Consider the following 144,179-nt stretch of genomic DNA (forward strand, 5'->3'; position numbering starts at 1 on the left):
AATTGAACTTGCCTCCATCTGATTGTTTTGTGCTGAAAATTACCCATTGCTTTTAGGATCTTAAAATAGAGGTAATCACTGATCCAGGTTCAGGAGGAAGGGAGGTGCTAACAGCCCCTAATGGCGAAGGAAGTCATTCCTTTGTTTGGGGACAGAAGGCTGGAGACGAAGCCCCGCCTGCATTTCCTGATTTTTAGAACTCTAGAGCTTCAAATCGAATTTGGGAGCCTCTCTGAACTTGAGCATCTCTGGAACAATGATTAGTGTAAAAAAAAAAAAAAAAAGAAAAGAAAGAGAGAGAGAAATGGGAATATAGATTACTTTAAAATCTTCGATGCTGACCTTTCCAAATGAAAGTGCAGGGTGAGCAGGAGATGTGTCTCTACCCAGCCTCCTTGTTTCCATTCCTTCCGAGTCCCGCTCCCTCCCTCCTTGTTGTGGCTCACAGACCCAGGTTCTTTTTTGGTGCCTCCCCCATGGGCTCCTTCCCACACTTAGAAATAAGAATTGGCATCTTTGAGTTTGTGCTGTGTGTGGGGCATTGTGTACTCACTTTATAGAAGGCATCTAATTTAATTATCACAACAACCCTGGGGGGAGGGTATAATCGTTATTTCCCCACTTTTCAGATGAGGACAAACGAGGCCCAGAGAGGTTAGTGATGAACCATGGCAGCACTGGGTCTGAACCCTGTGTGTATGGATGCTCAGACCTCGTAGACGGTCACAGGGCAGCAGGTATGGAGGCTCAATGCTGTTAACGTGAGTTATGCACGAGTAAAGATTTGGTAAGTGACCGACAAGATGACACAGCCTTAGACAAAAGATGTAACAAGGCAGATGTCTGAATGGACCTTTGTGGCCTCAGCTGTGAAGATGTTTTCTTGCTCAGGAGGTAGCAAAGTAAGCCCATGGTGTCTACTGTGTTCCCTGGGGCTGGGCTCAAACAGAACCCCTGTCCCGGGACCAGTCTGAGGCCTGACCGTTCGGCTCACCCCTCTGTCTTGTTTCAGCTTCTGACCAGTTGGCACCCGGAGGGAGTCCAGTGGAGGGACAGGAATCCGTGGAGGCAGCTGACAGACAGTGGTCTTCAGCTCAAAGGCACATCGCTTTCCTAATGACACGCTGCCGTCTGGTTTCTGTGCTTTGTTGTGACAGGGAAACACGAACCCCTCGGGTTAATTTCTCCCCTGCTGAGTTTAATGGCGGCAAAGAAAAGTAACTTCATTTCTCAGCTCAAGACTTCTTAAGCTGCGTCTCTTCCTCATTGTCCCTTTGAGAATAAAGGTCTAGAAATGAAACACAATCCTGACAAGTTTGGAAAATGCGCTTTCACAGTCTCAGTTCAAAGCCAACCCCGATACTTGGAGACGTTGGGTCTTGTTTGTTCTCGTGGATGAGAAGTTGGGCTGTAGGACCTCTTTCTGTTTTCTTCTAACGGGAATGAACGGCTCTCCCGCTCTCCTCACTGTGGTTCCACTGAGTCTTTGCCTTGGAGCAGAAGCCCCAGTGGCTGACTTCAGAGGACACCGTGACCTCAGAGCTGGCCGTGGGCAATGTCTTACTCTAAATGATGATGGGAGGGAGGGAGGAGGAAAGAGCCCCAGACCCCGCAGTTTATAAATCACCCCAGAACACAGCCGGGATGTGAAAGGCACTCAGCCAGGGATTGTGAAAGGAAATCATTTTCATTCCCAGCCCTGGGAATTATGTGAAGCGATAGAACAAAAGCCGCATTCCCCAGAGATTTTCTGAAAGTAAAATGGAGGAGAAAATGTGAAAATCGCCGGAAGGGCAGAGTTAGGAAAGATTGGGAAATTAGGCAGAGTGCCGCCAGCCACCAGGTCCCTTGGCCGGCTGCCTTCAGACTCAGGAGGCCCCTCGACTGCTTCTCGCTGCGGCATGGGGACATCTGGGCAGTGGCGAGTGGCGAGTGCTGGAAATGCTCTCAGAGGCCTGGGGTCAGGGGCGAGGGGCGGCAGAGAAGTGGTCTGGTGGTCTAGCATCTGCACGTGGTGATGGTGAAAAAACAAGTATTTGTTTAACCTACCTAAGAAAGAAAATCTGAAGGGCACACGTAATTTTGTGATTCATTCTTGCTGGGACCTTACTTGTCCCAAGAGGCGTTAACTGTCTTCAGCAGTTCCCAGGAGGGCAGATTTGACTGTCGGCTGCCAATCTCAGGAGCAGGAAGGGAAGGGAAGGCGGAAAGAGCTGAATTTCTTGCTCTGCTGTCCTTCCAGACAACAGCTGTGTCTTGTGTCTAGAAATAGGTGGTGTGGCCCATAGTTCAGAAGGGCCAGAGCAAGCCAGGATTAGACTGAATGCAATCTCCAGAGATGTGGGTTCTTGGCCAGACTCTGCTGCTTGATGTCTTGGTGTCTCAATTTTACCACCTGTAAAATGGGGTTAGTGACAGCTGCCCCACCTACCTCACAGTGAAATACAAGAGCACAAAGATGCCCTTGATATTTACAACAATAGTAACTACTAACATTTATTGATAACCAAATTCTAGGCACTGGCCTTGCATGTATGTGACACGTTACCTCTGCTCTTGGCAACAACCCCATGATAAGACAATGTTTCCAGTCCCTGACAGGTGAGGAAACAAACTCAGGGAGATTTAGTAGCCCAAGCTCACACCACTGGCGCTGGCAAATAGCCTAAGCAGAAGACATGCTGTTCAACGTTACGACAACATCGAAAAAGGCAGGGTAGCCAGGTAGAGCCCGGTTTGAATCCTGGCTCTACCACTTGGCAGCTGTGCGTGTTGGGGAAAGTTGCTTATCATCTCTGTGTCTGAATGTTCCTTCTGTAAAATGGGGATAATCAGAGGACCTGCCTCGTAGGGGTGTCATGAGGATTACGTGACATATACGCAAAGCCCTTAGAAGAGTTACGGACACTTAGTAATCCCTCTGTGGATGTGATTTTTTCTTAAATGCTCCAGTTAAGTGGTCTTCCTGCTAAAGTGGGGCTAAGGAAAGATGATCCAGCTCGCGATTCCTGTTACTTTCCCTGTGTGCTTTCTTTTCAAAATCCTTTAGCTCAGCGGTGAGGGAGGAAAGCCAACCCAGACAGAACTAGGAACACTGTTAGGTGGTAGCACTGCCCGAGAGATGAAGAGCCAAACGGTTGCCTGGTGGAGTAGTGGCTTTTTGTTTTGTTTTTGGAAGGAGAAAAGCAGGAGCCTGTGGCCCCAGCTCCCAGCTGGCAGCTTCCTTGGCCCCCATAGAACATGCCAGTTGAATGCTCAGCTCTACCGAAGATGCCAGAAATGGCGAGGCAGGTGCCCCAGCCCTGGTTGAAAATGGAGAGGATTTTGTTCCATGTTTATTAGGATCAAAATAATCTTTTCCAGCTGTAATTGAATGACTACATCGTGCATTTGGCATCCCCCTGGAGCCTACTATTTATTCTTTGGAGTAAACACTGGTGGAGACAAACTTCAGGTGCCCAGGGAGACCTAGGCAGGCTGACAAGCTGGTCCGTGAGCCCCCGGCACTCCCGAGAGAGCATTCGTTCTGGGACGCACCTCTCTGGGTGGGAGCCCTCGGGAGCCTCAGTGCCAAGCTGGGGTGTGTACACACTCACTCAGAGGGCGGATTAGCTCATGGGACTCCTGCACACTGCCCGCCTCCACCAGTGCTGTGCGCTGACACCGACATCTGGTGGTCCGCCCCAGGTGCATCAGTCCAAGGTCTGGCTGTCACTCCAGATCACAGACTTTTGTTTATGAGCAGTGAATGCTCTGCTCAGCAGGGAAGGCGGAGTGACGCCGGAATGAGCCTCCTCTCAGCCTTAGGTCCTCGGAGGTCCCCTCCCACACCTACAACCTGTTAGGTTCGTTTTACCCAGGAACTCTGTCTGGCTCCAGTGCCTTCCCCAGGGCACAGGCCAGGGGCACAGCAGACTGGGATCCAAGCAGATGGTTGGTCCGGCTTCCGACCTGGTCCAGCAGGCCAAGGACTATTACAAACCCCCTGGCCTCTAGCCCACGGAGAGAGGCGGATATTTTCATTAGTAAGAATTTGAAAACACCATCCACCGTCCTTCCCCAAGGGGGCGCAGAGCTTAATCCCATGGCTTCTTAACCCATCTCCCAGCCTCTTATACACTAAGCCTCTGTGGACAAGTTGGTGGACATGGGCGGAGGGGCTAACAACGTGCCAGGGTCCCTCCCAGCTCCCGGTCCTCCCTCGGCATGGCTCTCCCCTTCGTGGGCATCTGAGCCTGGCTGTCCGATGCCTCGCCTGGCCAGGGGCTTGCGTCTCACCCTCCTTTGGGCTCTGACCAGCTTAATTCTTAATGACAACCTGACTTTCCCCGCCCTTTCTTTTTCACCCCTTTTTCTTTTCCAACTTTCCTTCAGCTCAAGTTGTGTGTGAGAGAAAGAAGGAGAATCATGTGCCTGGCTGAGGCATGAGATCATTTTTCTCCCCTCTTAGCATGCTCGCTGTCTGCTGGTCGGGGTTACTGGAAGAAAGCGGGAAAGCTCCGTTTCCACAGAGAGCCATCTGGCTCCACCAGACTCACGCTGATGCTAATCTGTTGGTTTCTTTTTCTTTAGTCTTTTCTTTTTCTTTCTTTCTTTCTTTCTTTTTTTTTTTTGTTCCCAAGGAACACTTCATCTGCAGCTGTAAACTCAGACCTGGTCCATCTGAAGGCAAGCATTCATCTGGTGCACATTTATTATGGCATCAGGCACCCCTCCCCCCCATCCCCTTGTAGGTGTCAGGACATCATTGTGATCATTGGTGGGTCTATGTAGTTGTAATGTCAGGGCTGTACTTTCAAATGGAAATCAGGCAATTATGTTCCACATGGAGAAATCTGACAGATGCAGAGGTTTTACACCACTGGCTGTGTCACGGGGACAAAGGCAGCCAGCGCTCCCAGGGGATGGTTAAATAAATAGAATCTGTTTCAAGAGCACAGAGAAATCCAGGAATAATTAACTGCGTGATGAGAGTTCATAGATCCTGTGGCTGTTTAACTTCAAAACGTGATAATGATATGTCAACGAACTGCTTCACTCATCCTTGTAAAGGTGGCATCAGAAAACCTGTCACAGTGTACAATTCAAACAGAGGTGGGCGCTGCTCTGCGCATCTGTTTTCTGGTTTCCAAATGCGAAGCCTCAGACTATTTTCTCTTGTTTCGCTTCTCCCGCGTGGAGGGCTCCAGTTTGCTTAAGGAGAAGAGGGGCTGGTCATAGCCTGGTGTCTACCTGATAGAGCAGTTTCCAGTCAACAGGCAGTGTTAGATACATAGGCGCTCACGTGGGAAACTATGGTGGTGATACTGTCGTGACTGCTATTGGTCCAGAACTTGTTATATGCCAGGCATCAGCCACGTGCTCTAGTCCTGCAAGTGTGAGGTAAGTGCCATGATTATCCACATTTTTTTTTAATTAATTAATTAAATTTTTTTTTTTTTTTTTTTGGTTGTGTTGGGTCTTCGTTTCTGTGCGAGGGCTTTCTCTAGTTGTGGCAAGCGGGGGCCACTCTTCATCGCGGTGCGCAGGCCTCTCACTATCGTGGCCTCTCTTGTTGCGGAGCACAGGCTCCAGATGCACAGGCTCAGTAGTTGTGGCTCACAGGCCTAGTTGCTCCGCGGCATGTGAGATCTTCCCAGACCAGGGCTCGAACCCGTGTCCCCTGCATTGGCAGGCAGATTCTCAACCACTGCGCCACCAGGGAAGCCCTCGATTATCCACATTTTACAGACGGGGAAACAGGTGCAGAGGTAAGAACTGGGCCCTGCCCAACTCTGGTCTAAGCTCTTGGCCACTGGGTTGCACCCTCCTAATGTTCAACTGACACATACTAGCTCATGCACCCTTATAAAGCACCTACATCAGATGCATATAGTTGGAGTGAACTAAACAGGAGAGATGTAAAAAAACGTTAAAACTGAATTTTTCACCTAAAATATCCAGCTGTTTAAACAAATGGTTAGTTTGGAGCCTGAAACATGCAGTAAGGTTCACTCAATGTGTCCTAAACTGGATTGGAATGAACCCATATTACCAAAAAGTAAAGCGCCCCCAAATGCTGGCCATTGCTCTTTTCTGTCCTGGAGGAGAAAACTCAGAGTAGGCTTTGGTCCGTGGCTATGGACTTCGCAGTCCCTGAATTTTCCTACGATGTCACGGCCTTGGATTAGGCTAGGCTGATGCCAATTGGAACTGAGAAAAAGGAAAGGCATCTTTTATATAAGACATTTTTTAAACTAAGCATATGATAAAATAAATAAAATAGATTTATGTAGGAATCTCTAATGCTTTCTCAGATCAACAAATGCCAGTGAGGCCCCACGGTAGAGAGAATACATTAATCAAACAAAGCAGGGGGTGTCAGGAACCGTCAACTAATTTGCCAGCGACTAATAAACACCAGTCTGAACATGACTTGTTTTATCTTATTCAAGGGCGGAAAAACTTTTAAGGAGATTCAAAATCATATAGAGCATCAGCTTTGTCTTATGTTAGGAAAAATTAAGTTTCTGCTTATGGAAAAATCAGTTTGAGTTTTTTCATCTCTATTGAACACATTTGTTTGGAAATACTGTTAAAAACTTGCATTGCAGGAATGAAAAACATCATTAAAGTATCTTCTTTCAATAAAGACCTGAATTAAAAAGGATTGAAAACACTAGTGACAAGCACAAAGGAGACCGAAGTCACAAATCGCTCAAGAATGGATCACTCAGGCACTCAACAAAGCAACAAGATCACCCCGTGGGCGGGACCAGCCACACTGAATCACACCCCATCACAGCAAGGCCTTGTTCCGTAGAGACCGAGCACTAACGAACCAAGAGGAAAAAATCAGAGTGAAGAAAATGGGAAAACCAACAATTAAAAATCAGGAATTTAAAAAACTTTAAATCAAGGAGAACTAAAATGGAGGTTAACAGCCTCAAAATATATGTCATAGCTGATGTCATTCAACTGGTTAATGCCCATGATCAGTTAAAGTTATTGGCATATAATATCTTTCCACAAAAATTTGTCTTCATTGTAAGTTCTTCACACATCAGAAAGTTTTTTTAAAATTAAGCCTTTGACCAAAAGAAAAATCAGTTTACAGAGAAGTCTCTCACACTTTTCCCAGATTCAACAAGTGCCATTGTGAACGTTCAAGATGCCCAAATTTGCAGGGATAATTTATTAATTGAACCTGAGCTTCTACTAATTTGCCTGTGATTAATGAGCATCAGAAATACACACTCACGCATATAATCATTAGTCATTTTAGCTTCCCAAATATTGAAATACATTTAGAAAACCATTCAAAAATCTTTGTGGCCATCAACTTATGATAGAAAAAAAATTAAACCCTCTGATTAAAAAGGAATTGGGGGGCTTCCCTGGTGGCACAGTGGTTGAGAGTCTGCCTGCCAATGCAGGGGACACGGGTTCGAGCCCTGGTCCCGGAGGATCCCACGTGCCGCGGAGCAACTGGGCCCGGGAGCCACAACTACTGAGCCTGCGCGTCTGGAGCCTGTGCTCCGCAACAAGAGAGGCCGCGATGGTGAGAGGCCCGCGCACCGCGATGAAGAGTGGTCCCCACTTGCCGCAACTAGAGAAAGCCCTTGCACAGAAACGAAGACCCAACACAGTCATAAATAATAAATAAATAAATAAATAAATAAATGAACGTGAATTTCTTTAAAAAAAAAAAAAAGGAATTGGTTTTGCCTTTCTCTTCTCTTTAACACATTTGAAAATATTATTATAATCTTGTGATTGTGACTCAAAGTGATTGTGATTGGCAAAATCAGAATTGATTTTGACCCAGCTCTTCCAAAAAATCATGTGTATGTGTGTTTGTGTGTGTGTATTTGAATATTAACCATGCTTTCAGGCAACATATGTATCATATCGTGACTCTGCCTGTATGTGTATAGCTCCATAATACCTTAGCATCTTCAGAGAAGTAAAGCAAGTTGCTGGCCAATGAGAGCACCGATAAATCAGTAGGGATGGAACAATGCAGGAAAGCTTTCCATTAGCCATTCCAATGAAAACATATCAAACTTCTTTACACTTGATCATGGGCAATGTGAACTTTGAAAAACCATGCCCTTTACTGAAAGAAATAAAATGAGACAGTGAGCAGACCATATGAAAACCACATGTGGGATTTTTCAGATTTCAATCTTCATACCCTTGACAATATCTGTTCAGACTGAGCCACAGTTACTCACAGAAGTGAGTCACAGAAGTGGATCGGGGTGGAGAAACAGTTGAAAGCCTCTGATCTAGATCAAAATGTTAATAGTGGTCATCTTCAGGAACTAGAATTATGGGTGACTTTATTTTTCTCCTTCATGTGTTTGAGTTTTTCAAATAATAATGTAATGGGCTTCCAGCAAGATGTTTAAATGAGTGGGCACTGGAGCCAAGCCACCAGATTTGGAGTCTGGCTCTGCTGCTTATTGGCTTGTGCAAATCATTTTCCACCTTTGGACTCTCAATTTTCTCTCTGTAGAATGGCAACCATCACCGTGCCTACCTCAAAAAGTTGTTATGATGATTAGCAAGATAATGCTTGCAAAGCACATAGTGCCTTGCACATGTACTGTGCAATAAATGTTAACTATTTAAAAAAAAATTCTTATACAACCCATGTCTGTATGGTTTCTTACAAAAATAGAAAAAGGGTGGAAATCCTGTCTCACTGATGACATCTATTATTATTTTCATGTGCCACATTGCTTGATGGCCTGGTATAAGTGAGTACTCTCTCCAGTTCCTTCTGTGCCGCACTTCCCTGTGTTTTTCATTGGTAACACTCATTGCAACCTGAAATTGATTTGTTTATATACTGGAATCAGCTGTCCTGTTGATTTTAAGCTACCAATAGTTTAACAAATGGCTTGCAAAACTCCTGAATATTTAACAATTGGCTTTCATGAACCAGCACACCCCTGGCTATCTTCGACTTGGACAATTTCAACATTTTAAATTGCATTTTAAATGGTAGCTTGGGTTTGACAATGAAGGACAATAAACCCCCTGTCCATACCCTCAGGCCAGCACAAATATGACAATTTGTAGGCAATATTACCAGCTGTAACTCACCATATAACTGATGGACCATTTTTCTGGGTTGATTTTAACTATTGTGGAGGTAAAACAGAAGATTCCTTGGAAGCCTATAGGATTGTAAAAATAGGACCCCTTATTCCTTCCCCAAGTAGCTCCAACGCTCTGAGGAAAGGAGCAAAGTTGAGCACCTTTGGATTTTTTTTGAAGATCCAAGTATTTTCTTTGTCAATTTACTTCAAAAGTCAAAATAATATAGAAAGGCATACGTTAAGATATCTTTCTCCTATCTCTACACCTGTGCACCCGTTGTTCTCATTGACAAAATCGTTTTTTGTTTTGTTTATATTTTCTTTATTAAAATAGAAGTAAACACACATGAGTGTTTGTATTCCCCACTCCTTCCTGTGTTACTCAAAAGAAACTTTTTACAGTGTTCTCCACCTAGCTTTTTTCACTCAACAAAACCGGGAGTTTTTCTGTGTCAGTGTAGAGACCATCCTCATTCTTTTTTTTTTTTTTTTAATTTATTTATTTATGGCTGTGTTGGGTCTTCGTTTCTGTGTGAGGGCTTTCTCTAGTTGCGGCAAGCGGGGGCCACTCTTCATCGCGGTGCGCGGGCCTCTCATTATCGCGGCCTCTCTTGTTGGGAGCACAGGCTCCAGACGCGCAGGCTCAGTAATTGTGGCTCACGGGCCCAGTTGCTCCGCGGCATGTGGGATCTTCCCAGACCAGGGCTCGAACCCGCATTGGCAGGCAGATTCTCAACCACTGCGCCACCAGGGAAGCCCCTCATTCTTTTTTATAACTGCATATGCTTTCATTATGTGGCAAGTCAAAGATGGCCCCAATTTCTTTGCTTCTCTTCTCATTGAGAGATGGATTCTTGAATATGTGGTGGCCTTAGTGATTTGTTTGGCCAACAGAATATAGTGCAAGTGAGGCTGTGTTTGTAGGTCAGGCATGAAGCTGTCTGTTCCCACCTCCTGCCACTGGGAACACTCCCCCTTGGGGGCCAGGTGCTTGGGGAGAAGTCTGATGCCCCTCAGACCTCCATGCTGTGAGGTAGCCCAAGCTAGCCACATGGAGGGACCTTGCATAGAGAGATGCTCGGCTGGTCCCTAGCTATTTCTGCCATGCTGGCCCACACCCCAGACAGGGCAAGGAAAACAGTGGAGACCTCAGGTGATTCCAGTCCAACTACCATCTGACTGCAACTCCACGAGAATTCCTAAGTGAGAAGCACCCAGCTGAGCCCCATCAACCCACGGAGCAGTGAGAGATAATAATACATTGTTGTTCTGACTTCTATTATTTTGAGGTCCTAAAGCAACTGATAACCTGAACACATTATGCAGGTACACATGATTTATTTAATTAGCCCCTCATAGATGAGCATTCAGGTTGTTACCAATCTTGTGTTATTTCAACCAAAGATGTAATGAATAATTTTGCCTGTATATCTTTTTTGTACTGTTTCAAGTTCCCGGAACTAAAATTAGTGAGTCAAAGGAAAAATGCATTTGCAATCTGGTTTATTTCCATTCATTTAAAGTGTCCATTTTCTCACCCATTTTTCTATTGGCTTGTCCTTTTACTTCTCAGTTTCTAGAAAATTAGTTCTTTGTGATGAGGTACAAATATTTTTTTCCCCACTTGTCTTTGAACTTTGCTTATGTTGATTTTTGCTATAAAGAATTTTAAGTCTCCCAAATTTCTTCTATTACTTTTAGCATTTAATTTTTGATCCACTTGGAATTTGTTCTGATGCATACATATAGTTACTAGTTACAAAATTATCTTGGTGGTATTTAAACACTGGGATATTTAATTCGGGGAGATTTGACATCTTTTTAAAATTCACTCCTTTTATTCAAGAATACTTGCATTTGTTTAAGACTGCTCTTGTGTCTTTTAGGATCAATTTAAAGTTTTTTTTCATATAGATCTGGAACATTTCTTAGGTTTATTCTTGGTTACCTTGGCTTTTTTTTTGTTGTTACTGTTAAGTGTAAAAAGGTCTTTTTTTTGCATTGCATCTTCTAACAAGTTGTTTAAATGCATGAAAGCTTTTGAAAATGTTGATTTTATATTAAGCCACCTTACTGAAATCTTTTCATAATCTTCAGATGATCCTTTTGGGTTATCCAAGTATACAAATTATGATAACTTTACTCTTCAATTTTTGTATATCTAATTTCTCTTTTCTAACTGTTTATAACATTTAAATCTTATTCCTGCCTTTAATAGGAATGCTATTGGTATTTCTCCTTCAAACATAATGTTGACTTTCAGTTTGGTTTGTTAGGGAAGTACACATCTGTTCCTAATTCACTGAATTTCTTACATCAGTAATGGACATTGAATTTTACTTTTAAGCATCTAGAGAGATAAATACATATTTTTCTTTGATCATTAATGTGGTGAATTCACGTAACTAGACTTCCTAATATTGAACTGAAATGAAGCAGTACCCTATGGTCCTTCCCTATGTCCTCAGCCTGCCTTTTGTCTGTAGAAAAACTTTAGCCAAAGAATAAGTTTAATCAGAGAAGTGAGAAAATGCAGAAACAAAGAAAATCGGTCAAACAGGACAAAACAATAATAGTTCAGTCATGGAGCAAAGTCAAGGACCTTTAGTTCCTTCTCAAGGGCTATAGATAATATTCTGAGCCCTATCCTGTGAGCTGGCTTGTAGATACTGTAACCCCACCAGGTGGAAGAAGTTAACTACATGATGACCAGGCTGCAGCCATGACATAAGCTGCTGCGATTCCGAGAACTGGCCTCAAGGAAATGGGAACAAACTGACCCTGGAACTGAAGACTAACTCTACTTAAAGCAATCAAGATGCTGATCAGATCACTGCAGGACCAATTTCAAGATGATCGTCAGAGCTGACCGTGCTGTTTCTATCATCACTATAGGTAGCCCCCTCCCTCCGTTGCGTCTATAAAAGCTCTTGCCCACTGGTTGTCAGTGGAGGTGGGGGGAGTCGGCCTTTGGCCCGGCAGCCTCTGAAATAAAGCAAACTTTCCTTTCCACAAACCTTGCCTCTTTATTGGCTTCTGAGCAGCGAGCAGCCGGACGCCCACTTTCGGTAACAGAACCACTTTGCATTGAGTAAACCCCGCTTTGTCACATTGTATTATTCTTTTGAGTTCCTTGAGTCTATTTGGTAAGATTTTGTTTTCCATTTTTTGCATCCGTGAAGTTTTTTCAGTTGTACAATTATTACCAGGTTTTTGCATCAATATTATGCTCACTTTGTGTCCTGTTTAATCTTTTTTATACCCATATCCATTTAATTTTGCTTGGTTCTTCTCATTTTGATCCTCTAAGCTCCTTACTTAAGCTTTTATTGTTGTCTCTTTTTCCTTCCAATTCATCCCTGTTTCTTTGGTTTCTTTCTTTTCCTCCTATTTGTACCCTGGACCCTGTCAGCTCACATGTTGTCTCCTGTTGTCCTGATATCACTGCCAAATAGATTCCTGCGTCTCTGCTTTGTGCCCAGGCTTTGTAGAGGTAACTGCTTCATTAAATATTTTACATTGGTAGTAAAAATACTTTTTTTTTCTTACTGTTTTTGTCTGCTCTCTGGCAGCATTTTATCTGCCGTTTATTCTTCCTGATCTTTTTTGGTTTTGTATCTTTGAAATAACTTGGGTTTGTTCTTTTTGATGCCTCACCTTTGAGGCAGGTGAGTTTTTCTTGGACCAGATACTTGCAGGGCCACATCCCAGCCTAGCAGGAATTTTCATTATGAACCAGGGTCTTGTGCTGGTTATAGATATATTCCCCCCAACCAATGATGACAAGCAGCTGTGGGGTTTTTCAAAAAGCATCTCTTTTTCCCTGCTGCTTGTAGGTAGGGCGTTCCCTGCAAGTGTGCGATTTTTTAAAACCCCATCACCTCTACTTTCCACAACCAAACTGGGTCCAGGAGAGTTTTTGCTGCCCTGTTTGCACATCGACTCTCTGTTGTAAACATGAGGCTTAGATTCTGTTCCTCACCTAATCTCTTTTACAAATACATTTTGCTGACTCACCCTGATTTCTGCAGTCAAGTACTGGCCTCTCCTCTCCCTCCTATATGCTCCCCTGCTTTTTCCAGCCCATCCACCTGTTTTGTAATTTTCAGCTTTAACTCCCGCTTTTTGCTGAAAATGGAAATTAAGTCTTCATTTCTTATTTCCCTTTTGCTTTCTACAACTTCAAAGAAGACAGACCTCCCACCTTCACCTTAAACCAGAAAGCTACGCAGACGTTAGTATTTCAAATTTCGACATGAAAAGCCTAAATGATTGAAGCAGCTAATTTTGAAAATCCTTTAAAGAAAAATAATAGGATAGGGGATTTCACTTTCCAGAGCATATAGATATCTTGAACACTCAGGTAGATTTGTTGCCAAATCAGACTCATTTCCCATGCTCAGCAAGCCAAAATGCTGACACTGAGGCTTGCAGCAAAGAGATCTCAAATTCAGCTCCCCGAAGGCAAGGGGCGCAGGTATTTATAGGATAAAGCATAAAGCAGCAGGGCGGTCTGGGGCGTGGGGAGCTCACAGAAAGGTTACTGGGAAAAGGTGGGTAATTGTCATTCTGTGCAGGTGTAACTAAGCTACAGGTCTCTGCACGTTCAAAAACGGAGGCACCTGGCCTGATCTGAGGGTGGAGTTCTCGGCCCTCTGACATCAAAAGGTCACCTAGAGGACACTCACGCATGCCCAGTTGGAGGGTCAGTGGTCCTTTCCAGCCTTAAGTTGCTCAGCTCCAAATAGACACAGGTGATGCCAAGTTTCTGGAAAACACCTCGGGCAAACATCTTGTTTAGGCTCCCTGCTTCTTGGATGAGGTGCAGGTCTTTTGCAGCAACAATTAAAACAACCTTGATGGGTAAAGACAGGTTACAGGTGAAATGGATTTAACTGGCGATTACCCCCGGTTATAGATTTAAAGTATTCAGGGTATTTTCTTAGTTTATCATTTGGGCAAGACGTCTTATCTTTCTGGACCTCATTTCTCCAATGAGGGGAAAGGCTCTCTAAAGCCTTAAGACAGCGTGGACAACCCAAGGTTTAAGTCCAAGAAACGAATCACGGGTAGCGGAATCTAGGCTCAAGGCTGCTTGGATGGGGGAGCAGCGTGGGCCTCTGAAGTGTCTAGTGAAGAACTAACTTGTAGAGAAAAATTACTAGGGCCTGGCTCTGGGCTAGGAACTTTACATATGTTAATACTCCTGGGAGCACGTATTATTACCTGCTCCATTTTAGAGGCATGGTAATAGGGGGTTCAAGGGGTTAGATAACTTATTCAGGATGGCAGAGCCAGGACTGAAATCCTGGCCTTCCTGGTTTTGGGGCCAAATGTTCTTCCTGGAGCAACTCTCGCAGGTGTGAAGGCCTGTCCTGCCTGACATGCATGGGCTGCAGTAACATCTCCAGTCTCCAGGGCCCTTGCCTCCTGCCTTCCTTCCCATCTCCATGGCAATTTTTTAAAACCCAGGCCTTTTAATACTTTTAATATGTACTGATTTAGTCTCTAATCCTGAATGCAACTGAAATAACTGGATCCCCCTCTGCTCTCAGTTCCCTGATGACCGAATTCAGGCTGTTACGTGTTACGGTAACCACGTTCCGCCTGGCCAGGCCAGTGCTCCGGAAACTACACTGTAAACGACAGGATATTTACTAACTTTAACAAAATTATTTAGACAAATCATCCATTTAAAAAATAGACCAAATAAATATCTTTGAAGACCCAAGGAATCTTTTACCCAGATCGTTTCTTAAAAACAAGACAAACAAAAAGCCATTGGTGCTTTTGTTCACATTAAAAAAAATAAGATATACTGCATTTTGACCACTTTTCATTGTTCACTAATGAAATCAATGCAAATAACCTTGGTATATGTTTTTTTTTAAAAAAAGGTCAAAAATTCATTTGCTTGGAAATTCATTTTACCTCATGAACTTCCTTGGCCTTATAAACCTGTCAGCAGAGCAAACTGGGAGCCAGTTTCCTGCAGCCATAAATTCCACCAGCCTTTTTACAAGTCTTTATTCTTTGGAAATGTAAATGCTTGTGTTGAAAAGTATTCACTGGGAAGATAAACGAGCCACAAAATGATTAGTGCCCATTAACTGATTTGTCACCTCTGCCCGGCATAAAACCGACTTGAGGGCTTTGAAAGTTGACGCCATTCTTAGCACCTGAGTAAATGAGGTCTCCTGACTTCACTCCTGCCTGGGCCTGCCCAACCCCAGGGCCCCTGGACAGGCCACGTCCACCCAGGCCTGTTAGCCAGCCTTTGTGGACTCTCCCAGGGGCAGAGGTTCTAACCACAACCTGTCTTGGCATTTCCACTGCCACCTTTAGGCCACAGCACCAAGCAGAGGAAGAGTGTAATTATACCCTAAAGGGATTCTCCAGAGCTGAGACTGCCTCAGGAATTCTCCACTTTTCCTTCTGAGCAAAGGGCAGGTGGGCGCACAGTAGGTGCATGCGCTCCCAAAGGAGCTCTTTGCTCCTTTGGGCCTGGCTTCGGGCCACACCTGCCTAAATCCAATCATTCCAGCCCAGGCCCACCCTCTCCACAGAGCCCTCCCTCTTTTCACGGCTCCTCTCTTCTGTTTGAGAACCTACACTTCCATCCATTTCAAAGTCAAACTCCTCTGCTGACTTTCAAGACCTAGATAACCCTCCTCACCCAGTTTATCACCCACTGGATTCCCTGAGCAGCCCTGCTGGGTGCTACAAAGAAGAGAGAAATCACAGCTCTGCCAGTTAACGCTGATGCATCTCAGAGTCGGCTGTTTTCCCCAGAGAAGAGTGGAAAACTGGCAACGGATGAGTTTACGTTTCCTGGAGTAGAGTGCTTCCCAAAGGCAGTAAATGACATGCGCACCCTCATCAAGGATAATGAGCTCTTACCAAATATTCAAAATAAAATTAATTAACTTCATTTTATAGGTCAGTGAAGCATGCATGGGGGAGAGGGGGCAGCCGAGTGGTGGTGTAGATGGCTGATCATTGTTAAAAACAACTTTCTCAGGAATGACTTTGCACTGTCGGGATGTTCTTAGTCGTGACCCGCTCTGAAATGGCTCTGATTTTTACGGTTTTGAGTTCTGCCTGCTTGTCCTAGCGGCTCCCCTCCAGTACTGTTGAGATAAAAAGGTGTTATTTCTTCCTCTGATCAGTGTGCCTGCCTGTTGGCAGAAAACAGAAATTTTAAGAAGTCTTCCAAAAAATAAGAAGAGATTGGCCTTGAGTGGGAGCCTGGATCTTGGGAAATACAATTGTCAAGGTGGAGATGGGGCGAGGGAGGAAAAGAAGGGGAGTGAGGGTATCAGGAGGGGCGGCACATGGTCATAGTGCCCAGACCACACAGCACACCAATTATATCAGAATCTCTAGGGGTGGGGTCCCAGCATGTCTTTTTTAAGGCTTCCAGACGATTCCAAAGTTGCGCTGCTCCCAATACTGAGTGTCACTCTGCTTGATCCAATTGGCTGACAGTGTACAGACGTGGTGAAGGAGGGAGGGGACAGGAAAGCTGGAAACCGCATGGGGGGCCCGTGTGCAGGTCCTGGTCCGTGGCTCCCCAGCCGTGTCACAGATCCAGAACATTCGTCTTTGTGAGAAAGAAATTCTGACAGGCTCTGACATTGCTAACTTTCCTGAATCAATTTCATTCTGCCTTTTTTAGAAGTATGTACATTCTTCGGGTTATTAGAATGTAGTTGATAAGTTCTATTTCTTAGTTCTTTTGAGAATTTCCACAGGATAACCTTAGCCCTAGTCCTCTGAGGTCATTTTCATTTTCCTTTCAAAAAATAGGTAGTAAATCATTTACGAAATGTCAAATACTGTGCAGGGTTCTGGGGATACAATGGTGTGTCGACCATACCACTCTCCCATTCAAATGTTCGCTGTGAGGACTCACAGGAGTTGTATGCAGTTGTATTCACGGCCAAGATTTATTACAGCTGTGTGATAAGGACGCAGGCGAATCGCAAGGGAAGAGAAGCAGGCAGAGTGGGAGGAATCAGGTGCAGGCTTCCTCAGGCTTGTTCCCACCACCCCCGGCGAGAGGGGTCACACAGAGTGCACCCCCCAGCCAAGTGCGGCCACAGGCAGGCAGTGACTGCCTGGGAGACCACTGGAGACTTCGGCTTGAGGTCTTTATTGGGGGCTGGTCACGTGAGCACCCCCTGGCCAGCACGTTCCCAAATTCCAGAGCCCCAGTAGAAAAGCAGGTGTTCAGCATACACCACATTGTTTGTGCCATCTGGGGGCACAGTGGGCCGCTCGGAGGATCTCAGTGTGAGAAGCCAAGGTTCTAGACATCAACCAAGGGCCAACCTTGCAACCAGGCAAGGATGGTGGTCTCAGCCCTGCTATGTGAACTCTTTTCTGCAGAAATGCTAAGCTGAAATGGTCTCTGCCTTCCTGAAGTTCTGTGTAGTTGGAGAGAGAAACATTTGTCTAATCATTATGCGTACAAATATCACCACGTCTCTGTGAAAGTTGCAGGAAGGAGATGTACTGGCTGCCAGGAGAGCTGCTGCAGGGAGTCTGACCTGGCCTGGAAGGTCAGCCGAGCCTCCCTAAGGCTTCCCATGGCCAACTCAGGAAGATCAGAACTTAGTTAATTCGCAAGGGCTTGCAGAACCTTCTAGGTGAGAAACAGCCGGTCTAACAGCCGTGGAGCCAGAGTAAGCATCTAAAAAGTAGTGTGTCTGTAACCGAGATGGAAGGGTTGGAGCTCTGGCAGGCAAGGCCTTGCAGGTCACGGGGAGGATGGGGGGCTTCACCCTAAGAGCAGTGAGAAAGCACCGAGAAGTCAGAAGTGAAGCAGTGGGTATGTGTATGGGGTGGTGGGATAGGGACTTCAGTTCTTACTTCGAAGTTGAGTAATTTGGTTACTATGTGCTAGGGAAGAAAACCAGAAAAGGGCGAGTAGCAACAAATGTCAGGTTATTTTCTGTGTTTTCTTTAATCAGTCATGTTTTTTTGCTTCACCTCAGTTTTGTAGACAGATACAGTAATTCTCAGTCTGGTTGTGAAATACCCCAGTGTATCTGCAATGATTTCTGGGGCTCTTAGTAAATCTTCAAAGCAAAATTAATTAATTTCACCATCCGTGTACATGTCAAATGCATACAATTTAAAGCAAAACATAGTTTTGACTGGGTAAGTGAAGCCAAGGAAGCAATGGCAGGGATCTGAAACTGTCAAAGGTTTGAGGAAAGAAGAGCAATTATGTGATTACTTATAGATTCGCTAAGAATACACTTGAATACTAAACACACAATAGTGAAACCTCAATTCTTTCTGCAAGAAACTTAATTTTAAAAACTAAAAATAATAATCTTGAAAGAAAAACTTTAAGGAACTCATGGTATAAATAAACCAAGTATTTTTAAGGTTATTATTTTTGTATTAATGTAATAAAAATACGTTTGTCATAAAAATTTCTAACATAAGGAGACAAACAAGAAGAAAGAAAAAAAGACAAAAGAGAGAGAAATTACTTATACTTTGAACACCAATTTTAAAAGCTAATTTCCCTCAGCTCTCCAATTTAGCTTTTTTCCCAATTATTCACTATTTATACAGTCTCACAACGAATACTCTTATAGCTAATGCTTTGCACACATTCATGATTATTTCCTAAGCCTGTATTTCTAACAGTGGGTATTGCTGAAGCAAAGGCAGTGCAAACATTTAAAGCTTCTGACATTTGTTTCCAACCCGGCCTCCCCAGAAGTTGTACCTTTTTATATTCCCCTTAGCAGTGCCCGTTTCCCACAACTGCTCCAGCTCTGAGCACTCCTGACAATTTGACAGACAAGGAGCGTCTCGTTTTATTTGTGCATCCATGACTCACGTGCTTTCGTGGAACACACGAAACACACTCAGCTCTGCGAGGAGACCTGGGCCACGTGGTCTCTGCCCTCAAGACAGCTGACAATCAGGTGGGAAACCTGACGCTTGGTGGCAGCCGGCTGCAGGGGGGAGGGGGCTTATGTGAGAGAGTGCCGGGAAGCATTTCTGTCCTGGGGGTATTTCTGAAGGAGGAATCAATAGGATTTGATTCTTAGATAAAACAATGAAGTTGGTTGCATGAAAAGGGACTATAGGGCTGCCAGCTAGAAGAAGGATAGAGGAAACTGGATATTGGAAATCGGGTAACTAAAAGGACCTTATTCGGGGCCAAGGAGACAGTTCCTAGAGGAGCCTGGGTGGGGGTGAGGCTGGTAACAGCTCTTGCTTTCTCTTTTTAACTTTTGGAGGAAGCATCTTTACTTGTGTAAAGAAAAAACAATAATGAATTTTTGTAACGTTAGGTGTGCTGCATTTGAAATGTTAGTAGTTCTTCAAAGTTCAGAGGCCAGTGGAATATGAGGTTGGGGCACAGGTAAGAGAGTAGGGCTTCCAGTGACGACCTGGGTGTCCTCAGTATCCAGTGGCTTTGGCCACCAAGGGCTGGACGAAATCGGAGGCAGTGAGTACGCGTGTGCGTGTGAGCGCGTGTGTGCCGAGAGGGTGGCGGAGGGGAGGCAGAGGGCCGAGACACAGCCGAGAAGTGGAGCCAGGAGAAGACACAGAACGGTCCCACCAAGTCTTAAATCGGGGGAGCCTCACACAAGTGGGAGCACAGCGCCCACACAGGTTTCCCAGGGGTGAGTCTTCCAGGAGGAGGGGAGATAAGGGCCAGCATCAAGCCAGTTGTCTCTCCCACCCTGAGATGTGGTCCTGAAAGGAGAACCGATTTGCTCAAAGACACACAACACACCCTGAAGTTGCTCTGGACCAAAATATATGTCCACTGACCTCCAAGGACAGTATTTGGGATCGTGCAAGGAGAAGGCAGAAAAAGCCCGACTTTCACACCACGGTGTTATGCCCACCTATGTGTCAGGCTCTCGATTCCTAACCACATGGCCTGGCGATCAAACAGGTAATTTCTTTAGAGCGCTCGCTCTTGGAAGCCTGTGCTACATCCCGAATTCCACAACTGACTCCTAGAATTGAGTTTTTGGAGACGAGGATTCACTGCAACTACACCACACGATCAGCTACAGAAGCGCAGGAGTGTTAAAGGTCCTACAGATTAACGAAAATTTCCCTGTGTGAAAGGAGGTGTGTAAAAAATTACAAAGTACTTTCCAGAACCACTTACCTGATGGAGTTAGAGACTCAGAAACAAAATTATTTCCCAAAGAGAAGGTTTGGGGTCCTGTTGGAGGCACGAAGATCACCCGAGCGGCTTCCACCCGAATCCTCTTGCGGGTCAAGCTGGTGAGTCAGCACAAACTCCTGGCCATGTCTGCACAAAACCTCCCACCGCCCCCTACACATCTTCACTATGCATCAGAATTCCCCGCTAAATTACTTTTTGGCATCTACTTCTAACTTTCCCCCATATCTTATGCCCTCACTCTAAATAATTATAATAATGCACACATTGGACAAATCTTTTAAAAATGAAGCAATGTTTACAACTCCGGCAGACCATAAAATGCACATGTTCAGGTATTGTTATGAAGTAGAAGCTGCCAAAGTGATAAGGAGTAAAGAAAGGTCAGGCTTTCTTTTTTCTTTTTTTGGGGGGGTTGCAGCACGCAGCTTGCGGATCCTGTTTCCCTGACCAGGGATTGAACCCCTGCCATGGCAGTGAACGTGCTGAGTCCTCCCCCTGGACCTCCTGGGAATTCCCCGTTTTTCTTTTTTTTAATAAGGGTAGAAACTCGGTCTGTCAAAGCTTCTGGTGTGGAATCTAGTACTTATAGTCACCACGTGCAAACCTAGAAGTGCTGTCCTAACCCCAGGAAAACAGCAGGCCAACAGGGTCCAGCTTAAGAAATGAGCCGGTTTTCACAATGAGCCTTCTCCTCCCAGTGTTTTGAAATCCGAAGCACTAGACTGTTAAAAACCCATACCTTTATGGTGGGTAGGCTGGGGCAGAGGGGTGACATGGCTTGAATTCCTCAGGGCAGAATCACACTAGGGGTGCTTTCTAGTTCCGTGCCAGTTGCCTCCAGGGGGAGTTGCTGCTGCCTGAAGGGACTAGCGGTATTGATCACAGAAATAAAACATTCCTGGTTAGTCCTTTAAAATACATCTTTTAGCATTCGGTGATTTTCTAGGAAGTGCAGAAGAAAAAGTTATAGCCCTCTGGGAGTGTCTTAAATCGCATGAGAAGCAGCCAAGCCTTGCGTGGATCTGTTGTCACTTGTCCCTTTTCTGTCTTTGTGCTGCCACCTAGGGAGAGAAGGAGAACACATGTTGTATCCTGGTGAGGAGAAGCAGTCACCTGCAATCCCGAGGACCATCTGCACCTTCTAGAACAGAAAAGCAAGGCTGGTTGGGTTAGTCCTGAGATCAGCAGCTGTGCATTTGTGCTTCAGAGAGAAGCCTTTGGGACTTCCCCTGGTGGCACAGTGGTTAAGAATCCACCTGCCAATGCAGGGGACAAGGGTTCGAGCCCTGGTCCGGGAAGATCCCACATGCTGTTGAGCAACTAACACGCCACAACTACTGAGCCTGTGCTCTAGAGCCCGCAAGCCACAACTACTGAGCCCACATGCCACAACTACTGAAGCCTGTCCACAACAAGAGAAGCCACTGCAGTGAGAAGCCTGCACACCACATCGAAGAGTGGCCCCCGCTCGCTGCAACTACAGGAAGCCCGTGCGCAGCAACAAAGACCCAACGCAGCCAAAAATAAATAAATAAAATAAATTAAAAAAAAAGAGAAGCCCTCAGGCAAAGGAAGCCGTTTCCCTTGGGGTGACCTCATTCTAGGGCTAATGTTAGGCTCCTGGAGGTGGGTGAGATGCACATTTTCCTTCCAGTGTTCAAAGGGAGTGAAATGCAAAATAATGTTAAGGTTGCCCAAACTCAGGGAATAGATACCCTCATTTTAGAAAAAAAATGGTAATACAAGAAACAAATGAAAAAAAAGTTCTAAGGTGAATAATTCTTAAACCATGTTTTCCTCTCTTTTCCTATGCACATCCAATGTATAAAAAATAAATATAGACTTGCTGGTGGAAGTAGTAGTCCTTAATATCCTCCTGAAAAATGCCATGGAACAAGTGTAATTATTGAAAGCTGGTTTCTTACTGAGCACAAAGTCAAACAATTTACTCTGGAGCTATAAGTTATCAAAAAAAAAAAGTTGATGGAAATCAGATTTCTATGCCATAAGTGGATAAGATGTGACAGAGGTTAGACCTTCCCTGACCACCCGCCTCACCAGAACTCTGTCCACTTCCCTGCTCAGCTTCTTCCACAGCCCCCGGCAATATCTCACACCCCATCTAGCTGCCCCGCTAGAGCAGAAACTTCTCGAAGGCAGGTGTTTTTGTTTGCCATGTGGACAGCTGCATTCCTAGTGCCTAGAAAAACATTTGGCACAAAACGGGTGCTCAGTATCTGCTCGTAAAAGAATAAATGAATCTAAGCTTATTCCTTGGCTTCTTTTTTCTTTTGAAAGAACTTATAACTTGACTAACTTTAATTTTACACATTCTGATTAAAGCACATGTGTAAGGTAACAATTCTCTTAACATCCATGAAGAAGCTCTGATTCTTCTGTAAATCACATTCGGTGCTTCCCTCCGCCCCTCCCTGTCTCAAATAGGCTTGATTAGCGTGAGACCATCAAAATAACATTTATTAACAAAAGTACAGTAAACGCTAAAAAGCTGACAGCTGAATTAAAGACTTGGCATGCAAATGCAATAGCTAAGTAGAAGCTTTGCTTTAATTCTGGCTCAGCACTGCTGAGGATAAATTGACCTGCAGAATTCATTATGAATAGAGCAAGAAGATGAAACAGAATAAATCCGATTTTTCCTTTCTTAGGATAAAATTCACAATTAAAACAGACTACTGGAGGATAAATGTCCATAAAGCTACATACACAATGATAAGAACCTTGGGGAGGCAAAAAAGAGAGAGGGCTGGGCTTGAGGGTGGAAGGGCAGCCTCGGGCTTGGCCACTCACATTCTGGGTGACCTCACTTGGACCATCTATGAAACAGGGATACGCCCCCCTTCCACTCTACCTTAGAAGGTTGTTGTAAAGATTAATTTAACTACTGATACAGGATTGCTGTAAAAACTGTAAAGTACTATTAAACATAAGGTACTTTTCATCAGTCTAATGACCCTGAGGAGTATATAAACTGGAGGAGTGTATAAATCTGTGTATCAAAAGGTGTACGAATCTAATCATTTCTTCCTTATTCAGATGAGGTCAAAGCCTGTGGACATCTTCCAAGGACACTAACGAATAGCATTTCACTTGCCTTCCTAGACTCAGAGCTCCTCGCCTTCCACCAAGAGGTTCAACTGTATGATGCAGCGAACTCTGGAGATCTCCAAATTTTGGATTAGTCCTGGAGAAAGGGCTGTTTGGGGAAAAAATACGTGCTACAAGGCAGCTAGTTAAGTTAGATCAAATTGAAGAACAGAGAAAGTCAATCTTAACCTATGTGAAGAGGCTGTCTTTCAAATCTGGGGAAGGGGTGACTTCCCAGGATGCAACGCAAGTCGAAGTTAGGGCCTCTGGGGAAGGGAGTTAATTTGGTGCGGAGAACCTGGCAGTCGGAAGTCCTGAGTTTAGGTTCTGGCTCAGTTATTTACTAGCTGTGTGATGTTGGGCAAATGAAATGACCTTACCCTTCTCAACTGTAAAATGGAGGAAATAATACCAATTGTGCCACATGGTTTCTGGAAGGATTTTAAACACATAAATTCATGGGAAAAGTGCTTCAAACTTGCAAGGCACTTTGCCAGTCTTTGTTATTACTTTCTAAGAATTATGCTCTTTGCAGTTCTTTCCACTGCAAAGTAATGTAATCTATGGAAAATGAAGAAAAGAGGCAAATGTATAACATGAACACAACAGCCAGAGTGAACATGTTGGTGCATTTGCTCCCAGTGAAACAGATGAGATAATCCACCCAAGGAGCTCAGATGAGGGCCTGACGTGGGGTGAGCACAGGACAGATGCTAATCAAGGGCATAGCCTCACAGGGGTGGAGGAGACGAGGCTCCCCAAGCAGCAGTGACCGCAGGGCAGGACATCAAACAACCCAATGATCTAGTCTCATCTCATCACACGGAAGACACCACTGTGGGTCAGCCATGCTGGTGGTTTGTCCGTGGGTCAGAGTTCAGGCAGGATTAGGACTCCAACCAAGTATAAATCCAGCTCCTTTAAATCAATTGGCCTTTTTAGACCAATTATTTTACTTTTTAAGAGTAAACTGTTTAGTTTAGTTTGAAACATGGTTGGTCACTTTCACTTCATTTTCATCTGTTTACTGTTATTGTCATAAGTTTGCATGCAGTATAAACACTGTACATTCAGTAAATGTAAATGGGTGTACTTCAGCTTCTCACTTCCAAAGCCCCGAGTAAGAGAAATGGGAGCGTGGGAATGGACGGCGGCACACTAAAAATAGACCTGAGCGGATGAAACACAGTCCCACTTGACATCCACATTACACCTGACGGAGGGGAATCTCTTTGGGAGTCGGAACCCGAGAAGCAAAAACCTGGAAGATGAAAGAGCCTGAGAGCCAGAGTACAAGGAAAATTTAAATCGAAGATAAACCAGGCACAAAAAAGGAAAGAATGTTGGTAATCTGAGATCAGTGTCAGAAATACGAATGGTTTGATGAAAATGATGGAGGCTCTTGTATGTGTACACAAGTGGTTTTAGAGTTTGCAGAAATCTTTTGAAGCTTTCCCCAAACTCAGCACATTAATCAAAAAGATAAATGATGTAAGTAAGAGAAGCAAAGTGCCAAAGGATTTGAGTAAGGTACAGTACCCCAATGTTTGGTGTAATAAAGTCTAAAAAGTCTCTAGTTTGAAATTCTTTAAATTTGAAGGAAGGATAGGATATATACGTGTATGTGTGTATATACGTATATATGTTTGTGGGTGCGCATGTGTATATGTTCATCTATTTGTATATAAGTGTGTGTGTATATACATGTGTGTCTATTTGTGTATATTGTGCATGTATATATATAAAGCCCACATTGATTTGTTCCTAATATTATTCCCCAAAATAGCACTTGGCATGTGTAACACCTTTAGTTTTTCATTCTTCAATTACTATTCAACTCCTAGTTAACACTGCACATTGCAAGTAGGATTAGTATCTTCATCTTGACATCAAAGGTAAACTCAAATATGGGAGAAAACAAAATTGATGATTTCACAAATTCCCATTTAATCTATAGCTAAGTCATGATGTGAGCTCTATTTAAAGCTCCTGAAATCTAATGTACAGTATAGTGACTATAGTTAATAATACTATATTGTATACTTGAAATTTGCTGAGAGAGTAGATCTTCAGTGTTCTCATCACACATACACACACACACACACACACACACACATGGTAAACATGTGAGGTGACAAATATGTTAATGAGCTTGGTTATGGTAATCATTTCACAATCTTTGTGTATCAAAACACCACACTGTACACTTTAAATATATACAATTTAATTTGTCAATTATACCTCTATAAAGCTGGAAAAAAATAAAAGCTTCTGTGAAGACAAGGAGTATATAGACCACATATACTCTCAAACTTCAATAATTTAGGTTATGGGCTTTATATGAATAATCTTTAAATGCCATATAAAGGCAAATTTATTAACAGCACAGATGTAAACAATGTAGTCTAACTTGAGACGTTCTGACACAGATAAAATGACTACAGTAAGTGAAGTTTAATCAACTGATAGAAGAAAATTCACAGCCCTTTATCCAGAGATTAAAGATTATATCTATTTATTTCTATTAAGCCTATACAAGGAGTTTATGAGTGAGTTTATGAATATGTTCTTAAACTTCAAATTTAAGAGCACCACAGAAAACCACTCAGAATGAAACCTGAATTCCAAAGTTCAGCCATAAAATGTCAAGGAACCCCATTTTGTACTGCAGAACACTTTTCTGAGGTGTCCAGTACAGACTAACTGATTGATCGATTGATTACCTCATACCTTTATAGAAGGCCTACTCTGTGCTGCCCCATGTTAGGTGCTGTGGACATAACTGTGACCTAGTCAGGCAAGGTTCTGTGAAGAGGGTGAGGCAGGAAGATGGAGGAGGATTGGAGGCAAGTGAGGAATGAGGAATTGCATCTCTGAAAAAATGACGCTTGAGATGTTTGAAATGACATGATGGAACAAATCATGTGAAGATCCGGAGGAAGGATATAAAAGATAAACAAGTCACGCAAAGGCACTGATACGGGAACAGTGTGTTATATTCAAGGACCAACAAGAAGGTTATGTAATAGCTTAGACAATTTGAAAGACCAAGATAGATCAAGATCATGACTTTGACCCTTGGGAAAAAAAGTCAAGTCTCAATTAGTGAGGACACTGGTTAGAATACTCAACCTATCCAACATTTGTACCCAACCTATCCAGTGTGTACCAACATCTACCAACTGCACACTCTGTGCAAGACACAAAGGTGAATAGTACAGAGTTCCTGCTGTTAAGTAGCTTACCTTCAACAGGGGTGATAATTCAAGAGTTTAAGTAGCCTTTCTCTCATCCTTTTGCCCTTTGGGTTGGGTGTCACTCTCCTGGCTCCTATGGCACCCTGCCTTACAACTACAGCTGCTGTGGGGATTAAATGAATTATTATATGTAAAGTGCTCAGAACAGTGCCAAGCACATAAATGCTAGACAGTATTTGTTGTTATTAGTATCGTTAGTTATTAGTATTATGAAATGATCACATGAGAAACCGGATATTAGCACAATTTCAAGGTATCTCAAAAATGGAGGGGCATTTCCCAAAACAACTGACCAGTACTCTCAAAGTGTCAAGGTCACTGAAAGATAAAGAAAGACTGAGAGACACATTACAAAAAAGAGGAGATATGCTTAACTAAATGCAATGTGGAAGGATGGACTAGACCCTGGAATAGAAAAACAATATTAGTGTAAAAATAGGTGAAACTCAAACAAGGGGGTAGATTAGTTAATAGTATTGTGTTATTGTAAAGTCCCTGGCTTTGATAATTGTACTGGTTATATAAGGTGTTAAGGTTAGAGGAAGCTGAGTGAAGGGTATATGTATACTCTCTACTGTTTTTGCAACTTTTCTATAAGTCTAAAGTTATTCCAAAATAAAAAAGTAAAGACAAAAGAAAAGAAAGAAATTGGCACAGAAATGTCAGAGATGTTGGAACTAGCAGACAAGAACATTTAAGCAGCTGTTGTTAACTATAACGAACTATTTGAAGGAAAACACAATGAGGAGAGAAATGCAAAGATATAAAAAAGAGCCAAATGGAATATCTAGAGCTGAAAATTCCAATATATGAATAAAAATTCACTAACTGAGGTTATAGAAAAATGAAACACTACAAGACAAAGTAAAATTGAAAATAAAGAAGAAGAACAGAAATTAAAGGACCTGTGGGACATCAAGTAGTCTAGCATACATGTAACTGGAGTCCCAGAAGCCAAGAAGGTGAAGAGAAAAGGGGGTGGGTGGGTGAAGAACAGAAAATTTATAGAAATACTGGCCAGAAATTTTCCAACTTTGATGAAAATAATCAAGAAGACAAAGAGACACAAATAACCAAATCAGGTATGAAAGAAGGAATATCACTACAGATTCACAGACATAAAAAGGCTAATAAAAATATAAGAAACAGGGCTTCCCTGGTGGCGCAGTGGTTGAGAATCTGCCTGCCAATGCAGGGGACACAGGTTCGAGCCCTGGTCTGGGAAGATACCACATGCCGCGGAGCAAACTGGGCCCGTGAGCCACAACTACTGAGCCTGCGCATCTGGAGCTTGTGCCCCTCAACAAAAGAGGCTGCGACAGTGAGAGGCCCGCGCACCATGATGAAGAGTGGCCCCCACTCGCCGCAACTGGAGAAAGCCCTCGCACAGAAACGAAGACCCAACCCAGCCAAAAATAAATAAATAAATAAATAAATTAATTAATTAAAAATATATATATATAAGAAACAAGTTATACCAATAAATTTGACAACTAGATGAAATAGATACATTTCTTGAAAGACATAAATTACTAAAACTGGCACAAGAAAAAGAAGAAAATTAGAATAGCTCTACATCTATTATAGAAATTGAACTAGTAACTAAAAAATTTCCCAGAAAAAAAAAAATTCCAGGCCCAAATGGCTTCACCAGTGAATTCTGTCCAACATAAAAAGAAAAAACAATACTAATCTCACAAAAACGCTTTCAGAAAATGGGTGATGAGAGACTATTTCCCAACTCATTTAATAAAGCCAGCTTTACTCTGATACCAAAACTAGACAAAATCATTACAAATAAGGAAAACTACAGACCAATATCCTTCATGAACAGAGATTAAAAAAATCGTTAATAAAATATTAGGAAATAAAACACAATACTATATATGAAAAGACCAAGTGAGTTTATCCCAGGAATGTAAAGTTCAACATTCAAAAATCGATCATTATACTTCACATATTAAAATATATTCCTTTACTAAAGGAAAACTGCATGATCATCTCAATAGATGAAGAAAAATTATTTGACAAAATTCAATATCCATTCATGATTAAAACTCTCACTGAAGAGAAGAGAACTTCCTCAGTTCGATAAAGGAAATCTACAAAAACCACACACATAGATCGGTAGTAGCAGCAAGCACACCTCTTGCCTGGATCTTGGTTTCTAAATACCATTCTCCTCTAAAAGGAACCCTGGCTCCTTGGGAAAAAGGCTGATTCCAGGGCTTGGACAGGGAAAATACATGAAGAGCCTGGAATACCCTCTTGCAGAAGAAGTAATGAAGTATTTAAAAATGAATGAAACATAACAAAAGGATACAGTAGCCAGCTTGAAGGGACTCCTACTGGCCCTTCTGGGACAATATGAGGAACAGGATAACGTAATTTAACTCACTGGATAAAATAACCTTCAAGTGCATGATGATATAAGCTCATAAATGAATAAATAAGTAGAGAAGGGAAAGCCCTTCCTTCTAGAAAAATGCCAAAATAAATAAATGTAAATGTAAAATAAATAAATATAAAAGAAATGATGGAGTTGGAAAAAACATCAGTTTTATTTTAAAACTTGTGAGTGAATGTTGAATGAGGAATAGGATACTTAAAAGTGCCAGAGTATTTGCCCACAAATCACTTACTAATTACAAAGAGAAAAATAATAACTCTACAGTGGATAAACCTGGTGGACACCACCTTAATCAAGCAATCAAAGTTAACATCCCTAGTATTGGGTCATGTGACTCTTGACATGGTGCACTAAGAAAGACACAGCATTACTTCTGTGGGTGCCCAAAAGGTAAAACTTGGATCTAATCAAGAGGATACATTAGGCAAACTCACAGTGAGGAACATTTGACTAAACAACCAGCCTGTGCTCTTCAAAAATGTCAAGGTCAAGTAAGACAAGGAATAGGTGAGAAATGTTTCCAGATTAAAGAAGACAACAAAAGAAGGCTCAGTGCTAGACAGTTTTACCACGGACGTTCTTTAAAATTTTCCAGAAATAGAATGTTCTTATGCAAAATTATTCCTTCCAGAATATTGGGAAAGATTGAAAGCCAGCTGAATTCTAACACTAAGACCTAACAGCAATATTGCTTTCGAATATAGATGCAAACATTCTAAATAAAAGCCTAGAAAACCTAATTGAGAACTAGATTTGACAATGGTTAAACCAGATAGGGAGGATCCACGATGCTATCCTTTATCTACTGCCAGGTACAGTTTAGTGTAGGAACTCAAGCACAGTTTAATTGTGATAAAAACTCTACAACCAGCACAAGAGATGCCAAAAAGATATTTGATAACAACCAATACCAATTACTAATTAAAACTTTAAGGAAACTATGTATAAAAGGAAATACCAAAGATAGATATTCTTTATCACATTAACAATAGCTAGTGTCAGAACTGATGGTAATGCACATTAATAAAATCACAAATTAGGCAAAGATAACTACTATTACATATTATTCTTCAATACTGTTCTATCTTACCCATGTAATATGATATAAAAGAAATAAAAGAGCTATAACTATCAGAAAGAATTGCACACAAATTTTTCGAAGATTATGTACCTTATTATGCATTGAAAACCCAATATGAATAAAATAAAAAAATTTAGATTAATAGTTTAGTAAATTAGTTATTTAAAGGATAAATATATAAAAATGTAAAACTTTACCACAAAATAGCCAGTTAGGAGATATAACTGAAAAAAAAAGATTTCATTAATAGCAACAAGAATACCTAGAGATACTCCTAAAAAGAAGTATCTAGAACCTACATGAAGATGAAGAACCAAATGTTAGCAAAAAGTATGATTAGGATTTTAGTAAATATAGACAAATACCATATTCCTGAATAAGGACACTGACTTTTGTAAAGATGTGTTTTTCTCAAAATAATTTATGGGTCTAGCAAAATCTCAGTAAAACCCATTAGAATTTACTCTTAGAACCTGTAAAAATGATCCTACAAATCTAATGGAAAAAATAAATAGGTGAGAAAATAATTACAAACCAAGGGAAAAAAATTACAATGAACACAGTGGACAAAAATGAATGTCGTTAAGTTATAAAATACTTTTTAGAATCAATAAGAAAAATACTGATACTCCAATAATTTAACAAAGGGCATAAAAGATAATTCTCTGTAAGATGGCAAATGATAGGTAAATGTGAAAAAATGAACAATATTATTACTGTGGACAAAAAAACGTTGCCTGCCATTTCAGAAAACAACGAATGTTGCCCACCATCAAGCCATCAGCCTCTGCAGAGCTCCCCCTCACCTGCCCCCCACCTCGGTGCGCCCTGAGGGGAATTTAGGATGGAGAAAAACAGAATACTGGCCCTAGACAGTTCAGATGCATATCAAAGGAGTAATTTCAATGAGCCCAGACTCTTGCATCTTCCCATACCCAGAAAAGCACTAAACTCATTAACTTGAGATGTCTGGGGTTTTTTTTGTGTGTGTGTATGATTAGCAGTAATCTTTTGATGTTTGACTACATGTTTTTTTTTCAACAAAAATTCCTGCATATCCTGGCTTCTCTCTTACCTCTTTGGAACAGTTCCTCAGAGCTATCTGAGAGGCTGCCTCCCAGGCTATAGTCCTCTGTAAGCTCCCCGAATAAAACATAACTCTCAACTTTCAGGTTGTGTGGGGTTTTTTTTCAGTCGACATTGTTAATCAGGAAAATGTGAATTAAAACCACACTAACATGCCTTTTTTCCACTTATTTGCAAAGATACTATTCAAAGCTAATAAGATAAGGACTCATACCATCATTTGTTAGAGTGCAAGATACTATAACCTTTCTGTGAAATATATTCCCAAAAGTATATATTTGAAAAACTTAGTTATGAATCAGTAAGCCCACATCTAAAACTCCATTCTAAGAAAACAATAAAAGATATGGACAAATATTTACATAGAATCTGATTCTTCCAATAGCAAATGTTTAAAAATAATACAAATGTCCAAAATAGGGCTATGATCATTAAACAATCAAATACTCAAATAATTAAAAATTACTGTCATTAAAAAAGTGTATTTATGAAGAATAGGAGACCGGGAAAATGCTCACGAAATGATGTCAGGAAAAAAGGTTATAAAATTACTATTATAATTCCTTTAAAAATTATTATAGAAGAAAACACACCATATTATCTCCAGGTAATGAAACGTCGGGAGATTATAATTTTTGTTTTATACTTTTCTCTATTTTCTGCAAAGAACATGTATTCATAAAACAGAAAATACATTAAACAAAAGATTTACCAAAAACTAAAGGCTTTTAAAAAGTAGTAGTTTATCTGATAGCTGGTTATATTTCTCTCAGTATATTGAAAACCATATTGCTATAGCTACCATGTGCAAAGTTGCATAAAATAACAGGCATACACTCAAATATTGTCACATATCAGTTTATTGAGGAAACTGTGATGCTAGAGGTTAATTCTATTCACTTGATTACTTTTCATGATGTCAAACAAAACTCTAAAGGCCACAAGCCATGAAGTTACACGATTACTTTCCCATATTTTGTTCAGGAAACACAAAAATCAAACACAAAGAAATGTTCAAGTGAATCTGAAAATTGCCCCCTTTCTACTTTTTTTCAAAAGGTGGTAATTAAGGGTTAGGAAGTACAGCGGAATGGAGGAAGGATGAAAATGGGACATGTAGAAGGCAAATATTTTTGCTCGATTTAATTTTTAAAGTTTCAAATCTTTCCAATTTTTTTAACATGTTTTGCACCAAAAAAGGAATCAATACTTTTCATTCCACTCTTGTCAACTTTAGCCAAAGCCTTCTGAGCTGCAGTCATTTTGCTATTTTTCTGTTAATGAAAATAAGAGAGAAAAATTGTTACGAATGTAACATTTATAAATCATACATGCAAATCAAACAAGACCATGCATGTCTCAAGGTTCGTTAAGGGAGGTAAGCATTTGCTGCTGACATGCTTCATAAGGGAGTGATTCTTTTTAAAAGTTCTGATTTCTATTCAGAATTCAGATCTAAGAGACAAAATATGTTAAAAGAGGCAGGAGACAAAACTGCCGCCTTCTAAGGAGTGGAATGTTACAACCAACGGTTTACTTTAGGGGAAATAATTCTGGAGGGTGTATTAAGTGAAATAACACAAACAATGGAACTGACACAGGCAGCAATTGTCAGCGGGAGGAATTACAGCCTTGTATTACCAAATGATGAATAATTCACAACAATCTACCATCTGATTTTATTCATAGGCTCTATGGGAAACCAAGGACAAAGCTATTATATTCAAAAGATAACCTGTATCGCAAAGCATCCAGGACCAGCAGGATAGCTGTTCCATTTTTCCTCCAACAAAAAAATACTTTCTAAAAAGCTGACTCCAAATAACTCTGTCTTTTAAAATTCTATCTCTTCCTGGTCACTGTTTTTGTTTTGTTTTGTTTTGCCACGTCCTATAACAAGCACTGGCAGAAGGGAAATAGCAGCTGATTTTACTTCAGTGTTCAGCAAAAGCATACATGATGGGAATCAGCAAAGAAAAAATCATCTGTCTCCCTGGGAACTGTGAGACAGAGCCATTGCCAAGGTATCTTTTAAGGGCACAGTCGATATATGATCCCTAAAAACTTGCTTTTCACATTCTGTCACTTATAATTTAGTAGGCTTATATTTTGGCTGGATGGGGAAAAGTGACAGTCTCTGAGACGAGTGATCCTCCATCCCCTGCAATTAACTGACATCCTGGTCCAACCTCTTATCTCACTGGTGCGGTGCCCAAGTGGATACAATGGGAAGCAGCACTTAGAAGGGTGGGGCAGAAATACTCCTCACAGAGAAACTCAAAAATGTCCCTGCTTACAGAAAGCACTGAGATAACCAGCTATTTTAGCCAAATCTCAAGTTGGATTATCCCCTGATAGCCCATGCCCTGATAAATTACATGTAGATTAAAGAATACAATTTTTAGAAAACACTAAATCTAAGGAGAGTAAGTGTTCTTAAAATCTAGGTGGAAGTTAACCTATCTTGGGGCAGGCAAGGTCTTTCTAAGCATAAAAATAATGAGAAAATCATAAAAAACTTCCATATTTAATCCTCAGAAAAACTTAAAATAGTTCCATATTTAATCCTCAGAAAAACTTAAAATAGTTCAAAAGTCAAATGAAAAGCCTAAACAAATTGGAAAATTATCTGTACCCCATATGTCATGAAAAGTGTTAATAGCCTTAATTTATAATGAGCTCTTACAAATCAACAAGAAAAACATTACTATCCCAATATAAAAACAGGCAAGAAACATGAACTGACAATTTGCAAAAATGCAGATAGGCAATAAGCATTTGGAAAAACAACCTTTCTACCTAAAGTAGCCTACTTAGGCAAATTTTTCAAGAATAAAAATAATACTTGATATTGTCAAGAATGTGAGATGAACACTCATCAGCAATAACGGCTGGGAGTACAAATTTCTGCTACATTTTTGGAAAGCATTTTAGCTATATATATGTATATCAGTAATCATGGAAAGAGCTCATGTTTTCTAAGCCTTTACTCAGTTTTAAATTGTGTCTAATGAAACAGTCAGAGATGCAGGCTATAAATAAGAATGTTTATCACTTCATTAAAACAAAAACAAAAAAGCAGAAGTAACCTATGTGTCCAAAAATAGGAGAATGATTAAATAGACTATATTCCCTGTGGTGAAATAAAATAACACATGACTGAATATCACGAAACCATTAATAATTTTTCAAAGAAAGCTTAATGACATGAACATTTTCACAATATAGAGCTAAATGAAAAAGGCATAACCCCAAACCATATATATATATATATATATATATATATATGTGTCAAATTTAAAAGCTATGTATGTATAATATTTATGATGATGTATAGGATAAATCAGTAAGAAATGTTATGAAAATATTTGCTGGGGTGGTTGCTGAATTATGGAGTTGTTAATAATTGTTGTCATTATCATAATTTCTGGGAAGCTACTGGGCAGTAGCGTCGACAAAAGATTACCTTTGGAGCCCCTTCCTCTGCCCCATCCTATCACTCTGAATATATTGCAAAGTTTAGGCACACTCTTGCTAATAAGTATACTGCCTTTCTTTACCTGCAAAAAGTCTTCTTTGCTTGACGCTTTCATTATCATTCACAACTTTGAATTAATTCTTAAGTCACAGAAATGCAAGTTAATAATTCTTCATGGTTAAAATGATAAAATCACAATCAAGCATGCAATCCTTCCTCGAAGTCCCCATGCAGCATCAGCCACAGAATGCAAGAGTACGCTGCTGCACCCAGACACATACCTTTACAGTCTTCAAATCTTTAGTGTTAAACTTAGTGTAATCTTCTTTTGCTTCTACGGGCTCATCTGATAACTTTACTTTCTGCAATGTTAGAGCAGTGAAGTGTCAAACGTCACCTTGACACTTACATCAGTCCATTAAAAAAAAAACCCAACATGTGCAATTTGGACCAATAGCGAGGCCAAACGGAGCAGCAGACCCTGCAGAGGGCTTCCTTTTTACAAGTCGCTTCACTTTTCGCCAGTTATCTAGGAACTAAGCCAGACGTCCCTTCTGAGAAGCAGCCTTGGTGATGGGGAGATGTGAGCAGGCAAGCCTATGACCCAGCCTTTAGGCTGTCTAGCAATATGATCACATAATGTATGTACCAGGGACAGGGGGCATCGAGGTGACTGCTGACTTCCAGGACAGTCTAAGGCGGGGTGAATGCAGGCACAGAAGGCAAAGAAGAGAATTTCCTTTAAGAGGGCCAGGGGTCCAGCCAGAACCCTGACTTCATTCACCTGCAGGGCTGGTGTGATGTCCATTTAGGAATACAGGAACAGCATTCTGACTGTCACCATCTTTGTATAGCTTTATGTTCTTACCTCCTTTCAATTCAATTATCTCATTTTATCCACATAAGAACAGCCTTGCAAAGCAAGCAGCCAGCAGAAGGAAGCACAGAGGTTAAGTGAACAGCTTAAGGTCACCTCACAGAGGACTTGAGGTGAGATCTCAACTATGGTACAAGTGCTCTTTCCATTGGACCCAATGCAATTAAGTCAACCTTTACTTCATGATTTCACCTTTCACATGAGCATTTTGCACCAATCAATGAATATGAGAATCTTGTCAAGAGCTAGACTGTGGCCATATGTTCATATTACAGTAGGAATCATAACACATTTATTATGTAAAAGGCACATAGCAGGGCAGGTAAGTCTTGATGTTTAACATGGAGAACTGACTGCACAGGGGTCACAGCTTGGACTTTTACAGATTTTCAAGCTCTTTGTGGAGACGCTGGGTTGACAAGACCCAACATGGACCCACCCTAGGAAATGCAGATTTGTTCCCAGCTTCACTCTTCACACCCAGCTTTCACTACACAAAGAACTGTAGAGTCGGTACTAAAAGATGCCACAGCCCATGTACAATACAAATGGGTAAAATGACACGTCTTGAAATTCTTCACCAGCACACTGTTGAATACGTTGGGGAAAAAACATTAACTGTAACATCTACTTAAATTTCTGTTATTTAAAAGACTGAATCACTACAGATTTGGGGGAATGTTTCAGAAGAAATAGAAAAGTGGCTCAGAAAGACAGTAACAAAGGGTCTGACTAAATGGGTACAGTTCTGGAAAAAAAGGCAGACAGAAAAGTACAGAGGAATTAATGCTAAGATTGGTCTTATTCTTACAAATGATTTGCAAAGAAGGCACTTAGGAACATCTCCAAATCCACTGATTGCATTCAGCTCTGCTAGCTGACAGTGATAAATTCAAAAGATGGAAGGGGCTGAGACTTGGAAGCCGGGCCTCAACATAGTCAAACATAATAGTAATAAAATAATGCAAAACATATTAAGGATGAGAGGCTCCATGCTACGAATTACAACACAGATGCAAAGATACCTAACAGTCACTGGAACGTTATTTCCTGCAAACAATCAACTATATTTCTGTAAAAATCAATCAAGTCCTAGACACAGATGGGAAGCCTAGCAGCAGACATTATCCTACACTTGTTTAAACTATGGTACGTCATCCAGTGCAGTTTGCAATGTACACACTGGAGCCCCAGGAAGACACAATAGAGCAGGAAACCTCAGAAAGCAACTAAAATAATCTAGGAGGTGAAGTTGAGATGTAGGAGAAATGAGATGCCAAGATCTAAATCTGGGCTTAGCCAAGTACTGCTCAGGGGCCAAGTCCAGCTGGCTGTCTGTTTTTATAAATGAAGTTTTACTGGAATACAGCCGTACTGATTGGCTTATGAATTGTCTGTGGCCGTCTTCGTGCGGCCAGAGGGTAGGTTCTTGTTTTTTTGTAGAAAGAATTCAGAGCTGAGACTGCGAGGCCAAGTAAGCAAAGGATTTACTGAGTGACAGTACACTCTCAGGAGGGAGCGCAGGCAGGCTCAGGTGAGCAGCAGTGAGTCCTTTCGGCAAGCTGGTTATACGGGGTGTGAAAATGATTGGGTGCAATATACATCAAGGAGGGAGGGATTTGGGGGGTAATTTCCTGGTTTTCATCCCAGGTCCACCTTCCCGAGAGGAGGGGGAGTTTCTGTCCTTATTTGGTTTTGCTCGGATCTGTCATGGTGCCGGTGCATGATGGGTACTGCTCTGGTTGCAATGCTAATTCTACTGCAATGAGGGCATTACACTCCAACCAGGAGGTTCCTGCCTTTCTTAGTTTGCCTCTAGGACCCTTGTCTTCACAAGATATATGGTCTCCTGTCAGCCCGGAGGTTCCCGCTTTTCTGTGTTTGCCCCTAGAACCCCTGTCACTGCAAGATGTATTACGGTCTCCTGTCACATGATCTGTGCCTCCCTCCTCTGCTCATGTCTGGCTAACTGCCTGCTCTAACATTTCCCCCCTCGAGGAGCCTGGACCCTTAAAATCTTTTAAGGGTCAAAGGGTCGATGGTCCGTCTTCTGTGGCTGCTTCAAGCTGCGCAGGGCCATTGTCCCTACCAGTGGGGTCCAGATCACCTTGCTCTCTGTCAGAGACAGGAGGTCTCAGGGTCATCTACAGTGGCAGAGATAGAGAGTGGGGAGGAGAAGGAGGCTGCAGCCCTGTCCAGTGGATGTTGATGGTCCCCATCTTCATGCAGGATGGGCTGAAATCCCTGGCATACCATCATCTGTAGGTGACACTGTTGTAACCTGAAGAAACAGACTTAACAAACTGGAGATTAAAAAGGCAGGGGCCCCAAATCAGCAAAAATATGATTGCAATCAGAGGTCCAAGCAGGGGTAGGAACAAGGTCATGTTTGGTAATACCCCTCTGACTGCAGTCCATGCGGAGCTGGCACTGGGTTACCCTTTCCAAAAGCGTGTAGCCGTTGGGCCTGTTCATCTATCTTTTGGATATCTTCTTCCACCTGGCCAGTGGTGTTGATGTAGGTGCAGCACATTGTTTTGATTACTGCACATACCCCTCCCCGTTCAGCTAGCAGATAGTCCAGGGCCAGTCTATTATCCATCACTACACTTGCTAGGAAATAAAGGGGGGATCCCCCATGGTCCTGGCCAGAGGAGACAGAATATCTGGCAGGTTACAAAGCATTGCCTCAAGGTAGGCAAAGCCGCCCATGGGGCCACCAAACAACAGCTGCTCCAGTTCCTGCCAGGATGAGGCCCCTCAGCCTCTTATTTCAGGAGTGGTGGATATTATGGATGGTTACACCTAGGTTCATCTGATTACTTAGTTGGCCTAGCGTGCACTGTCCCACAAGCAGGGCATTGTCTATCCAAGGAAAGGCCACAGCCAGTCCTGGGGAGGGGAAGGAGAGCTGGGGTTGTTCTGAGAAGGCAGCTGGTTTATGTTCAGGCCGCAGAAAGACAGGCGTCTGGGGGAGTGCATGCCTGGCGCACTTCTGAGGAGCTGAGCCGTTCCTGTAAGTGGTTTGCCCAAGAGGGTGTACCACGCGGCTTGAGGAGAAAGGCCACCATTACAAGAGGGGTCGTGAGGTGTGGGGACTTTTCCGTAGGCCTTAGGAGGGCCATATTGTAAACGCCGGACAACTGGCGTTTTCCCTCCCTCTTCCACTGGTCACTAGGGGCAGGGGCAGCAAGACAGGCTAGTCTCATTGCACCTGAGAATGAGTACTTGATATTGGTTAGAAATATTAATGTGAGGGGTGAGATCCAAGCACGAAGCTGCGTTAGGGACGGGATATGAACTTCAAGAGAGATGGGATCAGTTTCTTGGCTAGGGCTGGCAAAACCTGATTTCCAGACTCTGAAATCACCTTTAAGACTTATCCTGATTAATTAGGTACTTAGTGAGCTCACCGGTTTTGGTGTCCACCAAAATATCAGAAGATAAAAAGGGCCTACCATTAGTCATTTCAAAGGGGCTGAGCCTTAGCTTGCCTGAGCCTGCCCGTGTTCCCTCCTGAGAGTTTACTCTCTCTCAATAAATCCTCGCTTTGCTTACTTGGCCTCTTGTGACTCGTCTCTGAATTCTTTCTGTGAGGAAACAAGAACCTACCCTCTGGCAACATCTGTGGTAAGCCAGCCAGGAGAATTATTTGGAGGTCAAATATCCCTCCTCCTTTCCCTGGCAAGTCTTAGCCTCTCATCTCACTTGTGGTTGAGAGCCACTGCCTGACTTCTTGTCATTACTCTCCCTTTTGCTCCCTTTGCCTGTCACCTTTCGGACCTGCTTGCTGCAACATACGTGGGCATGGGTCAAGCATATATAAGACACCAGGGTGCTTGCCACCACAAGACTCCCGCCGTGTAAGGATATGTGGGTCATGGAAGGGACTAGAGAGAAGATAGGTCTGTCCACCCACCTTAAAACAACTTCCATGCAACGTTTTTAGGCACACAAGCTTAAAACATAACACCCTCCCTTTCCTGTGGCTATCCCCACAGGATTATTTTAGGTCCACTTATGTCTGACTATCTTTGTCTCTGTGTCTCTATCTTGCTCTTATTTTTGTGTCTTACTTCCTTGGAAATGGGGGGAAGAAATTTGTCAGGCGTTTTCCAACCTAGCTGCTAGGTCCTGCACATTTCACTATTGCATATGCATAGGGCATGTCAAGAAAAGTTTCCAGCCATTTTCACAGGCAGCCAGGGACATGGACCATTTGATTAACTGTGATCAGGTTCAACTTTGTGTAAATATAAAATGCAGCCTTACTTGGACTGTAAATGAAAGGAAATTAAGACCTTCCTAGATAATAGAAAGGAGGCTTGTACACAGTCCTACATACCACTTCCCTTAGTGGCCAGTGCCTGTTTTCAGATCCTGACCACCCTTTTAGAGAAAGGGGACTGGGACCTAAATAGCTCCTGGAACTATGAAGACGTCTGTTCCAGGGGAATACACCCTGGAACACACGGATTACTCAATGGTCAGAGAATCTATAGAGGAACCTTCAGGAAGGTCGTTCATCCTGGGTACCAGAGATGTCAGGATAGGACACAGGCCCCAGGACTCTGGGGCTGGCAGAGTGGCCACGTGGCAGGGCCGCTACCCTGACATTGGCCAAAGTGGACAGGACGAGGTGAACAGGGATGCCTGTAGCCAGTCCTGACAGAGGGAACCCCTAAAGGGACATTCTAATTGTAGTGCTCCTCTCTTTTACAGGAGCCCTCTCTCCCTGAAGGATCGATGGGAAGCATCTCCTCCGTCCCCAAGGATTCACCCCTCGGGTGCATTCTAAGTCACTGGGACAAGTTTTCTCTAGATTTTTTTAAACAGGAAAAGCTCATCTTCTTTTGTAATACAGCCTGGCCCCAGTATAAACTTGAGGATGATGAGGTCTGGCCAGAAAATGGAAGCCTCAACTATAATACCATCCTACAGTTAGAAGTTTTTTGCGAAAGGCATGGAAAATGGACAGAGATTCCTTATGTTCAGGCTTTTATGGCCCTAAGAGAGAACCCGGAGCTATGCAAGTCCTGTGTTAGGGAACCTTGCCGGTTGGGACCTGTTCAGACTATTCAAAAACCCCCTCTGGTAGCATCTCTGCAGGAAAATAAGTCTCAGACAGAAGAACCAAGTCCTCTTTCGCCATCTTCAGCCCCTCCAGTGCCATATAAGCCTCTTTATCCTTCCATACCAGAAGTGCAGCCAGAGCTCCTTTGCCCCCGCTAAGAAGTAGTAGGCAGACCTCAGGGAATGACCAGAGTCTGCACCCCTTTTCTTTGTCTGACCTCAACCAGTGCTGCACTCACTTAGGCCGATTCTCAGAGGATCCTAGCCAGTTCACTGAAGAATTCCAGGGACTAACGCTTTCCTTCGACCTTACTTGGAAGAACCTGAATGTTGCCATTTCCCACTGCTGCACCCGTGAGGAAAAGACCCGTATTTGGGTGCATGCTCAAGCATATGCTGATGGATTATACATCGTCCGACCCAATTATTACCCTGTGGGCATGACAGCAGTGCCACTGATTGATCCCAATTGGGACTATGAACCAGGCCAACCTAGTATCCCTAGAAGAGACCACATGATCCTTTGCCTCACTGAAGGCATGAGACGGTGCATAATTAAACCTGTCAACTACGATGAGGTTAAAGAGATCGCCCAAGGTCAGGACAAAAATCCAGCCCTATTTCGGGCCTGGTTCGTAGATTCCCTCAGAAAGTATACAAATGTGGACCCAGATGCTTTCGAGGGATGCCATTGTGCTTGCAACTTACTTCGTTTACCATTCGGCCCCCGACGTCCGTAGAAAGCTGCAAAAGTTTGCCTTGGGTCTCCAAACCCCTCTCAACCTTCTTATGGATACAGCCTTCAGTGTCTTTAACAATACAGACCAGAGATAGCCTCATCCACCAGAGGGCAGACAGCAGAAGCAAGAAGAACTACAGTCCTGCAGCCTGGGGAATGAAAACCACATTCACAGAAAGACAGACAAGATGAAAAGGCAGAGGGCTATGTACCAGATGAAGGAACAAGATAAAACCCCAGAAAAACAACTAAATGAAGCGGAGATAGGCAACCTTCCAGAAAAAGAATTCAGAATAATGATAGTGAAGATGATCCAGGACCTCGGAAAAAGAATGGAGGCAAAGATTGAGAATATGTAAGAAATGTTTAACAAACACCTAGAAGAATTAAAGAACAAACAAACAGAGATGAACAATACAATAACTGAAATGAAAACTACACTAGAAGGAATCAATAGCAGAATAACTGAAGCAGAAGAACGGATAAGTGACCTGGAAGACAGAATGGTGGAATTCACTGCTGCGGAACAGAATAAAGAAAAAAGAATGAAAAGAAATGGAGACAGCCTAAGAGACCTCTGGGACAACATTCAATGCAACAACATTCGCATTATAGGGGTCCCAGAAGGAGAAGAGAGAGAGAAAGGACCAGAGAAAATATTTGAAGAGATTATAGTCGAAAACTTCCCTAACATGGGAAAGGAAATAGCTACCCAAGTCCAGGAAGCGCAGCAGGTCTCATACAGGATAAACCCAAGGAGAAACATGCCGAGACACATAGTAATCAAATTGGCAAAAATTAAAGACAAAGAAAATTTCTTGAAAGCAGCGAGGGAAAAAACGACAAATAACATACAAGGGAACTCCCATAAGGTCAACAGCTGATTTCTCAGCAGAAACTCTACAAGCCAGAAGGGAGTGGCATGATATACTTAAAGTGATGAAAGGGAAGAACCTACAACCAAGATTACTCTACCCAGCAAGGATCTCATTCAGATATGAAGGAGAAATCAAAAGCTTTACAGACAAGCAAAGGCTAAGAGAATTCAGCACCACCAAACCAGCTCTACAACAAATGCTAAAGGAACTTCTCTAAGTGGGAAACACAAGAGAAGAAAAGCACCTACAAAAACAAACCCAAAACAATTAAGAAAATGGTCATAGGAACATACATATCGATAATTACCTTGAACGTGAATGGATTAAATGCTCCAACCAAAAGACACAAGCTTGCTGAATGGATACAAAAACAAGACCTATATATATGCTGTCTACAAGAGACCCACTTCAGACCTAGGGACACATACAGACTGAAAGTGAGGGGATGGAAAAAGATATTCCATGCAAATGGAAATCAAAAGAAAGCTGGAGTAGCTATACTCATATCAGATAAAATAGACTTTAAAATAAAGAATGTTACAAGAGACAAGGAAGAACACTACATAATGATCAAGGGATCAATCCAAGAAGATATAACAATTATAAATATATATGCACCCAACATAGGAGCACCTCAATACATAAGGCAACTGCTAACAGCTATGAAAGAGGAAATCGACAGGAACACAATAATAGTGGGGGACTTTAACACCTTACTTACACCAATGGACAGATCATCCAAAATGAAAATAAATAAGGAAACAGAAGCTTTAAATGACACAATAGACCAGATAGATTTAATTGATGTTTATAGGACATTCCATCCAAAAACAGCAGAATACATTTTCTTCTCTAGTGTGCACGGAACATTCTCCAGGATAGATCACATCTTGGGTCACAAATCAAGCCTCAGTAAATTTAAGAAAATTGAAATCATATCAAGCATCTTTTCTGACCACAATGCTATGAGATTAGAAATGAATTACAGGGAAAAAAACGTAAAAAACACAAACACATGTAGGCTAAACAATACATTACTAAATAACCAAGAGATTACTGAAGAAATCAAAGAGGAGATCAAAAAATACCTAGAGACAAGTGACAATGAAAACACGATGATCCAAAACCTATGGGATGCAGCAAAAGCAGTTCTAAGAGGGAAGTTTATAGCTATACAAGCCTACCTCAAGAAACAAGAAAAATCTCAAGTAAACAATCTAACCTTACACCTAAAGGAACTAGAGAAAGAAGAAAAAACAAAACCCAAAGTTAGCAGAAGGAAAGAAATCATAAAGATCAGAGCAGAAATAAATGAAATAGAAACAAAGAAAATAGCAAAGATCAATAAAACTAAAAGCTGGTTCTTTGAGAAGATAAACAAAATTGATAAACCATTAGCCAGACTCATCAAGAAAAAGAGGGAGAGGACTCAAATCAATAAAATCAGAGATGAAAAAGAAGAAGTTACAACAGACACCGCAGAAATACAAAGCATCCTAAAAGACTACTACAAGCAACTCTATGCCAATAAAATGGACAACCTGGAAAAAATGGACAACCTGGAAGAAATGGACAAATTCTTAGAAAGGTATAACCTTCCAAGACTGAACCAGGAAAAAATAGAAAATATGAACAGACCAATCACAAGTAATGAAATTGAAACTGTGATTAAAAATCTTCCAACAAACAAAAGTCCAGGACCAGATGGCTTCACAGGTGAATTCTAACAAACATTTAGAGAAGAGCTAACACCCATCCTTCTCAAACTCTTCCAAAAAATTGCAGAGGAAGGAACACTCCCAAACTCATTCTATGAGGCCACCATCACCCTGATACCAAAACCAGACAAAGATACTACAAAAAAAGAAAATTACAGATCAATATCACTGATGAATATAGATGCAGAAATCCTCAACAAAATACTAGCAAACAGAATCCAACAACACATTAAAAGGATCATACACCATGATCAAGTGGGATTTATCCCACAGATGCAAGGATTCTTCAACATACTCAAATCAATCAATGTGATACACCAGATTAACAAACTGAAGAATAAAAACCATATGACCATCTCAAAAGATGCAGAAAAAGCTTTTGACAAAATTCAACACCCATTTATGATAAAAACTCTCCAGAAAGTGGGCATAGAGGGAACCTACCTCAACATAATAAAGGCCATATATGACAAACCCACAGCAAACATCATTCTCAATGGTGAAAAACTGAAAGCATTTCCTCTAAGATCAGGAACAAGACAAGGATGTCCACTCTCACCACTATTATTCAACAGAGTTTTGGAAGTCCTAGCCATGGCAATCAGAGAAGAAAAAGAAATAAAAGGAATACAGATTGGAAAAGAAGAAGTAAAACTGTTACTGTTTGCAGATGACATGATACTACACATAGAGAATCCTAAAAATGCCACCAGAAAACTACTAGAGCTAATCAATGAATTTGGTAAAGTTGCAGGATACAAAATTAATGCACAGAAATCTCTTGCATTCCTATACACCAATGATGAAAAATCTGAAAGAGAAATTAAGGAAACACTCCCATTTACCATTGCAACAGAAATAATAAAATACCTAGGAATAAACCTACCTAAGCAGACAAAAGACTTGTATGCAGAAAACTATAAGACACTGATGAAAGAAATTAAAGATGATACCAACAGATGGAGAGATATACCATGTTCTTGAATTGGAAGAATCAACATTGTGAAAATGACTCTACTACCCAAAGCAATCTACAGATTCAATGCAATCCCTATCAAATTACCAATGGCATTTTTTACGGAAGTAGAACAAAAAATCTTAAAATTTGTATGGAGACACAAAACACCCTGAATAGCCAAAGCAGTCTTGAGGGAAAAAAACGAAGCTGGAGGAATCAGACTCCCTGACTTCAGACTATACTACAAAGCTACAGTAATCAAGACAATATGGTACTGGCACAAAAACAGAAATATAGATCAATGGAACAAGATAGAAAGCCCAGAGAGAAACCCACGCACCTATGGTCAATTAATCTATGACAAAGGAGGCAAGGATATACAACGGAGAAAAGACAGTCTCTTCAATAAGTGGTGCTGGGAAAACTGGACAGCTACATGTAAAAGAATGAAATTAGAACACTCTCTAACACCATACATAAAAATAAACTCAACATGGATTCGAGACCTAAATGTAAGACCGGACACTATAAAACTCTTAGAGGAAAACATAGGAAGAACACTCTTTGACATAAATCACAGCAAGATCTTTTTTGACCCAACTCCTAATGGAAATAAAAACAAAAATAAACAAATGGGACCTAATGAAACTTCAAAGCTTTTGCACAGCAAAGGAAACCATAAACAAGACGAAAAGACAACCCTCAGAATAGGAGAAAATATTTGCAAACGAATCAACGGACAAAGGATTAGTCTCCAAAATATATAAACAGCTCATGCAGCCCAATATTAAAGAAACAAACAACCCAATCCAAAAATGGGCAAAAGACCTAAATAGACATTTCTCCAAAGAAGACATACAGATGGCCACGAAGCACATGAAAAGATGCTCAACATCACTAATTATTAGAGAAATGCAAATCAAGAGTACAATGAGGTATCACCTCACACCAGTTAGAGTGGGCATCATCAGAAAATCTACAAACAACAAAAGCTGGAGAGGGTGTGGAGAAAAGGGAACCCTCTTGCACTGTTGGTGGGAATGTAAATTGATACAGCCACTATGGAGAATAGTATGGAGGTTCCTTAAAAAACTAAAAATAGAATTACCATATGATCCAGCAATCCCACTATTGGGCATATACCCAGAGAAAACCATAATTCAAAAAGACACATACACCCCAATGTTCATTGCAGCATTATTTACAATAGCCAGGTCATGGAAGCAATCTAAATGCTCATCGACAGACGAATGGATAAAGAAGTTGTGGTACATATATTCAATGGAATATTATTCAGCCATAAAAAGGAACGAAATTGAGTCATTTGTTGAGACGTGGGTGGATCTAGAGACTGTCATACAGAGTGAAGTAAGTCAGAAAGAGAAAAACAAATATCGTATATTAACGCATGTATGTGGAACCTGGAAAAATGGTACAGATCAACCGGTTTGCAGGGCAGAAGTTGAGACACAGATGTAGAGAACAAACGTATGGACACCAAGGGGGGAAAACCATGGGGTGGGTGGGGATGGTGGTGTGCTGAATTGGGTGACTGGGATTGACATGTATACACTGATGTGTATAAAATTGATGACTAATAAGAACCTGCTGTATAAAAAAATAAATAAAATAAAATTCAAAAATTAAAAATAAATAAATAATAGAGACCAGGCTGAGGAAGAAAGGAAGAAACAGCGTGACTTGAGAAGGGTCCATCGGCAAGCCAAGATTCTGGCAGCCATTATGGCAGGACCTAACCCACCTCCTGGTCACCCCAAAGGTACTTCCAGAAGGCTCCACCAGGTAAAGGAGCCTGTTTTAGCTGTGAGAGCCCCAAAGACTGGAGCAAGGAATGCCCAGGAAATAGGCCCCAGCCTCTACCGAAGACGCCATGCCCACTCTGTAAGAAGATGGGTCACTGGAGCAGGGAAGGGCCCTCAGCTCCAAAGGGAGCAGGGAAATTCCCCCTTGCCAGTCATGTCAGTGGTTGATTGATGAGACCTGGGACCTCCCAAGGCTCCTGAGAAGACAGTCATCATCACAAGGGAGGAACCATGGGTGACCAGTGACGTGGCAGGTAAGCTTGCCCAGTTTCCAGTGGACAGAGAAGCCACTTACTCTGTCCTGACTTCTCACGCTGGGCCTCTTGCCCCTGGAACTTGCTGTATCATTGGGGTAGAAGGCAGGTCAAAGCTGAAACTTTTCACCACCCCTCGACTTTGCACCTGGGGAAAGACCCTTGTAACTTACAAGTTTCTTGTCATGCTTGAATGTCCTAGCCCATTATTGGGAAGAGACTTTCCTTCAGCCTTGGGGGCAACTTTTACTCTCCCTGAAAACCAAAACCAAGGCCTATTTTTGGCTGGACTATGCATTATACAAGACATGGACAGTCCGGCCCATAATATTTCCCCAGAAATTGAAAAACTTACAGATCCACAGGTCTGGGAATCAGGGAATCCCAGGACGGGCAAAATTTGCCACTCCTTAAAAATCACCTTTCAAAGGAGGCTAACATCCTCCCTTCCAGGTGTTGGTACCCCATAAAACCAGAGGCTCGACAAGGACTCAAACCCCAGATCTCAAAGGTCATCAAATGTGGGCCTTTGGTATCATGCCTGTCTCCTTGTAATGCTCCAATCCTACCTATCCTCAAACCAAATGAGGACTATAGCGTGGTCCAAGATCTTCAAATCATAAATGAAGCTATGATTCCTTTCCATCTGACTGTTCCCAATCCATACGTGATCCTTACTCAGACCCCAGAGGACACAGCATGGTTTATAGTCCTTGATCTTAAAGATGCCTTCTTCTGTATACCTGTTCACTCTGATCCCCAATACCTTTTTACCTTTGAATGGACTGATCCAGACACCAATATGACCCAACAATATACCTGGACTGTCCTTCCCGAGGGATTCTGGGACAGACCACACCTGTTTGGCAACGTCCTAGCAAAGGAACTTAAGGAACTTACATTAGAGATGGGGGCATTATTACACTATGTAGATGACCTTATTTTCAGCCCCTCGGAGGAAGCCTCAGACCAAAACACTGTACAGGTCCTCAGTTTCCTGGGCTCGGGGTAAAAGGTACCCCGAGCCCAAATCTCCTCCCACAGAGTCACCTACGCGGGACGTGTTGTGTTCTAAGCCCGGGAAAGCACCCCCTTACGACCCGGCGTGAGGAGGCAGTCCTCCACTGACAGCCCCCACACACAAAGAGACAGCTCAGAACCTTCTTAGGGATGGCTGGATTTTGAAGGATTTGGATCCCTGGGTTTGGTCTCATGGCAAAGTCATTATACGAGGCCTTGAAGGGACTAGACACAGAACCTGTAGATTGGATGGGCAATTTACAAAGAGCATTTGATCAGATGAAGACCGTCATGACTAGCGCCCCAGCCCTAGGGATCCCAGATCTAAACGAGCCCTTTACTCTGTTTACCTCAGAAAAACAGGGAATAACCCTGGGAATTCTCACCCAAAAGGTGGGACCAATCCCATGGTCGGTGGCATATCTCTCCAAGCAATTGGACCCAGTGGCCTCGGGATGTGTCTGAGAGCTGTAGTGGCCACAGCCCTGCTAACTGAAGAGGCCACAAAACTCACCATGGGTCAACCCCCTAGAGGTATTGACGCCACACTCGATACAGGGAATACCAGAAATTAAGGGACACCAATGGCTGACTGGAGGTCCTGTCACAAAATATGTCGCCCTCCTTCTTAACTCTCCTGAAGTGACCTTTAAGGTATGTCAGACCCTAAATCCAGCCACCCTTATACCAATAGAAAGCCCAGAGGAATTACCTCATTCTTGCACTGAGACCATTGAACAGGTGTACTCTAGTAGACCTGACCTTAGGGACCAGCCTCTTGATGACCCTGAAGCTGTCTGGTTTACTGATGGAAGTAGCTATATATAAAGACAGCATCCAGAAGGCAGAGTATGCCATAGTAGATCTACGTAAGATCATAGAAGCTGGTGTCCTGCCACCTCAAATCTCAGCACAAAAAGCCGAGCTTATAGTTCTAGTTCAAGCTCTCAGGCTAAGAAGAGACAAGAGGATCAATATCTATAGCGATTCTAAGTATGTATTTTTTGGTGTTACATGCATATGCTGCCATTTGGAAGCACAGAGGACCCCTAAGTGCATGGGATTCCCCAATCCAGCATTGCCAGGAGCTCTTAGAACTCCCGGAGGCAATACGAGACCCTAAGGAGGTGGCAGGTATTCACGGCAAGGGACCTCAGAAAGGAAACTCAGACATAATCAAAGGAAACAACCTGGCAAAGAGTATAGTTCTTGTAAAACCTCCTTTACTTGGGCTGCCTTGCTCCCCCAGGTACCAACCCGCAACCCGCTTTCGTCACCTCAGTACACAATCAAGGAAATACAGTGGGCTAGAACTAGGGGATATCAAAAAGGCCCTGATGGACGGTGGATTAAGGAAAAACAATACTACTGCCCAGAGCATTACAGTGGAAATTTTTTTAATCACTCCATGACTCCTCTCATTTGGGAAGGGATGCTTTGATGAACCTGGTAGAGAAAGTCTTCTCTGGAATGGGCCTTTCTAGACTATCCCAGAGGTCATAGGGCCTGTAATATATGACACCATAGTAAGCCGGGGGGAAACTAAGGCCTCCATTTCTCCAGCCCATCCAAAGAAGAGGAATCTATCCAGGTAGGACTGGCAAACAGTCTTTACCCAGATGCCATCCTCCCAGGGGTATAAAAACCTTCTGGTCTTTATTGACACTTATACTAGATAGGTGGAAGCCTTTCCAACAAGGAAGGACCAAGACAGCTCAGGAAGTACTAAAGGCACTATTAAAGGAAATAATTCCTTGGTTCAGACTTGCATGGTTTTTACAAAGTGATAACAGTCCCTCTTTTATGGCTAGGGTTACCCAACAAATCTCTAGTGCCCTAGGTGTCTGCTACCACCTCCATGCTGCCTGGAGGCCTCAGTCATCGGGGAAGGTGTAAAGGGCAAATCACACTTTGAAAAGAACCCTGGCTAAACTTTGTCAAGAGACATCGGAACCTTGGACAAAACTTTTACCCATAGCCCTCCTGAGAATCAGGGTGGCACCTAAGACGGGGCTCAGGCTCAGGCCCCTTTGAAATGACTGATGGAAGCCCTTTTTACCTTCAGATATTTTGGTGGGCACTGACATCAACGAGCTCACTGAGTAACTGATTAATCTGGGACAAGTCCAAAGGGCAATTTCAGAATCTGGAAATCAGACTTTACCAGCCCCAGCCAAGAACCTGACCCCATTCAGGTTCAGCCAGGAGATTCTGCCTCCTAAAAACATGGAGGGAAGAGTCCCCCTCTGAACAATTACTACCCAAGTGGAAGGGGCCTTACCAGGTCCTTCTCAGCACTCCTACTGCAGTGAAGGTATGGGGAATCACTAGTTGGGTGCACCTTTCTAGAATCACACCTCCCCCTCCCCCTGAGTCTTCAGAGGACACAGAGGATCTTGAACAGCCAGAAGAGTCCGATGGTTGAGCGAACCTCTTCAAGACCTGAAATTGTGATTTAAGAAGGACAAAGAAACTTCACAAATTCAAGGCTGAGAACCCACAGTCGCTGTTTCCCTTTTGCCTCCTGTTACCCTAGGCCACCCACAAATGAACTAACACGCTCTGGTGCATATGGACGCTTATTACCCTCCTCTCGTTCCTTCTCACTCTCATTAGCCTTTGTGAGTGCCGCCCTGCTTCAGCACCTACACCTGAGGGGGCTCTGTTCAGTCCATGCTGGGTTCAAAAAGGATTGTTCACTTTTAGCTCACCTCCACCATCATGAAGTCATTATTCACCCTAACCTTTCTCTCCCTCTTTTGGGTGTCCACCCTAGGGAAATGGGAATTTAATGCAATAGTAAATCTCTCAAGAATTGCAGCCCATGGAGAAAATCTATCCCGGTGCTGGATCTGTCATCCCCACCCTCAGAGTGACACGTACGGATTAAAGGTATGACATTTGATGCCTAAGAATGACACCCTCACTCTCACCCTGGTCAATGGTTCTGCTAAACCTATCCCTCTTGAAGTTCATATCCGGTCCCTAACGCAGCTTCCACGCTTGGATCTCACCCCTCACATTAGTATTTCTAACCAATACCAAGTACTCATTCTCAAGTGCAATGAGACTAGCCTGTCTTGCTGCCCCTGCCCCTAGTGACCAGTGGAAGAAGGAGGGAAAACGCCAGCTGTCCGGCGTTTACAATATGGCCCTCCTAAGGCCTACAGAAAAGTCCCCACACCTCACGACCCCTCTTGTAACGGTGGCCTCTCTCCTCAAGCCGCGTGAGTACACCCTCTTGGGCAAACCACTTACAGGAACGGCTCAGCTCCTCAGAAGTGCACCAGGCATGCACTCCCCCAGACGCCTGTCTTTCTGCGGCCTGAACATAAACCAGCTGCCTTCTCCGAACAGCCCCAGCTCTCCTTCCCCTCCCCAGGACTGGCTGTGGCCTTTCCTTGGATAGATAATGCCCTGCTTGCGGGACAGTGCACGCTAGGCCAACTAAGTAATCAGATGAACCTAGGTGTAACCATCCATAATATCCACCACTCCTGAAATAAGAGGCTGAGGGGCCTCATCCTGGCAGGAACTGGAGCAGCTGTTGTTTGGTGGCCCCATGGGCGGCTTTGCCTACCTTGAGGCAATGCTTTGTAACCTGCCAGATATTCTGTCTCCTCTGGCCAGGACCATGGGGGATCCCCCCTTTATTTCCTAGCAAGTGTAGTGATGGATAATAGACTGGCCCTGGACTATCTGCTAGCTGAACGGGGAGGGGTATGTGCAGTAATCAAAACAATGTGCTGCACCTACATCAACACCACTGGCCAGGTGGAAGAAGATATCCGAAAGATAGATGAACAGGCCCAACGGCTACACGCTTTTGGAAAGGGTAACCCAGTGCCAGCTCCGCATGGACTGCAGTCAGAGGGGTATTACCAAACATGACCTGGTTCCTACCCCTGCGTGGACCTCTGACTGCAATCATATTTTTGCTGATTTGGGGCCCCTGCCTTTTTAATCTCCAGTTTGTTAAGTCTGTTTCTTCAGGTTACAACAGTGTCACCTACAGATGATGGTATGCCAGGGATTTCAGCCCATCCTGCATGAAGATGGGGACCATCAACATCCACTGGACAGGGCTGCAGCCTCCTTCTCCTCCCCACTCTCTATCTCTGCCACTGTAGATGACCCTGAGACCTCCTGTCTCTGACAGAGAGCAAGGTGATCTGGACCCCACTGGTAGGGACAATGGCCCTGCGCAGCTTGAAGCAGCCACAGAAGACGGACCATCGACCCTTTGACCCTTAAAAGATTTTAAGGGTCCAGGCTCCTCGAGGGGGGAAACGTTAGAGCAGGCAGTTAGCCAGACGTGAGCAGAGGAGGGAGGCAAGGTCATGTGACAGGAGGCCATAATACATCTTGCAATGACAGGGGTTCTAGGGGCAAACACAGAAAAGCGGGAACCTCCGGGCTGACAGGAGACCATATATCTTGTGAAGACAAGGGTCCTAGAGGCAAACAAAGAAAGGCAGGAACCTCCTGGTCGGAGTGTAACCTTTTGCTCATTATGCCCTCATTACAGTAGAATTAGCATTGCAACCAGAGCAGTACCCATCATGCACCGGCACCATGACAGATCCGAGCAAAACCAAATAAGGACAGAAACTCCCCCTCCTCTCGGGAAGGTGGACCTGGGATGAAAACCAGGAAATTACCCCCCAAATCCCTCCCTCCTTGATGTATATTGCACCCAATCATTTTCACACCCCGTATAACCAGCTTGCCGAAAGGACTCACTGCTGCTCACCTGAGCCTGCCTGCGCTCCCTCCTGAGAGTGTACTGTCACTCAGTAAATCCTTTGCTTACTTGGCCTCTCAGTCTCAGCTCTGAATTCTTACTGTGACAAAACAAGAACCTACCCTCCAGCAACAGTATCAAAGGCGAAAACCTTCAGGTATAGGTTTCGATCCATTCATGAATGATCTCTATGTTACTAAGGAAGACAGATATTAGGGAGAAAGAAATATGCTTAGCTTGTGGAGGGAGAGAAATAAGAAAGAAACAAATACACCTGTCCTCTTAGTTAGAGCAAGACAACTATATCTATGTCCCCTGGTACTGTTGTCAGAGGTTCACTACTGGACTGGAAGAAATGTGGGTCTGACCTAGAATAACTTTACATCTTACACCAACTGACTTCCTCTAGTACTATTCTTCCAGAGAGGAAAAGATGAACCTCCTTGGGCAATTTGCTGAAAAAGGCCCACAACTAACACTGATGCACTTTAAATTTTATGTCCTTTTCTAAAAGTCAAAGTAATGAATGTTTTTAGAGCCATGACCACCTTCAAACAGGAATGATTAAAAAAAAAAATATCCTGAGCATGTTGGTCACCTCGAAGTCAGGGAAAAAGGAAAGTTGTTTAACACCCACTTTACAGTCATTTGCAAGGCACTCATTACTCTTCTGGCAGGAGAATGACCTCACTGACAAGCTGTTGCATGTGTATACTTCCCTGTGTCTGAGCAGCGCTCACTGGTCTGCGATCACGCCTGGACTTTGGGATGCTACTCTTTGCTCTCAGGTGTGGTTTATAGCTGGCTTCTCTACTCCCTGTATCTGGGAGACAAACCTAGGCCACAGTCCACAGTGCAGAGGAGCTGTGGGTGGCAGTTTGAGAACATCTGGAAGGGGAAAGGTTTTCCACTGATAGCTTCTGTGTTGCAAAAATCATGCTCTATGTGCCTTTGTGCCCATGACAATTACATTTGGCAAAATGAGTTTTAGTTATAGAGTATTCCTGGTGATTAATAACGTTAATTACAGGATCTAGCTCACTCAAGAAGACTTAATTTTAATTATACTTCTTTAATATTTTGACATAGGTATCCAGCTAAAATCGACTCTTTGATTTTCACAGCACTTTATTTATCATTCACGTAAAAGCCACAGAAATAAAAATACTGATGGAGAGCCCAGTATAATCTTTATTCCGCATAAGGTGAATGAAGTATGTTTTAAAATATACTAAACTAAATTTATGTGGCAAAAGTATAATATTTTTCTAAGCCCTCCAAAGATAGCTTAGTCACAGCTTCTTACCTTTGATGGAGGGTTTGGCACTGAAGCTGGAGGTTCTGGAAGCCTGAGGAGTAAAAAACAAAAATCATAGTCATGGTTTTTCATAGACAAGCAAACAGAAAAACTGGGCCAACTTCAGACTTAGTAAGTCCTACTTTCATCTAGTAGTTTCACCTCCATATATCTTAATGCAATCACCTCAGTGGAAAGAGTGAAATTTCTCTAAGTGAATAAATGTTCATTTGCCTCCTTAATTCTAAGTATTGGAATTGTCTGAGCTAAAAAACAAAATGAGAAGTCATTTGCTGAAATGGAATTGCTTTTCTTTAGCCTCTAAAAATTTGCATTTTGGTACTGTATTTTTTCATCATAAATGATGAATCTAGAATATATATAAAAGTGAAAATTCTTTTAACTGTTGACAAAAAGTCATACAAACTTTACTTTTCTTCTCTTAAAGTTTAATTGACACATCTTTCTCCTCAAGTCTTTAACCAAAACTTAAAAATTTCAGCAGTAAAGAATATAAAAAAATAATGGAATACAAAGACATAAGGTCTCTAACAAGATAAGCAGGTACAAAGAAATCCAGGAAAATATTAAACAGAAGGATATGTTTATCAATTCAAAGCAGGCTTTCAACATACTATATTACTATACTACAGAAACCAGTATCTACTAATTGTTTTTTTAAAGTAGGACCTAAAATGCAATTTGCTAAAAACAGCAACTGTATCTATTAAAAAGTCATCTTATATTCATGTATCAGAGGAAAAAATTATTATAAGAATCAGGAAAGGCTATTAAATCATCACACACATGAAATCTGAACAACAGTTGCTAAAATACAGAAAATAAACATTTTTTTCAGCCTAAGATAAAGTCTTTATATCTTATTAAAGATCATTATGAAGGAAGGAACACAAATCAAGTCATTCTCAAACGCTTCTTCCCCCTCAAAGACACAGATTGTGTTTCATTCTTCATTGAGTTCCAAGTGTTGGGCATAACAAAAATACTTAATGAACGCCTAATGATAATAAAAATGGTACAAAACCTTTAAATATAACTTTCAAAAATATTCTCTTCTGCCATCTACTCTTTCCTTCCCATGAACCAAATTAGTTAAGGCTGGCTGGGGATAAAATTTTAACACAGTTTACCCTCTAATATCAAAACAACCGATAACTCCAATCCTAACACTCAGGGGTTCCTACAACTAGTATCCATTAAATCAGTTTGTTCCAATCAAAAAACTATCCATTAAAAATCACCTCCAAATCATACAGTCTAGGACATAACTCAAGAATAATCTCTTATCAGAAAAAGTGATATAAGCCATAAAGAAACCCTATTTCTTGGAAACCAAGAAGCACAATTATGCTTAATTATGACTAAAGCTGAACCATACTTACTTTAAATATTTAGATAAGTCATCACTTAATTCTTTAGGGATGTAATCAGATATCAGACCATGGGCATAACGAATATAATCCTCTGAAAGAAACAGAATGGAGAATGAAAAAAAAAATAGTAATAATTATGGTAGTTTTACAGTCAAATTGACCAGAGTTCAAATTCTGGCACTGTCTGGGCTTAGAGAGTCACTTAAGCTTTTTTTGTGAAACGGGGATGCTCATATCTATCTGTCACAGTAGTGGGGTAATCTGATGGATGGATATGTAGGATGATATCAAAGATATGATGAGATAATCAAGCACAATACAGTAGATGCCCACGAAATAAGAGGTAAAAACTCGGTTCTTTTCTTAGCTGAGGCCCTTGAATACAAATAAAGTTCAAAAATCAGATGTAACAATATGAAATATTCATGTCTTTTTAAAAGACTAATCTTTTCTAGGTCTGTTTCAATACAAAATAAATCTAATTATTGAACAGTAAATGAGTATGCTCATTTAAGAGAAATAATACATATGTCTCTATTAAGTACTTGCTTTACAAGAGTCCTGAATGTTATATATACCCCCAAACTAATAAAATGCCTTAAAAAATAGAAAAAACAAAACTTAGCAGAAAGTATAATCATTACTTCTAAAGCATTTGGATTCCCAGTACTAAAATGAAACTCTGGTATCAATTAAATACAGAACATAAGAGAAAATCTGTTTTAAAGCTCTGTTCCTTAATTCAGTATTTTTTGTAGAATACTAGGGGATAATCAAACTTAATAGATGGGATAATCACAAGGGGATATAAACTACCAAAAGCAATATACCAGGTTTGTTGCTGGGATATTCATTTTCTTCTTTTTTTCCTTTCTCTTCTACCTTCAACGTTAGGATAACAATTTGCCTCAGTATTACTTAGAAAGTGCTGCCTGGTCCACCTGATCTCAAAAAGTCTTCAGTAAGAGATTTTCACTGCCAGCACAGAACTGAAAGTTATCACTGGACCCTTCTTAAAATATGCTCATGGTTCTGAGTTAGTAATTATCTAACGAGTCATGAATAGACAAAGAAAGTTATTTTAAGAAAGCCAATATACCATCTGTTTGCTTCTTCTGGTAGCATATCAAGCTAAAGATCTAAAAAAGGAAAGAATGTAAAGAGTATAAAGCTTACTTTATGGCTGGGAACCTAAATGGTCATATAGCCAAGCCCAGACTCATATTTAGAGATTGGTACAAACATTGGCCTCAGAGCAGAAGACCTGGCCTGCTAGCTAGGATGGGTGACCTTGAATAAGTCATCTACTTCTCTAAGACCACAGTTTTTCATTTCTAAAATGAGAAGATCTGTCTAAATAACCTTTAACACCCCTTCTCCTACTTTAACAAAAATCTATGGTTTTATCCATCCATCCATCCATCCATGCATCTGTCCATCTGTCCAGCCATTTGACTCAGTCCCTTCTCTTCTTTTGTTAAAGCCAATCAAAGACACTGATAGCTGGTAAACTGAGATGTTAAGGGCAAGTCTACCACTCCCAGAATGGCAGGAGCCAGCTATTATCCATATGTATAACGTACTGTAAGGTGGATTTCTGCAAATCAAAGATTGCCTGAATCACCAACAGGCCACCGTTCCTAGTTCTTCTTTTTTTTTTTTTAAATGATGAAACTCTGGTGTTTTGGAGTTGTATACTAGAACAGGGGAACACTGAATTGGAGCTTAAAGTCAGAATAATGTCTGTCCTACCATTTCAGAAAGTTAATTACATTAGATAGCTGTTTTTATTCAACTACACACATAACAATAAGAGGACACTACATTGTAAAAAAGCAAAAAATTTACCTTAATAACCTAAGAGAAAAAATTGCCAATTGAATAAAGTTTCATCTAAAAATCAAAATATTGAGACCTACAGTAGGACCTATGCTCCTTGAGAGTAAGATGCAGATACAGCTCACTGGAAATCCTTGTGCCGCACGAACGGTACAACAAAAAGGTTATGAGTGTGGGCTTAAGAGTCAGGCAAGCTCCATTAGTAGCTCAGCTCTACCGTTTACTAGCTGTGTGACTCTGGACACAGCCTCAGGACTCTCACTGTAAAATGAGACTTAGATGGAGGGTCAGATGGGCTAATGTGTGAACACTGGCAACTTAGTAAAAGGCTTGGCACACAACACAACCCTAAATGATAGCCAGGGTTGTTAGGGCTGTCATTACTGTTAGCGCAAAATATCTATTTCTTGAATGAATGATTTAAGTATCAATTAGTGAAAGAAGTGAACTATGGCAGAAATACTACTTGGTTCTGAAATAAAATGCACACCTGCCACAAGATCTATGAGAACACATCGGCAAGAATGTGAAGCTTCTGAGACATTAAGATTTTAAAATCATAAGACTGGCATTTACTCCGGTCAGCAGCTTACTCCAGACAAAAATAATTTCTGATGAAATGATTTACTTACCTTCCTTGTCACTGGAAACCGGGTCACCAGAGAAAAATGCAGTAGACTGTACCCGGGCACCGACATTTACATTATTGGTTTTTAATGCTGCCATAGTCTGATTAACCTATGAAATAACCAAAAGGGGACTATCAGGGTATTTTCAACTAACTTTAGAAACCCCATGACTTTCCAGACAGTCCTCAATCCAGTTAAGATCCAGGAAGACGTAGTTGAGGACCTAGAAATACCTTCACCAGATATCACAAGATGAGAGATAGCTGCACATTTGAAGAAAGGTGAAGGGTAGTGACAGCACTACGGGATGAGCTCAGGACATGGACTTCCTAAGGCCTACACAATATGAGAGCACTGACTCTGGAGGCAGGCTGCTTGGGTTTGCTCTGTGACCATGGGCTAGTTACTCAACCTCTCTGTGCCTCTATCTATGAGAGGGGGATAAAGATAGTACCTATCTCACAGTACTGTTGTGAGGATTAAACGAGTTAATGTATGTTAAGCTCTTAATACAGAACATGGCACAAAGCTTATATGTAATGATTTTCTAAATAGAATAAATAATATAAATTTCTCACTTCCTAGGAATTTAAGAAAGGAAACACAATCAATAAACATAAACCTCACTTTGCTATTTCATGTCATTATCATTTGCTAAGAGCAAAAACAAAATGCCAAGTTTCTGCTCAGCACTTCTCATTCTTCACCTACACAGAATTCTACTAATGCAAATACTACTTACCATTAAAGCAAATGAAAAGTGAAACATGGGTACTTTTCAAATCTTTTCACCACTTTGTACATAAGAACCTGATTAATTCTGCAAGGTTCATTTCCATGTTCCCAAGTTCCCAATGTGCTCAGTAACATGATATTACAAACATGTTTTTCACATACAAGATAGAAGAGAATCTTAGGAAGCAGTACTAGAACTGGTATCCACTGAACTTACAAAAACTTTGTCATCCATAGATCTGGTCTGGCGAGATTCTTTATCACGGTGAAAGTATGCAATATCCTTAGACCACGGTGAAAAGTATGCAATATCCTTAGACCAGTAGCTTTTTTGTTTTTTCCTTTACTATACCCATAATAAGAAATACACAGCAACCCAATACCCCAAACCATATATAAATATGTTTCATACAGTCATACTTAATACTTGCCCATACTCTGTGCTATCTTTTAATACAGCCTATCCTATTCTATTCCATTCCATTCCAAGAGAAATACTGATTGTGATCCACTAAATCGATTTGAAAAACACTGCCCAAGACCTTATATTAGGTCTAATTCTTAGGATCACTAAGATACAGGGTTTGCCTGGAAGATGGCCCCTCTTCAGCATCCAGACACTAAGCCTGAATCCCATCTGCCTGGTCCCCTGTGGGTCATGTGTGAGCAACGTCGACCTCTGAGACGCCTGTAGGACTGACAGCATCAAGTGCACGTAGCCCTGGTATTACCTGGCTTGAAAGACTCAAGTCTACACCAACAAATAGCAAGAACTTCTTCATTCACTGGTGAGGACCACAGGGAAACAGGGATGCAGGTCAAAGCAACACATCAAGCTAAGTCCAAAAATACATGAATTAGGGAGAATGAAAAGCCAAAGATTCTTCTCCCACTTGGAGGTCTTTGTACAGCCTCTCTCTTGTAGTTGGATGTTCAAGATGGTCTTTGGGGTCAGGCTTACGACCTTCTCTAAATATGTTTAAAAAGGAGCATTAAACCCTTTCTGCCACAAGGCATTGGAGAGGTACTGTACCTTTTTTTCCAGCCATTTTAATGTCTTCTCTTTGCTGTACTTGTAATATTTCTTCTTGTCTATTTCTGGATTAAATTAAAAGAAAAAAAAAAAGAGTGCAGTGGATTAAACAAAAAATAAACTTGTAAGTTTATATCGTATACAAGATAAGAGTTTTAAAATATTTCAGGGAATTCCCTGTCAGCCCAGTGGTTAGGACTCTGCTTTTACTGCGAGGGCCTGGGTTCAATCTCTAGTTGGTGAACTAAGGTCCCATAAGCCGTGAGGCGTGGTCAAAAAAAATAAAATAAAATATTTCCTAATATTTTACACTTTTGAGAAACTCAATTTATAACCCTGGGAGCATACGTGAGACTTTAAAAAAAATCCCTAAACAGAACTGGGGTACCTCAGATCTCAACCAACTATTAAATGAGTGGGAATTTAAGAAAATTATCAAATTATACAAACTGTTTTTATCACAAGGAGAAATTTTTTTTCTCTTCTTTTTATTGTATCTATACGAGATGGTGGATGTTAACTAAATCTACTGATAGCCATTTCAAAATATATGTAAATCAAACTATCATTTTGTACAACTTAAACCTACACAGTGATATATGTCAATTATTTCTCAATAAAACTGAAAACAATTCTACAAATAAACCTGGAGGAAAGGTAATTTTTTAATTGAAGTATAACTGACATACAATATCATATTAAGTTTCAGGTGTAGTGATTTGATATTTATACACATTCTGAAATGGTCACCACAATAAATCTAGTCATCGTCTCAAAAGGTAATTTTTAAAACTCAGCAAATTAACATACCGAGCAATCTTAATTTTTCTGAATAATTTTAAGCTCACCTCAATGTTTTCAATGAAAGACTCCTTTTCTAAAATAAAAATGGAAACCCCAAGAAAGAAAATTGGAGCTAAATGCAGGTGCCTACGAAGTTCATTGCATACATTCAGGAAAAGAATCTTGTTAATTATTTAGTGCTGTTCTGGTGGGATCAGTGGAGAAAGAAGAAAAGATATATCTATCTTTTAATGTATTACCAATATAACCATAGCTACTTCAAAGGAATTTAGATTTATGATAGGCTCAATCTGGCCCTTTATGGGGATAAAAGTTTCATCTCATATAAATTATACTTCCTCTCCTCACAATCCAGCTAGCTTTATGTAATCTGACGGCTTAATGTCATACATGGCATATGATATTAAGCCGTTATTTCCTTGGTAACACTTCATTCACAGGGTTTCTTGCTTTCTGTGCAGTCAGCAGACGCAGCTCTTCCACTCCGGCCTCCAGCCTCCGTGCAGGAGTTACCTTCGTGACCACTGGAATTCCCACGGCCAGATGCAAACTCGCCACATGTGACTCTGCTAGAATTACGTAGAATGACGCTTTCTCTTTCCTCATGATCATGGTGGGAAACGGAAACTGCTTGTTCAGGGGTGGTTTTCAGCAATCTGTTAAACTGCTTGAAGATTCACTAAACGGTTGGTATGGGGAGGGGCTGGCCTGAGCTCTTGCACATTTCCTCCCCATTTCAGCCTGTGGTCGTCAACACTGTGGGCAATAAGAGGTGGATGGAGTGGGTGCTGGACCTTTGCACCCATCTCCCTCAGGACGCGTCACTGGAATAATGAAAATGAGGGACCCTTGCAAACGGCATTGCCAGAAGTTTGAGAATTCCAAGGCGCAATGCCTGCTCTCCTGGAGCCAAGACTGCTTGGCAAACAGCGTGCTGTGGAACCAAGGCAGATGAGGCTAGACTCAGCCTCCCTGGAGGTGACATAATATTTCTTTGTACAAAAATAGGGGGAATTCTAAGAGCATACAGCAATCACTTAGTACATGTACGCTGCTGAATGAGTCTCAGACGTTCTGATCATTGCCTGAGACAATCTCCATAGAGGCTCAGTGGTCAGGTCTCTCCCAGAAATCCCACCTTGACTCTGCCACTCACTTGTCTCTTGCCTCTACCTCCAAATTTCCTGAAAGGACATTCTACAATCTGCCATAGCTTTCCTCCCTCTCGTTCACTCTCTGAGCCCCTTGCAGGCCCCTCCTTTCCCTCTGGAAATGCTGGTTCAGAAGAAGTGGAGACCAGGCTATGAGCCGTACTGCTGGGGCTCCTACACCCCCAGTGCACGATGTCACCTCGGGAAGTCACCTATTGAATGAGGTGATGGCACAACATCTGGCACACAGCAAATACTTAGTATTAGTTACGAAAAAATTAAATTGTAACTTGTTAATGATAATAACATCAGCATCTAATGTATAGTCAGGCCTGTGCTAAGTTCTTCATACACATTTTCTCATTGAATGCTCAGAATAAATCTCAGGTAAAAACTACTATTTGTCCCCATCTTAAAAAATTAGGTTTGAGTGAAGTTAAATAAATTGTCCAAAGTCACTGAGCTGGTAAACAGGAGCACTGGATTCCTTCCCAACCTGACTTCAAAGCCGTGCATCTGGTGTTCATTTTACTGAGATCAATTAGTCCTCACCCCGCTCAGTAGTTCCGACCCTATTCCTTATGGGAAAAGACTCTCCACCATGGTCCTATACAGCCTTTCTCTTGGTCTTTCTGCATCTCTAATGTCTCTTCCTCTGACTCTTTTCCGGCTCCACTGCCTCCTCCTTGGACGCCAACTTGCATCTCTCTCTGGGCGTGACTTCATCCTGTCTTAGCAAGACTAAACCCATCCAGGAAGCCCAGAGGCCCGAGCTGAGGCTCTGTGTGCCATCTTCCTCCCAAATCACCCTCCTGGTCGCCCAGGCTCGAGTCACTCCTGCCTTGCTTCCCACTGGATTCCGTGGGAGACAGGAACATTATCCTGTGGAGGACAACGAGGGAGGAAAAAGCCAAACAAACAAACAAACAAACCCCAAAACAAACTGTGTCTGAAATCAGGAGGCTTAGCTCCTTGTGCTGGATCAGTTCTACTTCATTTTTTTATAAAAACAACTGTATTTAGGAATAATGTTCGTATGATTAACACACCCATTTTCGGTGTACAATTTGAGGAGTATGGCCAAGTGTCTACATACAGTCATGTAACCACCAGCCCAAAACGTTCCCCGGAGCTTACAGTCAATTCTCCCATCCCTATCCAGACCTCAGGTAACCACTGATCTGCTATGATCACAGAATTGTTTTTGCTTTATTCTAGAACATCATAGGAATGGAATCATACAGTGAGTACCTTTTTGTGACCCTCTTCTTTTGCTCAGCATAATTTCTGTGAGATTCTTCCACTTTGCTGCAGCTAGCGATAGTATCCTGGGTATGGATATCCCATGTTCTGCACACCCACTCACCTACTGAAGGGCATTTAGGTTGTTTCCAGTTTGGGGCTATTTTGAAAACGTTGCTCCGAACATTCCTGCACAAATCTTTGTATGGACATACGTCTTCACAAGTCTTGGGCAAATACCTAGGAGTCGAGTTACTGAGTCACAAGAAATTGTCAAGTGGTTCGACCATTGTATGCTTCCACTAGCCAGGCAGGTGAGTTTCCGTTGTTCCATAACTTACTGGTAGTGTCTGTCTGTTTTATTTTAGCAACTCTGATGGAGATCAGTGATATTTCCCTGTGGTTTTAATTTACATTTTTCTGGTGACGAATGACATTGAACATCTATTCATGTGCCTTATTCGTAAATCTTCTTTTGTGAAGTCTGTTCAAACCTTTTGCTGATTTTTCTACAGGGCCGGATATCACCTTATTATTGTGTTAAAAGAGTTCTTTATACATTTGTATATATCTTTTATCAGATATATGTCATATAAATATTTTCTTCCAACTGTGGCTTGTCTTCTTTTTTTTTCTTAATGGTATCTTTCAAAGACCAGAAGATATTAATTTTAATGATATGTAATTTATAATTTTTTTGTATGGTTAGTAGTTTTTGTGTCCTATGAAATCTTTGCCAATCCTCAAGGTCACAAAGGTTTTCTTCTATGGCTTCTTCCAGAAATTCAATAGTTTTCATTTTTGCATTTAAATTATTGATCCACTTCAAGTTAATTTTTCTGTATGACTCTGAGGTGAGAGTTAATGTTAATTGTTTTTCATATGGATATCCAATTTTTCCAGGTTATTTGTTGAAAAGGTTATCCTTTCTCCCATTAAATTATCTTGACACCGTTGGAAAAAAAAAAAGATTGGCTACATAAGTGTGGGTCCACTTCTGTTCTATTTGGTTCCATTTATCTATCTATTTAACCTTAAACCAATGCCATAATTTCTTTATCATTGTAGCTTTACAGTAAGTCTTGAAATCAGGTTGTGTAAGTTCTCCAACTTTGTTCTTCTTTTTCAAAATTGTTTTGGCTACTGTAGATCCTTTGCACAGTCATATAAATTCTAGAATCAGCTTCTCAATTTCTACCAAAAAAAAAAAAAAACCCTGATAGTCATTCCATTAACTCTATAGATTACTTTGGAGAGAATGGACATCTTAACAATATTAAGTCTTCTAATTCATGAACATGGTATATCTCTCTACTTATTTAATTCTTTAATTTCTCTGCAATGTTTTGTAATGTTCAGTGTACTGGTCTTGCATATTTTACGTTTCATTTATCCTTAAAACTTCATGATTTTTTATATTATTAATGGTGTGCTTTTATTGCACTGTCCAATTGTTCACTGCTAATATACAGAAATAGAATTAATTTTTCTATATTGACCTTATATCCTGAGAACTTATTAGTTCTAGTGATTTTTTTTTTTTTTTTGGTAAATTCTTTTGAGCTTTTTACATACATGACCATACTGTTTATGAAAAAAAGATAGTTTCACTATTTACTTTCTAAGCTGCATAGCTTTTATTTATTTATTTATTGGCATGTGGGATCTTAGTTCCCTGACTAGGGATTGAACCCATGCCTCTGCAGTGGAAGCATGGAGTCTTAACCACTGGACTGCCAGGGAAGTCCCAATTTTTTTCTTATCTTATTGCAACTGCTAGGATTTCCACTAGCAGGATAAGGAGTTGACATCCTTATCTTGTACCAATCTTAGGGGAAAAGCGTGTTCAGTCTTTTACAATGAAGTATGATATTAGCTTAGGTTTGTCATGGATGTCTTTACCAGAAGGAGGAAGCGCCTTCCTATCTCTAATTTGCTGAGAATTTATATTATGACTGAATTTTGTCAAATGTTTTTTTCTGCATCTACTGAGATGATCATAGTTTTTCTTTTGTAATGTATAAATATGGTGAATCATACTGATTGATTTTCTAATGTTCAACCAACTCTGCATTCTTATGATAAACCTCACTTGGTTATAATGTACCATCCTTTTTACATAGTTAATTTGCAAATATTTTTAAAGGATTTTTCCATCTAAGATCATAAGGGATACTAGATTAGTTTTCTTTTTGTAATAACTTTGATTCTGGTACTGGGGCCATTCCAGTCTCAAAATTAGTTGGGAAATATGTCTTCTTCATTTAATTTCTAAAAGAATTTGACTAAGTATCATTATTTCTTTGAGTATTATTTTTTTCTTAAAGTATGGTAGAATTCACCAGTGAAGCCAGTTGGGCCTGGAGTTTTTTTCCTAGGAAGTTTTTAAATTACAAATTTATTTCTAACTAAACATTCCCCTGGACAAGGTGATCACTAAGAAGTATCAAGCTTGAATATCCCAAAATACTATACAAGGACGAAGTGCATAAACTACTGTTTAATTTTAAAATTTACACATTTTGATAAGCAAGGTGGTTTAAAATATTCACGAAGGCCACAGATTACCCACAATTATGAAAAATACCATAACGTGTTCTATTGTGTCCTAAATTTAATATTTGCGAGGTTGTGAGTTAGATGACATGTGCACATGCTGGAAAGGTTTCTTTCCCTAATGTGTCTGGTGCCTATAAAACTGGTCTCAAACATCTGGAAAGATTGGGTTTACAAAATAAAGATGGAATAAAAAGGAGTCCACAATTAAATAACATGTTCAGCAATTGGGTAATCAGTTCACAAACTTGAATTTCCCTGATGTATTGTTGAACAAACTGCCTGGAGCAGATTTTCACATCTACTTTCTGAATGTTTTCCATCACTGAGAAACTCATATGGTCTCTTTTTTTTTTTTCCTGCCTCCTGGGGATAGAAACTTGGCAACTGTGCTTGGGGTATTTTAATCAGGTAAGTTTTCCTGGCTCTTCCTGTTAATCACAATGGACAGCGCAGCACAGCTTTTGCTTGCAATATGAAACAGAGTGTTATACTCAAGATGAAGTTCATAACCCTTTATTAGTCCTTTCCCCTGTCATCTCTCCACTGAATGGGAGCTTTTTTGGCAAGAAGCATGCTGAGCCCCAGAGCTAGCAAACTGAGACACATCGTTTCCCTCACTAATAAAGCAGGCAGTGCTAACTAACTAAGGTCACCGCCATCATCATTCAGGATGTAGACAACTGTGGCTGGTTTATCCGGCAGGGAGAAGGAAAGGTTCTCATAAACCTAGCAGGCTTAACGAGATCTTCAATGCCACAGACTTTTGAGACAGCATCTGGAGTCCAATATCAAAATAGCTGGCTGGGGAATTTGAGCATTTCAGGTTTTTACTCTCTCTGCACAGTGCCTGTGGGGAGGATGGAATTGAAAAAACATCAACTTTCCTCTTTATCTCTGCTCCCTGTCACGGGTAGTACCTGACCACTCTTTAGCAGTCTTCTTTGTTTCTTATTTAAAAACCCTAGCAATAAAATACAGAGAATGGAACCAAATACTAACTTAAAAATATCTAAATTCAAACAAGCAGCCAGGACCCAAGGCAATCGCTAAAAGAGGTTGCCTGCAAAACAGAACGCTCACTGCCAGGATGAGAACTGTCTTTTCCTTAAGCTGTAGAAGTTCCCGCTGTCTCCTTTCCTGTCTCTCTCTTTGTCTCACGAAGAGAAATTGTTAATGGGATATACAAGACTAACAAAAAATTAAGTTTCTATTTTTACATGAGACAACACCTAAAAACTCTAACAGAGTCTCCTGGAAGTGTTACACAGTTGTAAGAAGGAAGAGAAAGAGTTGCCGTCAGACAGACATGGGTTCAAATCTTGATTTTACCACTTCAAGTTCTATGATGTTAGTCAATGTGCTTAAACTCTTTGAGCTTCAATTTCCTCATTTGTAAAAATTCAGGTTCTACTAACAATGAAAGGGAATTACTGCAAGAATTCAATAATATACGTAAAACAACAAGCATAGAGATGATATATAATAATTTGTTAATATATGGTAGACATTTTTATTATTATCTGATTATCCCCATTCTCCCACTTAAACCACCTGACTCTGCATTAATCAATGGACCATCAAACAAATGTGCATTGGTCACTTACTGTATACCTAGTACTTAAACATCAGCAAAGAATTTAAAATTTCTAGTTCACAAGCCTTAATGGTACAAACATTTATTGAGCACTTACTCTACACCCAGCACTCTCTGGGCACTGATTTACTTGTATTATTTCATTTAATTCCTGAAGCAACTCTTTGTGGTGGATAGTAGATACTATTAACTGCAATTCTTAAACAATGTTCATATGCTGGTAATTTAGAGATCTCAACACTCTAAAGGTAAGAGAAGGAAAGCTTTATTTTATGATTTAGAACAACTTTGCAGAGGACTAATTATAACATATGGCAGAATATGAGGGATACTCTTAACCCTTCAAACTCTTCATCTTACAGATCAAGGATGCTGAAAAGTTTGAATGATTTGCTCAAAACTATGTAGCAAATACATTCTTAATTTTTCTTGTAGGCTATCAAATCCTGTGATCAGATTACCAGATTGTTCCTAAAGAAATTCTTTTCCTGAAAGAGATATGAAGCAAAAATAACAAAACATTAACACTGGTTGATTATTGCAGTTGGAGACAAATGTTTGTAGTTTTTTTCCTCTGAGTTTTTCTGTACCTTTAAATTTTTTGATTAAAAAAACTGCCTCCCCTGCCCATGTACTTTCATTTTCAAAGCAGTTATATCATCAACCTTTATACATGCCAGGTTTCTAAAAACCCTAGGCCTCAAATTTTTCTTTCTTTCCTTTTTAATGACAGTAAGGCAAAACAAAGTAATTTAGGTTAAATTTCACAGGGTAAAAGATGTATGCAATTCTCTAGAAGTCTTGGCAGTTCCTTCATAATTTAATTCTTCCCCTAATGAACTACATTCTGTAAATCTTAAAATAATGGAAGGTTCAAAAACAAAACAAAACAAAAAAAATTTTTTTCTGGCCGTGCTGCGCAGCTTCCGGGATCTTAGTTCCCCGACCAGGGATTGAACCTGCACCCTCGGCAGTGAAAGTACGGAATCCTAACCACTGGACCGGCAGGGAATTCCCCCAAATTTTTTAAAAACAAGAAATAATAAGATCTCTAATGCCTCAACCTTCAAAAAGGCCTCTTCATCAAAACAGAAGCAATTCCACATCGCTTGCTTCACCCCTTGACGCAGAACACAAATATGTGAAATATTTTTCCTCATGTCATTTCTGTATACAAGGACAGCATACTAAGACAGACATCATTTTCCACAAAGATCCAAAGAGAAACACACAGTAGCTTGAAGTTTACAATTGGTTACTTAGAGCTGGTCAAACAAGACAAGTATAAGGCATTCACTTTCTATTACAGCAGAACTTCCAAAAGTTAGGCGATGTTGAGAAGTGAAAGAGATTAGGACAGGAGTTCAGATAATGATTCAACAGACGGTCAGGGGGTCAGTGAGCAAGGAGGAAGGAATGGAAGTGAGGGAAGCTCCTGCTTTGGAACACAGGCTGTACACTAACAAATGACAATGCTTTAATACTATTTCTGAATTTGGGCTGCTGGGTTTTGGTTTCAGGTAACTGTTCTTATACAGCTATTGGAAGATTTTTGGATAATGAGTTAATCGTGTTGTCAGCTTCCATTAACTTGGCAAAATGAAAATGACTTGTAATTATTGCTCACTGCTTTAGCTTTCAGAAATGGCTATGAGCTACTTCATTTGTCACCCACAAAAAGATTACTGTCTCCTGCCAAGGTCAGCACCAGGGAGTGTCATTAATCGGGCTGCTTTGATGAAAACCTGGGCACCACATACCCCTCAGGCTCAAAACAGAGCTCTGTGTCTGGCCAAGTGTGAATTTAGTAGACCCTTCGAATGTGAAATGCAACGAATGAGGGTTTCCCTTTTTCCACCGTAAGCTTACACTTCTTGGAGTCACCACTTTCTTGGTCCTAGAAGAACTACCATAGTTGGCCAAACCATCTAGAACCCCAAATAACCATAACTTATCAGCCCGCTGTTTCGGTTCTCACACTGTGTTTCCGTATTAACTCTAAAACTACTTGGATGATTTTTGGAGACACTGATTCTAAGTCTGAATGCTATTACAAACCTGTCAAAACACATTCACACACTGCCTCACTTCCTCCTCTCAAAATTCAGATGAATGCCTACAACTCATCTCTCTGTCACCCCTAGCCTGCTCCTCCCACCCATGTCCCCTGTCTCCAGGGGGCCACCTCTACCCATCCTGTGGGTCAAGGCACAAGCCCAGAAGCCATCCTTGACTCCTCCTTCTCTTGACCATCATCCAGTCAACACACGAGGTTGCTACTTCCTTCTGGTTCCACCTCCTAAGCTCAGGCGACCATCACCTCCCACCTGGACCACAGCAGCAGCCTCTGGGGACTGGACCTTAGCTTCTCCACACAATAGCACTGCCCTACTTAAAACTTTGCTGACACTCCACTACCATTAGGTCAAGTCCAGACACATATAAGGCCCTTCACCACCTGAACCCTTGCCCAGCAGTCTCCCCTGTTCTCTCCTTACTAACCTAAACGCATCACTGAACTTCTTGGATCTTGCTAAGCATGACAAACTTTTCCATACATCCATGCTGCTACTCTGACTTTGCCTCCACTTAGAGGTTATTTCCCACAGGAAAGCAACACAATACCCCCCTACCCGCACTTCCCACCCTACCTAGGCCAGGTTATAAACCTGTCCTGTGCATCCCCACAAAACCCAGAGTTCACTTCCCTTATTCCCTACTGTCATTGCCCTACTTGTCATTTGTCTCCGTCAGAGTAGAAGCAAAGTGAGGCAAAGGATAATATTTTATTTATAACTATCCCTAGAGCCTGGCTCTAGTGCTCAACATGTGCTTCTTAGTAGATGATCAATAAATGTTTCTTGAATCAATAAAGGCATAGATTTTATTCAATTTTACAAATGAGAAACCTGAGGCAGAAAGCAGTTGAGGCACTTTAACCTAAAGTCACAGCCTAGTTGAAAGAAGAGCTGAGACTAAAGCCTGAGCCTCGTGAATCCTGGCCCTGCAGGAAGACAGGCCCTCATATTTCACTGGTTCAAGTTTCGCAGACTGAACAAGCCAGTGCAAGAGAGGATGAATATTGACAAGTGGAAGCGAATCTGAACGACAGCTTCCCCTATGACCCACACAGAATAAGCATCATATTCCACAGGCCCTCAAGCCACTGCATTCTCAGACAGGTGCCCAGCTTTTCTGGCAGCCATAAGCCTGATTTCAAAGGCCGTAGGCCATACCTTTCTCCTCTGTCACATGTCGAAGTAACTTCTCAAGCTCAGGAAGTTTCAGCAGCAAGATGCAATTCGGAAACACGTCATCCATCACAACTTGATCCAGGGGCTGAAACTTTCCCTGAAAAAAAGACTTTAGTCAGTCAGGATGCAAGTACTCCAGTCAACAAACTCACACATTAAAAAAAAGAGACAAAGCTATATAACCTCATAACTGGACCTTTAAACTAAGTTCAAAGTCACTTGTTCCACCTAAGGACTCCCTTAACGGGACAGGCTCCAGAACTGACTCTCAGCTCCCTCTAGGAAGCTCTCGAAAGCACCTGGGTTCCATAAAGTGGCAAGAAATGTTTTAATTGAAATGTTCTCTTTTTCCTTCAGATAGTAAGAATAATTCACAGGTTTCCCAAGTTACTGTCTTTAGATTCCTACCTTAATCTATATTCTTCCATGATCACCCAATGTGTTAAATATTTAACTACTTTAAAACAATATTTTACTAATATGTAATGGCCTACCACACAGTCTTGACATAATCATTTCATAATATACTAATGTTTCATTCTTGTTTTCTTTACCATATATACATAAAAGAGTTTTGCAATAAGAAATTTGTTTGAATATACAGTTAATAACAGTTGGGAGAGCTAGACAGAAGAATTATTTTTACTGACGTTAAAATAAATCATGTTTAACAAAGAATGGGTCAACATTTCGAAAGTACATACTGATATTTTTTTAATTAAATAGGAAAAGATCACATCTAAAATGTAGGGGAGGAAATATCTGAATGCCTCACGGGCTATTTTAAGGGGCACTTTAAGTATTTGGGAAGAGAGAGCAAGATGGTTTACAATGAAAGCCAACTTACCACCATGAGCTTCATTCTGCATCTGCCTCCCTGAACCAGCCACAGTACCCCCAGAGCCTCCCAGAGGGCCAGGGTGAGGATTAATTCACCAGAGTCAGGGTCTTAATGGGAAATAGGCAAACAGTTCCCCCAAATGGGGGGAGGGCCTTTAAAGGTGCATCAGCACATGTATTGATACTAAGGCTGGTTGGTGGCTTCCTCCCGCTAATGTATCCTAGAAACACCAGGAATGGGAGCTACCTGAAGTTTCCATCTTCTTCCCTGAATACTTCTAGGGCCTTCCTGGTGGTGACTAGAACCATTTCTACTCCTTAGAGATACACGGCTCACCAGCCTCACTGCTCGCCGTGCCCTAATTACAGCGGCTACCACAGTAGCTTCCAGATAAGGGGAAACATGATTGAACTAAGGAATAAAACTTCACTAATCCACAATAAAGAACACAGAATGTAGGAGAGGAGGAGAATAAGAGACGACAGGGTGCATCAGGAGAAAGCACAACTTAAAGTTTTAAGTCAGTTTTATTACTCTCAGTATTTATCACAAATTAAATCGATATAAATACAAAATACGAGTTTTGGAAAATGGATCTAAGTACTCAGTGAGAACCCATAAGCACTTAAACTATTTGCAGACATGAGAGTGCAAAAATAAGATTCCTCTAAGTGTTTAAATAACTCTATTCCTTAAAGCTGTCATTTCGAAGGTTTTCAAGCTGTGGTTGGTGGATCCCTGGGAGATCCAGTACCTCTGCAGGGGGTCCACAAGCTCCAAACTATTTTCAAACTAAGGTTACGATGCTATTTGCATTTTCACTGTGTCAACATCTGCACTGATGATTTCAATGCAAAGGTGGGTAAAACCCCTGGCTCCTCAGCACCGGTCAGGGTGGTGCCAGCAAACCGTCCAGCAGCCGCTGCATTCTTCACTGCCGTGGACAAGCAGGTAAAAAAAATCCCAGTGGCACTTAAGGATTTCCTTGATCAAGGAGCGAAAGCAATTTCTTTTATTTAAATCTTGACCTTCGAGTGCAAGTAGGTTAAATGCTCCGTGTGATGAAAGTCAAGTGTGGCTGAAGTACTTCGGCTGCCGCTGAGGCTCAGGGATCATCTCAAGGAAAAGCACTGTGTGACTGTCTGAGTTGCGAGCAGAACTAGCTGCTTTTTTCTCAATTTTTTACCTGAAAGAACCACTATGAACTATGGTTATTCAGACTTGAGTACTGACAGAACATAAATGAAGTGAACCTGTCACTTCAAGGGAAAGATTGACAGTACTTGTAGCCAACGATAAAATTTGAACTTTAAAGCAAAAATTAGAATTGTAGACAATTTGTCTGCCACTATGACAAGCTTCCCAACACTCAGAGTTTTCTAAAGAGATCACTAGTAATATTAAATTAACAAAGGTGTGTGTGTGTGTGTGTGTGTGTGTGTAATGAGTTGTGTAGACATTTGGAAGACCTGCATAATTCAGTGAGACAATATTTTCCAAATGACCAATGCATGATATTGCAAAGTAATATGCGTGAAAGATCCAATAGATTTTAATGTAAGAGAGTGTTAAAAACCAGACAGCAGACCCAAAATGGAGTCGTTTGTGCTAAGCCCAAACAGAGACTTAATTAGTTTCAGCTCACCCAGAAGTGGAACCTTAAACCAGTCAATCAGTAATCTCCTAATCAGCACTAGCTAGGTCATTTGCCTGATAGACGCCAGGCATCCCCTAAAGAAACGTGACCTTGCCATAACCAATCCCCCTTTAGTCTAGTTTAACTTTCTTGTTCTCTTATTCCCTTCTGGCTGTAAAAGTTTTTCATTTTGTACAGTTCCTTGGAGCTTCTTTCTGTCTGCTAGAATAGATGCTGCCCAATTCGTGAATCATTCAAGAAAGCCAATAAGACCTTTAAAATTTACTCATTTGAATTTTGTTTTTTAACGAGAACATGGAAAGTTCATTGACAGTGTTTCAGATTCCACATTGCAACTAACTTTTAAGAAACCACCACTTGTTGGTTTTTGGAGTAGTACCAAAGCAGAGTATCCGTAACTATGTAAAAGGCTAATATACAATTCCTTCCTTTTCTGACCTCATATGTGAAAGGCAGCATATTCTTTACACACTTCCACTCAAACAGTGTATGGAAACAGACTGAATGCAGAACAAGATGTGAAAATCCAGTTGTCGTCTCTCAAGCCAGACATCAAAGAGATTTGCAAAAATGTAAGACAGCACCATACTCCTCACTGACTTGTACTGTTTGTTTCATTAGAAACATGTCATATGTTTATATATAATGGGCTTATTATTTTTATTGTAAAAATAAATTAATAAAATTATTTTAAAATTTCTCAGTTTTAATTTCTAATGTAGTCAATATTGATAGATAAAACACACAGGAACAAAAAGTTCTTTGGGATCCTTAATGATTGTCAACTGTAAAGGTATCCTGGGACCTCTGGCTGGAACTATTACTATTAATAAACTCTGTCTTTATATCACAAAGGTAAATTTTACTCCATCTGGGATTCCTCAACTACAGCTTCCCCATTAAGGAGCTTTTGCTGGACACACCCCCAGAGTACCTATTTCACAGTGTCTCACAAAGAAGAAAATGAAAGACGATAAATCTTCTTTATTCTCTCAAGGCCTGAGGTCTTAACGTTTGTACTATATTTCAAAACTAATGAGTACGTAATGAGAATTTCATTGTTAGGCTTTGTCAAACAAGTAAGGCAGGTAACACAAAGGGTTGGGCAGTTCTCAGGACTCATTGGTGAGCTAGTCCAAGATCACGATGCTGGATCTCAGGTCTGCCGATCGGTGCTTTGATCTGTACCAGCACGCATGATACAGGTGTTCTATACCAACCAAGTTAAATCTGAACTGTGGGGAGTCTACATTTGGACCATTATAAGGAGAGAGAGGAGATCATGTTAAAAAAACAGTCTATTCTGTTTCCCCACTGTTAATATCCCAAACTGGGAAACTCACCTCTCTATCAGCCTTTATAAGGTAGTGGAGAAGCAGAAACAGAGGGTCCATGGGTGTGGCAAAGTGAAGAAGACCTCCTACAGATTAAAAAGAGAATTCAACAACACGGAAAGACAACTTAGTTAGTTCACCTTAATCCCAATGTGGGAACCATTCATTGAAAAATATATGTGAAATTCCAAATTCAGAAGCTCCTCCTACACAGGCCCAAGATTATGTGATTCCCTCAAAAGGCAGAACATGGTCCATGAGATTTCACTCCAAACAGCTTCAAATCCCTGGTGTGGAGAGGACAGCCAAGACACTGAACTTGATCTTTAACTTTCCATTTCTTCTTTAGAAATCATTTTTAATAGAGGCCCTACTCTCCCCACCTCCCAGCCCCTGCCAAAAAAAATAGCAGGGTTCGGGGGAATACAGACAGAATGTGAATCAGGCAAACGTTAGGAAACCTGTATAAGTCTATCTACAAAGCTGCAATAAAATGTAATTTCCTGTGCTTTTGAGGACGAAGCCACGGGAAAGCAATATTATTCCCTCTGGACGTGGCTTCTCCTATGGGCTCTGGGCTCACAGCTCTGAACTGTCAATGGCTCAAAGCTCAGAGGTCGTTACCCACTCCAGAACCTACCCCATCCCTCCTCCCAAAGAAAAATGCAAGCGTGCAGGAGTCGAAGAAGACTGAGCATGAGAAACTGGAATCTCTGCAGTGAGATGAGTGGCGCTCTCCAGGCTTGAAGGAAAAAAGGCAAATCAAACCAACGAGGCTGCCTGCACCCCGCTTTTCTCTACCGCACGCCCCTCCAAGCACCCCAGAGTCCTTCCTCCATGGAAGTGAACCAGAAGAGGTATTTCCTCAAAAAGAACAATAAACAATTCATTTATCTCCATACTTATTAATTTGGTTTCAGGAAACATGTACTGACTTTTATTCTCTTAACAGAGCAACCTACCTATACAGCCAAGAAATTCTAACCGTAAATTATATACATGAATCCATTTCATAGTATGTTAAAAAAAAAATTAAGGACATAATTTTACATGATGACATTACTTTTTTAAAAGTAGAAGAGAAGTTTATGAAAACAACCTATCAGAAGCTCTAAGCTCAGTTTATATGAGGCATCCATTATATTCAGAAATTAGAAACAGGTTTCTTGTCCTGAAAACAATATCCTGGTAGCCATTCTTAAAAACAGCTCTTTCTTTAAGGTTACGTTTAAAAAGAAGACAATGATGAAAAAAAGCAGGTACCTTTGCTGTGAACCAAAAACTATAAAAAAACAAAAAGTCTATAAAAAAAAAAAAAAAAAGCAGGTACCAAGTCAGACAGTCCAGGAGAGCTAATCAATCACTGCCTCTGAATATTTTCCAGTTTCATCTGGATATTACTGTGTCTATCCAGCCAAACTCAAAGGCAAGTATATTACATTAGAAGTGGGAACTCTCATATATTGCCAAACGAAAAATAAGAAAAGAGAACAATAAAAAGGAATGTATACTTGGCCCCTACCAGGCTAAATACACAGTCTACCATTGCATTTCGGCAACTGAAAACCACTTCAAATCTTCTCATGCACACAGGTATGTGAAATTCAACACCAGCAATAAACCCTTCTTCTGGATGCCTTACAAGAAAGTCAAAGTGGCCTTTCTACCTTAGCACTAAGCGGTGACTTAAGACGGTCAACAGAAAGCAGAGGGCTTAGAAAGCAATGGAAAGCACTCTCTACAATGAGAGACAGAGGGACAGAGGGAACTGAGATTGCCTCAACCACCCCATGACGCACCCTCCCACTCTCACCCAGAACTGTCAGGGCTACGTGTGGTATCCTTTTTCCTTCCGAGTCAACACTGAGCCCCATATCAAAGGAACGCTCTTAAAAGAAATAGAAATTGGGTGTTGGGTGTGTGTGTTGGGGGCAGGTGGGGTGGCCATAGTAATTTATATGAGAAAGCATTCTATTCTCTTCTCTTCTCTTCTCTTCTAGAAGCTATATCAGCATCCATTTGCAAGGAAATAAGATGTTAAAAACTTGAAGATCCTCAAAAATGGCTAAGAGAAGAGCAAAGAGTTTCCAGTGAACACAATGTGCACTCCATAGTACAAAAGTCATCTGACTCGGGGTGTGTCAGCGTTTGAGGAGAAAAATCAGAATTGTTAGTTAAAAATTTCCTACCATCTAAGACACACAGTTATTGATCTAAACTTGTTTAAATCTTTCTTTTCTCCTTGATTAAACCCTGCTCTGACGCCAACAAAGAAAAAACCATGGACCAGACTCCAAACTGGGCAGATAGATGTGAAGGATGGCGAAGTCAGGGTATGTGTTCAGTTAATGTAAATATATACACTAGTCACTTACCTGATTGAACTGATTCATTTATAAACCAAGAATGGTTTTTTTCCTTGAAAACTTTTATTTCAAACAGCTGCGGTAGACACATATTGAACAAGTAAATGGCTCCTTCCCCTGTTAAAACAAATCTGTTTTTTATTTGTAAGTTTTCACACACACACACACAAAAATCAAAAGACTATCTAATAGTTCTGAGGAATGTTCCTAATATGAACATAAACATACATAGATATAGTCTATACAAAGTGACTCCAAGGAAAGCTTGTAGCTATTACATACAGATGCTTGTTTTCCAACTGTATAATCCTCACTGAACTTAGACCAATAAACACAAAAGTACAAATCATTTATCTTAACTGCTACAGAGCCTCTCATTGAGTCCTCCATCAGATCAGGAAGGAAAACCCATTTTTAAACTACCCAAACCTAATGGCTCAGCCAGATGAACTGAGGTGGCCTGTGGGCCCTGTCTCCAGGGCGGTGTACAGCCTCCCATACAGAGGGCCGGAGACAGGGCCTGCACACCCCTGAGGCGAGCTCCACGTGAGAAAGGCCAGGGCCCTACAACAGCAACGTGCTTTACGCCATGAGGAGTGAGGAAAGCCACACCCAATTGGATGAAAACTTCCCTTTCTTAAAACACCAAGAAAAAAAAGGAAGTTAGAAGGGGGTGAGGACTGCGTGAATCTGAACGAATCCCTGCAATGCACGAATTTTTTTTCTAAGCACAGCAAAATCCAGGGCCCTGAGTTTGAGTCTATCTCAACTACATGCTGGGCGTGAGCCCTTGGGGAAGCTATATAATCCTTTCTGTACCTCTCTTTCCATATCTGTAAAATGGGAGCAATACTGAACCTACCTCAGTATTTTTTTTATAAGGATTGAAAAGATAGAATACGTACACGTAAAGCTCCTAACACAGCACGTTAGTAAGTGCTCAGCAAGAGTTAGCCTTTATTTCTCCATAGTCAGTATAGCAAAACGTTGTCCACGGACATTTAGATGAAATGAATTTTACAAGAAGCCTGACTTTTTTGGTACCTTCCTTTTGTTAAATGCTTTACTGCTAACTAAAACTTCTCTTGAAAAAACATTTCTCACCTCATCTTAGTCTTACATATACCTAGGAGTTCCAAATAATATAACTGACCAATTACATCCAATTTCATTTTGAGGAAAAGAAAACTGGAGGACGCCGGAATTTTTGCCTCTCTTGTTGTTTCTATTTATGTGTCTTTCCAACAACAATAACAACACGGCACTGCCCACTGGATTTCTCTCGCTTTCACTATTCAGTATGACAGTCACCAAGAGGTGACTTTAGTAATTTGCTAAATATCAGGTATCTACTCAAAGCCTTATAAAATTAATAATAACCTTGTAAATCTTATAAAATAAACTAATGGAGAAAAATTTCACACAGAGATAAACAGTATCACCAATATTACTATATACTTATAGTGTATTTTAATATTTTTGCCTAAAAATTATAAGACAAAGCAAAATACACTGAATATAAAGGTAAAATTATTCCTGATAAAACATGTATCTCCTCAAAATACAATGCTTTTAATGCAAAAATATCACCCCTTGACAGGAAAAAATATATATACTACTTTTTGGTCTGAACAAAATAAGGAAAGTACAGCTAAAAATGAAACTATTCAAAATCTTGGCATGTGCAGTAAAAGCCTTCCTTTTTTTTTTTTAAACTCTGGTTATTTATTTTACTTTATAACATAAAATGAGTATAAATGGAGGCTAATATTGGATAACTACTTTAGGAAAAGTTGGCTTAAAAAGGCCAAGGAAAATGGATCTGTTTTCAGAGAGAAATCAAATACGCTACATTTTTTTTCTTTTGCCATCATTTCTGATGAATACAGTTCTATGGATTAAAATTAAGAAGAAATAAAAAAACGTTTAAGTCAAGTGAGTTATCTTAAAAGACTGGTTATGTCATTAGCTTGCTTTTGTCACCATGTAATGCTATCCTACCTTTAAAAGCTATTCAGGAAGAACAAACATACAAAGACAAATAAATATACACACTTTTCAGCTACAACGTTTTAAAAATGTTCAAGTTACCATTATCAGATGAGAGGGGAGGGGAGGAGCACTTACCTGAACATGGGTTAACCAGTTTTACAAACATAAGCCCACTTTTCATCTTCTTTGAAGCATCTTTTAAATACTCTGAAAAGAAATGGTGAGTTTGTAAAATTAAAAGACATCTGTTTCGTTGCTCACTTTACTTACTTTACTCTTTTTCCTTCTTCTGTTTTTACGATTTTTCTTCCTAAAAATTTTAGCTCTCTTCTATTGCTTATAAATTGTGTGATCTTATGCAAATTATCAACTTCTCTGTAAAGTGCAGTGGAATTTAAGGTAGTTTTAATTTACTTCTTTGAGAAGTGATGAGCAGGACTCAGATGTCTTGGGTTAAACCTTGACTCAACCACTTGATAGCTTTGTCAACTCAGGCAAGGTTCCTCATGTCCTGTCTCAGCTGTCACATTTATAAAATGATGATGATAATAGGTACATTTGCCTTTCAAAGGATTAAACTAGCTAATTTGTTTAAAGTTCTTATATTCAGACAAACAGAAATAATAATAAATAATAAGTGATAGCTCTTATAACTATTATTATTTTTATTGTTACTATTATTATTAAATAGAACATTTAAAAAATAAATATGTACTGGACATTCATGTTTTTTGGCCCTAATTATGATTATCTACTCATGTCCTCTGCCCATTTTTCTAGTAGGGCATTCATCTTTTTTTTACTACCGTATTAGGAGTCTTTATACAGTAAGGATATCAAATCTGCTTTTAATGATATTTTTTTTGGGGGGGTGGCACACCATGCGGCTTGTGGGATCTCAGTTCCCAGACCAGGGATTGAACCCAGGCCATGGCAGTGAAAGCCCCGAATCCTAACCACTAGGCCATCAGGGAACTCCCTGCTTTTAATGATTATTTCACCACTTAGGAGATATAAAATCTTTGTGTAATCTCATCAATAATTTCCTTCATGGTTGTATCTTTTGTGTCATACTTAGAAGGGCCTTCTCTCCCTCAAGATTATGTGAATTGCCCATATTTTCTTCTAGTACTTTTAGATTATAGTTAACCTATTGGGAATACATCTCTGTATAAGATATGGGGAGGAGATACCCAACTTTAATTTTTTGCACTGAGTTGTTCAGTTGTCTCCATGCCATCTAACTGAATAACCTATTCTAAGTGTTTCAAACACATTTATGAGTCTGTTTATGGACACTGTATTTTGACCCATGAATCTGTGGCTATATTAGCATTAGTACTTCAATATTTTAATTATTGTAGCTTTAAAATACATTTTAATATCTGGTGAGTTAAGTCCTCTCATTATGTTTCCTCCATGATATTTTATGCCAAAGTTTAAATCATATAGATTAAAACATAAAGACCATGACAATTTTATTTATAACATCCTCATACATTTTGAGTGGCATATTTAAACCCATTTAAGGAATCTCTCTCCAAAAGGAGCCAAGGGACTTTGATTAATAAGGGAGCAGAGCAACAATCTACCAAAGAGTAAATCAGAAAGCGTTGAGGAAGGAAGGGAACTTGCAGTCACTTTTATTTTCTACAGCCTCACTCCCTTTACCCCACTTCAGATCTTCATAAACTTAAACATAGCAAGCATGTTTAGAAACTGGCTTACTCATAAATGGTGTAAGTACAACTTTTTTCTCAATAGTGACATTAAATATATAAAGAAAAAAACCCCTAATTCTGAGATTTTCACTTGCAACCAAATGGAATAACAGAAACCCAATTTAACAGCCAAAAAACAAAAATAAAAAGGACAAAATATGCAAAACAACTATTTTCAACACACTGAGGTTGAGCCAGGCAGGACAGTTATCTGAGAGATGGGAAACAAATGAGGTGAGTCCTGTGATCGCCCCAGCTTACTGCCTTGAGACAGTTTCCAGGCCACAGTGCAGAATGGGAGAACCCAGGTGAAGCCTGGCCGACTCCCTGAGTTGAAGAGATGGAGCGGAGAGTTCTCAAGACACCATGGCTGGAGTTCACAGGTCAGCATACAGGAACTGAGCTACAAAGAGAAAACCCCAGGGATCTGCAAAGAGTACTGCTTGAGTAGAGTATTCAGCAGAGTACTGATCAGTGCATGCACGTGATGAAACTACCTAAGGGTAGGAGAAAAACCAGCGGAACAGATTAGAGGGAACAGTACCCCACGTGCACTCGGGGCCCTGCACTGGGCCTATTCCCAGGCAGACTGGAAAATCTCATAATTCAGAGGACACTGGGTACAGTACTCCAAAGGGTCTTGCCTCAGTGGTAGGGGACAGACTAGACTAAACGTTGCTCCAGTCCCACCGAACTAATTTTAAAAGTAAGACCTGAAAGAATCAAACTGTTTCCAAGTACCTCCACTGCGTCCCAGAGTGAAGCTCAAGATTATTGATAGGAATACAAAAATATTCATCTGCCAAAAAGGTAAAATTCACAATGTCTAATCAAATATTACTAGGCATTCAAAGAAGCAAAAAAATATGACCCATAATAAGAAAAATAAAGAAATCAATTATTGAGAGGGGGTACTGATGTTAGACACAGATGTTAGAATGAAGAGACAAAAGGATTAAACACAGTATTCCTCATGTACAAGAAGTTAAGTAGAGACACAGAAGATTTTTTAAAAAGACCCAAGTTGAGATAAAAAATACACCAGATGCGATTAATGGTGGAAGAAAAGATTAATGAACTTGAAGACACAGCAATAGAAACTATCTAAAATGAAAACACAGAGAAAAAAAGAATTAAAAATAAAGTATCAGCAAACTGTGGGACAACTTCAAGCATCCTAATAATTTATGTGTGATTGGAGCTCCTGAAAGAGAACAGGGGGGAAATAGAAGAATATTTTAAGTATGGCAGAACAGTTTTGAATTTGATGAAAACTATAAACCCACACATCCAAGTTCAATAAGCCCAAAGCACAAAGAAACAGGAATAAAATTATGCATCAGAATCAATAGTTCAAAACCAGTAATAAAGAAAACATCTTAAAAGCAGAGAGAAAAAAATGACATCAGGTACTGAAGCACAAAGCTAAAAATGATAGCAAATTTCTTACTAGAAACAATGCAAGCCAGAAGACAATGGAGAAACATCTTGAAAATACTAAAAGAACACATGATGAACCCAGAGAAAATACCCTTGAAAAGTGAAGGTGGTCAATAGATTCTTTCAGAAATACAAGGGCTGAAAGAAATAATCACCAATGGACCCACATGACAAGGAATGCTAAGGGAAGTTCTTCTGCTAGACGGAATATGAAACCCCATGAAAATATGAATCTACACAAAGGAATGAGGAACACTGGTAATGGTGACTGCAGGGGTAAAGAATTTTTCTTACTATTTAAATCTCTTTAAAGATCATTGACTAAACAAAAATAACAATTTAGTGCAGGGTTTATAACATATGCATAAATAAAATATATGACAATAATAGCATAAAGGCCAGGAAGGGAGAAATGAAAATATACCATTGAGAGTTTCCTACACTATATGTGGAGTGGTGTTATATCACTTGAAGGTAGATGTAATCATTTAAATATGTGTACAGCAAACCCTAAAGCAGCCAGTTAAATTACAAAACAAAACAAAACAAAATGCTGTTACTAATAAGACAACAAAGGAGATGAAATAGAATCATAAAAAGCACTCAATTCAAAAGAAGGCAGAAAGGGAGTAAAAGAAGTACAAAGAACAGATGAGATAATTGAAAACAAATAGCAGAATGAGAGACTCAAATCTAACCATATCAATAATCATATTCAATGTAAATGGACTGAACATCCCAATTAAAAGAAATTGTCAGACTAGATAAACAAGTAAGATAAAATTATATGCTTCCTATAAGAAACACAATTTATATATAAAGATACAAGTAGATTAAAAGTAAAATGAAGAAGATAGAGTGTGCTTATCATGCTAACACTAATTAAAGGAAAGATGCAATGGCTCTGTTAATAACAGACAAAGGATATTGCCAGGGATGAAGAAGGTCATTTCATAATGATAGAAGCGTCAGGAGGAAATAATCCTAAATGTTTACAGTCACACACACAGAGCTTCAAGATACACAAAGCAAAAACTGATAGAAACTTCTGCCCCATCTCTAACCCCAGGCAACCACTAATCTGTTCTCCATCTCTAAAATGCTGTCATTTTGAAAACGTTATATAAATGGAACCATACAGATTCAATTTTAAGAAATCTTTTAAGACTTTCCTTTCTGCAACTTATAAAAATGTAAAGGATAAAGTTTAGCACTGTTAAAAAATTTTCCACAAAGTAAAACAGGTTGTGGTCTTCTCTCCTTTCCCTGCCAGCTGTTTCTCACTTCCCAGCATCACATTTCTTCATTATGTCTCAAGGCAAAGAAAAGGTGACCTCTCTTTTTCAGCAATACAGCCTTTATTTTATTTCAGTATGACAGTAAATCTTTCAGCTGTAACTTGGCAAATTATTATTGATTTTTGTTTTTCTTTTTTTTAATAGAAAACTTTGGTTCTAGTGACCCTTGCCAGTTCTCCTCCAGCTTTCCCATTCCTCCAGAGCTTAAAATAATCAAACTTTACAAATATCCAAAATCTAAAAAAGATATTTTTAATAACTATTCAAGGGAAGCAGTGTTTCCATTTTTCCCAGGAAGAGCAGTAAGTCCAGAGGATTAGCTACAGCCTAAAATGTCAAACTATAAGAACTTTGGAATTACTAAGTACAAATAAATACTGACATTAATGTGTTCTGCTGCAAATGCCAGTGTTCTCTGAAATATGCTTTAAGATATATTAGTGTAGATAACACTGAAATTTCTATGTAACAGGCGAAAAAAGTCATCTTTTCTCATATAGAGCCTACAAAACAACTAACTGTTGGACTCAACCTTTCAACACAGAATTCCAAGTGAGATGCTATACTCTTTAATACAGAATGCATTTCAAAATTCATCTCTCCTGCCCAATTCATTCATTCATTTGTTAATTACTGATTAGTAAAAACAGACCCAGCCTCTACCCATGGGGAGCTTTCAGATGTCCCATGGAAGAGACATATCTTGAATCAAATAATCACACAAATGTAGACTGCAAATGTAACAACTGCTGAGAAGAAATACATGGACTATGGGACCTTATGAAAGAGGATGTAACACAGATAAGGAGGTCTGGGAAGGCTTCCTGTGTGTAGCACTGGTTGAGTTCTTTGCTTTGATGCCTAAGGAGTCAAAGGAAGTATGCATTCACTTTACCAGCTAAATATTCAGTTGGCTTCTGGGCCAAATCCAGTACACAGGCAGGTTTTGTTTGCTATGCACATTTTTTAAAATTTGAATTAGGTGCCAATATTTGGAAATCAGGTAATCTTACATGAGATACATTTTCCCTAAATATGAAAAAAAAATCGTTAGGCAAAGATTTGCCTTGCACTATCAAAACACCTGGCAACAACGAACACTTTGTTAAACGGCAGCTACCACTGTCTAGTTCCCTTTAGTCTTCCAAGGCATCTGTACACTCACCTCATGGTTGGATGATTATCAAATGCCACGTCTGTGCTCACTAAACTGCATTCTCATTTTCTAGATTCTAGGTACCTACAGCAAATATCAGATGTGAATAAGTAACCATTTAGTAATAAACACTATCCTCTTATTGAAACTGATTCTATTACCAATTTTACTATTCTAGGCACTGAGGATATAGCTGTGAATAAAACAAAGCCCCTATACTCACAGAAAGACTGCATCTAATACACCCCTTCATATTCCCGTCTGCTTCTTCTCCACCCCAGTCCCTCAATCCTCTGCCCTCGTGCCTCGACTATCCAGTCCTACAGGGCAGGGAGTAAGACTCAGATCTGCCAGAACCTAGAGACCCCGTGTCCAGAACTGCATTGTCAAACAGAAACAAAATGCATCCCATAAATAGGAGTCACATTTGTAATTAAAACTTTTCTAGAAGCCATATTAAAAATATATAAAAATTTTCAACGATATATTTTATTTAACCCAATGTATATATCTAAAATATTTTTATTTCAATACATTAAAAAATATGAAATATGTTAGCATGATGTTAGCTATGGGTTTTTTATAGATGCCCTTTAACAGATTGAGAAAGTTTCCTATTCCTAATTTTTTGAGTGTTGTTCTCATGAAAGAGTATTTTCTCGAATGCTTTTTCTGTGGCTGTTGAGATGATTATGTGGTTTGGGGCCTTTATTTTATTGAAATAGTACAATATATTACATTGATTGATTTTGGTATGTTGAACCAACTTCGTATTCCTAGGACAAATCCCACTTGGTCATGGTGTATAATCCTTTTTACATACTCCTGGATTTGGTTTGTTACTTTTTGAGGATTTTTGCCTCTATGTTCATAAGGGATATATTCTGTAATTTTCTTTTCTTATGACATCTTTGTCTGGTTTTGGTATGAGGGTAATACTGGCCTCACAGAATGAGTTGGGAGGTAGTCTCTCTTCTTCCATTTTTTGGGAAAAACTTGTAAAGAATTGGTATTGATTTGTTCATTATTTAGAAGATTTTGCCAGTGAAGCTATCTGGGACTGGGCTTTTTTCTATGGAATGGTTTTAATTTACTAATCTAATCTACCTGCTATAGGTCTGTTTAGATTGTCTGTTTCTTCTTGAGTCCATTTTTGTAGTTTATGCCTTTCTAGGGATTTGTCCATTTCATCTAAATTATCTACTTTGTTGGTATACAGCTGTTCATAGTATTCCCTTATGTTCCTTTTTTATTGAATATTTCTATAAGATCGGCAATGATGTACTCTCTCATTCCTGATTTTAGTAATTTGAATTTTCCTTTTCTTGGTCAGTCTAGCTAAAGATTTGCCAATTTTGTTGATCTTTTCAAAATGGCCTCCTTTGAGTTCATTGATTTTTCTCTGTGTTGTTTTTCTGTAATCTTTATTTCTTCCCCTAGTTCGCTTTGGGTTCAGTTTGTTCTTCTTTTTCTAGTTTCTTAAGATGAAAGATAAGGTTATTGATTTGAGATCTTTCTTTTTTAATATAGGCATGTACAGCTATATATTTCACTCTGAACGCTGCTTTACTTCCATTCCTTACATTACTGTGCTTCATTTTCTTTCTTTTCAAAGTACTTTCTAGTTTCCTTTGTAATTTCTCCCTTGATCCATTGATTATTGAGGAGTATGCTGCTTACGATTTCCACATGTTTGTGAATTCCCCAAGTTTTCTTCTATTAATTGCTTATTTTCGTTTCAGTATTTTTAGAAAGCATATGTTGTATGATTTCAGTCCTTTTAAATTTATTGGGGTTTGTTTTATGTCCTAGAATATGGTCTGGTCTGGAGAATGTTGTTGAGTGCAACGTTCTATAGATGTCTCTTAGGTCTTGTTGGTTTACAGAGTTGGTCAAGTCTTCCATTTCCTTGATGACCTTCCTCCTAGTTGTTTTATCCATATTGAAATGAGTTATTGAAATCTCCCACTATTATTGCTCAGTTTTCCACATTACCCTTCAATTCAGTCAGTTTTTGGTTCATGCATTTTGGGGCTCTGTCATTAGGTGCATATGTTTATAATTATTATAGCTTCCTAATTATCATTATAATGTATCCCTTTTTTCTGTCCAGTAACAACTTTTAACACATTTACATTTCATGTAATTACTGATAAGGTAAGATTTACATCTGCCATTTAACTCTTTGCTTTCTATATGTCATGAAGTTTTTGTTCCTCTTTTCCCCTATTACTGACTTCTTTCCTGTTAAATAGATATTTTCTAGCACACAATTTTAATTCCCTTGTCATTTCTTTCACTATATTTTAGGGGGAGTTATTTTCTTAGTGGGTGTCCTGGGAATTACGATCAGCATCTTAACTTGCAAGAAAGTAGTTCAGATTAATGCTAACTTGAAAATTTCAATATCATAAAGAAATTTCCCTGCAATGTATTACCCCCTCATTTGTACTATTATTATCATACAAATTACATCTTTATATAAGCCCATCAACTTTTTTATAATTATTGCCACATGAGGTTGTATTTTAAATCAGAGAGAGAAAAGAGTTACAAACAAAAATACATCTGTACTGTCTTTTATATTTTTATCTATGTATTTATCTCTACCAGTGATCTATAGTCTTCATGCAGATTCAAGTTACCATCCAGTGTCTTTTCCTTTTAATCTGAAGGACCCCATTGTGATTTTCAGGTCTTAGTTTTTCTTTATCTAGGAATGCTTTAGTTTCTCCCTCAGTTTTGAAGGATAGTTTTACCAGACAGAGAACCCTTGGTTGAGAGTTTTTCTTTCAGCATCTTGAATATGTCATCCCACTAACTTCTGGTCTCCATGGTTTCTACTGAGAAGTCAGCTGTTGATCTTATTGAGGCTCCCTGTATTTGATAAGTCATTTTTCTCTTGATGCTTTCAAGATTCTCTCTTCGTGTCTGTCTTTTGATGGTTTGACTATGATGTGAGTAGGTGTGGATCCCCTTTAGTTTATCCCCTTGGAGTTTACTGAGCTTCTTAAATCTGTATATTATTTGTCATCAAATTTGAGAAATGTTTCACTATTAATTGTTTAAATATTCTTTTTCCCCCTTTCTTTTTCTCTCCTCCTCTGGGACCCATTATAAATATTCTGATATGCTTAATGGTGTACTACAGGTCTCTGAGACTGTTCAGTTTTCTCAACTCTTTTTTCTTTCTGTTCCTCAGGCTGGATAATATCAATTGATCAATCTTCAAGTTTGCTGTTTCCTTCCTCTTCTAGCTTAAATCTGCTGTTAAGCCTGCTAATGAAATTTTCTTTTCAGTCATTGTACTTTTCAACTCCAGAATTTATACATACTTTTGTAATTTCTATCTCTCTTTATTGATATACTCTATTTTGTGAGGTTTCATTGTCATACTTTCTTTTAATTCTTTAGACATAGTTTACTTTAGTTCTTTGAGTATATTTATAATAGCTGATTAAAATCTTTGTAGAATAAGTCCAACATCTTGGCTCCCTCAGAAGCAGTTTCTATTGATTACTTTTTTCCACCTGTGTATGAGGCATACTTTCTTATATCTTCATGTGTCTCATATCTTTTTATTGAAAACTGGACATTTTAGATAATATAACAATAAATGTGACAATTCTGGAAATCAGACTCCCTTTTCCTAACTCTCTAAGACTTATTGTTGTTGCTGCTTTTGGTCATTATTGCAGTTGTTACAATCTGTTTGTTTAGTGACTTCTGGACAAATCCTGTAGTCTCTATTCCCTGTAGTGTGCAACCACTGATGTCTCAGTTAGCTTAGTGTTAGCTAATGACTGGTCTGAGATATCCTTAAAAGTTTTGCACCAAAAAGTCTCCCAACATTTGCTGAGTGGATCTTCATGTGTGTTGGGGCATGCCTTCAACACTCAGGCAATTTAAACTTCTGCCTTAGCTTTTATTTACTGCTTCCCTTGGGCCTCAAGGTCAGTCAGAGGTGAGAGAATCGGGCTTCTCAGGTCTTTCCTAGGTATGCACACAGCCTTGCATGTGTGCACAGCGCTCTAATTCCCTAGGAATATGTCAGAGCTTTTCAAAGCCTTTTACGGAGATTTTATTCCCATATGTTCCTTTTAAGTTTTTGGCCAGGTTCTTATTTTCGCAACTGGTATTGCCCCCTCAGCAGCTGAGTATCAATTGCCACTGACTGTTTTTGACAAAGGTCCTGGGAATAGGGTTTTCCTGCAGAGTGAGTTCTGAGCTCCCATCAGGTCAAATGACAACAATGCCCTGTGAACAGGGCTTTTCCAGGGAGCTGGAAGACAGGTCAAATAGGGACAATGCTCTGGGATGGGACTTTTTTTTGAGGAGCCCCAAACAAGGCCTGCCCATCCAGTGGTTGCAAGCCTGCTGGTTTTCAAGGTTACTGTAGACCTGAGCAAAGGGAGATGGGAGCAGTTCAAGTTGCAATGCCACAAACCTTGCTCAATGAGATTCAGCAGTTTTTCTTGAATAAACACTCCTCAGATTGTTGGAAACCTTTGGCTAATTTCAAGAGTTCTGAAAAAGTTGATTTTGGACATCTTTGCCAATGTTTTCACTGCTTTTATGGAGGAGTGGATCTACCGCCACCAGATTTTGAAGACTTAGTATGAAAAAATAACTCATATTGTTATAATACTTCTAATATATCCCTTAGTTGATTGTTTTGTGTGTGTGTCCCTTAAGCACAAAAAATTACTTTTGACTATAAGCTAAAGGCTCTGTCAAAGATAGAGAGTTTAAAATTTTTCATGTAAGTTTGGAAAATCCTGGGTTATCCCATGGGCTAGCTCCTCACCCACTAAGCTTGGAAGCTCCATCGTTTTCCTAACTTTCACCTGCATCATCAGCACAGCTGAAGGATAGCTAAATTAATTAGGGAAGTCAAAAAAATCTGCTTTTAGAATAATGGGAAAGAATCAGAAAGTAGGATTGGAACTGTAAAGAAGGGTTTTCTTCTATAAACCTATTTTTAACTGATACCTATTTCTTTGATCATGTCAGCATAGAAAGAACACAAGGTCTGAAGTCAGATCCATAATCCATTCCCAGCTCCTCTTCTTACTCAGTAGTGTGACCTTGGGCAAGATATTCAACCTCTCATGCCTCACTTATTTCATTTACAAAATGGGCATAATAATTATTTTACAGGTTTTTGTTAGGCTTAAATAAATGTGAAAGTGGCTAGAACATGCAATAAGCACTCAATTAAGAACCAGTGTCCTTGCTCTTAACTATGTGGAAACATTAAGAATACGCTGGGAATATTAAGATCAAAATATAAAAGTCAAGAATTCCAAGCACAGAACTACCAAAGGGCCTAACAATTAGCTTTCCAAGAGCAGACTAAATTAGGACCAGTATGGGAACACCTCGGAGACATTGTGGGTTCAGTTCTAGACCACTGCAATAAAGTGAATATCACAATAAAGCTAATATCGCAATAAAGCGAGTCACAAGAATTTTTTGGTTTCCCAGTGCACATAAAAGTTATGTTTATACTATACTGTAGTCTGTTAAGTGTGTAATAGCATTATGCCTAAAAAAAAGTACATCTTAATTTAAAAATTTTGCTAAAAAATGCTATCATTTGATCTTTCAGTGAGTCGTAATCTTGCAATAGTAACAACATCAAAGATCACTGATCAACATATAACAAATACAGTCATAATGAAAAAGTTTGAAATATTCTAAGAATTACCAAATGTGACACAGAGACATGAAGTGAACAAATGCTGTTGGAAAAATGTCGCCAGTAGACTTACCCAATGCAGAGTTGCCACAATCTGTCAATTTGTAAAAACATGCAGTATCTGTGAAGTGCAATAAAGCAAAGCGCAATAAAATTATGCTTGTATATTCTTTTCAAGAAGCCAGAACACAAAGCATTTTACGTGCAAAAATTAAGATAACATATAGTAAAGTACCCAGCAGTTTCTGGCACATGGAATATGCTCGATAAATGTTACATGAATGTGTTGTTTGATTTTTAGAACAAGCTCAGTAAGAAATGATAAAAGCAAGTTTTTATATTTAATGAGCCAAACTTCATTTATATGGAAAATTTACTCATGTGAAACACCTTCTTTTAAAACCATGCTGAATAAAATAAGACTTCACATTTTATTTTTTAAAGAGTAAGCTTTACACTTTCTTTTTTTTACCGTTTTCTCTTACATAAGAGATGACATAAGCCATGCTGGCTAAAAGAGTATTTTACAAAAACAGAAAAAATTCCGACAAATCAGAAGCAGGTACTCAGTCTCTTTGGGCATTTCAGATTCAATAATATCTTAAACTTCCAATTATCTCAAGCCCTGCCTCTTGAGTTTATGTCTAACCAATTCCACACAGTTTTCTTATGGTCTCTGCCTTCTCTATAAAGATCCAATTTTATGTCCCACTGGTCACCATGAACTCTAGCAGCAAATCTTCCATCTGTTTACCATCCCGATCTAAATACCTCAACAAAAAGGAAACTCTGATTGCTACTTTCCTGACATTTGAACTTTAAAGAAAATATACCAATGACAAAGAGACAACTGTGTCCAGTGAATGTAAAATAACAAATAAAAGCTAATATGTATGCAGCATTTACTGTATACCAGACATTATATATACATGAGGTGTATATATATATATATATATATATATATATATATATATATATATTCATCAGATTATATGTATATATAATCCTCGTATAATCCTTGTAATATCTCTATGAGATAGGTACCATTTTAACTCCCAGTTTTGTAGATGATAAATTTGCCAAAAGTTAGGAAACCTGTCCAAGGTCACAGAGCTATTCAGCTATACATAGAGCCAAGATTTAAATCAGGCAACAAACATTTTAAACCATGACACTTTAGAGAATCTCTTAATCTGAAGTCCCATCCTTCCTTCTTAACTCAGGAAACAAAACTGTGGCTGTGAAGCACAATCATTATCTTGGTATAACTGTCCTCCTGTGACACAAACATCTCAAACTCATCTGTCCCCCTCCTGTCCTGTCCTCCTCAGAGCCTTCTTTCTAATCAGTTGCCCCACTCCAATCCAGCCAGTACCCCCCACTGTCAGGGGTGCAGCAGAAGAAAGAGAAGGAGGGGGAGCTAAGGAAAGTGAGAAAGAGAAAAAGACAGGATCAAAAAATAGATAAAAGAAGGATGAGAGAAATTTGTTGTGGGATACAAGAAACATCTGGTGATAAAAACAGATAAAGTCAAGTTTGACCAATGGAAAAAAAAGGAAACTGATCTTAGCGATTACAATACCCTATGCACAGCTGCATATATCCTCTGCCCCCAATTATCTATGACATCTTAATGCTTAAAAATTAGAGTGCACAGCACATTATCAATGCATAGACTTAAACATTCAGTATGTTTGAAAAGTTATTCGTGAAGTATTGTACAAGCCAAAATGGAACATTATTTTTCATCTGCAGAGTATACGGTATGGGGTGTTGTACACCTGATATGAAGTTATTTATCAACTAGTTTTTAAACTTGGCAGCTCGTTCTTATCCCTCTCTTGGTTAAGACAAGTTTCTTCATATCGTTTAAAGTTCAAAGACACGAGACAGGAGAGAGAGAGAGCCACCTTTTTGCCAAGTGTTCTTATGACTTGGAAGCAATGGGCATTTGTTCGTGACCCGGTCTGATTTTTGGCACATAGCAGATAAGCTCTGAGAAACACACCTCCCCTGTTACACGGAGAAGAAAGAACAGACATCAAAGCACCACTCATTTTATTTTTAGATACCATATCAAGGCTATTCAGGTTTCTTATGACGATCCAAAAGAAAAAAAAAAAAAGAGAGAGAGATTATCACTCTCATGCTCGTGCAACATGCCCTAAACAGGTCCCAGTTCATTTTCTTTAGACTTCAGCCATTAGAATATATTCAGACTCACTGGTTCCCTTCTGCCTGATTGCCAGAGATACCTCCTTGGGAATGCTTTGCTAGGACACAAATATGATGCATGCAAGACAAATCAGCATAATTTCCAAGTTACTTGCCGCTTCCAGGAATGTTAATTTCAGTAATAACTATATGCCTTCCTTTCCCAAGATGTTAGTACTGCCATCAAAGAGATCTGGGTCACTTTCCTGGCTTTGAAGCTCTCAGCTTCCTCAAACACTACAGGAGGCAAATCAAGAAAAGCTAGAGAGTGGCATGCAATAGAAAAAGAATTTCCAAGTACCGGGTTCCTCTAAGAATATCTTTTCATTTTGAAGTTTTGAAGAAAATGGCCTTTGCCAAGACCATAGAAGATAAAATCTCCATTCTTTTAGGGCTGACCTATCAATGGCCACATTTCTAGGAATGGCTTGTGCACCGAAGAAGAAACTGATGCAGAACTTCAAGTTTGTAGCCAACTCAAAGCCACAAAGAACAGCAACATACAGAGATGGAGCCAAGGCCTTGAAATATCCGGGAAGCAGGAAAATTCTGGTGAGGTAGAAAGGATAGACCTGACTGGGATGTCCAATAACAACAGCACTGGCTCATGGAGACGAGGTGTGCCTGGTTCCTGGTCATCAAACTGACAACAGGGGACACCCAGCCTTCCTGGTCTTCCCACCTCTCCCACAGTGGCGAGGACCATCATCAGCCAGCAGAGTGGCCTTGCGCACACAGCAGGGGCCCTGGAGGACTCAGGAGAGCTGACAGTCTTTGCCACTTAATTCCTGTTGAGTGTTGGGCAGATTATTTGACTTCTCTGAGTCTTGTAAAATGGTGATAATAAAGCTTGTGTTGACTACTTCCCATGGTCACTGTGAGGGTCAAATACAATAACATGCAATATCATCAGAGTGTATTACAATGGTATAAGAGATGGAAGATACGGGCCTAGGAGACGGGTTTCCTAAAAATTATATAAACCTTGGCAAAGGAAGGAGGGTATAAGTTATAGCCAAACCCAATTCTCCATACAATAAACCTCTGCCATATCTCTATGCCATTCAAAGACTACCAATTAACAGGAAACTGAGAATGCTTGACTGAGACAGGCTGGGTGACATGTGGCTGAGGCTCCTGGCCGGAGCGGGTCTCACTGGCGAGGGAGGGCAGTGGTCGGCTCTTGTGCTGTCCACCCTGCACCTTTTCCTTCCTCCGGACAAAGCACTCCCTACGCTCAGCGCCCTCGCCGTCGCTCTCTCCCACCTGTAATGGTAGTGGAGCTTGCCCTTCCCTGGCTACAGCTCATAGTGGGTAGAGGCTAGGGTTACAAGTGATCTCAGGGGCCGGTCAGAAGCCTGTCTTGAAAACCGTAAACAAAGAACTAAGAGAAGAGGGGTAGCTTCTCCCAGCAGACACCAGGAGGCTTGGGGCTTGGGTGCAGGGTGTATGCAGCCTGTTTTACAGGAACCAGAAGAAGCTGATTTGAGACAAGGAAGTTAACACTGAGAGAGGCAGAAACCCTGGACCTCCTGGTGCTGCAATGCCCTATTCCAGAGGTCCCTGAGCTCTCCACCACCCCGCCACCCTGCCCCCAACACAGCCGGCCCTTCTTTGGAACACGTGGCCCTGCTAAGGAAGTCCCGAAAAAGCATCAGTCACGTTTTCTAATACACAATCAGGATGCATTGTCCCCACACTAAAGAAAGAGTAATTACCATACCAAGGTAGACCCATGGTCCGTTCAAACTGTCATCCTATTTATGGCAAACACACCAAGGTCGTTTGCAGAAAACCATGCTTGTCTTCAAAAATTCAAGCTCAGGGCTTCCCTGGTGGCGCAGTGGTTGAGAATCTGCCTGCCAATGCAGGGGACACGGATTCGAGCCCCGGTATGGGAAGATCCCACATGCCGCAGAGCAACTGGGCCCGTGAGCCACAACTACTGAGCCTGCGCATCTGGAGCCTGTGCTCCACAACAAGAGAGGCCGCGATAGATAGTGAGAGGCCCGCGCATCGCGATAAAGAGTGGCCCCCACTCGCCGCAACTAGAGAAAGCCCTCGCACAGAAGCAAAGACCCAATATAGCCAAAAATAAATAAAATTTTTTTTAAAAAATTCAAGCTCAAATGGCTTTCAAAACATCCTAGCCAGGCCACATGTTCACGATGGTTCTGTGAATTTATCTTCACCCCTCCTGCATCTGATTGTATTTTCAGTCTTTATCCACTCTTCAAGAAAATCCAAGGCCAATATCACTGATGAACATAGATGCAAAAATCCTCAGTAAAATACTAGGAAACATATCCAACGGCATATTAAAAGGATCGTACACTATGATCAAGTGGGCTTTACCCCAAGAATGCAAGGATTCTTCAATATACGCAAATCAATCAATGTGATATACCATATTAACAAACTGAAGGATAAAAACCATATGATAATCTCAACAGATGCAGAAAAAGCTTTCAACAAAATTCAACACCCATTTATGATAAAAACTCTCTAGAAAGTGGGCACAGAGGGAACCTACCTCAACATAATAAAGCCCATCTATGACAAACCCGCAGCCAACATCATTCATGGTGAAAAACTGAAACCATTTCCTCTAATATCAGTAACAATACAAGGTTGCCCACTCTCACCACTATTATTCAACATAGTTTTGGAAGTTTTAGTCACGACAATCAGAGAAGAAAAAGAAATAAAAGGAATCTAAATTGGAAAAGAAGAAGTAAAACTGTCACTGTTTGCAGATGACATGATACTATACACAGAGAATCCTAAAGATGCCACCAGAAAACTACTAGAACTAATCAATGAATTTGGTAACGTAGCAGAATACAAAATTAATGCACAGAAATCTCTGGCATTCCTATACACTAACAACGAAAAACCTGAAAAAGAAGTTAAGGAAACACTCCCATTTACCACTGCAACAAAAAGAATAAAATACCTAGGAATAAACCTACCTAAGGAGACAAAAGACCTGTATGCAGAACACTATAAGACACTGATGAAAGAAATTAAATATGATACAAACAGATGGATACCATGTTCTTGGATTGGAAGAAAATGACTATACTACCCAAAGCAATCTACAGATTCAGTGCAATCCCTATCAAACTACCAATGGCATTTTTCACAGAACTAGAACAAAAAATTTCACAATTTGTATGGAAACACAAAAGACCCCAAATAGCCAAAGCAATCCTGAGAAAGAAAAACGGAGCTGGAGGAATCAGGCTCCCTGACTTCAGACTACACTACAAAGCTACAGTTAACAAGACAGTATGGTACTGGACCAAAAACAGAAATATAGATCAGTGGAACAGAATAGAAAGCCCAGAGATAAACCCACACACATATGGTCACCTTATCTTTGATAAAGGAGGCAAGAATATAAAATGGAGAAAAGACACCCTCTTCAGTAAGTGGTGCTGGGAAAGCTGGACAGCTACATGTAAAAGAATGAAATTAGAACACTCCCTAACACCAAGCACAAAAATACACTCAAAATGGATTAAAGACCTAAATGTAAGACCCGACACTATAAAACTCTTGGAGGAAAACATAGGCAGGACACTCTATGACATAAATCACAGCAAGATCCTTTTTGACCCACCTCCTAGAGAAATGGAAATAAAGACAAAAATAAACAAATGGGACCTAATGAAATTTAAAAGCTTTTGCACAGCAAAGGAAACCATAATCAAGACGAAAAGACAACTGTCAGAATGGGAGAAAATATTTGCAAATGAAGCAACTGACAAAGGATTAATCTCCAAAACATACAAGCAGCTCATGCAGCTCAATATCAAAAAAACAAACAACGCAGTGCAAAAATGGGCGGAAGACCTAAATAGACATTTTTCCAAAAAAGATATACAGATTGCCAACAAACACATGTAAGGATGCTCAACATCACTAATCATTACAGAAATGCAAATCAAAACTACAATGAGGTATCACCTCACACCAGTCGGAATGGCCATCATCAAAAAATCTACAAACAATAAATGCTGGAGAAGGTGTGGAGAAAAGGGAACCCTCCTGCACTGTTGGTGGGAATGTAAATTGGTACAGCCACTATGGAGAGCAGTATGGAGGTTCCTGAAAAAGCTAAAAATAGAACTACCATATGACACAGCAATCCCACTACTGGGTATATACCCTGAGAAAACATAATTGAAAAAGAGACATGTACTGCAATGTTCATTGCAGCAGTATTTACAATAGCCAGGACATGGAAGCAACCTAAGTGTCCATCGACAGATGAATGGTTAAAGAAGATGTGGCACATATATACAACGGAATATTACTCAGCCATAAAAAGAAATGAAATTGAGTTATTTGTAGTGAGGTGGATGGACCTAGAGTCTGTCATACAGAGTGAAGTAAGTCAGAAAGAGAAAAACAAATACCGTATGCTAACACATATATATGGAATCTAAAAAAAATATGGTTCTGATGAACGTAGGGGCAGGCCAGGAATACAGACACAAGACATATGGAATGGACTTGAGGACACGGGGAGGGGGAAGGGTAAGCTGGGACGAAGTGAGAGAGTAGCATTGACATATATACACTACCAAATGTAAAACAGATAGCTAGTGGGAAGCAGCCGCATAGCACAAGGAGATCAGTTCAGTGCTTTGTGACCACCTAGAGGGGTGGGATAGGGAGGGTGGGAGGGAGACGCAAGAGGGAGGGGATATGGGGATATGTGTATATGTATAGCTGATTCACTTTGTTATACAGCAGAAACTAACACAACATTGTAAAGCAATTATACTCCAATAAAGATGTTAAAAAAAAAAAGAGATAATCCATTCCAAGTATGTACTGCCTACTCTGTGAAGCAATACTTCTTATTTGGTATATTTGTTATAAGTAAACTCATAACAAGCCTATTCAGTGCTCAAAGTATGACCTACAGATTCTTTGTCAGCTTTATTCATGTCACTGTCTGAGTTTCTGTCTTTATCAAAATTTAAAGAAAAAAGTTTCAGCCCCCTAGCTCCCCATTAAATCAGTCTAACCATCTTTCTCTAATTCTATGTAGAACTATAGTAAACAGAACCAGATAGTACTCTTGTGTAACCTCAGTGTCCCTGAGTGTTTTAGTCAGTGTTCCCGCAAATAAGAAGTTAAGAGTAAATAGTGAAATAAAGGCAGAAATAGAAAAATGAGAAAAAATTTAAGAACACGGGAATTCATTCTATGATACATACAACACAAAAAGCCTGGAAAAAATATTTCCAAAATCGTTATTTTTCAGTGGCAGGATGATGGACAAATTCTTTTCTTCTGTATATTTTTCTGCATTACAAAAATTTCTACACTGGGTACGTACTACTGCTCTAATAAAAAAAGTTACTGAAAAAAAAAAACACTGGGAGAAAAATGTGTAAGTGAAGAATTAGATGGTCAGAACTGAAGTTAAATGAGCAACTGACGATGGAAGAGAGTCTTGCCAAATGTTGTGAGGACTTCAGGCCCTCGCAGGGAAATCAGCTCTGGCTGGGGAGCCCTCAGCCAGCCTGGATTCTAGCAGTTCCAGAGGCAGGTAAGGAAACAGGCTCAGAGCAGATCGGACCCTTTCACCAGCGAGCTCACTCCACTTTAGCGAACAGTCATACCTAGAACAGAAAGGCACTTTCAAAGATATTTTAAAAACAAATATAAAGGACCTCTGAACGAAAAGGCTGGAAGGCCTAGGTGGCATGCTTGCTTTCAGAGGCACCAGGCAAGGTTGGGTTCTAAAGCTTAAGGCCAACGAGCCCACCAATGAGGAGCTAACGGGGGCCACCCGGGGAGAACGTGCCTGGATCCTCCCCAGCTACTGGCATGTACTGGGTGTCCAATACATACTCATATAAAAATGACAACGAACTGAATAACCACGATGAAATGTGTAGGTGGTCAAAGAGGTACCACTAACTTGCACACTAACAGGGGGAGAGGCCCAGAAGGAAGGCTTCCTGGAGGAGGTGACACTTGTACTGGGTTTAAAAGATAAGTAGGCATTTGCCAAGCAGAGAACGTGGGAAAGAGTGGGTAGGGGTCCAGGCAGACACAAAGTCATGCGCACTCAAAGAAAGAGAAGTTGTGCAACCTCAATATCGCTAAGTATTTTAGTGGGTGTTCCAATAAATACGTAGTAAGAGTAAATAGTAAAATAAAGGCAGAAATAGAAAAAAGAACACTGGAATTCACTTTGTGATACATACAAATGGCTTAGCTTCATGGAAACTAAAGTTGATGGAAATGGAAAGGGAAGAAAAAGGACAGCGTGAGCAAAGACAAAGGCTGCAGGGAGAAACAGAATGTGAGCCATTTATTCTTTTAGCAAATGTTTACTGAATGCCTGCTCTGTCCCAGGCCAGGGGGGCTAAGAGCTTGGGGTGCAAGAGAGAGCGTATGTGTAATTCAAACCAACAGACAACAACCCCGTAAGACCGGTACTGTTCTCCCCATTGCAGAGATGAGGAAATTGAGGCTTTACAATGAGAAAGCAATTTGTCCAAGGACACAGAGCTCATAAATAGCATAAATCTAGTTTTAGGTGTGTTTTATTATAGCCAGGCTTTCAAGAACATTGATGTTTGTTTGTTTCTTAAGATCATGGTTAAAGCTCAGAGGATACGGGGGAAACCCATGCAGCCCCTATTCCGCAATTGAAGTGGAAAAAAAATCATGAACATTTCTTACTTTCCTTTTATGAATTTTTTTCTGCCCTGGAGGATAAATATGTGGGAGTCATGAGTTCTGACTTATAAACGTCCAGGGGCCTTTTGGAACAATTACCAGCATGACAAGATCAGGCTCTGGAAACAGCCCAGTTATACCAACTGGCAACTGATTTAAGTCCATCCACTTCAGAATGTGCTCAGATAGCAAGGGGAGCAGATCCAGTGAGTGGCCATCTGAGAAAGGTCAGTCGGGTTCCCTCCAAAAACGTTTCATAAAGACAAAGCCAGATTCAGGATTTGTGTGGAAAATGTTAAATACGCTCTGTGCTGGAAAACTCAGAGACTCCCTAACGGCTGACAGCCTGCAGGAGACTACTCAGTAAATGACAAATCTTCCAAGAAGCTGAGCTGAATGATTCAGAAGTTGTCTAAAGTCAGCACTTGAATCCTCCAGGTTCCCTACGTCTGGCCAAGTTAATGCAGGTTCCTCCCTGGTGAAAAAGCTCTTCTGAAAGTAGGGAAGCTTTCAGCCCACGAGGTCTATTTCTAAACACAAACATACCTACAAGCAAACAGTGTTGACAAAGAACAAAACACTTGCTTACATTCTTCTTCTGAGACTAACCGCATGCCCTCAGGTAAAAGAGGAAAAAAGTTTTATTTTTTTTTAGGGTCATTGAAAAGTCATTTGGGTCTATAGTAATTCTTCCTTTGCCACATACTTTAAACTTCTACTTTTCAAACAAGAGGTGTTTCTTGTGGGCTTATGAAAAAGCTACAAGTCTCTAATCAGAAATAACATAAATTTTCTCCATTATTAAATAGGAAATTAGTTTTTCCTTTTAAATTTGATTTCTTTTTTAATCCTTTAATTAGAATATAGTTCTAAAACTTGCAGTTATACAAATCTATTTTTGTGTTCCTTTTGGAGAGACAAATATGACATTTTATGTGTGATTATCATGGCACCTCACATAAAAGGGTCATTACTGTATTTGGAATGTCTAAGGTAGGCCTGGGATTATCTCCCAGAGGGTACCCCTTCCTCTACCCTCCAAAAACTGGCATTACTTATGCTATCTTGGGGGAAAAAAATAACAAATAGAAATACTCTTCCTAAAATACTTTTAAATGTGTATTTTCATAAAATAAAGGGGAATAACTTTATTGCAAAACTTGTCTACAGTTGAAGATGTGATCTGAATTCCAGTTTGACCTGGAGGCTCTTTAATCAGGGGGCTGACTGGGGAATGATTTCAGCCTAAGTGGATCCTGAGATCATTTCTGTCCTTCCCTTTTTCCTCACGTAACATTAGGGTTTCCCGATGCTTTAACATTTCCTTGGAGATGGCTAAGTAACAGAGTTCAGCCACAGCAGCATATAACACCGTCTTCTCTCCTACATTCAGTGAATCTGTTCCCGCTGGCCTCTCACGTCGGCATCCACTCCAACTTATTAGGACTGACAAGCGTACAAAACTTGGACTAGAGAAAAATATTAAAAATATAACTTAAACATTTACTTTTAAGGCAGCAAAGGGAGATGGAAACTTCTACCTTATTCCAAAAAGTTGAGATGTTCACGGTCTCTTACAGTAACCAAAGCTGCAAGCAGGCTAGTATTCCAGGGCGTGTGGGAGAAACGTTTGAGACCATCCCAAAGTGCAAGGAATGCTTACCCTGCTGAAACGGAAGGCAGTTCTATCTCCACTGGCCTATGAAAATCAAGGCTACGTCCGACCACCTCCAAGTATCCCTTCCAAGTTTCAGCTTTTGTTTTTGAGATATTCGACTTTTCCAGACAAACTGAAAACGAGTGGCGGAGAGACCTCTGTTACTGTATAATACGGCCCTATGGTAGGGTACAGTCTCCGTCTCTTAAATGCGTAACTTACTGGGGATGACTTCCCATATGCTGGAAAAAACAACACATACACCTGTGAAGATGGGCCTCATACCCTGTACTTACATGCACTCCCCTGACCACGGAATTTCTGACCCACCATAAAGACAGCTACATCTGAGGCTGGCTGTTCCTATCTCCCAATCCAGCTCCCTAGGGCTGGTCCTACTTCAGTGGTTCCTAGCAGTGTCCTGTGACCAGCAGCAACAGCATCACTGGGCGGGGGGTACTTGCTAGAAATGCACATTCTCAGGCCCCCCCCAGACCTACTGAATCAGAGACTCTGGGGATGGGGCCCAGCTCCCCAGATGACTGATGTCCTCAAGACTGAGAAGCACAGTTGCACAGCAGTTATCAGACCACCAGCGTTTCTACACCCAGGGCCTGCAGATGGCAGTAAAGTCCAGCTAGAGGAATTACAGGCACTAGAAGCTCAAGTTCCAAGTCCTACAGAACCAGCCTGCCTGACCACACTGTTCTTTTTTTAACAGTTCCTTAACAGCTGGCTCAGCCTCCTCCAATGAGCTGGAAGGTCACAATACAACTCAGCTTCGAACAGGAACTAGACTGAAATTCTTCTCGCCGCCTGACAGTAGACATATTAAACCAACAGTTTCCAGGGATGCAATCAATATTAAATGATCTTAAAGGTTTTTGTGTTTAATACGGTGAGGATACAAACATACTTTAAGAATGAAAATTTCAATACTGATTAAATAGAACAAGATAAGAAATTCAAACTATTCTCAGCCATTGTGTGTATCTAAATAAAAATAATGCACTTGATTCTGAATGATTAGAGTTCCCACCGTTAAAATCTCATTGAATTAATGTGACAACAGTGAGAAGAGAATTTTTCTACTGTAAAGCATGTATCAGGTAGCCCTTTACTAGATTCTGTGAAAACCCTGAATTTTGCATTAACTTTTCCTATACAAACTACAAACATCTCTAGTGAGGATGTGGAACAACGGGAACTCTCACACACAGCTGGGAGTATGTATCAGTACAAGCACTTTGGAAAACTGTTGAGCAGAGTCTACCAAAGCTGAACATACAATATCCAGGACCGGCAATTCCACTCCTGGGTCTACACTGCAGAGAAATGAGCACTTTCATCTACCAAAAGCCTCATAAAAGAGTGTTCTTAGAAGTGTAACTCGTAACAGTTACAAACGGGAAATAATCCAAATATCCACCCACAGTAGTGGAGATAAATATTATGAATATGCATACAATAAAATATACCCAGCAAAGCAAACACAAACCAACCAACAAACCAGACTACTGCTACACAGAATATGGGTGGACCTCAGCTGAGTAAAAGGTACAAAGTTAACACACACTTATCCAAACAGGCAGAACAAATTTCTGGTGACAAGAGGTCAGCACAGAGGTTACTGAGGCTATCTACCAACAGGCAAGAGGAGCTCGCTGGAAAAGTTCTAGGTCTTGACCTGGGGAATGGTTACAGGGGTGTATACATATCAAAAGTTCATTGAGTTGCACACTTAAACTGGTACACGTTATGTATGTTATACTTCTTTATAAAGGGAGAAAAAGTTAAACATACACAAAATATTCTTGACAGGTGGTCATGTAACTGTTTTCAATATCCATCATAAAAATCTAGATTACTGGGCGACTATATAGTTATCAGAGTATCATTTACTGCAAAAATACTGTATTTGCTAAGCTAAATCTCAAAATTACATAAAGAAAACAATGGGTTTTCCTTATAGCCAATGTTACGCCGTCAAATCAATGTATCATCCTATGAAAAGGCCAAACCTTTCTGGCTTGCACTCCCTGGTCCCAAACTCCATTTACTCTGCCACTTCATGCCATCATAGGTGGCAACTGCTGTCCATCATCCCAAGCCCCAGCAGACGCTGGATGTGGTCATCATCCCGGGGGAGGCTGAAAATACTGGCTCCAGCATTCCTGTCATTAGCTACTTGCCTGAATCTCTTTGAACCACCCCTGTCCTAACCCCCGCCACCATCCAGCTCCCCTCCTGCCTCACAAACCAAGGCCTGCCCCAGGGCTGGGATCCTGTTAAGACAGCGCAGCCGCGCAGGGCCTGTTCCGGCTGCGCCTCGGCTCTGCGCTGACCCGGGAACACGCTGGGGGGCGCGCCCCGCTGCCGCCGCTGCCGCCGCTGCCGCCGCCGAGAACCCGCCCGGGCGCCGCCCCAGCCGCCGCTTGGCGCGCTCTCTGGCCGGGCCGCCTGGGGCAGGAGGCCCGGCCACGGCCGGGCGCGCCGCCATCCCGGGGCGGGCGTGTTTACCTGGGACTAGGAACACGTGCTGCCGGGCGCTAGTCCCTTCTCCGCAGTCCACGCCTGCCGCCATGCCGCCCGTTCGGTCCCGGCGGCCGCAGGCCTCTGAGCCCTGGGAGGGTGGGCTCGGCGAGAGCCCGGTGGCAAATGGCGGGAGAAGGGTCGATTCCGGGGAGCGCGGCGCGCGGAGGGACTGGCGGGGCCCGGAGGGCGGCCCGCGGGGCGAATTTCGTTTCGTTTCCGGAGCCCGTCAGCGGCCCGGGTTAAGTTTTTAAATTGAGCGCCAGGCCCAGGCCGCCGGCGGGGAAGGGTCGCGGCCTCTCCCCTCCGCGGCTCGGCCAATGGTAGGTGCTCACCCGCGGCACCCAGTGACGCGGCGCGGGGGGCGGCGACCCAGGTTGGCGGCGGCGGCGGGCGGGGTGGCCTCGGTCTCGGGGCGCCCGGTCACCGTGCCCAGCGGTTCTCCGCCCAGGGACTCCCCACCCTGCGGAGAGCGGGCCGAGGCCGGGTCTCTGCGGAGTGGGGCTCCCGGAGGGATGACGCCTGCCATCTCCGAGGGCTGGCGGACTCGCGCACACCTAGCGGGAGGAAAAGCCTGGAGCAAATGCACGTTAAGGACAACAGCTGTCACATCGGAATCCTCATGCCACCATTCCCTGTCAAGGTTTCTTGATATCATTTGCATTCTGCGTTGGAATTAATGTCAGAATCTGGTGTGCTTTGTGATTCATAACAAAATGCATGTAAAGCGGTCCTCAAATTGGGGTTAGTCCTCATTACTAAAAAGAGGGGCACAGTTTGAGGCTCAAAACGTGCATTTGTTGTTTTGGAAGACATTGATTTGTAATGGGTTAAAAATTAAGACGTTTAAAAGCGATGTTCAAAAAGTTAAGAGTCATGAAATTTCGGGGTTTAAACTTTTAAAAATAAAATTTTAATAGTACATGGTTTTAGAAAAGAAGGTAATAAATATTTGTCTCATACTTAAGAATAGTATGACTCCCTGCTACCCCAGATCCCCAATCCCCCTCCCCAGGGGCAATCACTGTTAACAGTTTCTTGTCTGTTCTTCAGAATTTTTCCATTCAAAAACAAGTTTATGTGTCATTTTTTTTTTTTTTGCACAAATGGAAGAGTAATATACATAACTCTTAATGCACTTAACTTTTTTTGCTTAATCTTGAAGAGAGTTAAATTCTGCAGCACTAGGTCTATCTCAGCCTTCTGAAAAGATTTTTTATTTCAGTCCTGTTTCCCATGAGGGGAGAAGAATGCAGCTCAAGTTGACTGCAGGACACACCTGGCAGAGAGGAAGCCTTTCTGGCTGAGGAGGGGGACCCAGGTGCTAACTCTGGGGCAGGCAGCAGATTGGTATTGCTCTAGAGCTGTTTTCATCGTTCTCTGATCCTTTCCAGCCGTTGGCTGTTTGAACATCTGTTTTTATGTGGTTGTTTTCACAATGCAAAGACAATTGTATCTGCTTTTGTACCTTAACATTGCCATGAACACGTTTCCCATGGCATCCAGAACTGTCATTGGAGACATGCTATTTCACACTGCTAATGTGCCAAGGTTACTTGACCATTCCTTAGTGTACAATATTTAGATTATTTCAAAATGTTATTCTAAAAAATGCTACAATGTATACTATATATGGACTATGCAGCAGCTTGAAGCAATGAACTAGGTGTACACGTAGCAGCATGGATGCTTTATATCAAGAGGGAAAAAAAGAAGTAGGAAGAGATTTATGGCAGAAAACCATGTAGGTAAATTAAAAACTCACATAAAACAACATTATATCTTTTAGAAGGCTATATGCACATTTAAGGCCATGTATCACATAAGAAATGGGTGTCTTTAAAAGGGAGGGGAATGGGATTGGGGATGGATAAGGAATGAGAAGGCAAGAAAAATCAAGAGGGGCCAGGGTACACGTGGATGACTGCCACTATGTCCTATGAATGAGAGTATAATTCATTCTCTGACATTTAGGTCCAAGGATGAAAACTTTTTTAAAAAAATGTGCTGCAACAAACATCTCTAAGCAATTTCATTTATCCATTTAAAAAAATTATTTAAGTACCTTCTTGGAAGGGGGACCAGTGGTGATGTTGGAGACTGGCTCCAGATTCCTACTGTCCTCAGGGTAAAGTCCAAGGTACTAAGCTTGGAACACATGGCCCGTGAGATCTGGTCCCCACTTGCCCCTCCAGCCACAGTTCCTACCGCCTCCCTCCCTCCCCACCTTGACCACAGTCTGGCCGTGAGGAACTGCCCTCTGTCACATCCAGCACTTGACACTGTGTTCCTAATGTCGGAACCCCGCTACTCTCAACTAGCCTCATTCCTCTGCCTTTTCTCTCACTCTCCACTTCGCCTAGACAACTTTTCATCATGTATCAGGCTCACTGAGACAAAACCTTCTCATTGCACCCCTCTTCCTGTCTCCAAACATCCTCCCCATGAATGAGATGCCTCCAGTCTTCTCGGTTACCTCACTAAGGAGTGAGCCGGATTTTCAGTCAGTTCCTTGAGGAAGGACAGCATCTAATAATTCACCAGTGTATCCTCAAAAAATAATGAGGCCTTTCACTGCATACCAACTGTGACAAGTACTGCGATGAACATGTAACTCTGACCCTTTCAGTCCTCCCAACAGTCTTAAGGGGAAGTATCAGTATGATCCCCACGTTTTACGGAGGAAGAATGTAAAGTTTAGAGAGATCAACTAATTACCCAACACACACAACCAGCAAGTGGCAGAGCAGGAATTCCAAACCAGAAATTGGGCTCTTAACCTTCCCTCCCTCTTTCCCTAGTGTCCCAATGCCTAGGGCAAAGCTTTATGGGCACATAGCATATGCTCCAGAAATATTTTTGAATAAACATGTATGCGGATAGATAGGCAGTTATGGTAACAGTCAGTGTGGCTTGTGGCATTCCTAAGTTTTATAAACAAGAACAAAGTGATTACATCTAGTAGATCATAAAATATTCCATAAATTAATTTTTATACTAGTTATACTAACACACAAAGAGACAAGCAGGTCGTTCTTCAAGGAATAAGAAGGGAATAGCAACATTAATACCTCTGAGTAGAGAAACATAGAAACTCTTCTAAATGCCAGAAATAAGAAATGTTCATTTTCTAGTGGAAAAAAAAAAAGGAACTGGGGAAAATATTTAAAAACAGTTCAGAGTCCAGTGACCTCTACCCGTGCTTAGTGGTGACCAGAACAGAGAGAGCTTGAACTAAGGGTAGTGATTTTTTTTTTCTCTCATAGATTATTAAACACTTATGAGAATTCTTCTTTCAAAACAAAATAAGAATGAAAATCCATGTTTATCATCACTTTCATCCTAAGAAAGAATTGTTGCCTTGTGTTTTGTCTTGTTGCCAAATGCTCATCTAGGGACAACAGGGAAGGCAACACGGTACTGGGAGAATAATACGGGGAGGAGAAAGGCATCAGCTCTCAAAAGGGCCAACTATTTAGAAAAGAGACCAAGCAGTAGTACTGAACCATTCTTTCTGGGGAGAATATTTCCTTTATGTTCACTCTCTTATCCAACCCAACCCAAAACAGGATCCTACTTGTTGCAAAATGTTGCCTATTTTATATGCAAATACCAACATATAAAATTGTGAGATCTGCCAGTTATAGAACAACAAGAATGACTGAAGCTATTGAGAAAGAAAGAAGAGCAGCCCCAGACATTCAGAAGCTGGCCCGGGGCTCCCAGCTGGATCACGGTGACTCTCCCAGTATCTTAAACAAATCTCCCAGAACACCTGCCTCAGACAAGGCTGTCCTGAGACCACAATAAGATGAAGACAGAGCAAGGCCACTTCATGATTTGGGCAAAGCACACAGACAAAAACAGGTCACTCTGCCACCCACAAAATGCTGAACGCCTCCTCTGTTAGCTGAAATGAGGGACTGCTACTTCTTTACTAATTCCAGTTTCATCCTCACCCCAGCTCCCCCCTCCCTGTAGAGGAGATTGATTGGGACACCACAGTCTAACAGCACCCAAACTAGAGTGGATCCCTGCATCCTTAGACCCTCCCCAAGCCACCCAACCAGAGCCCAGCCCTCCAAAGCTTCCTCCCAACACCCTCCGTCTAGTAAGACGCCCCTGACTTCCCATGGCCTGTGTTCTCCCGTTCAACTGCAGGGGTGTTCCTGGTGGTCTTGGGCTAAACTTGGGGTTGACACAGTGTTTACTCATTTCCCTGTGTGTATGTGTGTGTGTGTGTGTACAGTTATAAGCCTTACATACATTCACATAAAATTAAGGTAGTAAGAAAATTCAGGCAATTCAAGCTCCAAAATGTACTTTTGCAACTGAACTACCTATAGGGCTAGGCCACCATGGTCAAGTGAATCAGATAGTCAGATAATTACATATTTTGCTGCATGAAGGCCTAAGCAATCACCATACACTTCAGAAAATTTCAATAACTTGATGTCCTAGTTATTCTCACTTTGCTTTTATATGTGCTTTTAATATTTTCTGCAGTGCAGAGTTTTTGAGATGTGTATTTTAAGCTATGAGTTACCTAACAAGTTAATAAATGGAGAAATGCCAAAATGCTGGCTATTTTTCATTTATTTTATTTATTTATTTTTTAAAAACATACTGACTTCTTTTTTTTCCTGTTTACAAAATCCATCATAGTTTTTATTTTTTAATTAAAAATTTTTTTTCATTTAAATATTAATTTTCAAAAGCAGGGTACAAACTTGTATAGAGAGTATGATTACAACTAAGAAGAATAATAAAAATAAAAGATGGGTGACTAACATCTAACCATAGTTGTCCTTTAATCATTTCTTTCTACTTTGATATATTTTCCAAAATTGTTCAGTTAATATTTTTAATTTGATAATAGCAATATTATTAATTTCTAGGTTGTTTTTGTTTTTTACTCTGTGCTTCCTCCTAGGTGCTAAAACAATAATATTCTGGTTCTCTTTTTGGTAAATCCTGATTGCTTTTACTAATAATTTCATAATTAAGAGGCTTAAAAGATACACATTCATTTATAACATCAAAACAGTACATTGCTGCTGTTCTCTGCCTACAAGTAAAATACTCTTCAAATAGTAATAAGATATTTTATTAACTAATTCTGTTGAACTAGCTGAAAATAGGAACTACAACTGCTAAATATGGCTGATCTGTTGCAAAAGAGTAACAATTTTTCTGGTAATGTGAATTCCACCCCATGTTTTGTTCAACAGCAAAAATAAGTAATGACTGACTATTTAAAGAGGAACTGCTGCATCTTCTACAGAAGAATAGTCAATTTCATGTTGACTTTTGTAATTACAGTGACCATGTGACATTCCTGAAAACTCAGTCTTCCTTCATTAGTTTATTAAATATTCCTAATTTTTTAAGAACTTAAAACGATTGTCCTTTAAAAGTACATACAAACTTCAATTTTTAGAAGTTTTTGATAAAAGGCAGGAAATAACCTAATAATGAAATAACCATCTCCTGGTTGTTACTTTGTATTTGGTGCTTGGTACCTCTCATTCTCTCTCTCTGTCCACTTGGGCCAATCTAAATTAATTGTACAATATTACTGACACCTACTCTGTGCCAGACACCGTTTTGGTTGCTTGGGCTATATCAGTAAATAAAACATATAAAAATGCCTACCCTCCTGGGGTTTACATCTAGTAGAGGGAGACAGAGAAGCTATATACATAATAAACACATTCTATAGTGCAATAGAAGAGGGCCAGTGGTGTGTAGGGAAGAAATACAACAGGGCAAGTGGGTTTGTGAGGATGAGGAGGGTTGCAATTTTTAATAAAGCAATCAGGGTGGGCCTCATTAAGAGGGTAACATCTGAGCAAAGACTTGAAGGAAGAAAGGGAGTTAGGCATGTATATATCTGAGGGAAGGGTGTTCAGGCACAGGGAACAGCCAGTGCAAAGGCTCCAGACTGCAGCTTTTATGGCACATTCGAGGACAGCAAAGGAGGCTGTGTGGCTTGAATGGAGTGAGCAAGGGGAAGAGGTAGCAGGAGATGAGTTTGGAGACGTGAAAACCTTACATGCCATGGGAGGGGGTAAAATGGGATTCCCCAGAGGGCTGACCAAGGAGTCCTAAAAGAGTGTAATAAAGCATAAGGAAAGGGAAAAAGGTAGAACAACCAAGAGTAGTTGCAACTAAAAACATGAAAGAAGCTCAGTGTCGCTCAAAAGCTTTCCACTGTAATCCACAGTAAGAAATATACTTTACAGCATCACCCAGCCGTCACACAAAAGACACACATACAAATAAAACAAACGTTTCACAAACCAATACTTACACACATTATGTTCAATGTACTCTAATTCTAGGCTATTAGGTTTCTTTACTTTATTCAATGCTGATAACATTGACTAAGTTGATTTCACAACCTAGTAATGGGTTGTGATGCACAGTTAAAAGAGTACTGCTAATCAGTAATATGATCATTTTGGCTATACCCTAACATGTGGATGACATAATCAACATCATTGTCAACTCTGAGTGAGTTTGGCTAAACACACATAAGGCCTAATGACTTTAAACAGGGAACCACCATTAGCTCATTAATCAAAAGCCAATGTATATACAAGATACTCTGCTTTCATGACAGCTGTCGTCATATAAAAATATTGTGTGGGCTAAGTCACTATTAGGAAATGTAAAACATGTGAAATTCGGGTACATCATTTCTGACAGGCAGCCAATATTTATGGTAGTTGACTAAAGAGACTTTACTTCAAATAAACAAATGTTTAATGTTTCCGTAAAAGCGTAGACATGACCCTAATTAGTAAATTTGCTAATAGATTTCTGTTCATTATCTCCAGACCAATCTTTAGATATATTTGTTTTAGAAAACAGTGCAAATTTTAGAACTCCATCTCAAAATGTTTTGAGAGTTTCTCAAAATGTTTGAGAACAGCTTGGTTTTATGAGTATATAAGCACTGATACTTTTCTGAACTGTTAAATTGTCCTTTCAAAACGCAAAATTTGTTTTCAACTAGGTTATACTTTTAAATATATTTTTTTGCCACTGCAAAAAGTTCTTAGATTTGCCATTGGATAGGTTCAAGTTTTATTGTACACTGGAAATATCCCCTCCAATCCAACCCACTTACCACACAGCAAGTGTCCAGTTTTTCCCACAGTGTTATCCAAAGGATCTTTCTGCAATGATGGAAATGCTCTATATCTGTGCTCTCTGTTAAGGTAGCTGCTAGCCACTTGTGGCTTTTAAGCACTTGAAATGTGGATGATGTGAAAACCTGAACAAGTCACTGCCTTGCTTAAACCCCTTTATTTCCAACAATGCTTCAAATAAAATTTAAAATCCTCAACTTGGCATTCAAAACCAAGATGAGCTGACGACCCCTGCCCACCACTAGGTCACTGTGAACCCAGCCTCTCAGGTCTTCTTTCTGCCTCTGCAACATGCCGTGCTCCTTCTACCCTCAAAAATTGGGCACAAGGTGTTCCCTCTGCTGGGAAGTTCTTTCCACTCCCACCCAAAAGCCCTCTCACGTCCTCCTTTCCGGGCCAAAGCCTACTCATTTCTTAGGTCTCCTTCTCTTCGTGGCTCACGTATTCATTCACTCATTCAGCAAATGTTTGTTGAGTTCCATCTATGAGCCAGGCATTGTGCTAGGGGCTGGCAAGTGACAGCAAAGATGGTAGGACAATAGACAGGCTCTTTGTCCTTGTGGAGCTTTTAGTCTAGTTAGGATGACAGACTGTCTAAAATAACCAAAATAAGAGTAAATTGTGATAGCATCTTAAATCAGGGCTCTGAGCTGTACCAGAGAATAATCGCAGGTGGGGAGAGGATTCTCAGAGGATATGACATTTTCATCGAGACCCTGAAGGAAGGAAGGAGCCACATATGTGAAGAAGATGAAAAAGGGCACTGGAGAGCACTTATCACAGCACTAATTAAACTTGTCCCTTTGATTACATATTTAGTTAATGTCTGTAAAGTCCATGAGGGCAGGGACCCTGTCTATCTTGTCTTATTTTCTCATAGCACAGAAACTGGCACATAATCAATGCTCAGTAAATTCTTGTTAGTGGATGAATAAGTAAATTTTTTGAAGTCTAAAAATTAGAACAATTGCTGTAGAATAATTATGAAAGGAAAAATAACTAGTAAGTATTAATTATGATTTACTTTGGCTTATAAAGATAATTTTATCTAAAGGTTTTAAACCTTCTAAGTACAACCTGTGAAGTACAAATAATCATTTCTCAAGAATCAAGAATTTGTTGATATTCTATGAATTCTCAGAATGTCTTAGTGAAGTAACTACTCGTTGATTCTCATCTTCCATGTCCAAGTTCCTACTGGTTATTAAATTATTTACTAAATTAAGCCTCACTGAGGCCATTCCTTCCATTCGTGCTCCAGGTTCTTTCTTGGCTGTTCCAATGAGGAGCATATCAGCTCACATTGCACAGTGAGTTCATACTTCAAGTATCCACCTACACTAGTCCAAACAGATAGCATTTATAGACATGATGTAAAAACTGAAAAGGCATAGATCATGTTGTAAAGCCAGACAAGCATCCCTATGGGAATGAGGGAAATACAGAACAGTAGGTTGGAACTGGCCCTGCAGGCCTACAGTCTGGGCTCAGAGGCAGGCATAGGCAGCTGGGAGTTCCATTCTGGTGGGTACCAGGAATAAAGGTACCCCATGTGAGACAGGGGTCAGGGTGGCCTCATTATTTCAAACCAGGAAATGAGGTAAGGATGGATGAAAGGCAGGATAATGGGATGAGGGAAGATGTAGACATAGCCTCGAAGCCAGGACCTGGCAAAGCCATCTGTGACTAGGTGACTGGACCTTGGGTATCCCCAGTATGACCAAGGGTAGGAGGCCTGAGCTACAGATATAAGACTTGGCTCTGAGTTGGGAGCTGAGTGGAGGAAATCACAAGATTACTAGATAAGGGGGCAGAAGTGGAACTGGAGGTAAGGAGGAGGAGGATAAACGGAAAGAAAACCTACCTTTTAAGATGAACCTGGAAGCTGGAATTCCAAAACGCATGTGGAAGAGGATAATTACTGAGTAAAACACGGCCCACAGAATCTACAATAGGAACCTGGATTCTCTCAACATGATACAAAAATAACAGAGCAATCTGAAACTGGTGTTAAAATAAATGTCTTATTGACCCAAAGAGATAAAGGAATGCCCTCATAAGAAGTGACAAGATATTATAAAATTTAAAAATTGGTAGAAATAAAGGAAGAACAATGGTATATTTTTAAAAATCCATTTAGATTCCTAAAAATGAAAAATACAGTCATTAAAATAAATGCATTAAGTAGAATAAATTCTATACTGGGTACAGTCAATAGAGAAGTGATAAATTGGAAGATAGTAATGAGGAAATGACTGCTATATATCCCTATATATACACACATATGTATGATATGTGCATATGATATATGTACATGATATATACACATATATGATTTTTAAACTGGGCAGGAAGAAAATGCACTTTGTTTCAAGATAGTCCTTACCCTTCTAGAGAGAGAAGAGACAATGGTACAAAGGCAGCATCAACTGTATCCATAATATCTTAATATTTAAAATATTTAAAGCAAATGTGACAAAATTTCTCTGTACTTCCCCAATGTTTGAAAATTTAAAGGACTTGCCTTATTATAGTCAGTACTACAGATAACCATTTACTTTAAAACTGGGACCAGATATAAAACACAACACCATGTCCTTAACTTGTAAAGAAGATAGGCTGGTAAATACGTATTAAAAAATCAGTTATATGGTGTGGACATGGTTTTCAGCAAAGAAAGCCCTAGTCCCTGTATCTACTTAGGGCTGTGATAAAGGGAACAGACTTGAGTTGCAGCTAAAGAGATTTAGATTAGACATTAGAAATAACTTCATATCTCTGCAAGATGTTCAAGATTGCCTGGGGATTTTGAGAACAAGAGCTTTGCTGAAACAGCTTAGATCCTAGCCTACTTGGAACTAGAAGGGATTAACGATGTCATAGATGTCCTTTGAAATTTGAGATTCTGTCTGCCAACTCTATAGATCTGAAGATCTTAACTGATCTACTCAGAATCTACAGCAAGGAAGAAAGGACAAAGAGGAAGAGAACAAGAAATCTTGGCCATCAGTCCTCATAAGAGCTTTTCCTAACATGAGAAGCTAGCGGAGCAGGACCGAGGCGACCAAGGCTCTGGGGGGGCCAGTGAAACAGGGTAAGGCACTGCTCCACCTGTATTCCAGGCTACTTCTCTCCATCATCAACAAGCATTTGTAGAGGATCTTTCACATTCCACACTGTGCAAGGTGCTCTGCAGAATGAATATGGGAAAGGATAACATCATTGCTTATTCTTAAAAAGTGTACAATCAAATTTGAAAAGGCCCATGCATGTGAAATAATTAGAAAAACATAACACAGCAATTGATAATCAAGGCCGAGCACTTCAGTAGTAAAGACTGTGGACTGAGCTCACTGGTAATGAAGAGGGGTTTATGAGGAGTCTTGGGGGATGGATGGAACTTGAACAGTCAGAGAAGGGTTGAGGGCATTTCTGATGTCTGCTAAATGTGGGCTAAAGCCAGAGGGAGGAATATTCCTGAATATCAGAGAATGTTGTTAAACGGAGGGTCTGGCTATAGTGCAGATGTTTTGGAGAGCATGGGAGGTGGTGAAGTGAAATAGTTGATTAGTGGTGTGTGGTCAGAGAATGCTCTGAAAATCAGAAAGAGAATTCTAGACTTGAGGAGGGAGTGGGGGAAGAAGCCAGTGTGTGTTCTTGAGTAGGTCAGGGATGTATTGAAAACCACGTTTCCAAGATTTGTTTGGCAGCAATTTTCACAATTAAATATTTCACATGGATTAGGTATACAATAAAAGTCTGCATGCATTTTCTGCTCCTTTTTTCTGTTAAAATATATAAATTTGTTGTTGTTGTTAAATGACCACTCAGTTACTTCAGAACACACTTATGGAAAGAAGCCCAGGTATAATTGGACTGACCTTATCATCAGTCAGACAACATCTGCTGAGCCTTAACCTGGAGTTTAGAACCCTTTCCCAATGGTTTGTCCTTCTTTAGATTTTCACTGCATATAAGCACTATTTCTCAGAAAATAGCAGTAATTGTATTAACAGCTAATTTGGCAGATATGAAAAGTTCAGACTTCTTAAATATAGAATTTCAACGATTTTACTCCAAATCCCCAACGTAATGCGTGTATAATGCTCCCGGGCCATTCGGAAAGGACATTAGGGTTATGCTGGAAGGCACAGTGTGTCAGAGCCTCAGGCGGAGCCCTGAACTGACAGCAGGGACATGGGTTCAGTCCCAGCTCAGGGTCTCGTCAGTTGTTCTCCTGAGTCCGGCCCCTTCCTCAGTCCAAGTTTCATCTAAAATTGAGGGGCGGGGGGTGAAGATGGATAAACTAAAAAAGTAGGTTTTAGCTCAAATGTATAAAAATACATTTATTTATGTAACAGGGGTTCTAGTTTGAGCCTAGCCTGACATATTTTTAGGGCATAACCGAGCATACTTGGCAGGTGGGTAGGAAGAGTCTAGTTGCATGAGGATAGAATTCTCTTGGGAGATGAACCCATTCTTAGAGAGCTAAGCCCATGCTTGGTCCAAAACCAGGTCTCTAGCACTAGAGAATGGAGACAGTATGGAGTACATGCTCTACTATTTAGAGCCTCTTGGCCCAGGCCCCATGAACTGGTGGTTGAATTCTAGGAAAAATTCAGAGACATTGAAGTACAAATTACTCACAAGACCGCTTAAATCAGTTGAGTATTTTCAACTGCAGGGAATTAAAATCCCTGACTCAGGCTGGCACGAACAATAAGAACATTTAACTATATAAACAGATTCCAAAGTACAGCAGCCTTAGTTTCATCCTAAGCCTGGTTCTCTTCGTGCTCACAATTTGGCTGCCAGTGGCAATGGGAGCTACATGCTTCCTGGTTGACACTGAAGCATGAAATAGAAGTCCTTCTTTTTTTCCTGCCTATACTATCTCAGATTACATGCCCATCCCTGGCCTAATGACAGTGGCTGGGTGACTACCATTGACTTAAATGAATCCGGTTCTATCCTTGGAGATCTAGGTGGTCATCAAATCCCTTGAGATGTGTAGAAGAGGGATAAGTTTCTGAAAAGCATTTTGGTTCTGTAAGGTACTAATGAATATTCTGCAGGGCAGTGAACATCTTCCATGACTCTGATCCAGTATCTGGGGAGGCGGGGAACAGAGAACAACTCCTAGTGGGTGAAAAAACTTACTGTTAGGGCACCAGAACACTGGGGTGTTGACAAGTATGGGTGTCTCTGATAGCTTTATAAGACTTGAAAGGCCATTTGTTCCTCAAATGTCCACAATGTAGTTTTGGTAATTTTGGTAATTTCATATTCTTTAATATGAAATGGGTTTCTCATTCACTGCTATTGACTTGGGCAGAAATGACATGTTCCATGCAGCTGGAAGGAAGTTGCCTACAAGAAGTTATCAACTATGTGTGAGGATTGGAGACTATACCAAAATGTACAAATGATGGCTGGGATTTGGGATGAGTGAAAATTCAAGGAATGCATTTGGACAGGCCTCTGGGGATTTGGCTAAAGCAAAGAATGGAAGATATTTATAGCAATGGTTTTTCCTTGATGCGTGGTATAATTATACTTTGAACCATGAATCCAGCTTATTTCTTGATAGGTGTGTTTGAACTGCAGAAATTCTAGCTCAGCTTTTACCTCTGCTGACGGCATCATTTTAATGTTAGTGCCTATTGTTATATGCCTCCTTTCTTTACCAATAAGACCTCCTTGAGCTTATGAGAGGAGCTGTGTTCCCTACTTCTTTCAAGGCATCTACTTTGCATGTAAACAGAGAGCTTGGCTGCGGCGTAACTGAATTTCTATGTACAGAAGTGTGGTTTCCTGATAAAGAAAATGAAACCCTGTCTCCAAGTCCTTATGAGTCCAACATGCATGCTAACGTTTTTTTTTTAACTGTACCTCAAACTCACACTGAACAATCCTATTCTATTCCAAAGGAAAAAAGGAGTTAAACTTATGTTACATGCCTGTAAGGCATTTTAAAGTTCATCGGGCCCTTTGGGTCTAATTTAATTTGTGTAAGATTGCTGTTGATGATTAGAATAGCTATTTAAGATTTTTGTTAACAGTCTATTACGTGGACTTAATGGAAACACTCCAAAGGCAGTCTGTTCACTTTCCCCTGTCAAATTCAGGTTACAGAGACTTCACAGATGTTGTAAGTAGACATCAATATGAAAAGGGGATAGAACACAAATTAAAATCATAAGTGTACTTAAACTGCCAACTTTGAGCTTTGGTTAAAAACATCTGTCACATAAAAGCAAACATTCAGAGCTATTGTGTCTTGTAACAATTGTCTTTATTTTTCATATCTTTGGCATTTTCATCATTTTATGTTACTGCTCCCTTTGGAATTTTTTGTATGAATGCTGGCTTTCTATAATATCACTGATTTCTCTACACAAACAGCATTTGTAAGCCTTTTGTACCAATACTATAAAGTGAGTGGATCCCAAGTATGGCTGGGATCCCGGATGGTCTCATAGAACCCACAAAGTCCACTTACTATTGCAAAGCACTTGAAGAAAGTGGATGTATTTAGCTTGTTCAGGCCCATATTAAACCAAACTAGCACTTTGATTTCCCCTACGAGGTTGTTTTTCTTCAATTAAATTTTTACACTTAACATTCTTACAGACATAAAATGACCATGAGTAACACTTTGGTCCAGTGCTTCCTTTAGTGTAATCAAGGAAATTTCAGGATGTTCTTGAGCTGTCTCCTGTTATTTGTTATCGTCAAACATTTTTTTTTTTTCAGATTTAAGATTTCATTGCTCATATTCCTTTGTCCCATAGCTTTAATTTTTTTATTCCTTCATTCTGTTTCCACTTTCTGTTACTCAGGCTTTGTGTTTCAAAACCACAGCCCTTCTAATTCATCTTTCTGTTCTTGCTTTCCTCTTCCATCTCCTTGATTTCCTTTTCCCTCCTTTACTCTTTTTCCTTTTACAGAATGAGAGACGCTTCGAGAGGATGGTAAGTGTCCTGTGAACGGCAGCTGAGCATCCACTCACCGTCAGGAAGAGCAGGAGACTGGGAGCGCATCCCCAGCGCCACATTCCACTGCCCAGGAACACTCCTTGCTTCTCCAGTGGTTGGTGAGGACCGGGGCTATACAGGGCAGCACAGACGCTGAAGCTGCAGGCACATATTTTGAAAATAATCAGGTCACTCATTGAGTGGGAAGGGGTTGTACCAAAATGCTAATCTTTATTTATTCTTGATTTAACCTTAATGATGATAGGTTATGATATTGCAACTTATACATTATAATCAGTCAGGTGTATCTGCCTGCTCTAACAATTAAGCGCTTATGTGGAAAGCATTATCTTGATAGGCATTTGGCTGCAGGTTAACCATACAGTACTCTTATCCTAAAACGATTTTTTAAAGTGTATTTATTCATAAAGTGGAACATAAGATTTAGATTAAACCCATTCCTTATTTTAGAAAAGGAATCTCTATTTTATAGTGTTTTATTAAATGGGTAATTGACATTAAGAAAAGAGATTTAAAAAACGAATAGAAAATGTTGTGGATCAGCCACCCCTCCCACAAGCCCAGCCGAATCCACTCTCTTCCTGATCGCCCCAGGCTGCTCACCAGAGTCTCCTTCCTTAGATTGTCATTTGCACCATCTATGAGATTATATCAACTCTGACTTCCTTTTCATTCAAAATGAAATGTTTTTTATAGTAAAGCTGAGAATATGTTCAATCTCATGAATGCTGACACTCAAATACAAATGCAATCACATTCCCCCCATAACTACTTACATAATTTTTTTTCTAACATCTTTATTGGAGTATAATTGCTTTACAATGTTGTGTTAGTTTCTGCTGTATAACAAAGTAAATCAGCTATATGTATACATACATCCCCATATCCCCTCCCTCTTGTGTCTCCCTCCCACCCTCCCTATTCCACCCATCTAGGTGGTCACAAAGCACCGAGCTGATCTCCCTGTGCTATGCAACTGCTTCCCACTAGCTATCTATTTTACATTTGGTAGTGTATATATGTCAATGCCACTCTCTCACTTCGTCCCATCTTACTCTTCCCCCCCCCCTGTCCTCAAGTCCATTCCATACATCTGTGTCTTTATTCCTGTCCTGCCCCTATGTTCATCAGAACCATATTTTTCTTTAGATTCCATACATATGTGTTAGCATACGGTATTTGTTTTTCTCTTCTGACTTACTTCACCCAGTATGACAGACTCTAGGTCCATCCACCTCACTACAAATAACTCAATTTCATCTCTTTTTATGGCTGAGTAATATTCCGTTGTATATATGTGCCACATCTTCTTTAACTATTCATCTGTCGATGGACACTTAGGTTGCTTCCATGTCCTGGCTATTGTAAATAGTGCTGCAATGAACATTGTGGTACATGTCTCTTTTTCAATTATGGTTTTCTCAGGGTATATGCCCAGTAGTGGGATTGCTGGGTCGTATGGTAGTTCTATTTTTAGTTTTTTTAAGGAACCTCCATACTGTTTTCCATAGCGGTTGTATCAACTTACATTCCCACTAACAGTGCAAGAGGGTTCCCTTTTCACCACACCCTTTCCAGCATTTATTGTTTCTAGATTTTTTGATAATGGCCATTCTCACTGACGTGAGGTGATACCTCACTGTAGTTTTGATTTGCACTTATCTAATGATTAGTGATGTTGAGCATCTTTTCATGTGCCTCTTGACCATCTGTATGTCTTCCTTGGTGAAATGTCTATTTAGGTCTTCCACCCACTTTTTAACTGGATTGTTGTTTTTTTTTTGATATTGAGCTCCATGAGCTGTTTATATATTTTGGAGATTAATTCTTTGTCTGTTGTTTCATTTGCAAATATTTTCTCCCATTCTGAGGGTTGTCTTTTTGTCTTCTTTATGGTTTCCTTTGCTGTGCAAAAGCTTTTAAGTTTAATTAAGTCCCATTTGTTTATTTTTATTTTTATTTCCGTTACTCTAGGAGGTGGGTCGAAAAAGATCTTGCTGTTGTTTATGTCAAAGAGTGTTCTGCCTCTGTTTTCCTCTAAGAGTTTTATAGTGTCTGGTCTTACATTTAGGTCTTTAATCCACTTTGAGTTTATTTTTGTGTATGGTGCTAGATAGTGTTCTAATTTCATTCTTTTACATGTAGCTGTCTAGTTTTCCCAGTACCACTTATTGAAGAGGCTGTCTTTTCTCCATTGTATGTTCTTGCCTCTGTTGTCTTAAATTAGGTACCCATATGTGTGTGGGTTTATCTCTGGGCATTCTATCCTGTGCCATTGATCTATATTTCTGTTTTTGTTCCAGTACCATACTGTCTTGATTACTGTACCTTTGTGGTATAGTCTGAAGTCAGGAAGCCTGATTCTTCCAACTCCATTTTTCTTTCTCAAGATTGCTTTGGCTATTCGGGGTCCTTTGTGTTTCCATACGAATTGTAAAATTTTTTGTTCTAATTCTGTGAAGAATGCCATTGGTAGTTTGATAGGGATTGCATTGAATCTGTAGATTGCTTTGGGTAGTATAGTCATTTTCACAATATTGATTCTTCCAATCCAAGAAAATGGTATATTTCTCCATCTGTTTATATCATCTTTGATTTCTTTCATCAGTGTTTTATAGTTTTCTGAGTACAAGTCTTTTGCCTCCTTAGGCAGGTTTATTCCTAGGTATTTTATATTTTTGTTGCAATGGTAAATGGGATTGTTTCCTTAATTTCTCTTTCTGATTTTTCATTGTTGGTGTATAGGAATGCCAGAGATTTCTGTGCATTAATTTGTATCCTGCAACTTTACCAAATTCATTGATTAGCTCTAGCAGTTTTCTGGTGACATCTTTAGGATTGTCTATGTATAGTATCATGTCATCTGCAAACAGTGACAGTTTTACTTCTTCTTTTCCAATTTGTATTCCTTTTATTTCTTTTTCTTCTCTGATTGCCGTGGCTAGGACTTCCAAAACTATGTTGAATAATAGTGGTGAGAGTGGACATCCTTGTCTTGTTCCTGATCTTAGAGGAAATGCTTTCAGTTTTTCACCATTGAGAATGATGTTGGCTGCGGGTTTGTCATAGATGGCCTTTATTATGTTGAGGTAGGTTCCCTCTATGCCCACTTTCTGGAGAGTTTTTATCATAAATGGGTGTTGAATTTTGTCAAAAGCTTTTTCTGCATCTATTGAGATGATCTATTGATATGGTTTTTATTCCTTAATTTGTTAATGTGGTGTATCACATTGATTGATTTGCATATATTGAAGAATCCTTGCATCCCTGGGATAAACCCCACTTGATTGTGGTGTATGATCCTTTTAATGTGCTGTTGGATTTTGTTTGCTAGTATTTTGTTCAGGATTTTTGCATCTATGTTCATCAGTGATATTGGTCTATAATTTTCTTTTTTTGTGATATCTTTTTCTGGTTTTGGCATCAGGGTGATGGTAGCCTCATTGAATGAATTTGGGAGTGTTCCTTACTCTGGATTTTTTGGGAAGAGTTTGAGAAGGATCGATGTTAGTTCTTCTCTAAATGTTTGATAGAATTCGCCTGTGAAGCCATCTGGTCCTGGACTTTTGTTTGTTGGAAGATTTTTAATTACGGTTTCAATTTCATTTCTTGTGATAGGTCTGTTTATATTTTCTAATTCTTCCTAGTTCAGTCTTGGAAATTGTACCTTTCCAAGAATTTGTCCACTTCTTCATGGTTGTCCATTTTATTGGCACATAGTTGTTTGTAGTAGTCTCTTATAATCCTTTGTATTTCTGCAGTATCATTTGTTACTTCTGCTTTTTCATTTCTGATTCTGTTGATTTGAGTCTTCTCCCTTTTTTTCTTGATGAGTCTGGCTAATGGTTTATCAATTTTGTTTATCTTCTCAAAGAAACAGCTTTTAGTTTTATTGATCTTTGCTATTGTTTTCTTTGTTTCTACTTCATTTATTTCTGCTCTGATCTTTATGATTTCTTTCCTTCTACTGAATTTGGGTTTTCTTTGTTCTTCTTTCTCTAGTTGTTTTAAGTGTAGGGTTAGATTGTTTATTTGAGATTTTTCTTGTTTCTTGAGGTGAGATTGAATTGCTATAAACTTCCTTCTTAGAACTGCTTTTGCTGCATCCCATAGGTTTTGGGTCGTCATGTTTTTGTTGTCATTTGTTTCTATGTATTTTTTTATTCAAAGTGGCAGAATACACTTTCTTCTCAAGTGCACAGGTAACATTCTCCAGGATAGATCACAACTTGGGTCACAAATCAAGCCTCGGAAAATTTAAGAAAATTGAAATTGGGTCAAGCATCTTTTCTGACCACAACGTTATGATATTGGAAATCAATTATAGGAAAATAACTGTAAAAAACACAAATACATGGAGCCTAAACAGTGCACTACTAAATAACCAAGAGATCCCTGAAGAAATCAAAGAAGAAATACAACTTACTTTGACATACATCATATTCTAAATATTTATGTAGGTTGATTTGTATCCAGTGCCTTCATCCTAACTGCTACATGGTTTTCTATTCTATGTAAACCACTCTATTCACACGTTGAGTTGAGCTAGTCCTTAGATGCCGTTACAAAAGTGTTGCAATGAATGCCTGTGTCTTTGGCCGTTTTGCACATGTTGGAGAGGTTCTTTAGGATCTACACCTAGATGTGGAACTGCCTTGTTGTAGGTTATGTGGGCCTTCAAATTTATTAAGCAATATTAAATTTTTCAAAGTGATTGTAGCAATTTACTCTCTAACCAATGATTTTTTTAAAGTTCTTTTTCTCTCACGTCCTTAACAACATTCTGTGTGGTCAGATTCAAATATATTCTTTGCCAAAACCAATGAGTAAAAAGGGTGATCTCAATGTTTCTTTAATTTCTCTGGGTACTGGTGAGATTAACCATGTTTTCACATGTTTATTGGTTATTCAAGTTTATTCCTCTATAAATTGCCTATTCACATTCTTTGCCCATTTTTCCTATTGGGCTATCACTTTTTCTCATTGATTTGTTGGAATTCTTTACACAGTAGTAATTGTCTTCTGTGTGCTATGCAAATATCCTAGTGTGTGCCTTGCTATTTCACTTTGTATATCATATTGTCTGGATTTCCTTAAAATTTAAGATATTTAAGCTAATTATCTTTTTTATGGTTTATGTTCTTGAATTTTATATAGTAATAGTAACTACTTCTCTATTCCAATACCATAAAGATATTATTTTCTATTTTCTTCCAAACTTTTACAATATTGCATTTTTTACATTTAGGTTTTTCATCTACCTAAGTAGCCAATTTCCCCAAGACCACTAACTGTAATGCTGCTTCTGTCATATGCCAAATGTCTATGTCTAAGTTCTTGAGTGTGTAGACTTCTTTGTCCTTGGTGTTCTGAAGTTTCACTGTGATGTGTCTAACTATGGTCCTATTATTTTCATTCAAGAGTGAGGTAAAATAGTCTTTCAGAGCAACAAAGCCTGAGAAATTGACTAGATCTTTGCTGAAAGAGCTGCTGAATGTTCTTCAGGAAGAAGAATGCTGAAACCAGATGAGAGAATTGGGACGTAAGAAGCAATGCATCTTTGCTTTATTTGGCAAAGATGCAAATAAAACAAAAACAAGTTCTGACTACCAAACAGTAATCATTATACATGTTGGCTATTCTAAGGGTTATTTAACAGCCAATTTCTTCTTAACTATATCATAAAAGGTAAGAAAGGGAAAGGCAGAAAAAATCACAAAAAGAGTAAATAGAAGGTGGAAGATTTTGAGAAATCTGTGCTGGTTGAGATCAATTTTGTGCTTTTCTCTCTCTCTCTTTTTTTTTTCCATTAAGCTAATTAGTGAAAAATAACAAGTTTATGCATTTTTTAAAATATTGAGAATTTGCAGATTTTTTAGTTTGAAATAGTATAAGCATCTCACAAAAGTTATTTTAAGCTTTAGAAAATAAGTAAATATCCAAAAGGTGGGAGCAACACAAGTATCCATCAGTGGATGAATGGATAAACAAAATGTGGTAATATACACATAATAGAATATTATTCAGCTTTAAAAAGGAAATTCTGACATATGTTACGATGTGGATAAACTTTGAGGACACTATGCCAAGTAAAATAAGCCAGTCATCAAAAGACAAACAGTGTGTAATTCCAATTGTATGAGGTACCTAGAGTAATCAAATCCATAGAGACAGAATGTAAGTGGTGGTTGCCAGCAGTGCAGGGGGAGGAGAATGGGGAGGTTTTTAAAAAAAATAAATACAGACTTCCAGTTTCATAAAAGATGAAAATAGTTCTGGAAATGGATGATAATGATGGTTGCACAACAATGTGAGTGTATCAATACTTAATGCCACTGAAATGTACACTTTAAAATGGTGAAGAGGGTAAAATTTATGTTATGTGTATTTTAAGACAATTAAAAAAATAATTTAAAGAAATGAGTAAAATTATCTTTAGATCTGTTTTATAGTGTGTCCAGGGGTGAAAGCATTTCTGAGAGAGAAGTCAATTGCTCTGTCAAGGTTCTAAGACACCAAGCCCAGTCTCATGGGGTCATACCTTATCCACCTCCCACAATGCGATATCCAATTGGTCCCTGCTCACTGGAGTCAACTCTAGAATCTCTTCCCCTCTCTGTAGGACTTCGGTCAGGCCCTATCATTTCTTACTTTAATTAACACAATAAAATTGTAACCAGTCTCTCTGATATCATCTATTTTCCATACTACAAGCTGAGTGATCTTCCAAAAGCATGAATATGTTTTTAAAAAAGAAGAAAAAATAATGGACAAGGAGAAGACAGTGATTAACAATGTGAAATGAGGCAGAAGAGTCAAGGAGAAAATGCAGCCTGAGACGGAGGTGATGGGATGGTGTCCTTCAAGTGAGAACAGTTTAACTCGTGGAGACAGAAGCCAGTGACAAGGGGTAAGAAAAAAGTGAAGAAAGTAAAATGTAGTTGCCTGTCTGCCTAGAATTCCCTCTCTGATTTGTCTGCCAGGCAAACACTTAGTCTTTAAAGACCAAATAAATGACATCTTTTTCACAAAGTCTTCCTTAATATCTTCAGGAAAAGTTGAGAGCTTCCCTTTTCCCATATCAGAGTCCTTTGTTCTTGCTTTTACTATGGGATTTATTAAATCTCTCTAATTATTTTTTTTCATCACGTCCTGTCACTAGACTGTGAACCCTCGGGAGCAGATATTATTTTCTATTTATCTTTGTATCCCCAGATCCTAGCATGATATGAACAACATAGTGCTGGTTGAATGAATGAATGAATGAATGGTGTTGAAAACATCTATAACTTAAGATCTTAATCTAATTAATTCTTCCCCACCCAGTGGAAAGCTACTACATCAGAGTCTATTGAGATCTATCTCCCTGACCACCCTGAAGAAGAGGGTCATGATGTATGGTTGGATATATGATACCCACTCAGAAATCCCATCATGTAGGTCTAGAAATATTTGCACGATAGTCATAATTAATGCATAGCACACAGCCTGCAGCCAGGCATAGATCAACACATTTTGTGCATAACCTGTAAATTCTTGTTTCAGCTCCACTGCTCCCAACCGTTTGTTCAGGAGTTGGCGCACAAGCCAAATTCAGACTGCCACCTGTTTTTGTAAATAAAGTTTTATAAAAACACAGCCATGCTCATTTATTTACCTATTGTCTATGGCTGCTTTCATGCTACAAAGGCAGAGTTGTTGGGTAGTTGTAACAGAAATTGTATAGTTTGCTTAGCCTAAATCATTCACAGTCTGGACCTTTAGAGAAAACTTTTGCCAATGCTGGTTTAGTCGATAGGCTAAAACTGTATAAGTAAATATGATTTCATGTCTTACAATACGTTAGGTGAATGGTACAATCTTTTGGTTTAAGCTCTTAATATTATACCCAAATTGTCGCTACCATGAAATGCATTTTCCACTTTTCATAATCTCAGCTGTTTAAGTGAAAGAAATGAATGCACTAACACATAATTCAAGATGTTACTATTTTTAGGTTCACTCTTCATCCACTGTTCTTCTCTCATCATACACGACACTCTTAAAATTGTAGATGAAAATTCATTTTAACTTGAATTACTAACCTCTGTTAAATTATACTGTATTGCTTATTAAGTGAGCATTATTATCCACATTAAATCTGTCACCAGTGAAAAATTACACACAAAAGAGTGTAATCCCCTCATTAGACTGAGGCCCCAGGGTGTGCCTGAAAATGCACAGAGGCCCCCAATACTCAGCTTTCTTTGCGGAGCTCTGACTTTGCTGAAAGATGTCTAGAAACTGAGGTAGTCAAGGCAGTTCGCTGCTGGCTACACATCTGTACAGAACTCAGAAGCACTGTTTATTCCAGCAGAGATCTGGAATAAATTATCCTTAATAATTTGGCTCCTGAAATAGCTGTTTCAAATGTTAGACTATGTGAACTTGCATATCATGGGGGCGCTCACATCTAAATCATGATCCTTCTATTGTTCCTAAGTCCACTAGAATCTAAACGCCATGGGACTTTTATCCTGCATCTCCAGGCCCAGAAATAGTCCTTAGCACATAGTAGGTACAAAATAAATGTTTGTTGAATAAATTTATTATGAAAATTCCATCGCAAATATGGGAGATCCTAGAGGGCATTTTTGAAGACCAAGGAAAGTTTAAGCTCATTCACACTGAGTATGAATGTTGAACTTCGAGGCTTTACAGCATTGTTTAGCCATATTTAAAAGGAATGTGTGTGTATGTGTGTAATTAAGGTAACTTTTTGACAGATAAACAACCTATACCCTGAGGACAATGCACAACACCTAATGAGGGGAGAAAACTTAATTTCCATATAAGATGAAGAAAGTTACAAGTGTCTGTCTCTCTTACCCTAACAAGGAGAACAGGCCAGAAACACTACAAATTCATAGTTCGATTTGTTGTTGTTTCTGTTTATTTGCTTTATACCCATCAGAGAACCCATGAGACAAAAAACAAAGACAAAAACACCTACATTAACTACAGTTTAGAAAGAATCAAGCCCTTCCTAGTAGAGGAGTCCTACAGCTGCTTTCACCCCTAGGGGCATGTTGGAAGGATCATAAAAAGGAAGGGAGAAACAGGCCTATCTTCAAACACATTTTCAATGATTGCATTTGGGCTGGCAAAGTAGATTGGAATCACAAGGTGCCCAGTAATAAAGCTAGTTTGTACCCACTCAGCCTGCACTGGAGTGCATGGGAGTAGTACACTAAAAGTTGGTGCCAGAGCAGGAAAGCTGATTAATTTCCTCCAGAGGTACATCAAGTCTTCCCCAAGTAGAAGAAAGTGGCCTGCTAAAGTGGAAGCAAGGCAGGAGTGATGAGAGAGAATCTCCAAGGTATATGAATTTCATTGATTGTAAGGCAGCAATGCAGTAAAGTTTGTGTACAGGGCAGCATAGCTGACAGGAGTCCTCTCCTAAGAGCATGGGCTTTCACCTAGTGCAAGGCAGCTGCATGCAGAAGCTGGGGGAAAAGGAGAACTGAGAGAAAAGCCCCCTACCCCAAGGCACACCAGGCCTTTACTGAGTACACTGTAGCTGCCTACCAAAAGCTAGAGGAAGGACATCAGAGTGGAAAGAGATATCTCAAGCTTCTATAATGTGGAGGCAGAGTTGTGGAACAAAAACAATGCCACAGAGACCCAAAAAGTTCCTGGCTGGGTTATAAAGCACAAAGAGGTGGCCCACAGTTTAGAAAGCTGGGGGTTGGGCTGCGAAGCTGGGAGAAATTTCCAGAGTCCTGCAAGCTCTAGGATTCCAAGATATACAAAGAAAAGTCCTGATTCCACTCTTAAAACTCATGAAACCAGCCATGAACTAAATCTAAATACCTGCAACAAAGCTCAGAACCAGCCCAACTACAGATCAGATTGACCAGGCCTCCAACTGCAGAGGACTAACAGAGCAGGGGCCATGCTATTTGATAGGAGTAAATATTATTTTCCTCCATCTCTACTGTTCTTTTAAACTTCATGGCCAGTATACAACAACCAAATTTGAGATACTAAGAAGAGTAGGACAGTGTGACTCACAGTCAAGAGAAAATGTCATTAGAAGTAGATCCGCAAATGGCCCAAATTTTAACAACAGAGGAAACTAGTTATGGGGTACGTGGCAACTATATTATCTTTGCAACTGTTTTGTAATCTAATACTGTTGTTTAAAAAATTTTTTTTCCTGAAACGCCTGTGGGACAATACCAAACCATCTAATATACATGTAATTAGTGGCCCAGAAGGAAAGGTGAGAGAAAATGGAGCAGAAAAAGTATTTGAAAAACTAATGGCCAAGAATTATCAAAATTGTTGAAAAACACCAAGCCACACACTTAATAAGCTCAGTGAATACCAAGCAGGCTTAAAACAAACAACAACAAAAACATATCGAGGCACATTATAGTCAAACTGGTGAAAACCAAAGGTAAAAAGAAAATCCTAAAAACATCCCAAGAAAAAAAACACATTACATTCAGAACATCAACAAGAATAATGACGGCTTTTCCTTAGTAAAAATGGAAGCCAGAAGAAAATTGAACAACAACTTTATGATGAGGAAATAAAAGAAAAAAATCAACATAGAATTTGATATATATCTCAGCAGTGTTTAGTAGTTTTAACAATATTGTGTGTGTGTGTGTATACACACTGCTGATATACATATTAATAATGTTTGATAGTTTTAACAATGTTTAGGATAGATGGATAGTTACATAGATAGATATAGATAGGTAGATAGATAGATAGATAGATAGATACTGAGACCATGTTCATAGGTGAAAGATTCAATATTAAGATGTTGGCTGTCTCCGAATTGATCTATAGATTCATCACAATCCCAGCTGAAATCTCAAAAGGGTCTTTTGTAGGAAATGAAACGTTAATTTTAAAGTTTGTATGAGAATGCAAGGAATCTAAAATAGCCAAATTAAATTTGAAAAACAAGAACAAGGTGAGAAGATTAACACTACCTGACTTCAAAGCTGAGTATAAAGCTGCATTAATCAAGACAATATAGTTTTGGCATAAAGATAGACAAAGAGATAATGACACAGATTAGACAGTCCAGTAATAGACTCTCACACAGATGAACAACTGATTTATAACAGAGGTGCAAAGGCAATTCAATGGAGAAAGGATAGTCTTTGTAACAGTGGTGCTGGAACAATTGGGCATCCATATTTTAAAAAAAGAACTTTGATTCGCATCTCACATCATATACAAAAATCAACTCAAAATGAATCATATACATAAATGTAAAATGTAAATTATAAATCTTCTGGAAAAAACATAGGAGAAAATCTTTGTTATCCTGCATTAACAGAGATCTTAGCTGCAACACCTTTATCTGATAAAGGACTTGTATCCAGAATATATAAAGAACTTTCAAAACTCAGTAATAAGGAAAGAAACAACCCAATTAAAAATTGGGCAAAAAATTTGAACACTTTATCAAGGAACATACACATATGGCAAATAAGCACATGAAATGATGCTTTACACCATCTGGAATGTAAATCGAAACCACAATGAGATAACACCTATTAGAATGGCTAAAATTAAAAAGACTGATTGTACCAGTGCTGGGGAGGGTGTGGAGTGAGTGCAACGGCTCATGTACTACTGGTAGGAATGTAAAATGGTCCAATCACGTTGGAAAATTTTTGACAGTTTCTTAAAAAGGTAAACATACATTTACTGTATGACTCATTCATTCCATTCTGCGATGGTTAATTTTGTGTGTCAACTCAATTGGGTCACTGGGTGCCCAGATATTTGGTTAACCATTATTCTGTGTGTGTGTGTGAGGGTGTTTCTGGATGAGATGCATGTTTGAATCAGTTAGAGTAAAGCAGATTGCACTCCCCGCCCTGGGTGGGCCTCGCCCAATCTGTTGAGGGCCTGAGTAGAACAAAATGGCTGAAGAAGGATGAATTCACTCTCTCTGTCTGATCATCTTTGAGCTAGAACATCAGTCTTCTCCTGCCCTGGGACTTGGACTCAGACTGGAACTTACACCATTGGCTATCCAGATTCTCAGACTTTTGGACCCACACTGGAACTGTACCAATATTTCTCTTGGGTTGCCAGCTTGCCAACTGCAGATTTGAGGACTTCACAGCCTCCATAATCAAGTGAGACAATTCCTTATAGTAAATCCTTTCTGTCTCTCTCTCTCTCTCTCTCTCTTTATCAATCAATCAATCATCTATCTATCTACAAATGTATCTATATAGATATTTATTATATAAATCCTATTTGTTCTTTTTCTCTGGAGAACCCAGACTAACACACACCCTCAGGTGTTTACCCAAGAAAAATGAAAACATTAGGTCTACACAAATACTATACACAAATGATAATAGGGTGGGAGGGAGACGCAAGAGGGAGGGGATATGGGGATATATGTGTACATATAGCTGATTCACTTTGCTATACAGCAGAAACTAACACAAGATTGTAAAGCAATTATACTCCAATAAAGATGTTAAAAAAATATTTATCTATAATAGTAAAAAACTAGAAATAAGCCAAATATTTGCAGGTGAATACATGAACAGAATGTAGTAGATCTATACAATTAAATACTACTCAGCAATAAAAAAGGAACTCCTTAGATACACACCACATGGATGAATCTCAAAACCACAATGATGAGAAAAAGAAGCTAAATAGAAAAGACTATATACTATATAATTCCATTTATATAAAGTTCTAGAATAAGGTAACAAAAAATTGATTAGTGGAGGGAGTGTTGAACTGCAAAGTGACATGAAAAAACTTTGGGTGGTAATGGGAATGTCCTATGTTCTGATTATGGTGCCAGTTTAACAGGGAGGTACATCTGTCAAATTCATTAAATTGTACACGTTAAATGGATGCAGTTTATTGTATGTAGTAACAATTTTCAATGAAGTCATTTTTAACTATGCATATATACCTTTACCATTATGCAAGTGCATAGAAAACGGTTTGGACCTTTGCACAGGGAAATAGACTGGGAACTTTACCTTTTTACTCTATACAATTCTAGATTTAAAAATGTACTATAAAATATATTTACTATAAATATTAAAACATAAAATTTAAATGTATAGCTTCATAACAGAGATTGGGGAAGTATAGAAAACTTTAAGAAAAATTACAAATTATCCATAATCTCATCACTCAGAAAGAGCCTTCTTAACATTTTGGTTCAATTTAAACTAGAATCATGTGTGTATAATCTTGGGAGCACGGCTGCACAGATTCACATAAAACTGAGCTCATTCTGTATATAATTTTTACATCCTGCTTTTTTATTGAGTATTATATCATAAGCACTTCCAAACGTCTTTAGCTATTGTTTGAAAACATGATTTTTATGGAAGCATAGTGTTCCACTATATGGAAGCACCATAATTTATTTAACCAACTCCTTATGGTTGGATATGTGGATTAGTTCCCATTTTTATTCTCAATAATGCCCCATAAATATACTTATATGTTAATCTTTTCAGGCATCCCTATTTATTTTCTCAAAATAGATTTCTCGAGGTGGAATTATTGTATCTAAAGCAATACAGGTCACTTTGCACCGTTCTGATATGACTGAGTTTCAGTTAAACATGGCACCATTCAAAGAGAGGGCTTCTGTATTTGTAAGGGTACTGATGCACGAAGCCACATTGTTTTTCCAAAAGTTGTACCAGTTTACATTTCCACCAGCAACCTATATTACATCCCAGCCAAACCTGGATAATGTCACTTTTATAAATCTTCGATAATTTGAGAGGCAAAAGCGTAGTATCTAATTTGTAATGTATTTTTCTTCTGTTATTAGAATGGCTTAACTTCTGTCATATGTTTATTAATCATTTGTATTTCTCCTTTTGTGAACTGCTTTAAATTTTGAAGCAAAATGCTCAGCAAAGGTGAAATGAAATTTTAAAATAAACTTTATATCTCTATAATAATCCCTCTACTCTCTATAAAAACTTCAAATCTTCAGAATCACCACAGTATAATATTAAAAACATATCTTGGATGGTATCAGCAAGAATGAAAGCAGTGAATAAACAATCCATTGCAAATGAAATGCTGCTAGAATAGAAGTAAGTGAAAAAGGAATGTAAATCTCAATATCTTCCTTCAGTTTAGTCTCAAAGCTAGCTTTCAAACTCATATGGTTCAGGTTGACTCAGAATTCTAAATCAAATCACTCCTTAGACACAATTTTCCATTTCCTATGAAAATAAGCTACATTGTGTTTCATACTGTAGTTGCTGGAAATACATATGTTTTAGGCTAATAGTGTAATTATAATACAGTCAGCCTCCTTATCCATGGGTTCTGCATCCACAGATTCAACCAGCCGCAGATCAAAAATATTCAGAAAAAAATTCCAGAAGGTTTCAAAAGACAAAACTTGAATTTGCCACACTCTGGCAACTATTTACGTAGCATTTACATTGTATTTACAACTATGTATACAGCATTTACATGGTAGTAGGTATTATAAGTAATCTAGAGATGATTTAAGGTATATGAGAGGATGTGTGCAGGTTATATGCAAATACCACGCCATCTTACATTAAACATCTGTGGACTACGGGTAACTTTCCACTATTAATGTAATAAAGACCTGTTTGAAATGATGAAATTTATCATTAAGGAAGGGAATACGACTGGTTTGAAGCACGTCTGTCAAGACAACAGACAACATCAAAACAAAATTGTCTTCCAGCATGAGGGCTTAGCTTGGGGCTGGGCATGTAGTAGACACTCAATTAACTGCATTAAGAGAGTAAATGCTGACTAAATACTATTCCTACTTTCTTAGGATTTCTTTTTCATTTTCAATGAGATACAATCTACATATAATATAATGTGCAGGACTCCAATATTCAGTTGAATGAGTTCTGACAATTATTCACTCCTGTCATCACCACCCGAAACAAATTATAGAATACTTCCATCACCCTGGAGAGTTTTCTCCTGGCCCTTTCCAATTAATTACCCATCTCCCAAACCCAGAGGCAACCAATTCCTGGTTTTTATCACCACAGTTATTTTTTACTGTCCACAAACTTCATATAAATGGAATCAACAGTATGTATTCTTTTGTACAGGAATTATTTTGCTCAATATAGTGTTTTTAAGATTCATCCATGTTGCTATGAGTATCATTCATTCCTTTTAACCACTCAGTATACACTGTATTATTGTATGGATAAACTGCAACTTGTGTGTCCATTCTTTTCTTGATGGACATTAGGTTATTTTTTCAGTTTGGGGCCATTATGATGAATAAGGCTGCTATGAACATCACTGCACAAGTCTTTTCATAAACATAGTTTTCATTTTTCTTAAACTCCTACAAGTGGAATTGCTGGGTTATGGGGAAAAATGTATGTTTAACTTTTATAAGAAGTTTCCAAACACTTCTCCAAATTGGTTATGCCATTTTAAACTCTCACCAGAAATGCATGAGAGTTCTAGTTGCTTCACATCCTAGCCAACACTTACTGTCACTCTTTTTTATTTTTGTCATTCTAGTGGGTATGTAGGGTCTCTCACTGTGTTTGTTTGTGTTTGATGGAGATATAAAGTTTAATGAATTTTGATGATTTTATAAATCATGTAATCACCACATAAAACAACATATAAAATATTTCTATTACCCTAGAAATTTCCCTTGTGCCTCTTTCAATTAGTTCTCTCCTTTTACACAGACAACTATTTTCTGACTTCTATTATCATAGATTAGTTTTGGCTGTTCTAGTAATTAAAATAAATGGAATCATATGGTACGTTAGTTATCTGTTTCTGCATAAAAAATTGCCACAAACTTAGCAGCTTAAACAAAAAACATTTATCATCTCACAGTTTCTACAGATCAGAAATCTGGCACAGCATGGTTTAATTCTCTGCTCATGATCTCACAAGGCCAAAATGAAGGTGCTGGCTGAGGGGAGGTTCTCATCTGGAGCTCAGAGTCATCTTCCAAGCACTGGTTGTTGGCAGAATCCATTTCCTTCTCACACTTTCCACATGGACTCCTCCATCTTCAAGCTAGTCTGAGTTCTTCTCAAGCTTCAAATATCTCTCACTTCCCCCTTCAGCCTCCGCTTTCAAGGATTCATATGATTAATTGGATCTCCCAGGATAATCCTGAATAATCTCCCTATTTTAAGGTCAGCTGATAAGTAACCTTAATTACATCTGCAAAGTCCATTTTGCCATGTCATGTAACATATTCACAGGTATTCAACATGACTTTGGGGCCAAAATTTTGCCACCTACAGTAATGATTCTTTGTTTTTTGGCTCACTTGCTGAAATCAGATTAGTATCTAAGTTTCAGGCATATTTTGCTATTATCAATCATTTTAAACTTTTTTTTTCTTGGCAAGTATTCCATTCTGTGAATATACATAGTTTGTTTATCCACTCTCCCAGTTAGTTGACTGACATGTGTGTTTTTCCAGTTTTTGGCTATTGTGAGTAAAAATCTTACAAATATTGTTTTACAAGTCCTTTAGTTAACATATGTTTGAATGTCTCTTGCTAAGTACCTAGAAATGTAATTGCTGAGTCATAGGGGACATGTATGTTTAATTTTATGAGAAGATGCCAAATAGTTCTCCAAGTTGCTTGTACCATGTTTTACACTCCCACCAATGATGTATGAGAGTTTCAATTGCTCCACATCCTTCCTACATTTGCATTTGTTGTTGTCAGTCTTTTTTTTTTTAATCCATTGTACTGAATGTGAAATTGCAGCACATGGTGGTTTTAATTTGCTTTTTCCAGATAACTAATGATGTTCAGTTACTTTTCTTGTGTTTGTTGGCTATTACGTCTTCTTTTGTGAAATGTCTGTTCAAATTTTGTGCCCATTTTAAAAACAGGACTTTTTCAATTATCAATTTGTATATATTAAGATACAGTCCTTCGTCAGATGTTTATTGTAAATATTTTCTCCAGTCTGTGACTTGGCAATCATTTTCTCAATAATGGCTCTTGAGTACCAGAACATTTAATTTTGATGGAGTCTAATCTGTCAATATTTATCCTATTATTATTTGTTAGTGTTTTTGGAGTCTTGACTAAGAATACTTATGTTTTTTTCTAAAAGCTGTATGATTATAGATTGTTTACATTTAAGACTATGACGCATCTTAATTTTCCTCTGCAGAGTGACATGGGAGTTGAAGTTTATTATTAAAATATGGATATCCAGTTCTTTCTAGCACCAATTAAAAAGACTTTCCCCCATTGATTGATTTCTGTCAAAAATCACCTTAGTATGCATACATATATATAGTATAAGTTCTCTAGTTCCACTCTTCTTTTTCAGAATATTTCTCACTATGCTAAATCTTTTGCAAGTATTCTAGCACCATTTGTTGAAATGATTTTCTTTCCCTATTTAGTTGCCTTAGCAATTTTGTCAGAAATCAATTGATCATATATGTGTGGGTCTATTTCTGGACCCTATTCTGTTTCATTGATCTATTTGCTTTGCTTATTCCAACACCACACTGTCTTGATTATTGTGGCTTATAAAAAGTCTTGAAATCAACTTTGTTCTTCTTCAAACTTGTTTTGGCTAGTTTAGGACTTTGCATTTCCATATGAATTTTATTGCCAATTTGTCAGCTTATACAAAAAAGCTTGCTGAAATTTTGAATGAGAGAATGTTGAATCTGTATATCCATTTAGGAAGAATTGACATCTTAATATTGAATGCTTCTGATCAATGAACATGGTGTATCTTTCCATTTATTTTGATCTTTTATTTCTCTCAGCAATTTCTTATTATTTTCAGCATACAAGTATTGCACATATTTTGTCATATGTATCCCTAATTATTTCTTACTTTTTGATTTGTTATCAATGACATTTCTTTTAAAGTTTCAATTTCTAATTGTTTGTTGCTAGTATATAGAAATACAATTGAGTTTTGAATATTGACCTCCTGCAAACAAGCTAAGTTCGTTTGTTAGTTCCAGTGATTTTTAAAATAGATTCTCCTTGGATTTTCTACATAGATAATCATGTTGAATGCAGAAAAAGATAGTTTTACTCTTTTCTTTCTGATCTGGATGTTTAATTTATTTTTCTAGCTTTTTCCCACTGGCTAGAATCTCCTAGCACAATGTTGAATAGAAATGGTGATAGTGAACATTCTTTCCTTGTCCCAGATCTTAGGGGAAAAGCGTTCAGTCCTTTACCATATGTATGGTATAGCTGCATGTTTTCAAGGATGTACTTTTTCAAGTAGGGGAAGTTTCTTTCTATTCCTAGTTTGCTGCAAGTTTTTATCACGGATAGATGTTGTATTTTGTCAAATGCCTTTCTGTATCTATTGATATTATGATACAGTTTCTTTTTTTTAGACTGTTAGTATGGTGTGTTTCACTGAATAATTTTCAGATATTAAATCAATATTGCATTCCTGAATAAACCTCAACTGGCTACGATGTATTATAATTTTTATATATTGTTGGATTCAATCTGCTAAAATTTTATTAGCATGTTGGGGGCTTGTTTTTGAAGGACCTGGGTCTGTAGTTTTCTTGTATTGTCTTTTCCAGGTTTTGGTGTTAGGATAATACTTGCCTGTTAGAATGCATCCCTTCACTGTGTGTAGCAGACACTGTAGGTTGGCTGTCCCATTCTCCACATCCAAACTCTCTTTTATTTGACTCTTCTCTTGATGTTACAAAAACCAAATATTTTATTTTGCAGTCTTCTTTTCAACTAAGGGTGGCCATATGATAGTGTTCTGGCCAATTACATAAAAAGAACTCTGTTGATACCTGTGTTTTTTCTTCCTCCTTCTTCATGCCTGGAATCCTGACCAAATGCATGGATGGGCAGTTGCCATCTTGCAACCAAGAGGATGAAAGCCACATGCTGAGGATGGTACAAAAGGAAGCTAAAATGAACTGCATTCTTTCATAACCTATCATCAGCTTCCCTCTCCCTCACCTGAGTTTCTGTTACACATGCTAAATCCTTATTCACTTAAGCCTCAACTAACTGGGTTTTCTCCTACAGCTGAATGCAGTAAAAAAATGACACACCATGCTTTCTTTTTCTTTTTCTTCACAGCACTTATCATTATTGGACTTTATGGGTGACATTTATTTGTTGATTTGTTTATAGTCAAACTTACACTAGAATGTAAGTTTCTTGAGGGAGGAATTTGTGCTTTTTTTTTACTTATTTCTGTGTCCCAGCATCTAGAACAGTGCCCGACCAGTTAAGATACTCACTATTAGTATCTGCCAGGTGACTGCATTGCTTTGCAACTTGCTTTTTTCCATGTTAGCACCTGTAGTTCTACCTATTTTTTGTATCAGCATTCATTGTAATAGGGATATATGCTATCCTGGTGTTCCATGATGTTCCATGATTTTATGTATCTTTTCCCCTACAGACAGGTATTCTAGTTATTTGCATCCTTTTTCTGTTTTAAAAAAATTACACACGTTGTGACTACAATTGGGTTCATATGTGATTATCTCTGTAGGACAAAATTATCCTCCAAAAAGACTGACTCAGCACACTCCCACCAATTGCATATGAGACTAGCTATTACCCTACATTGTTGGCTAAGTATATATTAATCAACTTTTATTTCTGCCAACCTGAGGGGTTGAGAAGTAAGGAGTAAGGCCATATCTGAATTTTTAAAAATATTTTAATTTTATTAGAATATAGGTGATTTACAATGTTGTGTTAGTTTCAGGTGTACAGCAAAGTGATTCAGTTATACATATACATATAGTCATTCTTTTTTAGATTCTTTTCTAATATAGGTTATCACAGAATATTGAGTAGAGTTCTCTGTGCTATACAGTAGGTCCTTGTTGGTTATCTATCTTATATATAGTAGTGTTGTGTATTCATCCCAATCTCCTCATTTATCCCTCCCCCCACATTTCCCCTTTGGTAACTGTAAATTTGTTTTCGATATCAGTAAGTCTGTTTCTGTTTTGTAAATAAGTTCATTTGTATCTCTTTTTTTAAAAAGTTAGATTCTGCATATGAGTGATATGCTATGATTTTGTCTTTCTCTGTCTGACTTATTTCACTTAGTATGATAATCTCTAGGTCCATCCATGTTGCTGCAAATGGCATTATTTCATTCTTTTTTATGGCTGAGTAATATTCCATTGTATATTAAGTAACACATCTTTTTATCCTTTCCTCCACTGATGGACATTTAGATTGCTTCCATTTCTTGGCTGTTGTAAATAGTGCTGCAATGAACATTGGGGTGCATGTATCCTTTTGGATTATGGTTTTCTCCAGATATGTGCCCAGGAGTGGGATTGCTGGATCATATGGTAGTTTTATTTTTAGTTTTTTAAGGAACCTCAATACTGTTCTCCATAGTGGTTGTACCACTGAATGTTGATTTCATCTGCATTTTCCTGATAATCAGTGAGACTGACTATCTTTTCATATATTTATTGGACCACTGATTTTCTCTATATCCTTTGCCTATATTTAATTAAAATCCATCTCGTAAAAAAAGTTTATAGTTATTCTTTGTATATTCATGTATTAACCCTTTGCCTGTTTTTTATGTTGCAAATATATTTTCTCAGACTGTACTTGTTTTTAAATGTTATTTATGATGTCTTTCATCAAATAAAGTTTTAATATTTTATGTAATAAAATCTATCCAGTTTTTCCTTTATGATGTATACATACCATATCATGTTTAGAAATGCCTTTCCCACTCAGTAATTATAAATATATACAACAGTATTTTCTAACTAAAGTATTTAGCACTTTATTATGTATGCTTGCATATGAAGTTGGAACAGATCTTTGTTTTCATCCAAATGGATAGCCAATTGTCATACCACTAATTTTTCCTTCACTGATATGACATAAATGAAATTATATATAGACTATATATAGAGGTTATGCTTCTAGTATATACATATAAATACCTGTTTTTACTTTATTATCTATTTGTCCATTTCAGTACCATTACCCCACTTTTAAAATTAGTACAGCTTAGAGTACATTTTGATATGTGTTAGAGAAAGTCCCTCCTAACTGTTCTTATTTCAAAAATTTCTTGGCTATTTTGAGTCTTTCTCTTCTAGATCAACTTGAGAAGATCAATTTGGGAATGAGCTTGCTTAGTTTCATAAAGATTTTATTGAGGCTTACTTGGAATTGCATTGGGTTTATAGATTAACTTAGAGAAAACTGATAGCTTTACAAATGTGGACTATTCAATTAGAAAAGAAGTATTTTTCTCCATTTATTTAGATCTTCTTTTATAGTTTGTAGTAATTTTGTTTTACATGTAGTTTTTACCTTAAGTCTTGAAAATTTTTATGTTTAGTATATTGCCAGCTATTTTGTAGCTTTGTTGTTATTATGAATTGGACTATTTTCCCTCTGACATTTCTAATTGGCTATTGCGGTACATAGGAAAGCTAATCAGTTTTTGTATGTTGACTATATGTATCTGAAGTCAATTCTTCTTTGTTCATATAGTTCTTCAGTTTATTTTTTTGAATTCTCTAGGCATATGTTTCTATCATCCATAAGAGCCCAATCTGTTAGCTTCCATACTGCGTTGCTTCCCCTAGGAGTGTTAAATTTGGGAATTTAAAATATTAGCATGGAAATTTAAGGGGGCTAAAAAAGTTTTAATTAGAAACATGAATATATATATGGGCAAAATATATATATTGCCCATCATATATATTTTAGAATTTACCCTGGTTTTGGAATAATAGTCATTAAACTTAAAAAAAAAATAAGGCATTGTTAAGAAGAATTGTGTATTAAAATAACATTCATTTAAACTATTAGATTTTATTCTTAGCTAAAATGAATAGGACATTAAGAATTCCTTTAATGTTTCTTTAACAAATTACCTACCATTATCTAAGAATGATCCACCAAAGGCTACAATTTAAGCTTCTGAGGAAGCTTAGATAGTTGAACAGAGGCATTTAAGGTCCTATTGAATGTGGTTTTAGTTTTCAAATGGGAAGTACAGACCAAATAAAATTTACATATGATTTTTTTGAACAAATACTTGGAAATTTGATCAATTCTATGGAATATTTGAGTTTTATGGTCAGATTAGCATCTATAAGATCCCACTTGCTGATTAACAGTGAGCAGTCAGAGAACCAGATGATGACAATTAAAAAATAGACAGTCTATATACTGAAATATGTAATGTCATATTTTTATGTAAACATAAATTTTAAAGTATTTTATATCTTTTTCATCCAAGGGAAAAAAAAATGGGTTACTTCAATCATGCTGAGCAGATTTTTATTTTTTAAATGATTTTTACCTGATTTCAATTTTTCTGACCATTCTCAATAATATTTTGAAACAAAATGATTAAAATGGCCAAACAAATAAAGCAAGCAGGTCTGTTGGCCTCTCTTGTTTTCCTAGCACAGACAGCCAATGCGGGAAGGCACTAATCCACCCCTCCCACCACTATTATTCAACATAGTTTTGGAAGTCCTAGCCATGGCAATCAGAGAAGAAAAAGAAATAAAAAGAATACAAATCAGAAAAGAAGAAGTAAAACTGTCACTGTTTGCAGATGGCATGATACTATAAATAGAGAATCTTAAAGATGCCACCAGAAAACTACTAGAGTTAATCAATGAACTTGGTAAATTAGCAGGATACAAAATTAATGCACAGAAATCTCTTGCATTCCTATACACTAACAACAAAAGATCAGAAAGAGAAATTAAGGAAACAATCCCATTCACCATTGCAGCAAAAAGAATAAAATATCTAGGAATAAACCTACCTAAGGAGGTAAAAGATCTGTACTCAGAAAACTGTAAGACACTGATGAAAGAAATCAAAGATGACACAAACAGTTGGAGAGATATAACATGTTCGTGGGTTGGAATAATCAACATTGTGAAAATGACTATACTACTCAAAGCAATCTACAGGTTCAATGCAATCCCTATCAAATTACCAATGGCATTTTTTACAGAACTCGAATAAAAAAATCTTAAAATTTGTATGGAGACACAAAAGATCCCGAATAGTCAAAGCAATCTTGAGTGAAAAAAACGGAGCTGGAGGAATCAGACTCCCTGACTTCAGACTATACTACAAAGCTACAGTAATCAAGACAGTATGGTACTGGCACAAAAACAGAAATATAGATAAATGGAACAGGATAGAAAACCCAGAGATAAACCCATGTACCTATGGTCAATTAATCTATGACAAAGGAGGCAAGGATGTCCAATGGTGAAAAGCCAGTCTCTTCAATAAGTGGTGCTGGGAAAACTAGACAGCTACATGTAAAAGAATGAAATTAGAACACTCCCTAACACCATACACAAAAATAAACTCAAAATGGATTAAAGACCTAAATGTAAGACCAGACAGTATAAAACTCTTAGAGGAAAACATAGGAAGAACACTCTTTGACATAATCACAGCAAGGTCTTTTTTGACCCACTTCCTAGAGTAATGGAAATAAAAACAAAAATAAACAAATGGGACCTAATGAAACTTAAAAGCTTTTGCATAGCAAAGGAAACTATAAACAAAATGAAAAGACAACCCTCAGAATGGGAGAAAATATTTGCAAACGAATCAATGGACAAAGGATTAATCTCCAAAATATATAAACAGCTCATGCAGCTCAATATTAAAAAAACAAACAACCCAATCAAAAAATGGGCAGAAGACCGAAATAGACATTTCTCCAAAGAAGACATACAGATGGCCAAGAAACACATGAAAAGCTGCTTAACATCACTAATTATTAGAGAAATGCAAATTAAAACTACAGTGAGGTATCACCTCACACCGGTTAGAATGGGCATCATCAGAAAATCTACAAACAAAAAATGCTGGAGAGGGTGTGGAGTGAAGGGAATCCTCTTGCACTGTTGGTGGGAATGTAAATTGATACAGCCACTATGGAGCACAGTATGGAGGTTCCTTAAAAAACTAAAAATAGAACTACCATATGACCCAGCAATCCCACTACTGGGCATATACCCTGAGAAAACCATAATTCAAAGAGTCATGTACCACAGTGTTCATTGCAGCACTATTTACCATAGCCAGGTCATGGAAGCAACCTAAATGCCCATCGACAGACAAATGGATAAAGAAGATGTGGTACATATTTACAATGAAATATTACTCAGCCATAAAAAGGAACGAAATTGGGTCATTTGTGGAGACGTAGATGGACCTAGAGACTGTCATACAGAGTGAAGTAAGTCAGAAAGAGAAAAACAAATGTGGTATACTAACACATATATGTGGAATCTAGAAAAATGGTACAGATGAACTGGTTTGCAAGGCAGAAATAGAGACACAGATGTAGAGAACAAACGTATGGACACCAAGGGGGGAAAGTGGGGGGTGAGTGGTGGTGGTGGGATGAATTGGGACATTTGGATTGACATATATACACTAATTTGTATAAAATAGATAACTAATAAGAACCTGCTGTATAAAAAAATAAATAAATAAAATAAAGTTAAAAAAAAACAAAACTGGTTTAGTTCTCCCTTGTTGCACCCAGGGTTTAAGAGTTGGAGTCTGACTTGAATCTCCCAGTATGAAGTTTTCACTTCATGGAAACACAGGCATAGTGATCTTGTAGCAAAAGCTAAACACAAAACCATGTGTCCCGAATCCCCCCTCTCACTCCCTTTTTTCACTATAATTACCATAGGAAAGAGATCACTGGAAAAATAGAAGGGAGAGAGGAGAAAATGAGAGGGTGGATAAAACCCCAATGTCTGTTCAACCATAAAGCCTGACAGAAGAGACATTGGAGAACAAGAGTAGATAATTTCTTAGAGGAAAAAAAAAATGCATAAGGGTATGAGGATGAATGTAAGGAAAGGGATAGGGAAGATTAAATTTTTAAAAATATATCAATCCAAGTCAAGCATTTTTTCCCCCATCATGTTAAAAGGGTACCTACCAGAGCTTGAAAATAAGGGTGATCATGAAGAGCGATGAGGGTGGTCACATTTTTTTTCCACTGAGATTAAAGAACCTGGAGTTTAGTTGGATTTAATCACTCCCCATATTTATCTCTTCTCCGTTTTTATTACTATTTCTCCCCCAATTTCAATATTACAAGCCATATCTACACATATAATTGAGGGTTTAAGAGTTGGAGACTGAACTGAATCTCCCAGTATGAAGTTCTGACTTCATGGAAACACAGGCATGGTGATCTTGTAGCAAAAGCTAAACACAAAACCATGTGCCCCCAATTCCCCCTCTCACCCCCTTTTTTTCATTATAATTACCATAGGAAAGGGATCATTGTTCAGGAACCCAAGCAGGCTTTAAATTTTTCCCACCAAGGGAAAGGATATTCTTCAGGGGTTACATCTTGTAATCAGAAATAAAGGGGAAAACCCGGCAGGGCTGTCTTGTTGGAATCATGTATAGGCAGCATGAAAATCCATGGCCATTCTCTTACTCTTAAGCACGAAATCATCTACCAAGGTAGAAGAAATAGGAAAAGTTATATTTACTCTTTTAAAATCCACTTCTGATTTTTTTTTTGCCAACATCAAGAATTCTTCCTGGAAATAAACTTATTATTAAGACAGAACCAAGTAAAATGATGTGTATGTCCAGAAAGAATTGCATTTTGTGTCGAGGGGTTGAACTGCACATCAGATTATGTCAGCACAAGCAGATGGGGTTCAATATTTTTAACTTCTCTTTTCCCTCCCTTTACTAGACTTCCCTATTCTTCTACACTTAGTTTTACCAAGCTTCCCTTAGCTTCACCAGCTTAACAGGGTCTGGGCAGGCAGCACATATAAGATGTCCTGAAAACACATTGCCCTATGTAAACAATTGTTTTTGGCAGTTCAGAGGTTTCGTGGCAGGACTGCATTTTTTTTTCTTTTTTTCTGAAAATCAAATGTTTAGGCCAAAGTTAGAATTGCATGTGCATTTTTATGACTTGGCATATTCAAACATTACAATTGTGTGTTTAAAAAGGGAATTTGATCTTTTTTTTGCTCTTTTTTTCTTTGGGCTTCCATTTTTTCCTAGTTCCATTGTTTTCTCTTTTACAGTACATTTTCATATCTTGGTACATTGCTTAAGCATCTGTTTCTCCTCAATCATAATTTTCATTCAAGAATAATAACTCTTTGGTCTCTTTGCACATGTTTTGTTTTGCCCCCACCTATGAACTTCACCAGAGTGTGCTGAAGGTTAACGGCTCCATTTCTGGAATTTTCTTGGATCCCTTTTGGAGAAAATTGCCAAAGTATATAAGGAGGGCTCAAATGTATCTGGGCTTTGCCAAGGCCTTTGAGAAAGGCTCCACATAGCTGCACCTTCTTCCAGATCCCCTCTGTTCTCACTGTGCCCAGCTTCTTCATGATTCCACATAGGGGTTCGTATCTTTTGCTCATGTGGGAAAAGAACCTTTGGATTAATAAAGCACCAGAATACTTGTTTATCTAACAATGCTCTACCTTGTATTAATGGGTAGAAAATTGCTTCTCACTTCACTGAGTTTTCCATCCTCTTCCCTTTTCCATCCCACACTGCCCAGAGTCATGAATGTCTCCGTTGGTCATTTTCTAATGCTCCCGTCAGTCTTCAGGAATGACGAGAGTTGCTCAAATATCTCTTCCCACAACTGCTAAGGTGGTAGAAAGATGAGGTAAATGACATAAGCCTTGCTGGAAAGGTTGGAGGGACCTTTTAGCAGTGTTTTGCCTGAGGGGCAGTGGATCATAGGGTCACTGCATTAGCTTATCTATCCTGTAACATATGTCAAGCAGTTTGTTTCAGTTGTGACTTTCTGCTGCAAGAGGCAGTAAACTCAACCTAAAGTAAATTCAAGCAAAACAGATTTTAGTGGTTTGTATAACTGAAAAGCTCAGAGATGGGGTTCTCCTCTTATGCAGCACAATGTGGGGCTCAGACGGTGTTATAAGACCACTGGTCTCTCTCTAGATCTCTTGGCTTTTCTGTCTTAAGTGTTGGCTCATTCCTAGGCAGGCTCTCCCCTCAAACTCACAAGATGGCTGCAGAAGCTCCAGAACTCACATC

The 144,179-nt window shown here is 39.6% G+C and overlaps 1 protein-coding gene across 7 annotated transcripts; it reads right to left on the reverse strand.

Annotated features, from left to right (window-relative positions):
• Positions 1-20,572: 20,572 nt before the first annotated feature.
• On the reverse strand, positions 20,573-103,119 carry RNASEH2B (ribonuclease H2 subunit B). Of its 7 annotated transcripts, none has more exons than XM_068526496.1 (13): positions 102,912-102,930; positions 89,883-89,930; positions 84,118-84,192; positions 78,629-78,700; positions 76,511-76,618; positions 74,145-74,221; positions 70,286-70,400; positions 59,700-59,764; positions 57,935-58,040; positions 55,473-55,554; positions 54,079-54,121; positions 34,970-35,050; positions 32,062-32,484 (listed from the first exon to the last, which is right to left on the reverse strand). In XM_068526496.1, exons 4-13 carry the CDS (start codon positions 78,672-78,674, stop codon positions 32,368-32,370), a joined length of 840 nt encoding a protein of 279 aa, XP_068382597.1. In that variant the 5' UTR covers positions 78,675-78,700; positions 84,118-84,192; positions 89,883-89,930; positions 102,912-102,930; the 3' UTR covers positions 32,062-32,367. The 7 variants fall into 7 exon arrangements, with proteins under 7 accessions (XP_068382600.1, XP_068382597.1, XP_068382598.1 ...); XM_068526497.1 differs by lacking the exon at positions 102,912-102,930 and adding an exon at positions 100,276-100,326; XM_068526493.1 differs by lacking the exon at positions 84,118-84,192 and having other exon boundaries at positions 102,912-103,110.
• Positions 103,120-144,179: the final 41,060 nt, after the last annotated feature.

Source organism: Eschrichtius robustus, chromosome 18 (assembly GCF_028021215.1).
Source record: "Eschrichtius robustus isolate mEscRob2 chromosome 18, mEscRob2.pri, whole genome shotgun sequence".
Lineage (NCBI taxonomy): Eukaryota > Metazoa > Chordata > Mammalia > Artiodactyla > Eschrichtiidae > Eschrichtius > Eschrichtius robustus.

Coding starts and splice junctions, on each gene's coding strand:
- RNASEH2B (XM_068526493.1), bottom strand. CDS start 102,975: ATGGCGGCAGGCGTGGACTGCGGAGAAGGGACTAGCGCCCGGCAGCAC. Junction 74,222..76,510: donor AAATGAATCAGTTCAATCAG/GTAAGTGACTAG, acceptor TTTAATCTGTAG/GAGGTCTTCTTCACTTTGCC. Junction 70,401..74,144: donor TTATAAAGGCTGATAGAGAG/GTGAGTTTCCCA, acceptor TCTTTTTTTCAG/GGAAAGTTTCAGCCCCTGGA.